The sequence below is a fragment of the Cavia porcellus genome, unplaced genomic scaffold (assembly GCF_034190915.1).
Source record: "Cavia porcellus strain 051 isolate PalLab524CR breed Dunkin Hartley unplaced genomic scaffold, mCavPor4.1 scaffold_8, whole genome shotgun sequence".
In the NCBI taxonomy this organism is placed as follows: Eukaryota; Metazoa; Chordata; class Mammalia; order Rodentia; family Caviidae; genus Cavia; species Cavia porcellus.
Window position 1 is genome coordinate 21,280,662 of NW_026947491.1, and position 144,179 is coordinate 21,424,840.

The 144,179-nt window shown below is 40.3% G+C and overlaps 2 pseudogenes and 2 gene segments (V, D, J or C); 3 read left to right on the forward strand and 1 right to left on the reverse strand.

Annotated features, from left to right (window-relative positions):
• Positions 1–21,260: 21,260 nt before the first annotated feature.
• LOC134477452 (UDP-N-acetylhexosamine pyrophosphorylase-like) lies at positions 21,261–52,700 on the reverse strand (annotated as a pseudogene).
• LOC100715219 (immunoglobulin heavy variable 3-74-like) lies at positions 43,537–44,269 on the forward strand. The segment is given in 2 exon segments: positions 43,537–43,669; positions 43,776–44,269. Coding segments are annotated over 2 exon segments (525 nt in total).
• A 25,628-nt stretch (positions 52,701–78,328) lies between the features above and the next one.
• On the forward strand, positions 78,329–78,835 carry LOC111755910 (Ig heavy chain V region 3-6-like). The segment is given in 2 exon segments: positions 78,329–78,429; positions 78,513–78,835. Coding segments are annotated over 2 exon segments (369 nt in total).
• Positions 78,836–90,600: 11,765 nt separating this feature from the next.
• Positions 90,601–91,763, forward strand: LOC100714932 (G-rich sequence factor 1-like; annotated as a pseudogene).
• The last annotated feature ends 52,416 nt before the right edge of the window (positions 91,764–144,179 follow it).

Consider the following 144,179-nt stretch of genomic DNA (forward strand, 5'->3'; position numbering starts at 1 on the left):
TCACCAATGAAATCCACGGCAAGAGTAAAGACACAAAGGTATACTCCAAGTTAAGGAGAGCCAAGGGGCCTAAGTCAAATCCTCCTGGGGACATGTGGACAAAGGCCTTGATCCTATGATTCTCCCAACATTTATTATCTTGTAAAGAAGTGGAGTGTCTTTGTGACCAGTGATAGGAGGGCAGAAAGTATGTGAGTAATTTGAGCTGGCTAGCCAGATGCAAGATCTCTGTAAATTGCAGAGATAAAGATATGCAGAAGGATCAATTTACATAATCCAGTTAGGATAGCAGTGGAATTCTTTTGGGGGGTTATAGAGAGAAGGAAGTATTCTAGCCAGTTTTTTACATATCAATATGAGAAAATGAGTCTCCAGATAATCAAAATTATAATAATTGTTTTGAATTCAAAGGGAGTCACTACAGTTGTCACCCACAGAGCTCGGTAAGGTTAATGTCCACAGGACTTAAACATGGAATAGAGAATTCAAGGAGGGAGTTGGAGATGAGGGATCAGAATGGGATTTAAAAGAAGGAGCCCAGCTGCAGTGTATGCACCTAATCACTCCCTGGGGTGACTGTCCAGTGCATGAACTGCAGACATAAACCAATAAAATTAAAATATTAAGAAAGTGAGGTGAAATGTGGGTTCCTGTGAGAATCTGGGGCCACTCTATGTAATATTTAGCCCTGATCTTTCAAATCCACATGTCCATCTTTACCTCAAAGTCTCAGTCTAGTTGCTGTTGCTGTTTGGATAGAACATATTCTCACCTGTGCAAAACTTACATTATAGTAGGTCAAAATGACTCTGCTGTGTTCATCTGGCTCAGATTGCAGAGCAGCTCAGGGAACCTGGTAAAGATCTGAGTGAAAGTTAGACCCACAATAAGGGTTGGTCAGTGTGAGCCCAGCTACAACCCTCAAGTCTGCAGGGATTAGGAGCCACAGACCCTGCTTCTCACAGCCCACAGTCATACAGTCCCTTCAGAGGGAGCCCCGGAGGGCTCAGGAGGATCACATTGCCCAGGAGCCAGCCCTTCCAGGTCCCAGCACAGGTATAGCTGTACAGAGACCCTTGGGGACTTTAGCTGCTGACACCTCCTCACATGTCATTCCTCTGTGACCCATTTCTCCCTATGTAAGTTGAGTAATAATGGACCCTGTTTATCTTTCATTACATGTTCTACATAGATGTTAGGCTAATAATATTTTATAGTTAATCCTTTGCAAAATTGTTGGACTAATTTATGTATCAACAATGTCCCAAAGCAAAAGTTAAGAAGGTCACTATTTGTGAGTATATGCTATTAAAAACTGCAACAATCAATACAAGGTCAATATAAATCACTTTGCTCAACGCCAAAGGAACACCAGCCCTGTTCAGCTGTCTCTGTCCATTCTGGCACAACCCATTCCATGACCCCATCAGGGGAGCATAAAGCCATTTCTGCCTTTGTGGATTTGCCATTTCTGGAAAACTTCTGTAAGATTCTTAAAACAGAGACATTTTATCTAAATTAAATGCTTAACAAGATAATTTCAGTTTTATTCATTTTATGCCACTTTCTGTGATTAGGATAGAAATTATAGGCAATGCACAAACTGTCATGCATGTGGAACTATAGAGTCCTTGAAAATGGTGGAGAAACTGAGAGACTGCAGAGCTTATCTATTAGTTTACTATCTTTTCAAATTAACACAATGAATTCCTCATATGATTTTATCATTGGGTAATCAGCAAGGAGTTTTCAAATTGTGAATTTGCACAAAATTTTGCAAGCTGAAATTCCTTTAAAAATTTTTCATGGAAAACAGAACTTAAAAACTATTGAAAACTCTATCAATTCATGAAGTAGAATCAAATATTTTATTTCTGCACATGGGATATTTCTCATGCATAAAGAAAATGAAATTTCTATCTTTGTGATTGAATGAACATTCATTGAAACACATATTCCTAGATGCAAAATATTTCTCCTTTCTGACACTAAAGACATATAATATGCACATTTATCATATAAATCCATCCAGAACATTGTGTGACAATGTGCAGGGACTATGGAGACATGAATTACACAGGAAACCATGGGTAAGCACACTTCGCACAGAATCACAAGTAATTTAATACTAAAATCCTATTCAACTGGGTACTTAGAGTTCGATCTAACTGTATATGAGTTAAATTCCATAGAGTTTGATATCACTGTATGTGAGTAAAATTCCCATAAAGTGCCACTGTAAAAGACAAACCAAAAGCTCTAACAAACAAGCAAACAGTCCAGAAACCAAATATAAACTTCAATCTTACTGATACACTAATGTGGAAACCATGGATAGATGCATAAGGAAGAAATGTTCTGCAAAAATAGTACAAATGTCATAATGGTACAAATTTAACCTCTAATGACACAAAGATTGAAAACTGGAACAAAGGAAAGGAAACTTAAATTGATGATTTCCTAGAGTGGCCAAGCCACAAATGACACAGGTTTACTAGAGTCAACACTGAGATCACATAAAGGGAACCTGGGATAAGAGAACAGCATTGATGGAGAGAAACCAGAGGTTGCTCAACAGGAAAACAGAGAAATGATCCAAAATTGATTAGAATCTGCCACTCCCAACACATGAGGTGGACAAGGCCTTGAGAGCTTGACAGCCTCAGACATGGAACACATGACCTTAAGTCTCATTTCTCGGGTGTTCTTAAGTGTTAGTCACAAATATTATGGAGCCACCTTCCTCAGTCACTCCATCAGTCCAATATCACTGAGGATAGAGGGTACAGACAGCCTTAGGTATGATGAGCACATGCTCAAACCTCCCTGCAGGCATTCACAGGACCTGCATAGGGTGTGCAGGACACACTCAGCACAAGGAATCCACAGAAGCACAGCTGAGAATAATTGAAGGGTTTTCTTTCCACTACATTGTCCTTTCTGCCAGGACACTGGGGCCTGGAGGAGCTCTTGTCACTAAGGCTACATTGCTGTGTGTTCATGGAGGAAGCCTTTTTGGTTTTTAGCATCTAGCTCAGGACAAGATGCACTTAATGTTCTTCAATGAATTCTTATTTAAACCCAGGTGCCTACACAGTGTAACTCAGAGTTTGCTCTAGAAATACTTTATGGTTACTGATCCCCTATTAAATGCACATCTGCCATCCTCCATTAGGTGTATCCCCACATTATCTGGTCCTGGTCCAATCACACCCCTTTGATCCTAATGTTTATGAAGCATTTTCTATGTGGCTGTGTTTGGCCACACATTGCTGTAGATCCTTTACCTTCCCTGAGACCCTGGTAGAGGACACAGAGCACCGATACTGAAGCTGCTTACCTGCTGACTCAGGGGCATCTTTCCAGTCATCACTGAATTCTCTCTGCTTCCTGCCTCCATCTGTAAGTCCTCCCCCTTCTTAGCCTGCTTTTCACCAGGGATACTGTGGGACCCAGTCCATCTGCTCCTAGCCACACTGCCCTGTGATCAGATCAACACTGCATAGCAATTATGCAGACAATCCCTCCAGCAGCACATGCAAGGTTGAGGACTGCTGTCTTTTTAAACTTACTCAAAGTACAAGAGGAAATAAATCAGTCATGCATGTCCAACTACATTTTCTTTAAAAAAATATTAAGCTCAAACACTTCAAGAGCCATAAAGAGGGTCTACCTGAATTTGTGCCCTAAGAGCCATGTGGATCTGCAGACGCTGTTTTGTCCTGGTGCGAGGATCATCCCCATGCAGAGAGGACCTGGGAGCCAGGGCTGTGTGTCAATGGGAGCAGTGGGAAAAAGACTTCTTCTGATGGCATCATGAGTTCCACACAAGCACCCTGAGGTCTGGTCTTCCTTGCTGACCATTGCTACACTTATGCTGGTGACATAAGACTGGGTGTGGTGGGTACAGCAGCAGCAAAGTCTTCTATGTTGCATTACAAAAGCAGACGGGGCCATGTGTGTTTCCTGGTGAGGATCCTACCCATTTCCTGTTTGGAGAGAGCTGTAGGACTCAGGCCCTGAGAAAGAAGCGTACATATTAATACTTTTTCAGTTTTCCATTTCCCTTCAGAATCATTATGAAGGTATTACCTCACAGAACCTATGAAGATGTTAGACCCATAATTTCTTAGATTTATTACCTGTAATGAAAGGACACAGAATCACAGAATACATTGATGTAGTTCATAGATTTTTCACATGCAGACCTGAAGAATCCAGGGTATGTTACTGCAGAGACACAGCCCTGCCCAGAGGGCCTGGATTAGCCTCCTGTGCACATCTTTTATTCTGCATGAAGAGCAACCATTAAAGTATTTCTTGTGTTGTAGGGATCTTCCAAACACAAACAAGCTCATATGCAAGGTGGTGGAGCAGAATGTGACCCAAGATTATGTCTGTTGGAGAGGAGACTGAGTAATCCATTCCTGCAGGGTCATTTGCTGAGGCCAAACATCCTCCCCCATATTATGAACAGCCTTCTGCTTTGGGTAGAGCAGTAAAATGGAGGCATAGGTTAATGAACTAGAGAAACATTACCCCATAGTTTCAAGGGAAAATATTAAGGACACAGGGAACCAAGTCAAGCACAGGAGAGGAGAAGACATGGGTGTTACAGATGCAGGTCTCACACAGGGAGCTCAGCCTGACCCCAGAGGACGTGTGCAGGTGTAAAAGCTCCGGAGTTTACACTTGAGAAAATGCCATGGGGTTTCACCCCTCGCTCACTCTCACAGACAAATGTGTGCCTGAATTGGGCACAAACACTGGTGCTTACCATGATGTGGGGAGACTCCCTCTTGTTTTGTGGAATTACCCTAAAGAATTCACTAGGGATTTTCTAGATTGACACCTCACATATCCTAGGTGGATCCTGCACAGAAGGACAGGGACTCGAGGTCCCATGCTAATTATGTCTGCTATCCTATGTACTGATTATGGCACTGATACTTCAAGAATTATTCACATTTCTGTCCAAGGAAAGATCAAAGGTTTTCATGAGAATTTGCTGGAATAAGGCAGTATGGGAGCACTATACTTTTGTCTAGAAGTCATGTATATTTTAATAGTGGGTTTTTCCCCACAATCTGTTGAACATGATGAGTTTTTTATGTCTTGAAAGCAAAAAATCCATTAAATCGACCTCAATTATCCATCCTTGGAGAATATCATCATCAGGTTGGTTATCTATCTAGAAGATGTTAATTCTGGAGTATAAATATGAAATAAAACAATAACAGAGAAAATTCAATGTGGTCTGGACTAACTTTCTAAGGATGATTAGAAAACAAAAAATTGAGTCACAAAGCAGGAATACTGGTGCATATGCCTACTGTTAGAAAATGGAAAGCTCAGGAAATAGAATCACAAAAGATCAAGACTACAGTGAACTTATAATAAAATCCATTCTTATGAAACAAAGCAAGGAAAATGTATGTTTCACACCAGACATATTGTCACAACTTGTAATTCTGACCATTAGTAGGATGAGGCAAGACAATCACAACACATTTGAGATCAGCCCTTTCTACCTAATGAGTGAAAACTCATATCCTTGACTGTAAAATGGTACTGTCTATTGGAAAAATAACTAAAAAGAATGTGGATTCAATATGATTAGCAGGTGTGCAGATTGAATTTTAGAGACATTGATATGGTTTCCATGGTGCACGTAACATATAATTGTTCAAAACAGAAAATTAACATGAATAAAACATTTGAAATGTAGAAATATCTGACAGAGAACAAGATCAGAAGCCGAATCCAAACATGCAATGACAACCTACTTGTTCCACAAGGTCATTTAAGGAGAGGAAACCTAACTTAGATGGCCTCCTTCTCTTCCCAGATGATTGGAAACTTCTCTGTGAGGTAAGCACAGAACTCATCTCCGTATTTCCAGTTTCTACTAGCTCTGCTCAGATGAGACTTGGATCACACAATGTCTTAGAGCAGGAGGCAGGTAGACCTCTCCTGACAACATAAATGGCAGTGAAGCAAGCTCCCAAGCAACATGGATGGCACCGAAGGAGAGAGACCAGGGAGACACAGAGGAAGCTATGCTCACTTTGGTCCTGAGAACCACTACCAGAGCCTGGATGGGAAAAGAGTCAGATTAGGGTATAGAAAGTGAGAAGGGCCAGGAGGAATCAATTCTTGGGATCAATAAAATGGTGACATCATTGCTCTGCTCCCACGACTCATCTGAATTTAATTTTCCACTTGTCAAAGACTCAATCCTAGCTGGAATTCAGAACAAGAGAGTCCTCTCATTAGTAATAAAGAAGCAAATATAGCATGATCTCAATGTCCCCTTGATATAGAAAGTGTGCTTGGTATATGCAAATATATGGTCCAGCCTTAGATTGAAAATCTGGGATGTGGGATCTCATAACTCCTTCCCCAGACAGAACTGAGCTCTCCCAGCAATGCAGCTGTGTGGTGTAGAAGATGAGACTGCTGGATCTTCTCCTGTGCCTGATGACAGCTTAGCATGGTGAATTTTCTCAATATCAGACACAAGTCCATGGAAAGGTTACCAAAGTATGTGACTGATGGGTTTCTATCATTGCCAGATGTCCTGTTCCAGGTTCAGCTGCAGGAGTCAGTGCCTGGCCTGGTGAAGCCCTCACAGACCCAGTCCCTCACCTGCTCAGTTACTGGCTAATCCATCACAACCACTTATTCTTCCTGGATCTGGATCCTCCAGCCCCCAGGAAAGAGCTGGGAGTGTGGGGGCCCCTAAACTAAGATGATAGCATTAACTAAGTCCTGTCCATTAAGAGATGCATCTCCATCTCCAGAGACTCAGACAAGAATCAATACTCCCTGCAGCTGAATTCTGTCACTGCATAAAACTCAGCCACATATTACTCTGCAGGATACACAGTGCTCTGATGCAAGTTTGAGCCCAGAAATAAACCTTCCTGCAGGGAAATTCACATCCAACCGGGAGCACACTGCATACACTGCTCTAGGGAACCAATTTCACAGACCTGTGGTAAAAGCATGGAGGGTTTTTTCAGTATACAGGTACAGAGACTATGAATCTTCTATGTCGCTATACCTACAGTGTTATATTTTCATAAAACTATGATTTTGTTTCCCCATCTACTTCATGATTCATTGCACAATGAATTTTCAAAGAAAACCTTGTTCACAGCACTAGTGATTAAACTGTCTCAATAGTTTTTAAGTGTAGAAATATTTAACCATGAAAAATTATTTCTCTGTTGACTACAAGTCTTGTCTCCACCAATAAGGCCTCTCATTCTGAAGGGTACTTTCCAATTCTGTTCATGCAGAGACTTTTACTCTTAATGGCTGGATGGACACCACCATGAGTTGATCTGCGTATTCATCTGTTATTGGAGCTGTTCATTTCCCCACCCTTGGTGATGCAGGCTGATGCCTTGGAGAGCTTTGATAGATTCCACTGTAGAGAGGCCTATCTCAGCATCTTATTGGTAGAGACCATCACAATGTCACACATCCTAAAGTCATAGGGCACTGCCCAAACATTATTAGAACTTAGAATCAGTAACAGTGAATCTCAGGAACTCTTACAGAATGTCTTAAATATCATGTCTGTTTGCATTACAAAGTGAATTCGATATATTTACATTTCCCTTTATAAAACTTGGACACCTATGAAATCTGTTGTTCTCATATTTGGAAACATTGTCATCCTCATCTATCAATTGAGCTGGGAACACCGAGGGACCTGATCTTGGATGCATCAAAAACAAGGTACCCACAGCAGAGTCTAGATCAGAGAGAAGGCCAAGGCCTGCCCACAGAGGAACCTGGTCACTAGCTCTCTCTGCGCTCTTCTGAGTCCCTGAGGACAAGGCTGGGCCTGGACAGGACACTGACTCCTGTCTCATGTGAAATGATTAGGAGAGAGCTTTGAGATCACCAGGATTTAGCGGCATGGGAAAATGCTGTTGAGTTGATTTCCTAAGTCATAATTGATGTATCTCCACATGTTCAGCTATATAACAGTCATTTATTCATAGTTTCAAAGTTATGATCAAAATTAAGTATTACAAAGTGAATCTGGCCAAGGATTTTCATGTACCTGTATGCGTCTATGATCTCTCTATTGAACTATTGGTCTATATTTCCTTCTATTATCATTGTATCCATCTCTGCTCTGTTGTATTTCTATTGACTCATCAATTATCTATGCATTTTTCATTCATTTATTTATCTACTATAAATTTATTATTTATTCACATACATGTTATCTATTTTTCAACTTTGTGCCTTGTTATTTTCTGTCATTTGTGCCTCTGTCATACAAAATTAGACTATTTTGTATCACTGTGTCCACCTACATCTTAAATATTTCATCAATTGTCATCTACCTATCAATGATGGCTGTATCATCTGCTTATCTTAACTGCTTTATTAACATAGGTGAGACACAAAACTGTTGATATGTAGTCTGTAAAGATTGATCAACTTGAGAAAGTTGCCTAAGAAGCTAAAAATGGTATAACCAACAAGACCAGCTCCCCATAGTTTACTGCTGTTTGTAAAGATTCTTGGCAGCACTACACTACAGGAGACCACATTTTCTTTAAAAAAAAAAATTGTGCTTGCCCTAAACATAGCAGTGCCTGTCCTAAGTATTTGCTATGGCAGAATCAAATTTGAGTTCACTCATCAATCAGCAATCCTGCACCACAGTTAGTGCAGTGTGTGTATTGAAAAGGAAAAACAGCAAAACTGAGTTTTAAATTTGGAACAGATGTACAATCTAGAAAGGATCCAAAGACTGACTCTCTCACTGTCTATTTCTCTATCTCTCTCCATGTCTGTGTCTTTCTCTCTCTCTCTCTCTCTCTCTCTCTCTCTCTCTCACACACACACACACACACACACACACTCTCTCTCTCTCTCTCTCTCACACACACATAAACACACACACACACACACACACAAACACACATGTTTCCATACATGTACCCATTTCATTTAAGAAATGTATATTTTGAGCGGAGCTAAAGATGGTGGATCAGTAAACAGCAAAATACGGAGCCTCTCTGAGATAAACTGCTCAGATGCTGGAATAAAGCACCCTGAAGAAGACTAAATGGAAGGAGTTGGATTCTCTCAACCAAGGAAGAAACTAAAGGAAAAGGAGCTGGTCAAACATGCAGTTGCAGCGCTCCCATCAGAGCTGCTCAGATTAACATTTGCAGTGTTCTTACCACCAGACTGCAGTCCTGCTGAAGTTGAGGGTTGGGGAGCTCAAAAGAAAATAGAGCCAGCATGGAGACTTGCACTAACCCATGATGAGTGCTCAGAATTTGACCCTTCCACAGGGAAGGGGTGACTGACTGGATGACATGTTGGAATCAGGCAGGACTGGCCTGAACAAGGAACAGCAGTGACTTCAGTTGGTTGCTCCCTGCCCAGAGCAGATTGGTAGGATCTGCTTGGGCAGAGTCATGCCCCTGGCTGGGACTCAATAACCAAGGGTACAATTGTCCCTGAGTTGTCTTGAACCAGTTCCGTCTGCACAGCACACATTAATGGGTGAAGGCCTCTGCTAGTTGACTGGATTGGAGCGCAGGAGTCCTCCTACACTGCCCCTGCTTATACCTCAATGACCAACAGTAAACTGTTGGGCAGAAATCCCTAGCCAAGGTGCTTCAAAAGGACCGTAACCAACAAGGAAAAGGGTTAGGACCTCTATCATACACCTGTGTGGAAGAAACCAGAAACATGACAAGAGAAAGAAATAAGAAAAAGCCTCCAGCCCCAAACCGAGGGACTATCGGTCCAAAAAGATAAATAAAGAAGAGATTAGGGGCAGCAAACATGCAGTATTGGACACAGCATCAACTGACATAAAGAGATATCTCTGTGACATTATAGAGGAACTCAAAACTGAAATATTAATTCAAGTAAAGCAAGACATAAGAAGATTAATAAAAGAAATGCTAAGCACCTCTCAAGAAGACACAGATGGAAGAATGGAGGAACACAAAAAAAGGAAAGAAACATTTGATGAAAAATATTTTTAAAATCCTAGAATACATGAAACAGATTCAAAGATATTACCAGGAAATTAAAAACTCCATCAAAAGCTGGCAAAATTTCCTGAAAGAAACTAGAGACAGATTAACAAAATTTGAAGATGTTTGCAATTTGTGATCATGAAAGGAAAGATATCTTTCAAATAACAAGAAAACAGACAGTAACAATATGAAGTCTAAAAGATGACAAGAGGATCTATAATTGAAGAATAAAAATATGAGTGAAGAAGCAGGGGTAAATACAAAGGCTATTCACAGAAATAATTAAGAAAAACTTCCCAAGTATAGGAAAAGGAAATGATATTCAGATGTATGAGGCATACAGAACTCCAGCCACCTACAACCAAAATAGCTCTAAACCCAGACATACAATAATCAAGATCCCAGAAATTCATCACAGAGCAGAATATTAAAATCCATCAGAGAAAAGAAACAGATCATCTATAAAAGAAAACCCATGAAGATCATGTCAGACTTCTTGACACAAACCATCAAATCAAGAAGAACTTGGGTCAAAGTATTCCAAGCCCTGAAAGAAAATAATCACCAACCCTAGTTGATGTACCCTACAAAACTGTCTCTCTGGAGAAATAAGATGCTTTCATGACAAACAGGACCTGAGGTAATTCCTGACCACCAATCTAACCCTACAAAATTTACTGAAAGACATTCTAGAGAGAGAAAAAACCACCAGGATTTCAGGAAGAGTAGCAGAGGGACCTCAATGAATAGGGCATATAGTGGAGTGAAGGAGAAAAGTAGACAACGAATGACAGAAAAATAGCATAGCAGAAATGAGGCAGAGAAGGTTGGCTATAATCTCTAACATAAATGGTCCTGGTACACTAACAAAAAGAAACACAGGCAGAGTAAATCAGGAGACAGGGTCCATCAAGATTCTCTGCATAGGAAATACAATTAACCTGAAAGAAAGTTGATGGACCAAAAGTCAAATATGATCAAACAATGCTCTGTGTGACAGGGAACCAGAGAGAAATAGGAGCAATTCATCTAGCACCTGCAGATAGGTTGGAAAGACATGATACTTTTGTTTCATAGAGAACTACTCAGCTATAATGAAGGAAAACCTTGATGCTTTTGTAGGTAAAGGAATACAACTGAAGATTAAGCCCAGGAGTAAAAAGATTCATAACAGATTTGAATAAAGAATGGCAGTGACTTCAGTTGGTTGCTCCCTGCCCAGAGAAAATTGGTGGGATTTGCTTAGGATGGGTCACACCTCTGACCAGGACCCAATAGCCAGGGATAAAATGGCCCCTGAAGTTGTCCTGAACAGGTTCCATCTGCCCAGCACATGCTAACATGGTGAAGGCCCATGCTGGTTGTCTGGCTAAGAGGGGAAAGGCCAGCCTACATTGCCCCTGTTTTCACCTCAATGACCAAAATCAAGCTGTAGGGGACAAAAATCCCTAGCCAGCATACTTCAGAAGAACCAAAACCAGCAAGGAAAGGGGCTGGGACCTCCATTATATACGTGTATGGAGGAAACCAGAAACATGACAAGAGAAAGAAATAAGAAAAAATCCCAGCCCCTATACCAGAGAATATCAGTCCAGGAGAGATAAATACCGAAGTGATTGAGGGCATCAAACATACAATATCAGACACACTATCAGCTGACATAAAGAAGTATAACCGTGATATTATAGATGATCTCAAAACTGAAATATTAATATAAGTAAAGCAAGACATAAGAAGATTAATAAAAGAAATGCTCTCAAAATTAATGGAGAAACAAGATGCTTCTATAACAAAGAGGAACTGGAGGAGTTCATGATCACTAATCTAATGCTACAAAAAATACTGAAGGGCATTTTAGAGAGAGAGAAAAAAAAACACCAGACTTCAGGAACAGTGGGAGAGTGGCCTCAATGAGTGGGGAAGACAGTAGAATGAAGGAGAAAAGCAGACAATCAATGGTAGAAATATAGAGTAACAGAAATGAGGCAGAGAAGGTTGGCTATAATCTCTATTACAGATGGCCTTGATACACTACCAAAAAGTAACACAGACAGAGTAGATCAAGAGATAGGGTCTAATGAGATGGTCTGTATAGGAAATATAATTAATCTGAAAGAAGGTTTATGGACCAAAAGTCAAAAGTGAGAAAACAATGCTCTATGTGACAGGGAACCGGATAGCAATAGGAGCAACTTGTCCAGCACCTGTAGATAGACTGGAAAGACATGCTACTTTTGTGTAGTAGAGAACTACTCAGCTATAACAAAGGAAAACCTTGAGGCTTTTGCAGGTAAAGGAATACAATTTAAGATTAAGCCCAGGGGTAAAAAGGTTACCCCTTAGGTAAGTAGCAGGTTCCTCCCTCAATTTAAAACTAAAGGAGTTAGTGTGACCCAAAATGTACAGTACACCCTGTGAAAGTGAAAGGGGAGGAACTGTCTAAAAAAGGAAGGCAGAAGGTATTGTTAATAGTGTATCAAGGTTTAAAATCCACATTATTCTCACCACTCTGTTTAGTTTGGTTATATTCTGTTCCGGTTTGTCTACTTGTACTAGATTTGAGGACACCAACAGCAGTCCTCAAAATAGCAGGATATATTATGGTAACCATCCTTAATTTCCTATTAACCTAATCTGAAGTCCTGTATAACTTATGCTGTCTTATGACTGATCTTATTTGAATCTGATTTGTTAGATCGCTGCTTATAAATTGACTGATTTTATTTGAAATTGCTATGATTGATCCCACCAAGTCTTAGAGTATAGGCAACTACACTGAAGATGACAAGACTCACTAGGATACCCACTCTGGTTTGAAAATTACCTGCTTTTGAAGTCTTATTATGTCTCCTATGTCTTGTTTTTATTAATATTGTTATGTACTGCTATGTTCAATTATACTATGCCTGATGATCTAGACAATTATACTGAAGCTAACAAGAGATATCATAGTAACCATTGTAGGTCACCTTGTATTGTGGTATTATATGACTTTTTTGTTTCGTGTTTTTTCTAGGAATTTGTTTTATTTCGACTTGCTTCATTCTGTTTTTCCCTCTATTAGAGAAAGGATAGATATACATGTAGAGACTAATACATGCATAGAATTTCTAAACAAGTATGAGAACTGATTATACAATGCATGATGCAATGAACAACTACTTTGAAGAAAGAGAGACACTATGATTCCCAGTGCTGATTCCATAGTGTCATGATGTGAAATCAGGCAATACTACTATTCTTTGTTTAGAGTTAATTTAGCCCATTTTGTTTTGTTTAATTTCAACATATGTGAAAGTATGGACAGCTAATCTGAAGAGAATGAGAGACACTATGACAGCCATTGTTGATTTCCTCATTGTCTGGTCTTGAAGACTTAAAATACCATCATCCTTTTGGAACAGTTATATACTATGTTGTTTTCTATGAATTCACTGTATATGAAGATACAGACAACTATTTGAATGAAAACAAGAAACCTTATGATAGATAATGAAGATCTCTTGTTGTCTTGCTTTGAAATCTGAATCTCTTACATTGCTTTCTTATATTCTGTTTTGTTGTGTTTAGTTTTAACTTTTTTCAATAAAATTTAAAAAAAAACAAAAGTATATTTAAATTTTGAATGTCCACATTTTCACAAAATTGATTTATCTTTTCCAGAGCTCTCAATTTCTTTACTGTGTTTTATTCTTTTGGTGGTTATCAATCACTCATCTGTATATGATGTCGCATGTAAAAGGAAATGACTTCTGAAAACAAAATAATGTCCCCCTCCTGTTAGCAGTTTTCTGTGACTCAGTAATACACTGACTCTAAGAAAATGGCCCACATTCCTGAAGCCTTCACATTCATTGTTCTGGAAGGCAGAGCCTAGATGATGTCCTCACACTGAAATCCCTGCATCTCTGAAGTCACCATGGACCTCACCATCCAGCTCATAACGTGAAGCTAAGCAACCTTCATCTCTTCATCCTTCTCTGGTCCATATAGTTGCCAGAGCAAGACCCAGATGCCCTGAGGGGCAGACAGTGAGACCCACAGAAGGGAGGAAACTACAGAGTCTGTGCCTCAGGCAATGACAGCCCAAGTGTGGGGCTGGAGCCAGCACAGAGCGACCCCTGAGCACAGCGCCTCGCAAATCTGTTGGTCTCATTTGTTGCAAGACCACGGTCTGCAGAGCCTTCACCATACAAAGTGGGTCTGGGACAGAGCAGGCTGCAGCGCCCATCCAAATGTACGTTTGTCCCAGCTGCACCCTCAATACTTGGGAACGGGACCCTCAGGACCCTGGCAAGTTGTGCCATAAAGCCACAGGGTGGGAAAGCAAGGAACGTGACTCTGGGTCACTAAGGAGAAATGCAGGTCTAGCTGGGTTTAATCGATGTTCATTTTGTTTTCCTTTCTTTGCTTTAATCAGAAATATCCCGGGGCAATGGCAAGAACACTCTGTGTCTGTAGAAGAGCAGCCTGAGACCTGGGGACATGTCCTTGTACTATTGTGCAAGAGACACAGTGAGAGAATATCACTGTGAGCTCAGATACAAACCTCCCAGTAGGGTCCATCCTGCCCAGCAAGGAATGCTGTGGTCCATGGAGAATGAGGCAGGGCCCCAGGAGCAGGTGCAGAGAAGGAATCAGAGGAAGGAGGGTTTTCTGGTACCTCTGTGGTTCTCTTCTGTAATCACGTCTTAGATTCTGAACCAACCCACGATAAAGTACCCAAGTTCAAGGAAAAATTCTCTGTTAAATGTAATTGCATGAGTACATAAGAGGCATTGATTTTTTTCATTTTCTGTGTATGAATTTTACTTTTGGGCAAAGAAAACTTGCACCCATGTCAAAGTAATTTGTGCATTTTGTGAAGTTAATTTTCTATTCGGTGTCTTATCATCTAAAAATGGATCTGCTGGTTTAGTTTGGGTGATGAGGAACTTTCTCACAGTAATAAATGCTTCAGATTAGGGAATTAAATCCTCCCCATCCCTCTACAAGAGGTCTGAGAACACACAGCTCCCTTCCCTCCTTGGCCACCTTAGGAGCCTTGGTCCCAAGACTCAGCTCCTGCACCATGAAGAGCCCTGAGCTCAGGGGAGGAGGAAGAGGGGCAGCCTGACTGGATCCAGGGCAGTGTCTGGACTTTGATGTGCTCTTACTAGACAAGAGGGTTGAGCATGATTTGGTCCTGTGCCTTTCTTTTGCACCGACAAATTGAAAACTTTACAAAATACAGCAAGGAAAATGACCAAAAGAAAAAAAAAACCATTATCTTAATCTCCATTTCTCTCTCTTGAACATCTTTCTCTTTCTTTTTTTTTTTAATTTTTACTTTAAAGGGAAAATAGACTAGTAAAGTGAAACAAAACAAAACAGTGATTGAACTGTAGGAAATTCATCATCATTACTATACTGAGTAATCTTATCATCTAATTAGTTGCTCAGGCTCCCTGCCCAGGCTTGCAAAGTCAATTAAAAAATTTAATGTCAGTTACTGCCTTATGTCAGTTAGTAACATCTCAGCCTGCAGTGCATCCCATTGCTTATGTGTGTGTTACTGGGGGCCAGAAGGGGAGGCTGCACAGCTTCCTTTCTGCTTCTCCCTGGCTGACAGGGCCTCTGCTAGTACGTGTTGTGTGAGGAAATCCTGCACTGCTTCCTGCTGTTTTCCTCATCCATCCGGGCCGCCACCCCAGACACTCTTATTCTTGCTGGATTCCTGAATTCTGTGTCTTCTTGGGATTCAACCCACAGGTCCAGCCCTGCCCGTGTCTGTGGGCCCCACCTCTGTCTTGCTCTCCCTTGTGTTGCTGTAGTCCAGGGTCTGGACAGCAGACTAGGAGCGGTTCTTCCTCTGCTGCTCACTGCTCCTCCATTTTCCTGTAAGCCTTGTCTCTTTTTTACTGATCTCTCAGTTTCCAATCTAGTGGGAAAATAGTGGCGAATTCAAGAGTTGAAACCCTCTATTTTCATAGTGTGCATAGTTTTTCCTAAATGGATTCCCATGATTCTGCATTAATGCACTTTATTTTATCTCATTTAATTCTGCATTTGACAGCCACACATGTATTTGTAAATTTTTCTAAAACAATCAAATATGCCCAGATGGTTAGTAATTTCACTCTTATTATCACAGTTTTCTGAAACCAGGTACATAGCTAACAGCACGAAATCACTTGCACACACACCCATGGCTCCAGAAGGCAGAGCAGAGCTGACATTCTCATACACACACCCCTTCTCTCAGATGTAACCAAGGTCCTCACCCTCACACTCATCCGCAATGGATAATACACCTCCACCTCCTCACCCTGATCTGCTCCTCACCTGGTCCAGCCTTCTCACTGAAGTGTCCTGTGTCTAAGGACTGAAAATTCATGTTATTGATGTGATGTGTCAGGGGCATCTGTTGTTTCCCACCTAGGACAAAGACTTCTTTGAAAATATACCCTTCTCTGAGATGGAGTCTGATCCTCTCCATCGCATCTTCTGAATTACAGTTTCCTGCAGATCTCTGAAAATCTGAAATGTCTTATGGGTTTTTTCTGTTTCATTCATCTCTGTTATTCTGATTTCAGTCATTATTGTGAAGATACAACTTTCAAATTGTGGCCTTAGAAACCTGACTCAAGTAAGAGTCAAATTTAGCATTAATGTTATAACTGGTTTTTTGAAGAAAAGTAGTAAATGGAGTTGGGAGGAATGCTGAGCTCCTGGTTATTTGTCTCAACATGCACCTCAGCTGAGCTTTATTCAGCAACACTGCTGTTCCTCTGTGTGGCTGTGTCTCCACATTTCTGACCTGACAGTTATAAAGAGCCTCATTTCTTCTAATATTTGCTTCACAAAGTTCACTTTCCACCTTTAGTTTATGCTCTCATCTCATCATGGAGGGAAAATCCATCAGTGAACCATCCTCACTGCCTAAGCATGAAATACACCATTGTCTTAGTACCTGGTTATGAAGATCCTTCTCACTGACACCTTCCAGGTGTTTTACTCTTCTTCTTTGGTGCTTGTTAATTGCTGGATGATCCCACCAGGATGGTACACAAAGTAGAGTACAGGCAATGCTTACCAATAATAAAACCCACAAAGGAAACATGCACTTTCCTAACCTTACTGACCAAATACTCAATGACCTTCCAAAGCTTTGGCAAAGCCTGTGACCTCCTCCCCACCATGAGAGCTTATGCATAACGGAACCTTTACTTTCCCTCTGTGGAATACATGTTAATCTTCCTACAAATCCATCAAATTAATGTAATTCAGAACAGAGACCAGAACTGTGAATACAGGAGTAACTCTAAGTGTGACCTCAGAGAAGGGAGCTCTAGAGGTCTGGTATCAACTATTAGATCCAGTGCCCACCCAGAAAGTAACAGACTCACCTACTTCTGAATGTTAGGGTCAGTGCTCTTCTGCTTGGACTCAGAACAGAACTGTTCACTTGTCCACATCCTTCCCTGGGTGTCCATGTTTAACCTGTTAATCTATTTCCCCTTGCTAGCATGGACTCGACTGTTACTTGCATTCAGGCAAGCTGATTGTGAGTATATTTTGGGAGGAGAATAAAAAGGGAAGAAAACCATGAGGAATGCAATCATTCTATCCTGCAAATATGCACTAATAAATAGTCTATATAAAATAATTGTAAACAGAGTTAAATATGCTAGATTGAAGTCTCTGTATAGGAAATGACATGGAGAAATAAGAATTTCAGAGGGCATGGATACAGATCAGTCAATGCATTGAAAGTACAGTGCACTGAAGGGCACGCACCCATCCCAATCACAGGTGTGACACAATAGGACAGCAGACTGGGTGTTTTGGGGATCACAAGAGAGGGTTCCAAGGGTCTTGTCCTTTTCCAAAGTAGACAAGTAGCACTCATGGCACTGGTGATGATGTTGGACCCTTGTGTCTCCCTGCTGAAGAGGTCACAGAGAGTGACTCATGCATCCAGCATTTGTCACTCTTTACCTTAGTGGTCAGAAGGCGCAGTTTACAAGCTCATGATTTCCCAGTGAAGAGGGATGGAGTTGGGTACCTCTCTTCATCATGACTCACTAGGAATCATCAGCACAACTTCCTGACTCAGAGATGAAATGATAAGGTTATCAGCTCACACAGTATTTCTTTATGGAGATCTAATTAAAGGCATCGGTAGATTCCATTTGTTTGTGATGGCCTTAGAAAATCTGTAAAGCATTTGCTATGGAACTGAGTGGCAAGAAATCATGAGAGCCCTTGTTGCATTGTACCAGAAAAACATTTCACTGAATCCCTAATGCACCAATTGTGAACAAGAACTGCAAACTTGTGACTGAAAAAAGATTGGAAAGTAAGAGGTAAGTTTTAATTTTAGGGATGTTGTCATCATGAACATAGTTGTTGTAGTCTGGGGTTGTACACAGAGAACAATTCAGGTCAGGACATGGAGTTTATAATATTTTTATAATGGTCACTGAAAGTTAACACGGGAGAATGCAGGAAATCTATCCGCTACACCAAAGACATAGATTATTTAAGTCAAGAGCCTAAACCCCACGGCAATGTCCCACATGAGTCCAGATAAAAACCCAGAGCTCAGGACAATGCCTCCATGAGTCCAACTGGAAGTCCAGGGCCCACAAGGACTCACGCCAGTCTCTTTTATGGATTCATGCCGGGAAGACCCAAGGGTCAGCGGTGGAAGCCAGAAAATCCATGCCAGCAGGATGAAGGTGCTGCGCTAGTGGGATGAGGGTTCTACGCTGGAGCTGAGAAGTCACACTCACAACAAAGAGCAGGGCTGTCCTGAAAGGAACCACAGCTGTCCTCAGCGACACGGAGGCCCCGAGCTCCTCCGACGACAAGCACAGTCGGGAACGTGCCAGGAAGCAGCGTGAGGAGTTCACCCTGGAGACCAGGCATCACATGTCTTCCCCTCCGGAGCCAGGAAGCAATGCTTGATGTGAAGACCAAAGCTTCTCCAGGAGAACCAACAGCTCAGACAGTAACTTGTAGGAGAACCAACAATGCCTCCATAATGCCTCAATCCCTCTCTACACCTCTCTTCTTCTCCACCTATTTATCCTGGCAACCCTTCTCAGGTGGAGCATCTTCTCTCAATGCATGCTGATGTAATCCAGCTGGCGTTAAGTTGACCACTAGTTATCAAACCATAACAATAGTGTTTATAATGCATAATTATTCAAAAAGGAACAACTGTGATTAGGTAAGTATTTGGAATTTAGAAATCATCTCCAGGAAATTAGAGGAGAAGGTGAACCTTGAAAGGAAATGACACCCAGAACCTACACAAGGTCAGGTGTGTAGGGACATATAACACAGTCTCTTTCCCTCCTCCAGTGAGGCTTCTCTGTGAGGGAGGCACAGGACACACATCCTCATCTCCAGCCTCTGCGGGCTCAGGTCAGTGGGACCTGAATCACAGGACATCTCAAAGCTTGGGCAGAATGACCTCTCTTGACAATATTAAAGGTGATTAAGTGAGATCTCCAGAACCACGGATAGCACCAGAAGGCAGAGATGGGGAGAGGAAGAAGGGGCTGTGCTTCTCTTCATCCTGTGGAAGCAGCACCAGAGCCAGTATAGGAGGGCAGAGTCAGGCTGAGAACAAGACAGGAGCAGAACTGGAGGAAGTTGGGGTGGGGTCAAGAAGGAGTCATGTTCTACTTTCTCCACTCCAGGGAAGGCAGCTTTCTGCCTCTCACAGATGTGGACACCACGTGAGTGCAGAAGAGGAGATTCCTCTCTGCAGCATAAATATGAGAAATACCCTGGCCTGTGCCTCACCATCATAAAAGAAAGGGGCCTCCCTCATGCAAATTTGTCTCAAAATCTAGATTCAAATTCCCTTCTTGGGCTGATGGAACTGACAGCTCCTTCTTCAGACACCTCTAAGATCTCTGCAGAAGGCGAAGGTCTGGCCTAGAATATGAAATTGTTGGATCTTCCCCTGTGCCTGGTGACAGGGCTGTAGGGCTAGTGTCCTCAATGTCAGACTTGGGTCCATGGGAACATTAGGAAAGCAGTCAGCTAATAGGAACTTTACTCTTGTTTTCAGGTGTCCAATCCCAGGTGCAGCTGCAAGAGTCTGGACCTGGTCTCCTGAAGCCATTATAAAACCTGTCCCTTATCTGCATGGTCTCTGGATTCTCCATCACAACCAGTGGCTATGACTGGAGCTGAATCTGTCAACCTCCGGGAAAGAGCCTGGAATGGATGGGCTAGATAAGTAACAATGGTGGCACTGGTTATAACCCTTCCTTTAAGAGCCGCATCTCCATCTCAAGAGACACAGGTAAGAACCAGTTCTCTCTGCAGCTGAACTCTGTCACCACACAAGACACAGCCAACTATTACTGTGCAAGGGACACAGTGATTTGACACAAGTGTGAGCCAAGACATAAACACCCTTCAAGGGTACTTATGACCAGCAGGGGGCACGCAGAATACACTGAGGTAAGGAACCAACTCGCCAGCAAATGAGAAAAAGTTGAGACAGTTTTTTTTGCAGTTGATTCGCATACCTACCAGTGGCCAGGCACAGAGCTCCCAAGAATCTTGTATAACTCTGTTGGGGAGGTGTTGTGCTCACATGGAATGAAGTTTCTTTCTTATTCTGACATATCATGACATATCATCTGACATATCATCTGATATATCGTGATGCATTGCACAGAATTTTTTTTCAATAAAACCATTGATTTTAACTCAATGAACTATATATTCTCCTTAGTATTTTTTAAGTTGTTTATTTTGCTGTCAAATTATTTTCTTTAAAAAAGTTTAATGCTTGATAAAATAAAACAAACTTTTAGTACTATAGGAAACTTCTAGCAAGTGCAATGACATATTATTACTATGTACAATTTCACCCAAAAAAAAAGTTTCCACTTCCAAGGAAAGTGTTGTTGAACATCCTGACTATCCTTTAAGCTTTAAGAAATTTCCTAGATGGCCAATATTTTCCTTGACTTGGAAATAAACCAGACAATCAAAAAACATAAACCAAACTTTCAATGAGCTGAGAAACATGAAAATGCTGTCAGAAACTCAGTCAACTGGACTTTGGAAGTCTGTAGTAGCTTAAGATTTCAATAAGGAGCATGAAACCTTGTGAATGGTAACACTTCAGTCTTCCAGAACAGGTTCTGTAGGTTCCCAGTTTGTCTATTAATGATAAAGAGCTGTCCCCTGTTGTGTCAAAACCCGGTAAGTGACTCATAAGCCATTTTTCACCAGTGCATGGAATCCATTCCCATCAGTGATTAAAGCTGCTTGGAATTCTTTACCTGCCACATAACTTTCCAGTCCTTCTCCATCATAGGAAATGAGATGAGAGGCTTCACACTGGATCAGTACATCACTGAAATCTTTCAAGCAGGGTATTGCTGGAAGGTGAAAACCATCCCCACCTATGAGCACTGAGCACTCAACAATGGTGCAGGGCACCAAAGCACTCATGCGGTCATCCTTCCCACTCTATCTGCATCCTTTAGCAAGGAAAATCCATCCCCCTGTAATTGTTCATACACTGCGAGCTTCTCTGCAATCTGGAAGATGTCAGAGGCTACGTTTGGCATCTTTATTCCACTTGACTTATTTGGCACAATTAACTCTGCCCCAGGAATCCACATATGGAATCTTCCTGTGAGCCAGAAGGTGCTTCAGCTGAGGCTCATCAACACTGACAGCATCTCTCAGACATGGGACAATGAACAGGTAGTTTCCAGTGCTGCCCGTGTGAAACAGCACTCGTCCATCTGAGCTTCGTATCTGAGCTGTTCCCAGGGGAATTTCGTTATATTCTACCACCCAGTTGCCCTCAAGGCAGTATAGACACAATGGTTTCCACAGATGAGAGGCAGAAACTATTGGTCAATCAGTGGGATAAACAATAACTGGCATCTAAATGAGAATGTGTACCTACTTCCCAAGATAATGTCACAGTTATACATGAATAAGTCCAATGCCATTACATTCCTTGGAAATGTAATACAGTCAAGAAGTATCCATGAAGGCAAGCAGTAATGAAGTCACATTCATTAAGTGTATTTTTTTGAATTAGTATAAATATTATGTAAGATGCGCCTTGATAATCTGAGCTGAAGCAGCTGGACAATTAAAAATGTACTTGAATAATCAGATCATAAATTATATACTTCCAGTATTACAGAGTATTTGATACTTGACAAAAAAGATAATATAGATAAGTAAGCAGTTAAATAGATAAAAGATACATACATAGATCAATAGATAAATGAGTTAGATGTAGAGATTATTTAATGCCTGCATATTATTCTTTTCCTAACAAATTTCTGTATGTTGGACACAAGCAAATTGCAGCAGCATTTGTGTTTGATGCATCCTTACAAAACTAATTCAAATGAAACAAAGAAACACTGCGTCACTGTCAACCTACAGCCTTCCTCAATGTAGAGTTACCCAGATGAGCACAGAGTGATCCATTTCTGAAGCACAGATAACTCTGCATGAAGAGAAATAGGAGCATATTTTTAATACAGTAATGAGGCTTTGTGAGTCTCACTGTGCATGTCCACCTCTATTCTGGAGATCAGAGGGAGGACCTGGGTCCACTGGACTTCTCACACCATATATCAATAATCGATCACTTTATATCAGTCTCTCACTTTTGTGAGAAATTCTACATTTGTACAATGGAGTAAACACTTGCACCTGCATTGAATATTCTTTGATTTGAATATTCTTTGTAAAAATTAATTAAGATTATGAATTGGAAGTAAACATCATAACAGAGTTATGTGAAATTCTTATTTTACATAATGATATGATTTTCACCGACCTTGACTTGCAGATTTACATGAAATCTGCCACTGAAGTTTTTCTGCTTCCTGGCCACAGAGATCTCTATATAGCAGGGGGCGTTGCAAAAAGGCCCTCCCTCTCCCCATGTAAACGAACCCAGCTCTCATTCTGCAGCTCTGCAGAGGAGCCCCGCCCTGGTTGCCTTGCTGTTACTTGGTGTCTGAGACTGAGCACAAATGGTTCACCATGGAGCTTGCACTGAGCTGGGTTGTCTTGGTTGCTGTTTTAAAGGGTAATGAATGAAGACCAAACAGGTACTGTGCAGAAAAATGTGAGATAAATGGTTGACACATGTGACAGTTTCCTGAGCAGGATGTCTCTGTGTTTGTAGTGTCCAAGCAGAGGTGCAGCTAGTGGAGTCCTGGGGAGGCTTGGTGAAGTTCAGTGGGTCCCTGAGACTCTCCTGCATGGCCTCTGGCTTCCCCTTCAGCGATTACCACAGGTCCTGGGTACGCCAGGCTCCAAGAAAGACCCTAATGGGTTGCTCCTGTAAGAAATAAGGCAAACAGTCACACAACAGAATATGCTACATCCGTGAAAGGCAGATTCACCATCTCCAGGGATGACTCCAAAAGCACACTGTATCTTCAAGTGACCAAACTGAAACCCGAAGACACGGCTATGTCCTACTGTGCAAGAGACACAATAAGAGGACTTCAATGTGAGCCGCATGCAAACCTCCCTGACGTGGTGCACAGGACCAGCAGGGGGCGCACAGAACACACGGAGTTCAGCTCGGCCCCAGTAGGAGTAGAGGGTGGAGCAGTCTGATTTCCTGTGGGGATGAGAAGCTTCCAGCCCACGTGACATATCCCAGGGAGACTCTGCATTCATGAATCTGTGCTTAGCTTTCATGTTCCTGAAGTAGAAATTTGACTCAATAGTAAGATATATTCTCACCTGCACACACGTTAAGTGTCATTTTTGAAGGAAAAATTACTGCTCTCTGCTCATCAGGACTGGAACATGAGGACACACAAACAACGTGTCAAAATTTTTTCCAATACAAAAGACATCACCAGTTTTGGTATTTAGAACACAAGCCCGAAAGAAATAGCTCAACCTTGGTAATGAATAAAACTTTTAAAAACTTAAATCTTACACTCTTTCCACAGATAATAACATTAGTCGGAGCACATCTCATTGTCTTTTAATATAACTTAAGTATTTTCCTTATTTTTTATTGTCTTATTTTTTCAATCTGCTTTCTTAGAGTGGAAGACAAGATCTCTGGTTTTAATCCTATGACTTGGGTCCATTCGCTGGAGCTCAGAGGAGGATCAAAAATGACTTCCACATATGCAGATAACAGCTGAAAACTCCTTAATCGTTCTTGTGTACAACACTCTTTCCTCTAAATTTATGTTAATTTTAAATTATAAATATTTACCTTTCATTTTCAAATGTAAGGACAATAAAAAGAGTATTTATTACTAAGGCAAAAGTAAAATTTCTTAACATGGGATGTGATGTCATAACTGATTGTCCCCATCTGACTGTCTCAGAGTCCCCTCCTTTCCAAGTCCCCTAGGGAGTCACCAGTGTGCACCATTGTGCCATGATCTCTCAGGAGGAGAGATAGGAGACCGTGGTATCCAAAGCACATCAGAGCAGGACATCAGAAAGAACAGCCAGGAAATATCTGACAGAATATTTCCATGCATCACAGAATTTTGCCATTTTAAATTTTGGTGCATCATATCAAATATGTCCTATATCATATCAAATATGTCATCTTTGTCAGAGAGAATGACCCTGACAGCATAAACAGAGGAATATATACTCTTAACACTGTGCACAAAATGCCTTCCCTGCATTACTGTAACTCAAAACAGACCCAGGCATGCTTGTGCAATTTATTTTTTACATTGTATAAAACAGTAGTTGACAAAAGTGTTTTTTCAACAAATAATGCTGTGATATCTGTAGCAATGGTCATTAACAAAATGAATAATAGCAAGTGTTGTAAAAATATATTGAAGAAATGGAGCCCTAATGCATCATTGGAGGGAAGGTAAATTATTGAAGACAAAACTGTATATTATCTGGAGGGAGTTTCTTCAGGAAACTCCAAATGGAAATATTATGTGACACAGCTGTGTCAGTTTCTTTCCTGAAGCTATGTCTACACATAAAACCTACAAAAATGGATAAATTCCTGAACTTAATCTGCCATACATGAACCAAAAACAAGTAAAATCTAAGGAGAGCTGTGATTAATGATGATAAAGAATCCAAAATAAAGGGGCACTCTCTCAAAAATCACTCCAGAATTTAATGAAATAAATATTGAATTTTATCAAATCTATAAAGAAGTAATTTCAACTCTTACCATCTAGTCCAAAACATTTTCTTCACTTTTGTTTAAATTTACTTTACTGAGTCTTACAACATTCACATATGCATACTGATTTGATATCATATGATATGTGTATAATCGTAGGTACTGTTGAGTAGACAAACCTTTGCACTTACTTTCTTAAACATATTTATAAATGAACTGAAAAATATCACTTCCAAACTCGATTTATGAAACTTCCATACAGCTAACAAAAGAAAGAAGCATAAGGAATGCTAAGCAACAGTATCTCTGATGAATGTAGACACAAAATTATTCAAAAAATTATTTTAAACACAAAAATTGAAAAATATTTAAATACAAACAAGCCTGATCCACTGCCACGTATGAGATCCTCTCAGAAAATAAAAAGGAACAGTTTCTTTTTTTTTTGTCATTTAAATAGTTCTTTTTTTTATTTAAAGAAAAGGAAACGAAAAAAAAAATACATGGAGATTAAAAAAAAAAGGGTAGAAATAATACTAAATTACAGACAAACAAAAGGTAAGAAATTGCCAGTTGATGAGTTACAAATTGTCTTCTTCGAAATGGCTGTTCAGGTTATAGAATTAAAGTATTTAGAATGACATTCAAAAAAGTGACCCTACAAACCATTCTGCTTTATGGCCGAACAAAAGCTCCGTAATATGATTATCAGTCCCACCTATTTGTTTTACATCTCTAAGAGGATAAGGTTAACCATATCAAAACAGAACAGAACATTTAAAAAAAATAAAAAACAATTTAAAGAAATACAGATTTCAAAGCAAGTCCACTGGAGATCTACCTTATCTAACTGTCTCTAGCTTCTTACAAATAGTTGTCCCTAACTTCACCCACTTTTTATACTTATTGCATATTATAGAACAAATCAAATCATTACAGGATGATGGAGTCTTTTTAGGTCCTCAAGTTCCAGATTAGGGAAGACATTTCCAACTACCATCGCATCTCTCATTCTCTTTGTGATAGCCGTCCCCATCTCTGCATATGCTGAAGTTGAGCTGAAGACACCAGTCGAGAGTCATTTTAATCAGCAAGCAATAGATTGCTAGAATTTATATTATAATACTACAAAATAAGCCTCGGGTTTTTCAGGTCTCTTCATCAGAGTATTTGTTCCTATCCTCTCCGTATTATAGGGAAAACCAAGTCATAACAAGACAGTGAAACAATTTCCTAGATAAACATGCAATGGATAAGACTTATAAAACTATAATATAAATGATCTTCCGTAGCTACTATGTTTTCTCTTGTTATTTTCAATAGATTTGTCGACAACACTGGCTTATTATAGTTAAATATACTATCACCTATTTTTATAAAAACTTATCTTTGACTGCATTGTAGTATTTGAGAGCTGTTACTGATTCATACCAGTATGGATATCCTTTACATCCTGTCATGCTCAGAGTAGTTTCCTCTACTTTTAGGGTTGATTCTAACACGCATACCGATTTCAAATAGGATCAGTCAAGGCCAACCAATAGTCTTATGATTCAGATACAATTAAGATCAGTCATAGTAAGACAATGTAAGTAATACAGGATTTCAGCTTAAGTCAATAGGAAAATAAGGATAGTTACCATGGTATAACCTGCTATTTTTGGTTCTAGAGGTCTGTGTCCTCAAATCTGATATGAGTGGACAGACCAGAACAAATTTAATTCAATCTAAATATGGCACTAGGACTACTGTGTCTTTTAAATCATTATACACCATTAGCAATGACCTCTGCTTTTTTTTTTAAAATATAGTTTCAGAGCTGTCTCTACCAAAGACTAGCTTACCGTCTCTGCCTCATGTCTGCTACTCCACTTTTCTGCTATAATTTGTCCACCTTATTCCCTCATTCCATGGTCTGCCCCATACACTGAGGCCTCTCTGCCACTGTAGCTGTAATCCTGATATCTCTTCCTCTCTTTCTCTGTAATGTCCTTCAGCGCTCTCTGTAGGGTTGGATTGGTGGCCACGAACTCCCACAGTTCCTCCTTGTCTTGAAAGTATCTTATTTCTTCATTAATTTTTAGAGAGAGTTTTGACGGATATATGAACTTAGGTTGCATATTTTTTTCCTTCAGGACTTGGAATATTTCTCCCCACTCCCTTCTTGACTTAAGAGTTTGTGTTGATAAGTCTGCTGTTATTTTGATAGATTTCCCGTTATAGGTAACCTGCATCTTTTCTCTGGCTGCTTTTAATATTCTGTTTTTTTGGTGGATTTCTGGGATCTCGATTATTTTATGCCTAGGCATAGATCTGTTTTGGTTGTAGATAGCTGGCGTTCTGTATGCTTCTTTTATCTGGATATCATTTCTTTTTGCTATACGTGGGAAATTTTGCTTTAATATCTCTGTGAATATTTTTTGTATTTCATTTTTGGATGTTCCTGCTTCCTCACTCACATTCTTTATTCTTAGGTTATGCATCTTTTTATCATCTTCCAGTTTTAGAATTGCTTCTTTCTGGTTCCTTGTTATTTTTAAGAGGCTTTTTCTTTCACGTTCATAAGCCCTAAATCTCTCTTCAAGTTTCAGAAGGTTGTCTTTAGTTTCTGTCAAGGCATTTTGCCAATATTCAATGGAGTTTTTAGTTTCCTGATATTCTCTTTGGATCTGTTTCATGTATTCTAAGTTATGCTTAAATTCTTCTTCAGATGCTTCTCTTTCTTTTCTGATTTCCTCAGTTCTTCCATCTGTGTTCTCTTGGGCGGGGCTTGTCATTTCTTTAATTAATCTCTTTATATCTTGCCTCACTTGGATCAGGAGTACATCTTTAAATTCCTCTATGAGATCATGTAAATACTTTTTAATTTCGGCTGATGCTGTGTCGAGCAATGGATGGTTACTGTGTTTGTTCTCTTCAGTGTTTAGTTCTCTTGGGTTTAATTTCTCCTGTTGAACAGCTGGAGATTTTTTTTTATTTTTATCTCTTGTCATGTTTCTGGTTTCTTTCAGACTGTCCTGGAGTTCTCTGGCCCTCTCCGAATTGCTTAGGGCCTTTCAGAAGCGTGCCGGCTTGAGTTTTTGCTGTCCTCCCCAATTTGCTGTTATCTGGGGTAGGCTGGGATGCAGGGGCAGTACAGTCTAGTCTCTAGCCTCTGTGTCAGTTAGTTCATAAAATAGGCTGTACTTTCTGGTTGTCACTGAGTTGTGACCATTCTGCATCTGCCCATTGGGCCCCAAGCAGAGGCCTGGTCTAGCCCCAGTAGCTCCTGTCAGTTCTCCCTGAATCAGAAGCAGCTGGGTAATGGCACAGGATTCTGCCCAGGTCCCAGCCGTTCTCTTCCAAACCTCTCTGTGATAGGAGCTCTAGAAAAGCAGATCTGCCCAAAACCAAGATGGCTCCCACTAAGTTCTCCGTGCGGAGCTGAAGCCAGCAAGCAATCAGACTCTGCCAGGACTCAAGATGTCTTCCACCAGCCCTCCCTACAGGGGGACCTGGTGATGTTACCAAGCTGCGGTTTCTGCCGCCAGGCTAATATGTCTGCACCAGATTCTGTGTTATTGATTTCCCTGTGGTGGCGGGCCAGCTGTTCTCTGGTCAAACCCAGCAGCCGCGGGGTTTTCTGTACTCACCAGAGTCCGGTGCAAGTCCCCACTCCGGGACCGCCGCACACCAAGCCGTCCACCTTTCCCCACCTCGCGGCTCAGCGCTGACCGGTCAGATTTCTGTGCACCGTTTAGATTCGAAACGCCAGAGCTCTGTACATCTGCTCTGGTGCAGCGGTGCAGAACTGGCTGCCACCTAGAATCTCGATCTGGGTCTCAGTTTCCGCAGTTCCCAAAAGCAACTCAGCTTTTCGTGCTGGGTCCACGAGTCTGTTCGTTGATTTAAGGGCACGGGATTTGCAGCCTCCGGTCTCAGCACGACTTTAAATCCTCCAGCTGTACTGTCTTGGTTAATAAGAATCGCTATCGATTTGTCTGGTCCTCTCCATGCTGTCTTTTTTTTTAGCTTTGAGTTTGAATTCTCTGGAGAGATTCTTCGCTCAATCCCCTAGCTCGCTGCCATTTTCAGACCTCAGGAACAGTTTCTTGACCTTTCACTTTCACAAAGCTGTTATACTTTTGGATCTTATTTAATCTTTTGGTTTCTCACACTAGGGAAACTGTATGACATTTATATATGTGAGTCTGATTTATTTCATTATGAATATTTTCTCAGGATACAAATTAAAGTAAATGAAAAAAAGAGTTCACTGTGGGTAAATAATTAAATATTTTTAAAAACACAAAGACAATACATAACAAAAATCATAGAATCATATCAAATGATGCTGAATAGAAACGTTATTAACTCCAACATCTGTGAATGATAAAATCTCTCAAAGAGGTTTCTATGCAAGAATATACCATTAACTATATTGAACCAAAAAACAGGCAACACCTTGCTGAATGGACAAAAGGGAAATTTTTTTTCCCTAAAATGAAGAACAAGAATGGATGACCAATTCTATGACTTCTGTTAAATGTTCTAATGGAAGTTCTCATCTGAAAAGTACAGAAAATATACCTTAAAACCAAGGGAAGAGAGAATTCAAGCTTTGTGTTTATACATGACATAAATCTTTGTCTGGAAATTTTAAACAATGTACCACAAATCATGAAACTCAAAACAAATTCAGGAAAAATAAATAACACACAATAAAACTAAAGAAATCAACATATCTGGAAGCCATTAGTGAAGTTTTTGAAATAAATTATAAGAGAATTAAGTCAGGCATCGTTGTGCATACCAGTAATCCCAGCACTCAAGAGGCTGAGGCAGGAGGATTGTTGCAAGTTGGAGACCAGCCTGCCCTGAAAAGTGAGGTTTGGTGAGTATGAGCCGCATAGACAGTTACCTCAAAAAGAAAAAACAAATTAAGAGAATTAAATTGCAAAAGCTACATAAAGTAAACTAGAACACCATATAACCAAAAAGTTGACACACTGGTGTAATGAAAAGTACAAAAGATTAGTGAAACAAATGAAATATTACACAAAATTAAAAGAGGTGTTCTGTCAATGAATGGAAAACGTAATATTGTCATATGTGCACAACTGTTATATCAACCAGGTTTCTCTTGCTGAAAGAAATACAATAATAAGTGAACTTTAAAAGGGGGCAGGTTCATTGGCCTAGTATTCTATAGACTTTGTTCTATTTTCACATTATACTGTTCCTTTGACCTGTGGCAGCTCAGTGCATCATGAAGACCCGGTCACCCCATACTGTCTGTCTGTGAAACGAAGAGTGAGAAATAGAGTTCTGGGTCCCAACTCCCCTCATGGAGCAATAAAATGGAAGATAGATGAATGGGGTAGAAAAGCATCATCATAGGGTTTCAAGGGAAACCACTAAGGACAAATGGCCCCAAGTGAAGCTTAGCAAAGGGGCCCACAAGGATGTCACAGCTGAAGATCTCACACAGGGATCATCATTCTGACCACAGAGGCCTGTGCAGGTAAACAAGCTCCAGAGTTTATACTTGATAAAAGGGCTTGATTTTTCACCCCACTTGCACTGCTCACAACCACAGACAAATGTCTTCTTGAATGGGGCAAAAAAAAACACTGCTGCTTGCCATGATGTGGAGAAGCTCCCTCAACCTTTGTGTAGTTCCCCAAGAGAAATCACTAGAGATTTCCTGCGGTGACACAGCACATATCCTAGGTGGTGTCTGCACAGAAGGACAGGGACTTATGTACCTCACTGACTATGTCAGTTGTGCTCTGTACTGGATATGGCAATGACACTATAAATATTTTCCATGTTGTTCTGAAAGGAAAAAAAATCAAAGAATTCCATGAAAACTTGCTAAAACAAAGTAAGACCTAATGACTTTGCTTTGGTTCAGAAAGTGAATGCACCTTAATACTGAATATCTTGTTCTCAAAACCCTTAAATGTGATAAAGGTTGTTGGTTTTGCAGGCTAGGAATTCATTAAAAGGACCTCAGTTATCCATGCATGGAGAAGAATGTCATTGTCAGATTTTTCATGAGCTCTGAAAATATAAAAATTGGTTAAAAATAGGGAGCAAATAAATATAAGTCACTATCATCTGTAACTAAATTTCTAATTATGATTAAGGGAAGAATAATCAAGCCACAAAACAAAAAAGCTAATAAGTGTGCACACTGCCAGAAAATGGAACTCTTAGGACACAAAATCACAAGATTAAAGCTAAGATGAACTTTGAATAGAAACCAGTTTTCACAAAACAAAAGAAAGAAATATACATTTTGAGTCAGGCATGGTGTCACTGCCAGGTAATACTGACCCTCAGGAGGACAGAACAGGAAGACCACCACACATTTGAGGCCAGCCTTTGCCACCCAATGAATATAAAGGCAATCTCATAGCCTATACTGTAAAGTGACATTTTCTTTAAAAAATCAACAAACAAAAACAATGTGATTGGCAATTGTTCAGGTTTGTGTTTAGAGACATTGTTATCATATGTATGGTGTTCGTAGTTCATGATTGTTGAAAAAATGAGTACTAAAATGTGAAACATTTTTTTCATGTAGGAAGAAACTCCAGAGAACAAGAGGAGAGGCTGAATCTGGAAAGGGAATGATCACCCAGTACATACACATGCTCATGTTGATACAGGAAAACATCTCTTCCCAGATGCTTAGAAACGTCTCTGTGCAGTAAGCACAGAGCTCACTTCCTTATTTCCAGTTTCTCCTCTGTTCTGGTGGGACTAGGATGGCAGGATGTTTTACAGCAGGAGACAAGTGGACCTTTCCTGACAACAGAAATGACAGTGAAGTAAGCTCTCAAGCAGCATGTACAAAACCATAAGAGAGAGATCAGGAAGATGCAGAGTGAGCTGTGCTCAATTTGGTCCTGAGCACCAGCACCACAGCCTGACTGGAAGAGACTTGGATTGGGGTACAGAAAGGGAGTAGGACCAAGAGGAATCCATTTCTGGGATCATGAGATAGGGTCATCACTGCCCTGATTCCACCACTCCTCTAAATTGAACTTCCCACTTATCACAAATTCAAACCCAGGTAAAATTCAGAACAAGAGGTTCTTCTCAGTAGCAATAAAGAAGCAGACATAGCCTGGCCTTAATGTTTCCTTGATATAGGAAGTGCGCACCATATATGCAAATTTCTGCTCCAACTTTAGATTCATAATCTGCTCACAGTTTGTGGGAACTCACAGCTCCATCTCCAGACAGGGCTGAGGTCTCCCAGGAGGGCAGGGATGTGGTCTACAAGGTGAGGCTGCTGGGTCTTCTCCTGTGCCTGGTAACAGCTCCCTTTGGTGAATGTTCTCAATGTCAGAGATGGATCCATAGAAAGATTACCAAAACATGTGACTAATAGGATGCTTTTTATATATCTCAGATATCCTGTCCCAAGTGCAGCTGCAGGAGTTGGGGCCTGATCTGGAGAAGCTCTCGCAGACCCTGTCCCTCACCTGCTTAGTCTCTGGATTTTCCATCACAATCAGTTATGACTATTTTAGCTGGATCCATCAGCCTCCCAGGAAAGGGCCTATATGAGTATATGGGGTACATAAACTATAGTGGTGGTACTGGCTACAACCCATTCCTCCAAAGATGCATCTCCATCTCCAGAGACACAAGCAAGAACCAATACTCACTGCAGCTGAAATCTGTCGCCACAGAACACATAGCCACCTATTACTATGCAAGATACACAGTGCTTGAATGCAGCTGTGAACCATGATATAAATTGCTCAGCTGGGAAACAAATCACCAGTAGGGAGTACGCTGTAGACACTGCTCTAGGGGACCAACTGAGAATTTGGTCTGTGGTAACAGCATGGAGAGTTTTTTCAGTAGTCAAGGGACAAAGACTAGAGAGACTTTCTATGTCTCTGAGTCTACACTGCTATGTTTTCATGAAATCAGGTTTTTATTCATTTCCCCATTTTCATTACTGATAGAACAACCCATTTTATTTTATTTTTTTTTTATCGGTACCAGCGATTGAACTCACAACCACCTGCCTGCAAGGCAGGTGTTTATGCCACCAAGATAAATCCCCAGCCCTGAACAACCCATTTTCAATGAAGCCCTTGTACACAGTGCAAGTGATTTCAGTCTCAGTATTTTTTGGATGTAGATATATTTGATATTTATTTCTCTGTTGACTGGAAGTCTGCCCTCAGATGCATCTGCATGTCATCACATCCTACAGAGCACTTTCCAATTCTTATCATGCAGAGACTTTTACTCTGAATGGCTGGACATCACTGTGTGTTGATCTGAGTATACACCTGTTATTGGAGCTGTTCATTTCCCCACCCTCGGCAATGCAGGGTGATGCCTTGGAGAGTATGGTAGATTCCACTGTGGAGGGAACTCTCTCGGCATCTCACTGGTAGAGGTGACCATGCTGTCTCACATCCTGCAATCATAGGGCACTGCCCAAGCAGTGTTTATTAAGATCTACTATCAATATCCAAAAATTGTTACATAATGTCTTAAATATAGTGTTTATTTTTTACTGCAAAGTCAATTTGCTATATTTACATTACCCTCCTAAAATTTGGACATCTCTGCAAGCAGCTGTCAGAATATCTGGAAACACTGCTGTCCTCATCTGTCTGTTGAGCTGCGAACCTGATCATGGATCCATGAATCAATAAGATGCCCACAGCAGAGTCAAGACAAGAAGAGAAGGCCAGGGCCTGCCCAAAGAGTAACCTGGACTCCAGCTCTCTCTGTGCTCTACTGAGCCCCTGAGGGAAAGGCTACACCAGGCCTGGACTCTGATTTCTACATTGTGAGAAATCATTTAGAGAGAGCTTTGGGATCACAGGGATATGGGGACATGGGAAAATATTGTTAGGCTATTCGCTAAGATGCAGACGATGGTGACCATATCTCTACAGTTTCAGATATGTAATCAGTCATTTACCCATAGTTTCAAAATTTTGAGCAGAATTAATATTATGGATAAATCTGAGCAAGTATTTTATATAATTACCATCCCTTTATCATCTGTCCATTGATCTATGTATGTTTGTATCCATGATCATCATTCTATCCATCTATGCTCTGTCATATTTCTATTGACCCACTGACTCTATGTATTTGCCTTTCATTTATGTGTCTATTAGAAATTTATTATTTATACACATTCTTGTTATCTATTTTTCATTTTGTGCCTTGTAATTATCTGTCTTTCATGTATGTATCTTAAAAAATTTAACTATTTTGTATCACTCTGTCCATCCACATCTTAACTATTTCATCATCTTTCATCTATCATTAATGGATGAATCAGCTCATCTCTATCAATATAGGTGATATAAAAAATGTTGTAATTTGTAAAGATTGGTAGACTTGAGAAAGTTGCCTAAAGAAACTGAGAATAAGTTATGGCCCACAAGACCTTTTGCCCATGATTTACTTCCTTAGGTAAATCAACCAACATTAATGCACTTGCGGAGACTGCATTTTCTTAAAAAGTGAAGCTTGCACATAACACACAAACTAGCAGTCCCTGTACTGAGTATTTACTAAAGAATAAAATTTGTTGTGCAGGTATCAGCATCCTAAAACACAATTAATTCAGTGTCTGCATTGAGAAATATTACAAATGAGTTTTAAAGTGAGAGCAGATACACAAATTAGAAATCATTCATAAACTCTTTTTTTCCATAAAAACGTAATACCTACTCCAGCATATGAGTGACACTGCAGACTTTGTGCTAGTTGAAGATGCATCTTACTGATACCACACCCCACCCCCAGGTCTTCCAGATGTACCAGGTGACATGGTCTGACTGTTCTCCTGTCTCTCCCTGGACACAGTTTGTGACTAACAGACTGAATGTCATGCTTATGCCCAGCAGTGTCCTGAAGCAGGTGTTGTCCTAGCATTTGGTCCACACATCTGCTGTCTGCTCTCACCCTAGACCAACCTGGTGCTGCTCACTGCTTGGCCCTGTGAAAACCAGCAGCTCCCAGATCAGCCCATGTCTCCAGGGACCCTCCTCTCTGCTGCCCTGTGCAATTCAGCATGTACTCGCTGATGTGGAGAGCAGTTTAGGTGCGGGTTTCTCACACTCTTAGGCTTACAGTTCATTCTCCTAGGCACCAACTACAAATGCTGTCTCAGTGCCTCCTTCTATCTTCTTCTCACCACCAGGAACCACTTTGAATCAAGGCTCTGCAACTTCAGGTGGAGACAGAGGTGGTCTCATTGCTCCCTCAGGCTGGTTTCCTATGCTAAGGAGAAGGTTGGACATCAGGCTCCTCTTCTCAACTTATCCATCACTACTCCCTCTGTCCACTGCTCTGTTAGAAAGTGTTTGAGCCAGGGACATCCCAAGTCCTGGTGATGCTCCAGGGAACAGCTTCATGCAAAATGCAGTTGAATAGAAGCCTCTGTCTCTCTGAATCAAGTGCTCAGGATTTGGCTCAGCACTTAGGAGCAGGGCCACAGTGCTGATACCTTGAGTCCTGAGGTTGAGGTCACTGACAAAAACCTAGTTAGGTGGCACTGCATGGTTGGATATGAACATATTAAAGTTGATTTTCCTGAAGGAGATTAAGTAAAATTTGATATTCAATTCGAAGTTAATTTTCTTGCACTGTGCCCCTTTGAGTCTTTGCGGACATAAATAAAGATGCTGCTCCACTGATGTTGCAGAGTGGGTACTCAGAGCTTCACCTTCTGTCACAGGAGAGTGAGATTTGTGTCTCCCCTTGTTGAGGAAACATCTGCACTGCACAGAGTATTAGGGATCAGCTCTGCACTTCTCCATCTTCCCCATGCACCTGACCTGTGTCAATCAGTCCTTCTTTCTCTATGAGATCAGCTGTTTAGTGCACCCTAATAGCAGTGGCTCCCTGAATTTTCTGCCCTGTGTCCTTGCTGTAGTTTTCTCTTAAGTTTAAGATGCCCTAGTGTGTTGCTCTGCTTTCTTTCCCTGCAAAAACTTCCTGAGATAATAAATTTCAAAGAGAAATGTGTTGTTTCTATCACTGCTTCGCAGCTGCAAAGCCATCATCAGAAGTTCTCTTGGTTTCTAGGATTTTTCTAAGTGCAACTGATGATAATACAGTGCACATCCTTAGCAAATTATCCAAATTCCCAGAAATCAAAAAAGAGTATTCTGGGAATCCCTTAAGGATGTGTACTCCAGGAACCTAAAGATATTCTACCATCCTGATCTTCCAAAGCTCTGCCATCTCTTAAATCTCCATTGGCTGGGGCCAAGGCCTGAACACATGGCCTTCAATGGGTGCTTATTCATAAAATAGCACAAATTCTGCCCATGCTGCCTCCGATGACAGTTTTACACATTTCTCTGGTCAGAAAAATCCATGACATATTTATCACTCATTCATTCTTCGAGGAACACATTGGTTGAGTCAGTGTTTTAGATATTGAAAATAGTTCCACAATTAACATGATAGTGATAGTTTGCTTTGATATACACAATTCAGAAACTTTGACTATGTCCCAGTAATGGGATTTGTGGATTATAGTGAAATTACATACTTCACCATCCTTCTCCTCTGTGTTCTATATGTTCTTGTATGTTCTTGTGTAGTTCATCTCTAGTGATACAGTGACTGAAAACAGGAATAGCATAGGGTGAAATACCAACTCAAAGAAAAGCAAACTTTATAACTTGGTAATTTGCTGGACTGGCCAAGTTATAAATCACACAAAGGTTTTTTCAAATCCATTTTATTCGAGAATAAAAAAGGAAAAAGGAGAAAAATAAGATGAAGAGGAAGAAGGAGAAGGAGAAAGAAAGAAGAAGGAGAAGGATAATGAGACTACAACCAAATTTCAAAACACATCTATCGGATGCAGTAATGGTACATACACTGCACACTGTTATCCCCCAACCTTTCATGTTAAGCACAAGACATTTTCACTCAATCATCCAAACAATACCAGCACAAATCTTTCTCTTCAGCAAACTCAGAGAAATAGGTAGTATAGATATCTGAAGTAATTTTATACATATTACACCCCCATTACAAGAGAAGGTAGGGACTTGAGAGCCTGCCAGCAACACCAACGGAAGATGTGACCTCACATCTAATTTCTCAGTGTATTCTCAGATGCAAGTCACCAATACATTGTAGCCACCTCCCTTAGTCACCACCCGTTAGACTCTCATGTGTCCCATAACAGTGTGGGCCACCATGACAGCAGTATGGGGTGTGTAGACCATGTGTGCTCATGTGTGCATGGGGTGCTCACTCTGCACGTGTGCATAGTCCAAGACCTATGGGCACTGTCACCTCCATATGACTGTGAGAGCAAGACCCAGATACTTCAGAGGCAGGCAATGAGTGCTGCAGAACGGGGGAAGCTGCAGAGCCTTCTGCCAAGGCAACACCTGCCCGAGTGTGGAGCTGGAACCAGCACAGAACAGCCCCTGAGCACGTTGCCTGGCACATCTGTGTGGTCTCATTTGCTGCAAGACACCAACTGCAGAGCCATCACCATAAAAATAGCATGGCCAGGACACTTCAGGCTGCAGGTCCAATCCAAATGGAGATTTGTTCCAGCTGCACCCTCAATACCTGGGGACCAGGTTGCCAAGACACTGTCCAGTTGTGACATAAAAGTCATAGTGAGCAGAAGCAAGGAGCATGACTCTGGGTCACTAAGGAGAAATGCGGGTCTAGCTGGGTGTGGTGATGTTAATATTGGTTTCCTTTCTATACTTTTATTGGGAATGTCCATCCCATGCCAAGTCCACCTCTGTATTTAGAAAAAACTTAAATTGTTTAGTTTCAGAAATACAAAGAAGTGCCATCCACAAAGTGTCAGCCATCATTTATTTAGAGGGTGTTTACATCAGACTTTTAATTTGGCACTAGACCGATTCAAAGCTTTCAGGTCACTAGGAAAGAGTAAAATGACTTCAGTAAGATATAAAAAGAAGATGGAGGAGAGGATGGAGAGCTGGGATCTGAGAGCATAAGCTCTCTGTGTTTTGCTATGGAAGCTCATGTGCTCCTTGGAAGACATCGTTACCACATGTAGTCTTTTTTGAGAAATTTACCTGGAAAAATCCAGAGTTCCTAAAGGAAATCAGGGCTCTTGAGACCTGAGCTAACATCTTGTTTTACCTCCCTGCAAAGGAGGGACCCAGTGTGCATCTCTTCTGCTACTTGAGGGTGTGGAAACTAGACAAGGGTTGGAAGAACACAACTACCTCCTGCAGGACTCCAAATCTGTCACTGCCTATTCTTGAACTTTAGGGGCCAGAAATGGGAGAAAAATGTGCATTTCATGTAAACTGCTCCTTGTGGGGTGTTTTTACAGTGGCTGTTATAGACATACTCACCGCCTAAGTTTGTGCATCTGTCATTTTAACATTCTGGTGCTTCAGTAAAGGAAGCATTTAGTAATCCAGGAATTGCTTCCAGGTGAAACACCTGATCACATGACATAGGAAGACCTGTGGGCCCAGGTAGATGAGGTTTTTCTATTTACTATGTAAAACTAATATTCCCAGATCCCATACGTTTATTTTTTTATTTTTATTTTAAAGAGGGTAAAATTAAACACAACAAAACATAATATAAGAAAGCAATGTAAGAGACACAGATTTCAAAGCAAGATAACTGGCAATCTTCACTATCTATCTTATTGTCTCTTGTTTTCTTCCAAATAGTTGTCCATTTCTTCACATACAGTGAATTCATACAAAACAATATAGTATAAAATTGATGCAAACAGGATGATAAAGGCATTTTAGCTCTTCAAGGAAATCGTCACCAGAACATAGTATTAGAAGCTGTCAGAAAAAAAGAAACAGATCACCCATAAAGAAAAGCCCATCAAAATCATGGCAGCTTTCTGAAGGAAGGAAATCAACAATGGCTGTCATAGTGTCTCTCATTCTCTTCAGGTTTAGCTGTTCATACCTTCACATATGTTGAAATTAAACAAAACAAAATGGGCTAAATTAACTCTAAACAAAGAATAGTAGTATTGCCTGATTTCACATATGACACTATGGAATCAGCACTGGGAATCATAGTGTCTCTCTTTCGGAAAGTAGTTGTTCATTGCATCATGCATTGTATAATCAGTTCTCATACTTGTTTAGAAATCCTATGCATGTATTAGTCTGTACATGCATGTCTATCCTTTCTCTAATAGAGGGAAAAACAGAACAAAGCAAGTTGAAATAAAACAAATTCCTAGAAAAAACATGAAACAAAAAAGTCATATAATACCACAATACAAGGTGATCCACAATGCTTACTGTGATATCTCTTGTTATCATCAGTATAATTGTCTAGATCATCAGGCATAATATAATTGAACATAGCAGTACATAACAATATTTAAAAAAAAAACAAAACATAGGAGACATGATAAGACTTCAAAAGCAGGTAATATTCAAACCAGAGTGGGTATCCTAGTGAGTCTTGTCATCTTCAGTGTAGCTGCCTATACTCAAAGACTTGGTGGGATCAATCATAGCAATTTCAAATAAAATCAGTCAATTTATATGCAGCGATCTAACAAATCAGATTCAAATAAGATCAGTCATAAGACAGCATAAGTTATACAGGACTTCAGATTAGGTTAATAGGAAATTAAGGATGGTTAACATAATATATCCTATTTTGAGGACTGCTGTTGGTTTCCTCAAATCTAGTACAAGTAGACAAACTGGAACAGAATATAACCAAACTAAACAGAGTGGTGAGAATAATGTGGATTTTAAACCTTGATACACTATTAGCAATACTTTCTGCCTTCCTTTTTTAGACAGTTCCTCCCCTTTCACTTTCACAGGATGTACATTTTGGGTCCCACTAATTCCTTTAGTTTTAAATTGAGGGAGGAACCTGCTACTTACCTAAGGGGTAACCTTTTTACCCCTGGGCTTAATCTTAAATTGTATTCCTTTACCTACAAAAGCCTCAAGGTTTTCCTTTGTTATAGCTGAGTAGTTCTCTACTACACAAAAGTAGCATGTCTTTCCAGTTTATCTACAGGTGCTGGACAAGTTGCTCCTATTGCTATCCAGTTCCCTGTCACATAGAGCATTATTTTCTCACTTCTGACTTTTGGTCCATAAACCTTCTTTCAGATTAATTATATTTCCTATACAGACCATCTCATTAGACCCTATCTCTTGATCTACTCTGTCTGTGTTACTTTTTGGTAGTGTATGAAGGCCATCTGTGATAGAGATTATAGCCAACCTTCTCTGCCTCATTTCTGTTATTCTATTTTTCTACCATTGATTGTCTGCTTTTCTCCTTCATTCTACTGTCTTCCCCACTCATTGAGGCCACTCTCCCACTGTTCCTGAAGTCTGGTGATTTTTCTCTCTCTCTCTAAAATGCCATTCAGTATTTTTCGCAGCATTAGATTAGTGATCATGAACTCCTCCAGTTCCTCTTTGTTATAGAAGCATCTTGTTTCTCCATTAATTTTGAGAGAGAGTTTTGCCAGTCAGTCACATCAGTCTGTGTTGATATTTTCTTTCAGGGCTTGGAATATTTTGCTCCAATCTCTTCTTGATTTCATGATTTGTGTTTAGAAGGCTGCCATGATTTTGATGGGTTTTTCTTTAGTTGACCTGTTTCTTTTTTCTGAAAGCTTCTAATACTACGTTCTTGTGATGAATTTCTGGGATCTTGATTATTATATGTCTGAGTGTAGCTCTGTTTCAGTTGTAGGTGGCTGGAGTTCTGTATGCCTCTTACATCTGAATATCATTTCCTTTTCCTATGCTTGGGAAGTTTTCCTTAATTATTTCTGTGAATAGCCTTTGTATTTCCTTTGTGTTTATCCCTGCTTCTTTACTCTCATTTTTTATTCTTAAGTTATAGATCCTCTTGTCAACTTCTAGCCTCTGTATTGTTGCTGTCTGTTTCCTTGTTATGAGATCTGTCCATTCATGATCACACATTGCAAACCTATCTTCAAGTTTTGTCAATCTATCTCTAGTTTCTTTTAGGCTATTTAGCCAGCTTTCAATGGAGTTTTTAATTTGCTGGTAATCTCTTTGAATCCGTTTCATGTATTCAAGATTTTTTTATGTTCGTCATCAAATGTTTCTCTCTTTTTTTGCATCCCTCCATTCTCCTATCTGTGCCTTCTTGAGAGGTGCTTAGCATTTCTTTTATTAATCTTCTTATGTCTTGCTTTACTTGTATTAATATTTCAGTTTTGAGATCATCTATAATGTCACAAAGATACTTCTTTAGGTCAGCTGATAGTGTGTCTGATATTGTATGTTTGCTGCCCTCAATCACTTCTGTATTTATCTCTACTGGATTGATATTCTCTGGTGTAGGGGCTGGGATTTTTTCTTATTTCTTTCTCTTGTCATGTTTCTGGTTTCCTCCATACACGTATATAGTGGAGGTCCCAGCCCCTTTCCTTGCTGGTTATGGTTCTTCTGAAGTATGCTGGCTAGGGATTTTTGTCCCTTACAGCTTGATTTTGGTCACTGAGGTGCAAACAGGGGCAATGTAGTCTGGCCTTTCCCCTCTGAGCCAGACAACCAGCGTGGGCCTTCACCATGTTAGCATGTGCTGGGCAGACAGAACCTGTTCAGGACAACTTCAGGGGCCATTTTATCCCTGGCTATTGGGTCCTGGTCAGAGGTGTGACCCATCCTAAGCAAATCCCACCAATTTTCTCTGAGCAGGGAGCAACCAACTGAAGTCACTGCCATTCTTTGTTCAGGCCCATCCTGCCCAGTACCAATATGTTGTCGAGTTGATCACCCATATCCCATGGGGGGGTCAAATTCTGAGCACTCAATGGAAGTGGGTTAGTGAAGGTCTCCACACCAACTCTGTTCTCCATTGAGCTCACCAACCCTCAACTTCAATGCGACTGGGGCTCCCACAGCAAAAGCACCCAACTGTGAGTTTGACCAGCTCCAATGGGAGCGCTGGCACCTGAAGTCTGACCGGCTCCTTTTCCTTTAGTTTCTTCATAGATTGAGAGGATCCATTTCCCTCCCTCTGATCTTCTCCAGGATGTTTGATTTCAGCATCTGAGCTGTTTCTCAGGAAGGCTCCCTATTTCACTGCTTACTGACCCATCATCTTTACCTACCCCAGATTCCATATTTTATAGCCTTGTAATTTCATTTTTATGTGCCTGCACATTATTAATTTAGATAAGGCAGTTTTTATATATGGTTGTAATGTTTCTTACTTGAAAACAACTTTTCTTGTGTGTCTACATTTTCAAGACAATGATCAGATGTCTTTGTAATAATCAGAAGCTTAGAACACTTAAATGAGCATTAACACATTAACTGAGGAATTACACTGAAGCAATGACCATTAGTTTCATGATTATTTTTGCCTTACTGGAGAGAAAAGTCCTCAAAATCAATAGGCAAATAGCCTAGTGCTGAGCTGCATCCCTAGCTTTTTAAAATATATTTAAGTGAATCAGCATAAATATCTGTGAATTCTGACTCATATAATCATGTATGGATATTTCAAATAAATATTCTATGTTAAACATGACCAGCAGTATAGGATGTGTGCTCATACTATAAAAGTTGAAATAGGAAAGTTAATGTAAAGCACCCTGAGGAGCTTCCTGGAGATGGGATGCAGGAGGGAAGCAGGAGAGGGAAGGATTGCAGAGGAGCCTCAGGACAAACTGAGGATGACACATGAGTTCATTTCTGTGATTGTGTGTGGTTGTACAAGTCTTCCTGTGTGTTAATACATCTCAGGTGCACACTTTTTCCATGGGAAGTTCATGTGTTATGTCTGATGAAGCTATCACAGACACACAAAATCTCAAAACAGGCAAAGAGTGAGAGAGTTCATAAGAGGAGACTATAAGAGACACAGTAGCAGGCATACACATGGACAAAGGTTTTGTTTTCACTCAGCAGACAGCAGAATGCAGCTAGACACACCTGTCCTCCCTGTAGGAAGAGGGGAAGAGAGTCATCCCAGGTGAGTGAGCTCTGTTCTGGACCTGGAACAGGTAATAGTTTGTTCACAGTTTAGGGGAGCATAGGCCCAGACAGTGGGGAGGACATTTACAGCACAGTAGCAGCTCTCCTGTAGGAAAGGAAAATGTTCCAAACAATTTGATAATTTTATGTATTTCCAAAACAGGAAAATAAAAATATGTGTGTTATGGGTACATAAAAAATAAAAATAGACAAAGAGATAAAGACAAAGAATCATCTCTTAATTAGTTTTTATGTTGTCTGGAAAGACATCATTGCTACTAACCCTTCTCAGCACACTAAGATCATATGTGAGCTCTGAGTTTTTCATGCCCAGAGCTATCTACAAAGGAGGAGGCCATGCAAATAGGGTGCTTATGAAAACCAGCGCAGCCCTCACACTGCAGCTCTGCAGAGGAGCCCAGCCCTGAATGCCTAGCTGTTCACACTAGTGATCAGAACTGAGCCCAGACGACTTATCATGGAGTTTGGGCTGAGTTGGGTGTTCCTGTTTGCACTTCTGAAAGGTAAATTATTGAACACAAAGAATATGAAATGGGAAAGTGGACGAGACTGGGATAAACAGCAGACATGTATGACAGTTTCCTGAACAGTATGTTCTTGTGTTTGCAGGTGTCCAGTCTGAAGAGCAGCTGGTGGAGTCTGGGGGAGGCTTGGTGCAGCCTGGGGGGTCCCTAAAACTCTCCTGTGTGGCCTCAGGATTCACCTTCAGTGACTACTGGATGAGCTGGATCCGCCAGGCTCCAGGAAAAAGGCTGGAGTGGCTCACATACATTAACTATGATGGTGATAGCACATACTATGCAGACTCCGTGAAGGGCCGATTCACCATCTCCAGAGACAACAGCAAGAACATGCTGTATCTGCAAATGAGCAGTCTGAAACCCGAGGACACGGCTGTGTATTACTGTGCAAGAGACACAATGACTGAATATCAATGTAAGTCCACACACAAATCTCCCTGCAGGGGTGCACAGCAGAGATCGCTGTGGTTCTTCGAGAATCAGGCAGGGCCCCCCAGAGCAGGTGCAGAAAAGGAAGCAGGGGAGGGAGGGCTTCCTGGGGGCCTCTGGGGTTCCCTTCTGTATTAACGTCTTAAATCCTGAAGCCACCCCACAAGGAAGTACCCAAGTTCAAGAGAAAATTTCCTGTTAAATGCAATCGCATGAGCACATAAGTACTGATTGTCTTCATTTTCTGTGTATGAATTTTACTCCTGGGTAAACAAAACTTGCACCCATCTCAAACTAACTTATGCATTTGGTGAAGTTAATTTTCTATTCAGTGTCATAACCTCATCATCTAAAAGTGGATCTGCTGGTTTAGTTTGAATGATGAGGAACTGTCTCACACAGTAATAAATGCTTCAGAGTAGGAAATTAAATCCTTCCCATTCCTGTCCATGAGGTCTGAGAACTCACAGCTCCCTCTTCTCATTGGCCACCTCAGGAGACCTGATCCCCAGACTCAGCCCTAGCACCATGAGGCAGTCTGAGCTCAGGAGAGGAGGAAGAGGGGCAGCCTGACTGGACTAAGAGCAGTGGCTATGGAACTTGATGTGCTCTTTCTAGACCAAGGGCTGAGCAGGACTTGGTCCTGTGACTTTTTTGCACCTTAAAAATTAAAAAAATTATCAAATATAGCAATCTGTCATATTCTCAATTTCTCTCACACACACATTTCTTTTTCTGTTTTTTGTTTGTATTTATTTTGAAGAAATAAAATAGAACAGTGAAGTAAAATCAAGAAGTGATGAAACAATAGGATAATAACCATCCTTACTATATTGCAAAATCTCATCCTCTAATTTGTTGTTCAAGCTCCTGGGCCCAGGCTTGCAAAATCAATCAAACAATTCAATGCCATGTCACTGACTTACTTCAGTTAGTAATATCTCAGCCTGCTCTGTATCCCATTGCTTATGTGTGAGTTACTGGAGGGCAGGAAGGGGAGGATGCATGGCTTCCTTGCTGCTTCTCCCTGGCTGACAAAGCCTCAGCCAGTGCATGCAGTATGGGGACTGCACTGATTCCTGCTGTTTTCCTCATCTGACCCTCCCACCACCCCTGGCTCTCTTATTCTTGCTGGGTTGCTGAATTAACTCTCTCTGTCCATGGGTTTCCACCAGCAGGTCTGATCCTTCCCATGTCCGTGGACACCACTTCTGTCCTCCTGCTTTTCTCCATGTTGCTGAAGCCCAGGTTCTGGACAGCAGATGAGGATTGGCTTTTCCTCAACTGCTCATCACTCCTCCATTCTTCTATAGGTGTCATCTCTTTTTTACCCATCTCTCAGTTTTCAGTCTATCAGGAAAACAATGGAGAATTGATGAGATGAAACCCTCTATTCTCACAGGGTTCACAGTGTTTCCTAAATGGATTCCCATGATTCTGCCTTGATACATTTTATTTTATTTCACTTAATTCTGCATTTGACAGTCATCCGTGTATTTGTAAATTTTTCTAAAACAATCAAATATCTTTAGTAATGTCTCTTTTATCATTACAGTTTTCTGTGACCAGATATATAGTGAAAATCAGGAAATCACTTGCATGCACATCCATGGCTCCTGAAGGCAGAGTGGAGCTGACATTCTCACACACAGTCCCCATCTCTCAGATGTGACCAAGGACCTCACACTCATTCACAAAGGCTAAAGTACCTCCACCTCCTCACCCTGCTCTACTCCTCATCTGGTCCATCATCCTCACATGTATGTCCTGTGTTTAAGGACCAAAAATTCGTGTTCTTGGTGTGATGTCTCAGAGGCACCTGTTGTTTCCTGCCCAGGAAAGGGACATCTTTGAGATGTCCAGAGACATAATCTGATCTTATCCATTGCACATTCTGAATTATGACTTCCTGCAGATCCCTGAAAATATGAAATATTTTATAGGTTTTCTTCTTTTCATTCCTTCTCTGTTACTTATATTTCAGTCATGATTTTACAGATATCATTTTTTAATTGAGACCTTAGAAGCCCACCTGAGGTAAGAGTGAAAATTTAGCATTATTGTTGTAACTTGCATTTCAAAGAAAAGTAGTGAATGGAACTGGAAGGAATGTGGTGCTCCTGAGTGTTCATCTCACCTCACAACTCTGCTGAGCTCAATTTAGCAACACCACCACTCTTCTGTGTCACTGTGTCTTCACATGCTTAATCTGACATTTACAAAGAGCCTCATTTCTTCTCAGATGTGTTTCAAAAAGTTCACCTCCCACCTAGGTTTATACTCTTGTATCATCATGGAAGGGAAAATGTATCAGTGAGCCATCTTGACTTCCTAAGCATGGAATCCATCACCATCTTAGTCTCTGATTGTCAACTTACACTTCAGTGATACCTTCTAGGTAGGTTGCTCTTCCTCTTGATCTGTCAGTGTCTGTTAATTGTTGGATCTTCCCATCAGACCTGTAACATGATATAGAGTACAGGCAATGCCTGTCCATAACAAAACCCACAAAGGAAACATGCACTTTCCTAACCTTACTGACCAAATCCTCACTGAACTTCCAAGGCTTTGGCAAGTCCTGTGACCCCTCTCCATCACAAGAGCTTATGCATAACTGAACCTCTATTCTCTCTATGGAATATGTGTCAGTCTTCCTACAAATCCATCAGTGTCATGTAATTCAGAACAGAGACCAGAACTGTGAATGGAGGAGTAACTCTAAGAGTGACCCAGAGCAAGGAGGTAGAGGGGTCCAGGATCAAAGATTAGAACTAGTGACCATCCAGAGAGTAGCAGACTCACCTACTTCTGGATGTCAGGGTCAGTGCTCTCCTGCTAGGACTCAGAACAGCTCTGTCCTCTTGTCCATATCCTACCCTTTGGGTCCAGGTGCAGCCTGATAATCTATTTCTCCTTACTACTGTGGACTCGACTGTTCCCTGCATTCAGGCCACCTGATTATAAGTAGATTTAAGGAGAGAGAGAAAAAGGGTAGAAAATCCCATTGTGTTATCTAACTAATCATAATGAATGCAATCATTCATTATGGACAGGGATTCATTCAATCCCTGGTACCGATAAATAATAATAATAATAATAATAATAATAAATGAAACAAAACTGCAAAAAACATGCTATTCAAGAAATTTAGCTAGAATCTTACATTAATTTTTGTTTGATACCTGTATCTTGCTTCTTTGTTGAGCAGGTTAATTTTTTCTCTTGTGGGTGCAGCTCATTTTGCTTTTCTTATGAGGTTGTACTCTAGATAATTTTTCATTCTCCTGGGTCAAATATAGGGTTCAAGACAGCATCAGTTATACCAACTCACAACAGTGTAACATAATATCATAGCAGACCAGATGTCATGTGGATCACAGGTGAGGGTTCCATGGGTCTTGCCCTTTTACAAAGTAGATAAATAACACTCATAGCAATGGTGATGATGTTGGACACTTGTGTCTCCCTGCTAAAGAGATCACATCCAGAGTGATCCCTGCATCCAAAATTCTTGCCCCTTCACACTGGAGGTCAGAGTGTGCAGTCCTCATTGTCAGGGCCTCCCAGTGAAGAGGGATGGAGCTGGGCTCTGCTCTCCATCATGGCTCACTCAGGAATGTTCAGCCCCACTTTCCTGACTCAGAGATGAATTGATAAGGATGTCACCTAACACAGGAATTCTTTAAGGAGATCTAATTAATGACATTGGTAGACTCCATCTGTTGGTGGTGACCTTAGAAAACCTGTACAGCATTTTCTGTGGAACTGAGTGGTTAGCAATCATGAGAGACTTATTGCACTGTACTGGAAAACATTTCTGTGAATCCTAAATACATCAATAGCAAGCAAGATCTGCACACTTATGGATGAAAAAATATAGGAAAGTCATATCAACTTTTAATTATAGGGACATTATCACCATGAGTATAGTGTTTATAATACATAATTGTTCAAAAAGGGAAAACTGTTATCAGATGAGCATTTGGAATTTAGCAATCACCTCCAGGAAACAAAAGGGAAAGGTGAACCTAGAAAGGAAATACCACCCAGCACCTACACAAGGTCATGTGGGGAAGGGACAGTTAGTACAGACAGCCTCCTTCCCTCCTGCAGCAAGGCTTCTCTGAGAGGGAGCACAGGACACACATTCTCATCCCCAATCTCTGCGGGCTTTAGTCAGTGGGATCTGGGTCATAGGATGTCTCAGAGCAAGAGGCAGGAGGACTTCTCCTGACAATGTTAATGGGAGTGAAGTGATCTCTCCAGCATGGATGAGAGATATCAGGGAGAGGAGGACCCATTTAAAATCTAAATGGGTCAACGATCTGAATATTAAAAAAGAAACACTAAATCTATTGGAAGATAAATTGGATAGAAACCTTGAAGACATAGGAGTAGGTAGAGAATTCATGAACAGGACTCAAACCACACAGGAAATACTTCCAGAATCAATAACTGGGACCACTTCTTATTAAAAAGTTTCTGCATGTCAAAAGAAATCTCCAGCAGAGTGCAAAGAAAACCCACAAACTGGGAAAAGATAGTAGTGAACTCTCTCTCTCAGACAAGGGACTCTTGTCTAAAACATATAAAGAACTGAAAAAACTCAGATCCCCAAAATTCAAAGATCCAGTGCAAAAATGGGCATCTGAGATGAATACACACTTCTCAGATGAAGAAATACAAATGGTAAATAAATACATGAAAAAATGTTCATCATCATTGGTCATTAGAGAAATGCAAATTAAAACCACACTGAGATATCGTCTCACTCCTGAAAGAATGGCCAGGATCAAGAAAACCAACAACAACAAATGCTGGAGGGGCTGTGGGGAAAAAGGAACTCTCCTACACTGTTGGTTGGACTGTCCACTGGTACAACCTTTGTGGAGGTCAGTCTGGAGATTTCTCAAAAAGCTGGGATTGGAAGTCCCATTTATTCCAGCTATTCCACTTCTAGGCATATTCCCAGAAGAACTGAAAGCATCGTACCCTAGTGATATATGTGCACTTATGTTTATAGCAGCACAATTTGTAATCGCCAGATCTTGGAAACAACCCAAGTGTCCATCAACTGAGGAATGGATAAAAAAGCTGTGGTATTTCTATACAATGGAGTATTACTCAGCTATAAAGAAGGATCACATTGAGATATTTATCAATAAATGGGCACAGCTTGAGACCATACTCATAAGTGAAATAAATCAATCTCGCATGTGTGAATACCTAATAGTTTCCCTAATGTAAGTAATGATTCAAATATATAAAAGTATGTGGCAATCATGATTCCCCATTATGTGGCCTTGAAGCCTTATAAAGTTTTCACTTATTAATTGGAAAGGCTTTATTCTGGGCTTCTTGATATGGAAATATTTGAAGCTATAGTATATGAAGTTATATTGAGATATTTCAAGGAAAAAGACAGACACTATGGTAACTACTATTAAGTCGGGTTATTTGGTGGTGAAGCACTAGGTTGCTGAAACAGTCATATTTTGACCTGTATTCTTATGTTGTTATGTCCTGTTTTGTCTCAATCTCTCCCTTATTCATTAAAAAAATAATTTAGTTATTTTTATGGTTTTTTAATTAAGGGGAAAAATTAAAAAATTAGCAGGATATATTGTACTAACTCTTCATTGATTTCCTATTAACTTGGTTTGAAATCCTGTAATACTCCCACTATCTTGTTTTGACTGATTAGACTCTGTTCCATTCTGTATGACAGTAGGAAGTTTAAGGGTATAGGCAACTATTTTGAAGGCAATAAGAATCACTAAGATGCCCATTCTGGTTTGACTATTATCTCCTTTGGACGTCCTTAATGTTTACAATATTTAAGTTTTATTGGTCTTGTTCTCTACTGTTTTGTTCAACTTTATAATACCTAATGAGATAGACAATTCTTTCGAAGGAAAAAAGAGACATTATGGTAACCATTGTTGATAACCTTGTACTCTGTTCTTACATCATGTACTACGTCTATCCTTGGTTTTGACTGACAGCTTTGTTTTGCCATATTTGACTTGATTCTCTTCCAAAAAAAAAAAAGTAATAAGAACTAAGGAGTAATAAAACCCAAAATGTGTAAATTTTCTTGTAAAAAAGAGAGGGAAAAAAAGTGCTCTAAAGGATACAACTGCAAGTGTGTGTAGGGGTGTTAAATAGCTTACCATATTAATGTTTTTGGTTGGATCATTGAACACAACTGTTTGCAGTCTCTCCGTTTGAGTGCTCACTTTGTATGTTTTGATACTGTGAATTGAGCAACTGTCTCTAAGACGATAATGTGTAACCTATTAATTGGTGATTTCTTACTGTTTCTTGTAGTTCTGTATTTCTTGTACCCTTACACCGCTTTTTTTTCCTCTTTTTCCTTTTAAATAAAAATTTTTTTAAAAGACAGTGTTTTGATGAAACTTTGAATCCAGACAAAAAAGCCCTGCAGCGACATTTAGAACCACTAGAGGGCGCGCAGAACAGACTAATGTAAGTAACCAACTTCCAGTAAATGAGAAAAAGTTGAGAGGGTTTTCTCTGTGATTGGTTCGCATGTCCATCACTGGCCCCAGGCACAGAGCTCTAAAGGATCTCTTATATCTTTGATCACGTTGTGCTTACATGGTGTTGTGCTTACATGTAGTGAGGTCTTTCTTTTTTCTTTTCCAATATTTGTATCACAATCTGTTGAACAGTAATTTTTTTAAAGGAGAACATTGACTACAACTCAGATAACTGCAGAGTCTCCTTAGCTTATTTTTATGTGCAATTATTTTCTTTAAAAAGTTTTATTCTTTAGTAAAAGGCAAAAGATTTGTACGATCTGAAAAGAAACCAGAGTATTTGAATGTCCACTTTGTATGCTTTGATACTGTGACTTGAGCAACTATCTCTAAGCTGATAATATGTAGTCTATTAACTAGTGATTTCTTACCTTTTTTTTGTAGTTCTGTATTACTTGTCCCCTTACACCGCTTTGTTTTGTTTTGTTTTTTCTCTTTTTCCTTTTAAATAAAAATTTTTAAAAAGTTTTATTCTTGATAAAATAAAACAAAATATTAGTACCATAGGAAACTTCTAGCACAATTACAATGATATATTGTTACTATGTATAGTTTCACAAAGAAAAGCTTCTACTTCCAAGGAAAGTGTTGTTGAACGTCCTGACTATCCCTAAGCTATAAGAAATTTCCTAGATGGCCAGTGTTTCCATTGGAAATAAATTAGACAATCAAGAAATATCAGTCAGACTTCCAGTGAGCTGAGAAGCATGAAAATTCTGCCAGAAACTGAGTCATCTGGACCTTGGAAATCTGTAGTAGCTGTAAGAGTTCAACAAGCAGCATGAAACCTTTTGACTTTTTACATTTCATTCTTCCAGGACAGGTTCTATTAATGATAAAAATGGTCTATTAATGATAGATTAATGGTCAATTAATGATAAAAAGCTGTTATGTCAGAACCTGGTAAGTGACTCATAAGCCATTTTCCCCAGCTCGTGGACTCCATTCCCATCAGTGTTTAAAGCTGCATGAAATTCTTTACCTGCCACATCACTTTCTAGTCCTTCTCCACCATAGGAAATAAGAGGAGAGGTTTCACACTGGATCACTGGCATCATTCAAGCTAGGAATCTCTGGAAGGTGAGAACCATTTCCACCTATGAGCACTAAGCACCCATCAATGGTGCAGAACAACACAGCACTCGGCGAATCCTCCTTCCCACTCTGACCATCTGCAACTTTTAGCGGGGAAAATCCATCCTCCCATAATCCTTCATATACCACAAAACTCTCTGCAATCTGGAAGATGTTAGAGGCTACTTTTGGAATCTTTATTCCACTTGGCTTGTCTGGTGTAATTAAATCCCCCCAAGGACCTCATATAGAATCTTCCTGTGGGCCAGATGGCACTGCAGCTGAGGTTCATCGACACTGACAGCATCTCTCAGACATGAGACAGTGAAGACTTGATTGGCGGTGCTGCCTGCATGGAACACGCTCGTCCATCTGAGCTTCATATCTGAGCTGTTGCCAGGGGAATTTCACACTCTTCTACCACCCAGTATCACCCAGTGTTCTACCACCCAGTATCAAAACTCATAGCAGGTGACATGCCATGATTAAAATAGATTACATTTTCTTTTTTTTTTTTTTTTTTTTTTAATACACCAAAGTGTTTGTGTTTTGTGAAGAACTCCTTTATCTCTTCTATAGTTCCACTGCTGGTCCTTATATACCATGGGCTGATGCTTTTGAGGCCATGATAACTTTCAGTTAACAGCTGTAGCTTGAGAACATGCTTTTCTTGAATCTGAAAATGTGTCTTATGGGATGATGAACCCACATCACTGTTCCTCCCAGGATATGAAATTCCAAGACTTGTCATCTGCCACTCTGATAGAAGGAGAACTGCTCCTTTGTTCTGAGAAATCTGGAAAAGTCCTTCAGTGTCCCAGGCCTGGTCCTGATTTTGTTCCCCGGTGGAAATGCCCAGCCACCTCTCTAGGGACAGTGTTCATTGGTGCATCTGCTTTCTCTTGATGAGAAAACCAGTTAAATCCTTTAATATGCATTTTATGCATCTGTGCAAACCTGGTTCATCTGAACTGAATTGAGGCTGCCTCCCAGTCAACTTACAGCCTTCCTCAATGCATTAAAGTTACCTAGATGTGCACAGAGTGATGCATCCCTGAAGTATAGGTAACTCTGCCAGCAGAGAAATAGGAGCAAATCTTAAATACAGGAAAAAGGTTCTGTGAATCTCACTGTGCTTGTCCAACTCTATCCTGGAGATTTGGAAGGAAGACCTGGGTCCACTGGACTTTTCACACCATGTATCAACACTTGGTCACATTGAATCACCCACTGGTACTTCTGTAAGGAATTCAACATTTGTACAATGGAGTAAACACTGACACCTATATCATGTACAGTTCAAGTATGTAAAAGTAACTTAAGGCTGTGAATTAGAAGTCAATACCACAAGAGAGTCACATGAAATTCTTATTTTACATAGTGATATGATTATCACCAAGATGGACCTGCAGATTCACATGAAATCTGCTGTTAAAGTTTTTCTGCTTCCTGTCCACAGAGCTGTCTATATAGCAACAGTCCATGCAAATAGGGCCTTTCTCTCTCTGTAAACCATCCCAGCCCTTACCCTGCAGTTATGCAGAGGAACCCATCCCTAGATGCCTAGGTGTTTCCTCCCAGGGAACAGGACTGAGCACAGAAAGCCCACCATGGAGCTTGCACTTAGCTGGATTTTCCTTTTTGCTGTTTTGAAAGGTAATTAGTGAAGAACAAAAGCTACTTAGTGGAAGAGAGTGGGATAAATGGTAGGCATAGGTGTGTTGTACAGTAGCAAAGAGAGCTTCATTATATTTGTATTATACCAAAATACCTGTAATGTGGCCTACTGTTCTATATGCATGTTTCTTTTCCTCTGGATGACCTAAATGATATGTTAATCAATGCTCTCCTGTTTAAAGAATTGTAAAAACTAATCTAATTGATATGTTAACCATTGTTGCTCTCTACAAATAACAGATGTGGTGCTAAAATAAGTTAGCAAAGATTGTTAATTACTGCTAGACTATTCTATCCTCTACTAAGAAAAACAAAGGTCTTCCTCATTAACAGTTTTCCAGACCCACGCCCATGAGCCCCTTATTTTGTAAACCATGATATGTACTTAAAGGCAACAATTATAGAGGAGCAACACACAGCTTTTGCAATCTCCAACTGCCCTGGGCCCAGGATAAAATAAATCAGTGCTGCTTTTTAAAATGTTTTTGCCTCATTTTTTGAACTCGAGTTTGGGGGTTCATGTGTGGATTACAAGATTGTGACAGTTCCCTGAACAAGATGTCTCTGTTTGCAGGTGTCCAACCTGAGGTGCAGCTGGTGGAGTCCAGGGAGTCTTGGTGCAGCCTTAGGTGTCCTGAGACTCTCTTGCATGGGATTCACCTTCAGTGATTACCACATGAACTGGATCTGCCAGGCTTCAAGAAGGCTTGGAGTGGATTGACTTATCAGAAACAAGGCTAATAATCACACAACGGAGTAAGCTACAACCATTAAAGGTAGATTCACCATCTCTAGGGATGACGCCAAAAGCACACTGTATCTGCAAATGACCAAACTGAAACCCAAGGACACAGCTGCGACTACTGTGCAATACACACAGTGAGAGGACATCAGTGTGAGACTAGACATAAACGTCCCCGCTGTGGTGCTCCAGATCAGCAGGGGGAGCACAGGATACAGGGAGTTCAGCTCTGCCCAACACAGGAGCAGAGGGTGGAGCAGAATCATTTTGTATGGGTATGTGAAGCTTCTGGTCCCAAGTGATATACCCCGGGAAACTGCCCTCGTGAGTCTGTGCTTATCTTTCATGCTCCTGAAGGAGAAATATGACTCAATAGGAAGATATATTCTCACCTGCAAATGTGTTCAATTTACAGTTTTGAAGGAAAAAATTACTGCTCTCTGGTGATCAGGACTGGGACCTGAGGACAGACAACGTTTCAAAAATTTTTCAAATGCAAAAGACGTGTATCAAATATGTCCTCTTTGTCTAAGTAAATGATCCTGACAGCATAAATAGAGGAAAATATGCTCTAACACCATGCAAAAAATGCCTTCACTGCATTACCATAATTCACAACAGATTCATGCACACGTGTACAATTTGCTTTTTACATTGTGTAAGACAATAGTTGACAAAAGATCTTTATTTTAACAAATAATTCTGTGACATCTGTTGCCATGACCATTAACAAGATGAATAATTGCAGTGTTGTAAAGTATGTTGAAGAAATGAGCCCTAGCGTATGGCTGAGGGAATGTAAATTATTGCAGACAAGACTATATTTATGTTATCTGTAGGGAGTTTCCTCACAAAACTGCAGATGGAAATACTATGTGATCCAGGTCTCTTAGTTTCTTTCCTATAGCTATGACTAAACATAAGCCTACAAAAATGGATACATTCCTGAACTTAATCTGCCAAACATGAACCAAAAAAAAAAAAAAAAAAAACAAGGAAAATCTCAACAGAGCTATGATTAATAATGATAAAGAATCTAAAATAAAGGGGCACTCTCTCAAAAAAGTGAAATAAATATTAAATTTTATCAAATAGAGAAGACATAATTTCATCTTATCCAAAACACTTGATTTTTTAAAAATTCAGGTATGCATAATTGATTTGATATCATGTCATATGCATACATATGTATTGTTTAGTAAATAAACATTTGCATTTACTTTCGTAAGCATATTTATAAGTGAACTGGAAAATATTTCTTCCACATTCATTGTATGAAGCTATGATCCAGCTAACAAAAGGAAAAAGAACAAAGTAATGCTAAGGGACAATATCTCTGATGAAAGTAGGTGTAAAATTCCTCAAAAACATATTTTACAACACAAAAGTTAAAAAATATTTAAATACAATTAAGTCTGATGCACTTCCACCTATGAGATACTCTCACATAATAAAAGGGAATATAGTTTCTTTGCCTTTCACTTTGGCAAAGTTATTATACTTTTGGATCTTATTTAATCTTTTGGCTTCTCTCACTAGGGAGACGCTATGATGTTTAATATGTGAGTCTGATTTATTTCATTATGAGTAAGTTCTCGAGTTGCAAAATAAAATAAATGAAAAACAAAACGGAGTTCACTGTGGGTAAATAATTAAATATTTTTAAAAACACAGAATACAGAAAAAAAATATAGAATCATATCAAATGATGCTGAATAGAAACCTGGTCAAAGACAACATCTATGAGTGATAAAATGTTTCAAAGAGATTTCTCTGAAAGAATATATCATTAATTATAATGAACCAAAGATCAGGTAACTCTTATAATCCACAAATGAGCCCCCAAGCTTGAGTTTAAAGAATAAAGCAAAAACATATTTTAAAAAGCAGTGCTGATTTATTTTACCCTGGGCCCTGAGACACAGTGCAGCTGGAGACTGCAAAAGCTGTGTGTCCTTTCTCTATATTGCCACCTTTAAGTACATACCACAATTTACAAAGTAAGGGGGTCATGGGCATGGGTGGGGAAAACTGTTAATGAGGAAGACCTTAGTTTTCCTTAGTAGAGGACAGAGCAGTCTATCAGTAATTAACAACCCCTGTTAGCTTATTTTAACACCACATTTGCTATTTGTAGAAGGCAACAATGGTTAACATATCAATTAGGTAAGATTTTACAATTCTTTACAGAGGAGATCATTGATTAACATATCAATTAGATCAGTCAGAGGAGGAAAGAAAACACATATACAATATGGCCACATTACAGGTATTTTGGTATAATACAAATATAATGAAGTTCTTTTTTCTAGTGTATAATCTTGTAATCCACAAATGAGCCCCCAAGCTTGAATTCAAACAATGAGGCAAAAACATGTTTTAAAAAGCAGTGCTGATTTATTTTACCCTGGGCCCAGTGACAAAGTGCAGCTGGAGACTGCAAAAGCTGTGTCCTTCCTCTCAACTTGCCGCCCCTCCCAGTACCTATCACTGCTCCCAAAGTAAAGGTCATGGGCATGGATCAGGAGATAGGCTAAAGGGGAAGACCCTGTTTTCCTCAGCAGAGAATAGAGAAGTTTAGCAGCAATTAACAACCTTTGTTTTCCTTAGGAGAGGACAGGGAAGTCAATTCTTTACAGAGGAGAGAATTGATTAACATATCAATTAGGTCACCCTGACAGAGAAGGGGAAAGGGAAACATATATACAGTATGGCCACATTACAAATATTTGGGTATAATACAAATATAACTAAGTTATTTTTTTTCTAGAGTACAACATGTAACAGTAACACCATACTGAACGGACAAAAGGGAATATTTTACTACCCTAAAATGAAGAACAGGAAAGGATGACCAATTCCACAATTTCTATTAAATGTACACCTGGAAGTTCTCATCAGAACAGTAAGAAAACAAACAGTAACTTAAAACCATACACATTAATGCTTTGCTTGTCTCTCCTGTGATGTCTCAGAAAAAAAACACACAAGATCCCTTATAATGAACTATAAAATGCTGCTATTTCAGATGAAGAGTTTTAGTCTGCCAAGTAACATGCTATAAAGGAAAAAAAGCTGTAAAAATTTATACATGTAGGACATTCATGGACTAGTGAGGGAGTGGGCAGTAGAGACAGGGCCACACCATGAAGCAAGCCCACTCTGGGAACCAGTCCCATTCATTGGCTGCCATCAGACTACAACCGCCAGAGGCCAGCCCTTCTAGCACATGGGCTGGCAAACAAGAAGTACCAAATCTCCCTCACCTCCACTGTAAGAAACCAGCTGATCTGAAGAAACCAGGCTGTGATGATAGCTATGGCAGTAAAATGCAATTGAATGCCTCTGATGTTTGGTGTTTCACTAACATTGCAGGTCTAGGAGCATTGATCTGATCATAGGATCATATTGTGATAGCTCAGACCCCGGAATAAAATCCAAAGAAGCAAGAAATTAAAATTTGGGGAGTAAAGGCTTTAATTTAGGCCAGGCCTGGTGACACGGTCTCCAGGAGCCAATATGGAAAACTGCACACCTTACAGCCAAAAGGTTTGGGTTTTAAAGCCAAAAAAACATGGGAATGTTGCAAACTTTGACCCAGTTTGGTAGTATCTGGGCTTCTTGGTATCTCCTGTAACTTCCTTGTAGTTAAACATTTCTTAAGGACAGCACATTTTATTACAGACAGGCTGAAAGGGGTGGGGGTGGGGGATTACAAGAAACTGAGACTTAAAACTTTTACGGGAAATGGAGACTTAACCTAAAAAGAAGGGGGGGAGAATTTACAAGGAGCTGAAACTTAAGTCTTTCCTGGAAATGGAATTTTAATCTCTATTGAAATGGTGCATAAAAGGAGGCACACTGGTTAGAACTAGGTTAAAAAATATCGTATCAGAGGATAGTAATATGCAGTGTAGCATCTAGAGGGGATCTCCTTCTGAGGGTTGTAACCATTGCTGATTCCCTAGGGTCTTATCTTTAGGTCCTGTAACATTTCCATTGTTTTGTTGGGCTGGGTTTCATTCTCTTTTGTTTTGCTTGATTATGTCAAATCCAAAGACAAGAGGAGCTATTTCAAAGATAGCAAGATGTAATATGGTAGCAATTTTGGATTTACTATTGGCTTGTTTGAAGTCCTTTATTGCATTCATTGTTTTGTTTTTATTGTTTCTCTTCTGTTCTTTTTGATTTTCACTATTTCGGAAGTTATCTGTGACTATCTTAAAGACATCAAAAGGTATTATGGTAAGTACTGGTGATTTTGTCATGTTTGGAGTCTTGTATCTTTACACTAGCTTGTTTTGCTGGTATTATTCTGTTTTACCTATTTTAAAATAAAATATTAATTTTTAAAATAAAACTATGCACATTGGGAAGACAGAATTCAAGCTTAGTATTTACACATTGCTAGAGTTATTTCCAAAAGATGAAAAATATTAACAAAAGATCAGAAATATAAAATAAAAAGCGGCCTTTATTCTGAGAACACGGAGAGAGATGACCGGCACCCCCACCGCTGGCGTCCGGCGATCTCTCCGGCGGACACGTGGCATGGGGGCCTGTAAATAGCCTCGGTTTGGGGTGGAACCTAAGGCGGGCATTAGGGATACACAGTAGCTCATTGGTCCTAGGTTTGGCGCCATATGTAAACTTCCAGGGGCGGGAAGATGGCATCACAGGTAACTTCCTAGGGGCAGGAGAGATGGGGCTTCCTGCTTCCGGTTGTGGCTTTCCTGGCTACAGAGTCCTGTCTGGGCCAAAACCCTTTCATATCCCGTCTTATGATTATTATTATGAAAAGGGGTGAAGATTTCTCTCTTTAACTACTTCCTGCTGGCAAAGGGCACTGTACTGGAGCCTAAGGGAGTCGATGGGATGAAGATTGATGCCCAGGTAGATGCTGCTGCCAGGTGTTTTAGCCAGGACAACTTCACTGGTAAATGCACATATGTCAGACTGGAAAAACAAAGAGACAAGATGTTATGAGGAGACATGGCACTGTCATATTTAAGGACCCAGGTGAGGTAGAAGGAAAGGTGCCTTTGATTTACACATATCATTCTATCAGGACCATGTTGAGGTAGAAACATTTCCATGGTAAAGCAGAATTCTGAAAATTAAACATGGGGTTAGGAGGAGTAGAGTTATGAGAGGTGATTACTCCCCCATCTGAAAGCATAAAAGTTAAGACTGTAGGTTGGTAAGGCTTGTCTCTGGTATGCATGATGTTGGAGTCTGTAGGCAATACTGTTAAAGAGTCCTGCTGTAAAAATGATCATTAAGGAATTAGGAACCAAAGTGGATAACAAAACATGACTTAGTCTGTTAACTGTGGCTGCGAGGCCTTTGTGAGACGGAGACAGGTAGGCAACAGAAGATGAGATGACCACTCAGAATGATCAGATTTAGGGCTGCAAGGGCACCTCTTAGCCTGAGTGATGTGAAACCAGAAGGCAGTCCAACAGCTTTGATTTAGACTTGGGTCACTGTAACCTGGTTGTAGTCCTTGGAATGACTTGCTGTAACAGAACTTTAGCAAGTATGAGAAAGGCTTTTATGTATCCTGAAAAAGTATAAACCAAATGAGAAGACAAAATGTATCTGTCAGTCTTGACAAGGGTTGTCTGACAAATTGGTGAATAAGAAAGGAAGAGGGTGGTCTATATCGCTGAGGAAGGGTCCACCAGCAACAACAGGTGGAAGCTGTTGAGGCCTCAGTGTGTCTAAGTCAGCCTGTATAAAAGACATTTTAAGATTTAGGACTGGGACCTGCACAAAATAGGCCCTGTTTGTAAATGGCATAGGTTGACCATCAATACCCCATCATAGAGATTGAGGACTTAATATAGCAGCCTGAATACTCAGGAAGAACTCTGTATATATGGCCTCTATGTCCACAAATATAGAGCATGTCTTACCTGAGAGTTTTAGTGGAACTTGGACTCTGAGACGGACACCCACAAAGGGGGCTGCTGGCCCTGAGTCTTCTCAGTCTTCAGCAGCAATTTTCTGTCGGTGATGAATCTGGCAGTGTCCACATTTCCTGTGAGGGCTAGAACTTAGAATGACTTACCCACTCTCTGGTGGCTAGGACAGTCCAGTAGCCCTGGAGTAAGGTCTCAAAGAATGCCAGGATGGGGCATTTTGTTGCCCAATGTCTTCTGCTGCCTTTGAGCATGGTCCATGGAGAGGCCAGGCAGCTCCACCTTGTGTAGGTTTACCTGTCTCAGAACTCCAAGTGTCACAAGTGTTAAAAATATAAAAAAACCATATTAAGATCTCGGTAAGGTTTGAAGGTCAAGTTTTGCCTTTTTGTTTGGGATTTGGACTATAGTAGAATTAAGTAAGTATGTAGGAATTTAATATTGGCATTTTAGATCAGAGAGCAGGCTTTATCTGGATGGCATATCGCTTTTTTTATAGGGTGACACGTAGAATTAACAAAAAAAGCTTTAGTCTGCCAAACAAGGCTTTAATGGAAACATTTTGCAGTAAAGGTTTAGCAATCTTATGAATGAATCTATCAAAACTGATCTAATACTGTCAAATTCTGAACACATTTACTTTTAAAGTTGTTATTTGCAGTAGTATGAACCAAGACAAATAAAACAAAACTTTGAAGAAAACTCTTGTCTTGAAATAGAGCTAGTGGTTCCCAGCAAAAAGGAATTTATAACCTTATTTTTTAAACAGGAGATTGGTGAAGGCTTTGATTGATAAACAAGGCTGGTAAAATTATCAGGTGGCAAATAACCTTGATTAAATGGTTTGAGAATTGTAATAAAAAAAGCATCTTTTGAGCAGATCCGAATTGTATAAAAAAGCATGGCTGAGCAGAGCCGCTGAGCTGCTGTTTCGAGGTGCTCTGGCAGAGCACACTCAGTGGGTGGGGCAAGCGCTGGGACGTGGAGCGCAGGGGCGGGCTCAGACTGCCCCCAGAAACGTGTAAGATGGCGGTGGTGGCGACGACGATGACGATGAGGACGCACAGGGGAGGGAAGGGCTGAGACAGCACATGGGGAAGGGGCTGGGAGGCGGCCCGACACAGCACGCAAAGCTGGAACTGCTTGCAGGGCTCGAGGATTAGAAAGCCAATTTAGGAACACAGCTGGGTTTTTATTAGCCTCCTGGACCTGTTTTAAAAGTTTGTTATAGTTAGTATGTTTGACCTGCTGTGGCACAGTTATAGGCCCAGAGTCATTATCAGTGGTGTTTACCTCATGTCTGTGATCAGCTTTTTCTCGAACTGCTTGCCACAGCTGATTTTGTTCTTCTGAGCTGAGAGTGGTATTTAGAATCACATAAACGTCCTTAAAATGTAAATCATAACAATTAGTAATACATTTAAATCGCCTGATATAATTCTGTGGGTCAACAGAGAGGCTACCTAATTTATGGGCAGTCTGAGATAGATCAGAAAGGGAAAAAGGCACATGGATGTTAACAAGTTCTTTGGGGCCAGCTTGCTCCCGAAGCGGTAGCAGAGCCTGAGGAGATTTCGGAGCAGAGGGCCACTGAGCAGCCATCCTTCCAGTAGGCGCATGTGAGCAATCATCTGTAGACTGGCTGCAGAGCTGCTGCTGGTCACCTTGGGAAACACGAGCAGATGGGGTCTCACTGTGTGCCTTGCAGCTAGAGGACTGCTGTCGGCAGCACAATGAAGCGTCATGTGCACTGCAACAGGGCGGCTATTGCAGTTCACAAGAGGAGCCACAAGGGGATGCCCGTTGACAGTGAGGGTCCTGGAAACATGGCGGCGCCCTGTCACGTGACCCAAAACATGGTGGCGCCCTGTCGCCATGTGGCCCTCCTGAACATGGTGGCGCCATGCCACGTGACAGAGGGTTGCAACATGGCGACTGTTCCTGGCACAAGCTGGAACAATCACGCAGCCTGCTGGAAGGACATAGCGACTGAGACCTAGTATGGTGGGCGAGCGGTGAGAATGCTGTAGGGGATACAGAATTCTCAGGAGAAGTCGGAGACTGAGCGGAAGCACTAACAGAGGGATCAGAGCCGCTGGGAGAGTTATGGATCCTGGAAGGCGGAGAGGGAGACAGTCGCACAGCAGGAGGTATCTGTGATGGAGAGGGATTAGAGCTGCTGGGAGAATCAGGCATAGGGGGAGGGGAGAGCAGTCCAGCAGGAGGTAACGGCAGGGAACGAGTTTGGTGGTAGGCAGGCGGTGGCCGGGAAAACAACGGAGGGCAGGACGGAAAAGTTTGCAGCGCAGTAGACTTAGCTAAAAGTATCTGAGTGGGAGCACAAGACTTAATGAGAGATGGGCGTGTTCTCAGAATAAGAAAGGCTTGGACATAAGGGAGTTCTAATAACTTGTTGCCAGCTTGACAAAAATCGTACAAGTTCCTGAAAATGCAGGGGTCATATGTTCCTTTTTTGGGCCAATGCTTGCCGATAAGCAGGTAGGTTGGCCAGACCTCCTGGCAGTAAAAAGTTAGTTGTTTAGTTTTTATGGTACCTTTAATTTTTAGAGTACATAAATTGGAAATTAGACATTGTAAAGGCATCTTTTGGGAGTTAGAAAATACGTTCCCCATGACTGATTCAGGCAAGAAAAAAACCGGAGGTCCAGAACAAGTTGTCACTTATTTGTGGCACCACATGGTGGCTATGGTTCCAAAAACTCATAAATTCCAGTCATCACTGAGAGATTAGGAGTGGAGCCTGCGTGGGGTCAGTAACAGTTTTGCCCATGAAAGCGCAAGGCTTTAAGGGAAGTGAGGCATTTTTTCAGTGTGGGCGGTCCCAAAAATCTCTGCTTTGGGCTGTCCGAACCCAAAGAACGTGAGAGATTTGGTGGACGCAGTTTTGCCCAGAAAGAACCCTGCCCTGGGCGGTCCTAAGGACGTGAAAATGCACAGACCCATGCAGTTGGGGAGAACATTCCACTGGGGCTGCCCAGTGCCAAAATTCCCCAGGGAGTGCTCACCTGAAATCAGTCTGGCCGATGCGGAGTGCAGGTGGCTGGCGACAGGAATGTCTTGGGAGAGGAAAAAGCTCAGGATTAATCCAGGATGTTATCTGGTTATCAGCTAGGAGACTCAACTGTGTGTGTGGCCCAGGAGTCAGTTGCCTGCTGATCTGAGTCACGGCACCAAATGCTAGAGTTATTTCCAAAAGATGAAAAATATTAACAAAAGATGAGAAATATAAAATAAAAAGCGGCCTTTATTCTGAGAACACGGAGAGAGATGACCAGCACCCCCACCACTGGCTTCCGGCGATCTCTCTGGCAGACACGTGGCGTGGGGGCCTGTAAATAGCCTCAGTTTGGGGTGGAACCTAAGGCGGGCATTAGGGATACACAGGTAGCCCATTGGTCCTAGGTTTGGCGCCATATGTAAATTTCCAGGGGCGGGAAAATGGCATCACAGGTAACTTCCTAGGGGCAGGGGAGATGGGGCTTCCTGCTTCCGGTTGTGGCTTTCCTGGTTACAGAGTCCTGTCTGGGCCAAAACCCTTTCACACATGACATCAATATATGTCCAGAAAATTTAAAGGATCCACCACAAATGATAAAACTCAAAACAAATTCATGAAAAATAAATAACATCTAATCAAACTACAAAAATCAAAATTTATGGATAATGTTAATGAAGTTTTTGAAATCAATTAGAACAGAATTAAGCCAGGCATAATGGTGCACCCCAGGAATCCCAACACTCAAGAGGCTGAGGCAGGAGGATTGTTGCAAGTTGGAGACCAGCTTGCCCTACAGAGTGAGTTTTAGGCCAGCCTAAACAGCATAGTGAGACCCTGCCTCAAAAAGACAATTAAAAAGTAAAAGAATCTAATTGCAATAGCTACATAAAATAAACTAGAAATCAATTTAACAAAAAATTGAAATATTGATGTAATGAAAAATGTAAAGCATTGTTGGAACAAATGAAAAATTACACAAAATTAAAAAGAGATGTTCTGTCAATAAATGGAAAACATAATATTGTCATATGTGCACAATTTTATATCAGCCAGGTTTCTCTTGCTAAAAGAAATACAGTGATAAATCAGCTTCAAAAGAGATTAGGTTTGTTAGCTTAGGATTTTTTAGGCTTTGTTTTATTTTCACATTATGCTGTTTCCTTGGACCTGAGGCAGTTCAGTGCATCATGGTGGGAGTAGTAGTGGAGAAGACATGGTCACCCCTCTCTGTGTGTCTGTGAAGCAAAGAGTGAGAAATAAAGTGCTGAGTCCCAAATATCCTCATGGACATCCCCTTCATAACCTAAAAGCCTTCCAACTTTTAGCTGAAATGACTTGTGATGCTATATGGGTATGCATAAATTACTGTGGTGTAATGTTTTTAAATCTGGGTGGAGAATATCTGCATCAAATGGAATTTATAGTTTCGTGTTTTTGAGGCATCACTACACCCATATCAACACTGGCTGTAACACATGTCCATTTCTACCGACATTGTAGAAACTTATCTTTTGATCTGAACCCCTCAATATCATTGTGTAAGTCCCAAATTTCCTCTGATGTGTAAACCCTTACACTGATGAAAAGTTAAATACTTCTAACATTCAATGGCACAATATAAATGTTTTCATTCCAAGACTTACAAACAGAAGGATACAGAGCATTGGCTCCAAAGCAAGTCCACAATTCACCAGGGCAAATATTAAGTCCTGTAGTTGCATGTCCAGCATCTAAAGAAATTTGTGACAAATAGCTGTGAAGGCCTTGAGTGACTCTAACCCTGTGACTCATCTGGTGGTTGTAGCTCCCATCGCTCCTCTCTTACTCCTGATTTGCTCCCTCCTTGCAGCTTTCAGTAGAAAATTCACCTTCCAGGCTTTTCCAAACTTCTGGGGTCTCCACTGTACATTCAGCTTTACATGACAGCTTCACACACTGCCCTCTCAGGGGCACTTGGTTGGTCTCCTGGGCCTTCAGAAATTGAGGTGCAAGCTTTGTTACCCACATAATTCTTTCACTCTGCATGTGCCTAATGTGAGCAGTCACACCATCTCCATGCCCTATTCTCACACAGGATGACAATGTTTACCAGGTGAAGATTCCAGCCCCTTGCTGAGACACTGGCACCCTGTTGAGTCTCTTAGTTAACCTTCTAAGCCTATCAAGTTGACATGAGGTATCAACCATTACATATGCTATTATTGAACACAGATGGATCACATGGAGCTTGCAGTGAGCTGGGTTTTCTTGTTGTTCTTTTATTTTAAAAAGAATTAAAGAAAATAAGTAATAAAATGATACAGAAGTACTTGTTGCTCTTTTAAAAGGTAATTTATAGGGAACAAGATATACTAAATGTGTAACTAGAAATGAGTAGAATAAGCCATGGGCATGTGTGACACTTTGTTTAGCAGAATGTCTCTGTGTTTGCAGGTTTCCAGACTGAGATGCAGCTCCTGGAGTTGACGGAGGGTTGGTGCATTCTGCATGAGACCTGGAGGCACTCCCATACATCCTCTAGCTTCACCATCAGTGATTATTACATATACTGAGTTCAGTTCCAGGGAAAGAGCTACAGTGGATATCATCTATCAGTCTTGGTAGTAGTTATCCATATTATGTAGATTCCATGATGGGCCAAATCATAAACTCAAAGGCAATGCCATGTACCCCCTACATTTGCAAATAAACAACATGACAACCTGAGCATGGCCTTGTTATACTGTGCAAGAGAAACAATGTCGGGCCCTTAAGGTATACTCATACACAAACCTTCTGCACAAGGAAAGAACAGGGTGCAATCAGAACATGGGAACTCAGTCTGCAATCCAGGGCAAAATAGAGGAGCAGAGGAATGTTAAGGCTGACTTTCCTCTCAGTGTGTGAAACTTCCTCCACATATAATAGAACTGTTATAGGGACTGCATTCATGATCCTGCCCATCCTGCTAGGCTCTCTTGCTGATTGGCAACACATGTCTGGCTAAAAAGCCTCTACAATAGCCATGCCACCACCTCAGTGTTCAACTGCCTTGAAATTTAATCTGCCTAATTCATTAGTCCACCACCCTTAACCTTAGTCTCAGGCAAAATCTCTGGACAAGAGCCAAAAGTAGACTCACTTTATGACAAGCTATAACACACATCATCTGGACTCTAACAAGCACTGCAGTCCTTCTTTCCAGCAGAAATATCCCAAGCCTGGTCTTTACTGGCAGGATTTCTAGCAATTTCCCAACAGAAGAGTAAAGGCATTTCAGCTTTCCTCTTTCAGGTGACATCCCTGAAACTTTCAAACTCTTCCAACAAGGCATTCATTCTCAAGGCTCTTGAACCGCATAGTCAGGTACAATCACAGCAACAACCCACTTCTCTGTCTTGCTGAGAAAATTCTGTCTTGCTTGCTTTTCTCTCATTTCTAGGACAAAATATGTAACATCATAAATGAAGCAAGGAAAGGTTTACTTAGCTTACCATTTGTGGAAGTTTCAGTCCATACTCAACTGAATGTAAGGCAGGGTACCCTGTTACCATATATGGCATCTTCAGTTGATATCAATAGCAGCAATCATGGAAAGAGTGGATCATATATCTTTCCCTTCCTTGTATTGTAGGCAGGTTTTCTGCCCCAGGCCCAGTGTAATATTCACATCACCAAACCCAGTGCTAGGTAATGAGCCAATCACAAATGCTAAATTCAGCCACCTTGAAAGGCCCACTCACCTTGACCACAGGAAGCTTGAGGGGATATCGAAACACAAAGCACGACATTCTCACTTGTTAAGTCTCTGGATTTTCCATCAAAACCAATGGCTACTGGTGGCATTGGATCTTCTGGGCATCAAGGAAGAGGCTGGACTAGATGTGAGAAATAGGTTATATCAGTAAAACCCATGTATCACTATCCACATCTCCATCTACAGAGACATGATCAAAAACCAGGTTTTCCTAAGATTGAACACAGTGACTTCTGAGGACAGGAACTTATTACTGTGACACACAGTAAGGTGTCCTCAGTGTGAGGCCACACAGAAACTTCTGTGAAGTAATGCTCCAGACCAGCAGGGTGTGATCAGGACACATGAAGCACAAGGGATCAACTTTGGAGCAATTGAGAAAAATTGAAAGGTTTTCTTTCCACTAGATGTCATCTCTCATAAGACACTGGAGCATGGAGTATCCACAAAACTCTCCTGTCTATAATCCTAAAATATTTTGTGTTTGTGGAGGAAGATTTCTTGTTTTATAACTTCTAGCTCATGACAAGATGCACTTAGTATTTTTCAATGAGTCCATACTGAAACCCAGTAATTACACAGTGTAATTCATTGTTTGGTCTAGAAATCCTTGACTATTTATCACACCCTGTTAGGTACTCATCTGGCATCCACCATCAATTGCATCTCCACATCATCCAGTCTTGTTTCATGCAAAATCCTTTTGTTCAGAATGTGTGGGTAGTATTCTTTATGTGGATATATTTGTCTACATTTCCTGTAAGGAATTTACCTTACCCTGAGGACTGCAGAGAAGACACAGACCACTACTTCTGAGACAGTTCAGCTCTTGTCTCTAGAGCATCTTCCCTGCCATCCTCAAATCTTTCATGGCACTGTCTCCCTTTCCCACTACTCCTCCTAAGCCTGCTCTTCACCAGGGAGAATATGGGACCCGGTCCATCTGCTCCTGACCACACTACCCTGTGATCATGGTCAACAATGGGTAGAAATCATACAGACACTCCCATCAACAGCACATGCACGGGAAAGGACTGCTGTATTTTTAAGCTTACTCAATGGGTAAGACTTAAATCAGTCATGTATGTTCAAGTAAATTTTATTTTAAAAATATTAAAACAAAGCATTTCAAGAACCATGAAGAGGGTCTACCTGAATTTGTGACCTCAGAACCAGTGTGAATCTGCAGATGCTTTGGCCTGATGCAACGATCAACCACATCCACAAAGGACCTGAGGACCCAAGGCTGTGTGTCAAGGCAGGCAGTAGATGAAAGGATTCCTTTCACAACAGTGCAGGTTCTACACTAACACCCTGAGGTCTGGTCATCCTTGATGACCATGGTTACACTTGTGCTAGTGCCATAGGACTGTATGAGATGGCTACAGCAACAGCAACAGCATCTTCTCAATCTCATTAGAAAACCAGACAGGGCTGTATATGTTTCATGGTGAGAATCCTACCCAGTGCCTGTCTGAGAGCTGCAGGACTCAGGCACTGAACAGGACATGTAAGTATTAATACTTTCTCGGTTTTCCATTCCCCCTAGGAGTTGGGAAGGTCTTACCTCACAGAACATACCATGACACATAGATGTCAGATCCATAATTTCTCAGATTTATTACCTGTAGTGAAAGGTCATAGAATCACTGAATAAATTGATGTAGTTGACAGATTTCTCCCATGCAGATCTGAAGAATCCAGGATGTGGTACTGTACAGACATAGCCCTGCCCAAGGTATCTGGATTAGCCTCCTGTCCACATCATTTATTTTCAGGGAGAGGAAACATTAAAACATTTCCTGTGTTGTAGAGATCTGCCAGAAAAATAAACAGGGTCACATGTAAGTTGGTAGAGGAACATTTCACCCATGGTTATGTCTGTTGGAGAGGAGATAGAGTAATCCATTCCTACAGGGTCATTTCCATTGCTCAAACATTCTCCCCAATACTGTATATGGTGTTCTATTTTGGGTACAGCAATAAAATGTACATAGGTTAGTGAGGTTAAAAAAAAAAAAACATTACCTCATGGTTTCAAGGGAAACCACTAAGGACACAGGTCTCCAGGTCAAGCACAAGGAAGGTGGAGACATGGGTGTTACAGATGCAGGGCTTACACAGGGTGCCCCAGCCTGACCACAGAGGGCCTGTGCAAGTGAACAAGCTCCGGAGTTTAAACTTGAGAAGAGGCCCTGGGGTTTTACCCCACTCACATCCCCATGCTCATTCCCATGGACACATGTCTGCCTGAATTGGGTTCAAACCTTGGAGCTTGGCATGATGTTGGAGACTCCCTCACTCTTTGTGTAATTCTCCAAGAGAAAATTACTAGAGATTTCCTATGGTGACCCAGCACATATCCTAGGTGATGTCTGCACAGAAGGACAGGAACTCAAGGCCCTACACTACTTATGTCTGATGTGCTCTGAACTGGCTATGACAATATTTTGAGCACTCCTCACATTTCTCCCCAAAGAAAATCAAAGACTTGCATGAAGATTTGCTGAAATAAGTTAATATGTGAACACCACAGTTTTGTCTAGAAGTTTGTACATCTTAATTGTGGGTGTTTTTTTTTTATTCAAAACTGTTGAAAGTGATGAGCTTTTTTCAATTTGCAAGCAAGGAATTCATTAAATGGAACTCAACTTTCCATCCACAGACAAGAATATTATTATCAGGTTGGTTATCTATCTAGAAGATTATCGGGTTCTATCCTTGATCACCAATCTCCCAAACAAGTGTATAGTAGAGGTTAAACTAAAAAAAAAATTCTATGATTTTTAGGGCTCCAGGAGGGTCAAAACCCTTTAATTAAGTTCGAAGATTCAAGGGTATAGACAAAGGATTTTCTGGGTCAGTCCACTATGTTAGGACCAAGGACAAGGGTGGAGAAACTGAGGAAAGTGCAGGAAATGAGCAGGTCCTTGGGAGTCACTTCAAGAATGTCTCCAAGTAATGAATCAAGTCAATTCAGTAGCACTGTCTTATCATGAAGACATGGTAGAAATGAGACTGTAGGAGTAATCTTTGCAGCTGCAGTCTCTACCTTGTTAAATGGGGTTGGAGCCAGAGTGTCTGCAGCTGTGCCCTTATCTTGCCCTTTGAGGTATCTCTGGCCTCACAGGCCACTACAGGCCTCAACCAGGACCAGTGATTCATAGAGTTTCACTTACTATGAATCAGCTCCCATCACCAGGCAAGGGGCCTAGGCCTAGTACAGATGCACAGATAAACATAAAAAGTCAATTAGTAAAATTTAAATTCTGCCCAGAGCCACTTCATAGTGGTCTCCAACATCTCCTCCCTTTTGTTTTGTAACAACAACGGGATCAGGGTGAGGCATGGGTGAATGTTGTCTAGCAGTTGGCAGGCCTATCTTGGCTCCTCTTCGACAGATAGGATAAGGAGAAACACACAGATTACTCCAAGAATACCAACATAAAGCCAAAATTGTGCCTTCAGATAGTTGAGTGGATTTAATTGATCTAAAGCATCAGAAAATTTGTCCCAATCTTGAATTTGTTCCTCAAATTTTGGGGTTTGTTGGGCCATTGACAAAACCTCCTTCTGGAGTGCATCCATATCCATAGTAACATTTTGATGGATAGCTCCTTGTATATGTTTCTTTATATCCTCTCAAGGATGCATAGATTTGTTGTTATGCAAGGGAGTTATTCAGAAATGAATGGCCTTGTAATGGCACAATTTAAGAAGTCAAGTCTAGTTCACCATACATCTCAGGTGGAGAATCTGCCCAAATAATGGGTCTGAGTAATGGTGGATTAAAGACATAAGTCCATTACTCCACTCCTAAGACAGGTGTCATATATACCAATACCATGAGCAGAGCCATTATGGCAACCAAAAGATTTTCAGAGGTTGGTGGAATCTCCTTCTGGTGACTGTATTTCTAGCCTCATGGATCATTGCTTAGCTGTTGCTCCACTAGATCATTTGTCCTCTCTTTTGGTCTCTTGAGGGAGCTGGAGGTCGATTTTCTGGCTGGTTGGCAGGTCTTTGGGGGTGAGTCTCCTCCATTAGACTCATCCTCTGGAGGGTCCAGATGGGGAGCCATCATGCGGGACTGTCTCCAGAATCTGCAGCAGGAGACTGCCAGGCTCGTATATTCCTTGATGGCAGCCACTTCGTAGATTCATCACCTGTTAAGACACAAGCATAACCTCATCCTCACATTATTAGCTGTACTGGTCCTTCCCATTTTCCTGTACTGATATTTTTCCAAAGCACTTGAGGTCTGTGCCGAACATCATCCTTGGGTGTTGACCAATGAAGTTCTGCAAGGGTCAACTTTCTGTCTGTAGCTGGATTTAAAAAGTTTAATGTAAAAGAAGCAAAATCCAATTGTGTTTGGGGAGGTAACTGCACCCCTCCCTTTTGTTTACTTAATTGTATTTTAATAGATGCATGTGCTCTTTCCACAATTGTTTGACCTTGAGGGTTATAAGGAATACCTGTAACAGGTTTAATATGCCATAGTTGAAAGAATGATTGTAATGGTTTACTTATGTATGAAGGCCCATTTTCAGTTTTTATGGTGCGTGGAACACCCATAGAGGAAAATGCTGATAAGCAATGTTGTTGACCATGACCAACTTTTTCCCCTGTGTGACAAGTTACATGAATTAAATGGGAGTATGTGTCAATAGACACATGGACATATTGTAATCTGCCAAGTGAAGGAAAATGTGTAATATCTATTTTCCAAATCTCTTTACGTTATAAACCTCTGGGGTTATTGCCTTCTGGTGGCACAGGCCTAGGAATCTTTTGACAGGTAGTACAGGACATAATAATTTGTCTTTCTTGAGATCTGGGTAACTGAAATTCTTTGATTACAGCCTTACTATTTCTGATGGTGGTATGAATGAGATTGTCTAGCTGCATCAAATTGTGAAATAAAAGCAGTTAGCGAATCAGCCTGTTGATTACCATATGTTAAAATTCCAGGCAAATTAGAATGAGACCTTATGTGACCAATATAAAAGGGTGCTTTTTGATTATAAATTGCTTGTTGGAATCTAAGAAACAAGTTAAATAAAGGTGGGTTTAAGTTCTACCATAGGGTGGTGCTCTTGAGCCACTGAGTAAGGTAAACTGCATATGCTGAGTCACTGATTATATTAATAGGTTTATTTTATTATATTAATAGGTTATTATATTTTTATTATTAATAGGTTGATAGGTTAAATAATAGTATTAATATATTATATTAATAGTTTAATTATTGTATGACAAATAAAATAGCAGTGATCTCAGATCTTTGTGCAGAAAGTCCTGGAGTTTTTATCATTTGTTGATAGTCTTTACTCCAGACTGCAGCCTTGCCCTTAGAGAAGTCATCAGTAAAATAAGCTGTTGCATCAGGAATAGGTTCAAATTTAGTAATCTTTGGAATAATACATGAATGCTTGAGAAAAAATTGAAAGGATCATTGGGAAAATGGTTATTAATTAGTACTATGACATCTGCAAATGCTACTTGCCAATATAGAGCTTGTTGTAACAGGATCAAATATTGATTTAAATAGATAGGCAATACAACCATAGGAGGATCAATCCCAAAAAGTTGTTTAGATCTTATTCTTCCTATGGCAACAATCTTGGCAATTTGTTCTAAGTACAACTGTAAGGTTTTGGTCGACTGATTAGATAGGTAAAGCCACTCAATAGGGTAAATCTGTTTATCATAATATTGTCCTGTGAGACCTGTAGAAGTATGAGGAGTGTTTAGAATATAGAGAACAAGGGGATAATTTGTATTTATTCTAAAATCTTGATGCTGTTGTAGCAGCTTTTCAACCAAAGCTAGCTTTTCTTGTGCCTCAGTAGACAAACTACGAGGGGAATTAATAGCCAAATCACTCTGTAAGGTATCATACAAGTGTTTTAACTGATAAGTAGCAATACCCAACTTTGGTCTTATCCAATTTATATTGCCTAATAATTTTTGGAAGTCATTAAGAGTTTTTAAATGTTCTTGATGAATCTGTAACTTTTGTGGCTTTACTGTTCTGTCAGTTACAGGTGTTCCCAGGTAACAGTAAGGGCTGGATAACTGTACTTTGTCTGGAGCAATGCAGAGGCCAAAGGATATTAAATCTCATTTTGTTGTTGTAAATAAATCATATAATTGTTTTTCAATTGGAGCTGACAGTAAGATGTTGTCTATATAATGGACCACATAGGAGGAAGGATAATTTTGTCTAACCCTTTGTAAGGCCTGCTGTACAAAGAGCTGACATAAGGTTGGACTATTTCTCATTCCTTGAGGTAATGTGACCCATTGATAGTGTTGCATTGGCTCTTTGTTAAGTTAGGCACAGAAAAAGCAAAATGTGGCCTATCTGTAGGAAAAAGAGGGATATTTAAAAAGCAATCTGTTAGATCAATTACAATGAGAGGCCAGTCTCTAGGAACTGCAGTTGGATTTGGCAGTCCTGGCTGTAGTGCTGCCATGGGAAGCAAGCAGGCATTTATAGCTCTTAAATCCTGTAAAAACTGGGGCTGGAGATTTAGCTCAGCAGCATAAGTGCCTGCCTTGCAAGGAGGCAGTCATCAATTTGATTCCTGGTACCTATAAAAATGAAAAAAAAGACAAATAAATAAATTAATAAAAAACGTGTTGATATCCAATACCCTGCCTGCCATCTTTAGGTGTAATCTTAACAGGCCCTTAGATTCCCTGTAATTTTTTTCCTAGTCCTTCGTCTTCTTGTTGTCCCATTTTAATCATCATTTTCTTTTTTTGTCTTTTTTTTCTTTTTTTGTCTTTTTGAGACAGGGTCTCACTATGCAGTTCAGGCTGGCCTTGAGCTCATTTTGTAGCCCAGACTGGTCTCAGCCTCCAGAGTGCTGGGATTACAGGCACGAGCCACCATGCCCAGCTCTTAATTTTAGGATTTGAATCTATCTGTTCAGTTTTCAAATTGGAATTCGTTTGTTCAGCTTTAAAGTCAGAATCACTAGTCAGCACTAATTTCCACTTCTGTAATAAATCTCTTCCACACAAGTTAACTGGAATAGGTGACACATAAGGTTAAAAAAAGAACCCTTTTGTTGGTCAGGTCCCTCATAAAGCAAAGATGAGGCACTCTATGAAATGTGCTGAGGGGTCCCCAGTCCAATAAGGGAGGCGGGGGCCTTTTTTTGTCTGCCACATGGCAGGCCATTTTTCTAATGCAGTTACAGACACATCCGCACCAGTGTCCATCAGATCCTCAAGATATTTCCCATCAATTTCTATAAAACACATAGGCCTGTTTTTAGTCACTTCCTGTGTAAAATAAATTTCTCTTTTTGTAGTTTGGCTCTGAGGGTCTTTCTCCCTCCTGAGCTGTGTATACTTAACAAAAAAAGCCTTCTTTAATAGGTAACAAAATTAACTGTGCTACAAAGTCTCCCTGTCCAAAAATCCAGAAATCCATAGCACATGCAAGAACTTGTATTTCCTCTTCAGTCACCATCAGTCACCTAAGGCTGATCTTTTAAATTTAGATCAGCCTTTCCCAGCACAAGACTAACTGTTCCTTTAGGTAGAGGACCCCAAATTCCTGTGGAAATTGGGGTGGGTTTGTCATCTCCAATAAGAATGACTCTGCAAGCAGCATGGGGATCTAATCCCAGGCTCTGGTTTATCCCTTTGGTGAGTTAAGACCTCTCTGGGGAGCCATCTTTGATGTTACATGGGAGTTTACTGGCAAGTTTGCACTGGGTAAAACTGACTGAGGTTTTGATTCACAGGTTGTGCTTCTTCTATTATTTTGTCCACCTGAGGAAAGGCCCTTGTCAGGTTTTTTGGCAACAGCATTCCATCTTTATGGAATTTTGTATGACAATATTTGGCCCAATGCCTCCCTCTGGCATCTTGGACAGAGTCCAGGCATGGAATCTGAGTCCTGCTTGCCAGAGGCATCTTGCTCTTGATGTGCTAGAGCCTCAACATCTGTCCTTTTAGATCTATCAAGAGCTCTGCAATTTTTTTCTAGAATGTCCCATCTTTCCACAATCAAAACATTTTACATTATTCCTCTTTACATCGGAAAGACTAGCCATAACCTGAACCATCATAGTTGTCATATAAGACTCAGTTCTGATATCCTCACATGCTCAAATCGTTGTTAAATCATTAGTTGACACTACAGGTTTTAAAGCCTGTTTACAATCCTGATTAGCATTTTCATATGCTAATTTTAAAGTTAGAATGTTCACAGCTTCCGTGCTTGATACCTGTCTGCAAACAGCTTCTTATAATTTTGCCACAAATTGAGTGAAGGGTTCCTGGGGTCCTTGCAGAATTTGTAAAAAGGACATTACTGGAAACCCATCCTCTGGAATTGCTGTCCATGCCTTTTTTACTAGATCTGCCAATTGTGGAAATAGCTTGTTAGGACATCAAATCTGTTCCTGCAGTGGTGCATATATTCCTGTCCCAGAAAGCATTTTCTCATTTATTGCTAGATGTGGATTGGGACTGGTTCTATTTCTATGAGCCTGCTCTGAGAAAAAAGTTTTTAGCTTTACATCAAAATGAAGGAATTGAGCAGGAGACAGGCATGTTTGTGCCAAATACTTAGTATCTCAAGGTGTCAATTGATATGTATCCAAAACATTTTGTAAGCATCCCACAGTATATGGACTTTGGACTCCATTATTAACCACACTTTGTTTAAGATTTTTTAGCAGTTGTATTTCAAAAGGCTTATGAATAAAATACTCCTGATCATTATCACTGAAAGGGTTGCTGGCCCAGGCCGGATACTGTAGCAGGTTAAGCCAGGGAGCTCCTATCTCCCCCCACCCTCAGGAATTACCTCTGGTGCCAAACTAAGACCAATGGGCTACCTATGCATCCCTAATGCTCCCTTAGGTTCCACCCCAGGCTGAGGCTACTTATGTGCCTCACTCCACATGTTCCACAGAGAGATCCGAGAGATCACCAGCCCCGGGGTGGAGATGCCATGCCCCAGGTGGTCGGGGGTGTCTCTTCCTGCATTACCAAAATAAAGGTTACTTATATTTTATATTTCTTATCTTTTCAGCAGCCACCAGTCCTCCTCCTCTTCCTCCCCTCCACAGTTCTATCAATCACCTGTTATAATTCCAACTGAGAAGCAAGCAGGGAGGGTATTATTTGCTCCCTTTGCAAATGCCTTCACCCCATCTCCCCCACACACCTGCACAATCTGTAAATTTCTGAATAGAGCTCCATGATATATGTTTTGTAAAGGTTCTGGCTCTGGTTGAGGTAATCCCTCTTGGGATTTTGTTTTGGTGGCAGACACCTCAGCAGGGATCTCCTTTCCTTCTGTATCCAAATCAGAGTCTGACTGAGACTGAGAGCTTTTTAATGGACTTAAAACTGACATGACCAAATTCCAAGTTGAAAACCTATCAGGGGAAATGATTTGTTCTGCCCTATAGGCCTTTTTAATATTTTTTCCAACTGTTTCCCAAATATCGATATATGCAGTGCCTGTTTGAGGAAACCATGGAATATATTTGGTTACCTCTTTTAACATTTTTTTAAGTCTTTCTTTGTTAAACGAGCCCCTGAGTGTTTAAGCAGGCCTTGGAGTAGTTGTAAATATGTTTGCTCCTAGGCTGAAACATTTTGCCCCATATTTTACTCTCAGAAAAAAAGGCTTTTCACAGCAGGAAGACTCACCCTTTTTTTCCTTCTCTTCTCTCCAGGCATCCCTGGCAAAGTTTTTGTCCTGTGAAGGCCTCCTCCATATCCAAAACTTTCCACTCAGGGCAGACTTACTCATTCAGGCTATAAATTCCCAGTCCAAAGATTTTAAGTCCCTGTTCTGGGCACCAGTTATTGGGTTCTATCCAAGATCCCTGATCTCTCAAAGGAGTGTATGGCAGAGGTTAAATTAAACAAAACAAATCATATGATTTTTAGGGCTCTAAGAAGGTCAAAATCATTTAATTAAGTTCAAAGCTTCAATGGTATAGACATATTTTCTGGGTCTGTCCACTATATTAGGACCAAGGACAAGGGCGGAGAAACTGAAAAAAATGCAGGAAATGAGCAGGACCTTGGGAGTCACTTCACGGACGTCTCCAACTAATGAATCAAGTCATTTCAGTAGCACTGTCTCATCATGAAGACATGGTAGAAGTGAGACTGTAGGAGTAATCTTTGCAGCTGCAGTGTCTACCTTGTTAATTGGGGTCGCTTACTATGAATCAGCTCCTGTCACCAGGCAAGGGGCCTAGGCCTAGTACAGACTCACAGATTAACATAGAAAGCCAATTAGTAAAATTTAAGTCCTGCTCAGAGCCACTTCGTAGTGGTCTCCAACATAAGACATTAAAAATGGAGTAGAACTAGGGACCAAATCAACTATCAACTGAGGGAACTCAGTATGGTCTGAAGCTACGTTTCTATGTATGATTAGAAAAAACAAAAATGGGATTGCAAAGCAGGGATGCTGGTCCATATGAATACTGCCAGAAAATGGAGGTCTGAAGAAATAGAATCAGAAGATCAAGACTAAGGTGAACTTGTAATAAAATTCATTCTCACAAAACAAAGCAAAGCAAATGTGTGTCTTGCACCAGACATGGTGTCACAACCCTGAAATTCTGACCCTTACTTGGATGAGACAGGTAGATCACAACACGATTTAGGCGGCCCTTTGCCACATAGTGTAGTGAGTTAATGGTCAACCTCATATCCTAAGAAATAAAGTGACACTATCTTTCAGAAAACTATACAAAAAGAAAATGGATACAATATAATTAGCAAGGGTTCACACTCAATATTAGGGGCATTGCTAAAGTTCACAGGGCATCCACAATATATAATGTTCAAAGCAGAAAATTCAATATTTATAATATAGAAATACCACCCAGACAAAAAGAGCAGATGCTGAATCTAGACAGGCAGTGATCACATAAATGCTCCACAAGGTTATTTAGGGACAGGAACCCTAACACGGATAGCCTCCTTCTCTTCTGAAGGGATTACAAACTTCTCTGTGAGGAAAGAGCAGGGCTCACATCCTTATTTGCAGTTTCTGCTCGCTGCCTCAGGTGGGACTTGGATCATAGAATGACTTAGAGCAGGAGGCAGGTGTACCAGAGAGACACACAGGTATCTGTGCTAAGTCTGTTCCTGAGAGCTAGTACCAGAGTTTGTATGGGAAGAGAGATGGACTAGGATACATTAAGGGAGAAAGGCCAGGAGGAATCCATCTCTGGGATCAGGAAGATGGGGTCATGATATCCCTGCTTCTACCACTCCTCTAAATTGAACTTCCCACTTACAACAGACTCAAACCCAGCTGAAATTCAGAATAGGAGGTTCCTCTCTGTAGTACAAAAGGAGCAGACATAGCCCGGTTTTAATGTCCCCCTCATATAAGAAGTGTGCGCCCTATATGCAAATATCTGCTCCAACTTTAGATTCATAATCTGCTCACAGTTGTGTGAGCTTACAGCTCCATCCACAGAGAGGGCTGAAGTCTCCCAGAAAGCCAGCAGTGTAATCTACAAGATGAGACTGCAGAGTCTTCTCCTGTGTCTGGTGGTAGCCACTCATTGTGAGTGCCATCAATATAAGACATGGGTCCATGGAAAGGCTATCAAAGCAGGTGATCGACTGGATACTTTTTATTATTTCCAGGTGTCCTGTCCCAGGTGCAGCTGCAGGAGTCAGAGCCCAGCCTGGTAAAGCCTTCACAGACCTTGTCCCTCACCTGCTCAGTCTCTGGATTCTCCATCACAACCAGTTATTACTATTGGAACTGGGTCCGTCAGCCCCCAGGAAAGAGCCTGGAGTGGATGGGGTACATAAGATACGATGGTAGCACTAATTACTACCCATCCTTCAAAAGCCGCGTCTCCATCTCCAGAGACAAAGGCAAGAACCAGTTTTTTCTGCAGCTGAACTCTGTCACTGCAGAAGACACAGCCACCTATTACTGTGCAAGAATCACAGTGTTTTGATGCAAGTGTGGGCCCAGACATAAACCTCCCTGCAGGGAAACTCACATCCAGCAGGGGGCGAGCTGCACACACTGCTCTAGGGAGCCAGCTTCGGGACAGAGATTCTATGGACCTTCTATGTCGCTGATCCTACCGGGTTATATTTTCACAGAATCAGGCTTTTATTGGTGTACCCATCCATTTCATGGTTCATTGCACAATGCATTTGCAATGAAGCCATTGTTCTCAGAACAAGTGATTCCACTGTTTCAATAGTTTTTAAGTGTAGAATTATTTAACCATGAAAATTATTTCCTTGTTGACTACCCTCTAATGCATTTGCAAGACATTTCATCCTAAAGGTCTCTTTCCAAATCTGATCATGCAGAGACTTTTACTCTGAATGGCTTGACATCACTTTGTGTTGATCTGAGTGATCACCTGTTACTGGAGATGTTCATTTTCACATCTTTGGCAGTGTAGGGCGATGTGTTGGGGAGCTGTGGTAGATTCCACTGTGGAAGGGCCTCTCGGCATTTCATTGGTAGAGACCATTACACTGTCACAAATCCTGCTATCATAGGGAACTGCCCAAATAGTATTTATAAGGACCTAGTGTCAGTAGCGCTGAGTCTCAGAAACTCTTATGGAATGTCTTATATATCATGTCTGTTTGTATTACAACATGGATTTACTACATTTACATTACCCTTTATAAAATTTGGACATCTCTGCAAGCAGCTGTCAGCATATTTGGAAACACTGCTATCCTCATCTGTCAGTTGACCTGGGAACCTGACCATGGATTCGTGAATGAACAAGGTTCCCACAGTAAAGTCTAGACCAGAGAGGAGGCCAGGACCTACTCATACAGGAACCTGGACTCCAGCTCTCTTTGTGTTCTCCTGAGTCCCTGAGGACAAGGCTGGGTCAGGACTGGACTGTAACTCCTGTCTCACATATAATGGTTAGGAGAAAGATTTGGGATCACAGGGATTTGGGGACATGGGAAAATGCTGTTACGTTGATTCTCTAATATGCAACTCATGGTTGCTCTATGTCTAGAGGTTCAGATACATAACCAGTCATTTGTTCAACATTTCAAAATTAGGAACAAAATAAAAATTACAGAAGGAACCTGGGAAATGATTTTAATATAATTATCTATTCATCTTTCTATCATCTGTCTATCAAGCTATGTGTCTCTATTTCCATCTGTCATCACTGTATCCATCTATGCTCTGTCATATTTGTTTTGACATATCAACCTTCTATAAATTTGCTTTCATTTTTGTATCTAATGTAAATTCATTATTTGTTCATGTACTTGTTATCTATCTTTTAAGTTTGTGTCTTGCTATTTTCTGCTTTTTGTGCTTGTATCATCCAAAATTTGACTATTTTGTATTACTCTGTCCATGCACATCTTAACTATTTCATAAACTTTCATCTACCTATCTTTGATGAATATATCATCTGCTTATCTTAACTGCCTATTAACATAGGTGAGACACAAAACTGTCCATACATAGTCTAAAAAATTTAAATACTTGAGAAGATTGCCTCAGAGGCTGAGAAAGAGGCATCACTAATGAGAACACTTTCCCTTGATTTATTTCCTCATGTAAAAAAATGGACAGCAGTGTACTGAAGGAGACTGCATCTTCTTAAAAAAAATTATACTTCTCCTAAATGTAGCAGTCCTTTTCCTGCATATTTGCTATAGCCAAATGAAATTTGACTCCTCTCTTGTCTCTCCCTGGACATGGTCCATGACTAAAAGACTGAATGTCATATTATGCCCAGCACTGCCCTGAGGTGGGAGCTGTCCCAGTGCTTGGTCCACACATCTGCTGTCTGCTCTCACTCTGGACCCACTTGGTGCTGCCTACTCTTTGTCCCTGTGAAAACCAAGATCTCCCAGTTCAGCTTATGTCTCCAGGGACCTTCCTGTCTGCTGCCATCTGCACTTCAGCATGCACTCACTGGTGTAGAAAGCAGTTTAGGGGTGGGTTTTTCATGTACTTGGGCATGTGCAATTCATTCTCCTAGGCACTGACCCCAGATGCTGCCTCAGTGGCTTATTCCATCTCCTCCTCACCACCTGGATCCACTTTGAACTGAGGTTCTGTAGCTGTAGCTGGAGACAGGCAGTCTCACTGCCCCCTCAGGCTGGTTTTCTATGCTCAGGAGAGGGGTGAGCAGCAGCCTCCTCTTCTCAGCTTGTCTCTCACTGCTGCCTCTGTCCACCGCTCTGTGTGAAAGTTGGTGGAACCAGGGGACTCCCGAGCCCCAGTGCTGCTCCAGGGAACAGATTAGTGCACAATGCAGCTGAAAAGAAGCCTCTGTCTCTCTGAATCAAGTTCTCAGGATCTGTCTCGGCACTGAGGAGCAGGGCCACAGTGCTGATATCTTGAGTCCTCAGGTTGAGGTCACTGACAGAAACCTGGTTAGAAGCAGCTAGGTGCTTTGTTGCTTCCTGTAAACAAATTAAATTTGGTTTTCTTGAAATAGATCAAACGCAGTTTGAATTCCTATTCAATGTGAGTTGATTTCCTTGCACTGTGGTCCTTTGAGGCTTTGCAGATGTAATTCTAGATACTGTTTAGCAGTGTATTCAGGAGTGGTTCCTAGAATTTTATGTTACATCACAGAGCAGTGGGACTTGTGTCTTCCCTTGTGTATAAAACATCTGCAACAGAGAGAGCACTAGCAATCAGCTCTCCACTTATCCATCTGGTCCATACACCCAACCAAGATCACTCAGTTTCTCTTTTGGTATGAGATCAACTATTTAATGGCCCCTAGTATCAGTGGCCTCTTGTAGTATCTGCCTTTATCTCCTTTCTGTAATTTTCTCTTAACTTTAAAATTCCCTAGTGTGTTGTTCTGCCTTATTTCACTGCAAAATAATCCCTGAGATAATAAATTTAAGAAGAAAAATGATTTATTTAGGCTCACAGTTTCATGCCTTCAAATCCCTTGTCAGAAGGTGTCATGGTTTCTAGGACTTTCCTAAATGGATGATAATACAATGTACATTCTGTACAAATAAACTGTCCAAATTCCCAAAAAGAGAGAGAAGAACCTGGGTCTGATAACTCCTATGGAGATGTGCTCCAGGAATCTAAATATATTCCACCAGCCACGTCTTCCAAAACTCTGCCATCTCATAATGCTCCATGGGCTAGGGACCAAGGCCTGAACATAAGGCCTTCTGTGGGTGACTCTTCACACCACAGCACCAACTCTGTTCATGCTGTCTCAAATGCCAGAGTTTTACACATTTCTTTGGTTGAAAACTCCATGGCATTTTTATTATCCATTCATTTCTTGAAGGACACTTGGCCTGACTCAGTGACTTAGCTATTGAAAATAACACTGCAATAAACATGATAGTATATGATTTACTTTGATATACCAATTTCAAAATCTTTGAATGTATCCTAGAAAGGGAATTTATGGGTTATACCGAATTTCTGTTTTTTAATGTTTACAGAAAATTCATGCCACTTTCTACAGGGGCTGAACAAATACACATATTTTACAGAATTGTAACCTACCTGTCTTGGGAAGGTTTGTCTGTGAATCTCATGACCTAGAAGAGAGCTCTGTGGGCCTCCTGTCTTCTGAAGGTGATGCAGAATTTCTGGCTATGGAATCTCACATTACAGTAGCTGTGAAATTGTTCCTAGATGCGCGGTATTGTGCTGACCAGGTTTACACTGTGTCCAGTGGGTTTGCTTCTGAAATGAAAGTTGTTGCTTGCAGACTTTGAGAGAAATGTCCCTAAGCTGTCTACACTCTGTTCTTCCTGTGCCTCAAACACGCAGTTGGAAAATCAGTGCTTTCATTGGGAGGTTCAGTTGCACTAAGAACAATTGAGAGATTGAGTTCTTTATTCCATCTATCACCAAAGCTGCTTTTAGAATTTGACTGCATAATTTCTGTTCTTTTTCAGCACAGTGAAGAGAAAGGTGAAGTACAGAAGGAAATATTTCATTCTCAGTGGACAGGAAGGGATGATGGCTTTGAAGTTTTAGCAATATTTTTATATTAGATGGTATAAATAGTGACAAAAATAAAGCAGCTTCAATAGTATTAAATAATACCTTTCTCCAAGCATTTGTACTCTGTCATTAGGTAATGGATTTTGATTTTATTATTACCATTGTTGTTTTCAAAAATGTCTTAACTTTTACAAGGTCCTTTGGAAAAAATCTTCAGGGACAAAACATCTGATGTCTTTTTTGCAGCCAGTAGGTTTAGGTTGGGCCTTATAAGTGATTTTTGCAACATTTAAGTCAGCCTGAAAATTTGGGAATTTGATGTATAATGATAACGTGAGTCTTCAGGGTCCCAGGAAGAAGGTGCAGATTGAGTCTGTCTTGAGGATTCCAGCATTCCCAGACAGCAGGACTGAGACCCCTTTGATAGTGCTGAGAATGGGCATCAATAGAGATGGAAGTTTATGAAATTTCAGGATGACTCAATGGAGAATGGAAATGGGTTTGAGTGAGGACCCCAACATGGATTCTGGCACTGACACGTCCATATACTGTGAATTTTTGTTGTGTGTTGAGTGCATGTGCACACACACCTGTGATGCAGGTAACTCTCACCCCATTATCTGTGGGTACTGCATACTAGTTTCCATCTCCCCAAAGTCACCTTTCATTTGAGAGCACACCCAACTCCCTAGCCAGTTCCCCCCACCCTCAATGTCCTATCCTGGAGTGAAGAGATCTTTGCTGAAGCTATGCATTCCACAAAGAGTTATAAGCTCTCTGAGGGCTCAGGCAACATCCTCCACCTGGGGGCAGCAACCCAACAGAGACCTTCCCCTTCCCTCCTCATGTCTTTACAGGAGTGCATTCCACATGTGCATGCTCCATGGAGCACCTAGATACTTGTTTAAATGCAGATTTTAAGACATTGTGAGGTATTTGCTGACCTGTCCTTTAAGATCACTAAGCAATGTCTAGTCCTCCTCTGTGGTGGTAGCTCCCACATGTAAAAGGCACAGGAACTCAGCCAGGACAATGTGGGGAAGCTGCACCTGAGCTCAGCGCTCCCTATGTTTCTTTCAGTTGCAGCTTCAGGAGTCAGGACCTGGCCTAGTGAAGCCCCAGAGACTGACAGGAAACCGGATCACTAAGCAGTGTCTAGTCCCCCTCTGTGGTGGTGGCTCCTACATGTAAACACAACAGGAACTAAGCTAGGGTAATGTGGGGAAGCTGCACCTGAGCTAAGCCCTTCCTGTGGTTCTTTCAGATGCAGCTTCAGAAGTTGGGATCTGGCCTAGTGAAGTCCTCATAGACCCCGTTCTTCACTAGGCTCTGTTTGCTCACTCCCTCAATGGTGCTGTCTCTGGGGGCTAGATCCATCAGCACAGAGAGAAGGAGATGGAACAGAGTGGGCAGAATGATAGGAGCTGAGGTACAGCTGATAAGTCATGGCTGATTTGCCAAGTTAACAACACCTCAGACTAGAAAGGGATGCTGGGGAGAAAACAGAAACCAGTAGAGGAGCAGAGGGCCCTGGGATTCCAATGAGAAGTAGGAAGTGTCAAAGGAACATGTTTCAAGAAGGAAGTTGGGGAGCCGGCTTCCAGTCAGCCTCTGGGGTTTCCTTTCATGCTTAGCATTATGGGAACTGACCAGACTTCACCATGCATCCACTCCAGGTTACATATGAGGTTTCCATGCTCTAAACTGCAAAGAATGTAAGGGGTTTGTTGATAACCAATTACAACACACACATGTACAAACATGTTATACAATAATTTATTATGTTAGTTGCAAAAATACATAACTATGATAAAACTCACACGTTTTTCACAAGACAGACATAATATTGAGAAATCATACTCTCATTAATATTATGAATATTGCAAAGCATCTCCTAGAACATTGCAACGTGCACTGCACCTGCCCTATCTGAGGTTCCCACAATACAGGATTCTCTGTAGCAGAGGGACCAGCCCAACCTGGATCCTGTAGCTCTGCTGAGGAGCCCAGCCCTGGATGCCAGGTGTCTGCTGCAGGACCAGGACTTAACAGATATTGCACCATGGAGTTTGCAAAGAGCAGTCTTTTCCTTCTTGGTATTTTAAACATTAATTCATGGAGAACAAGCAGTACTGAGTATGTGAGTGGACATGATTGGGAAAAAAACTCACCAGTGTGACAGTTTCCTGAAGAGGCTGTCTCCGTGTTTGCAGGTGTCCAGTGTGAGGAGCAGCTAGTGCATCCAGGAGGGCATGCTTGATGCACTGTTGCAAGAGGCACAGTGAGAGAACATCACTGTGAGCCCAGACACAAAGTTTCCTGCTGGGCACCCAGGGCCAGCCTGCAGCTCCTGGAGCACAAGGTATGCACCAAGGGAAAATTTAGAAGAAGGTTAAAGGACATTTCTTCTCATCTAAAACTGGTTCTTCATATAATACTTATCCCCCAGGTACTCCAATAGCATGTCTTATCCTTACTGCCAGTTAGACATGATTGTTTGTCTAGAATTACTCTTCTTTATAGCTGACTAGTATTCTATTATGTATAACTACCGTATTTTCTTTATACATTCATATGTTTATAATATACATGCTGTTTCTAGGATTTAGCTTCTAGGATTTAGCTATTATGAATCATGTGTGCTGATTGATGTGTACATAACTCTGTAGTGTGATATTTTTAGCTGTTTGGGGAAGATAGTTCATCACCGATTCACCAAGTTAACATCACAAGTGCCACATCTGAGAACCAGTTCTCCCTGTAGATTGACTCAGTGACCAAGGGGGACCTCACCATGTACTTCTGTGCAAGAGACACTGTGAGGAAACATCAGTATCTGCCAAGACACAAACCTCTGAGGTTTGTGCTGAGGGCCTAGTGGGGTGTTCAGGTACAGCAGGGAGTGTACAGGACAAAGCAAAGTTTGATGACTCAGCTCAGAAAGGGGACAAGAAGATGATGTGCTAGAGGAGCAGAGGGCCCTGGAGATGCACAGAGAACCAGGAAGGGCCCAAGGAACAGGTGCAGAGAAGGAAGTTGGGGAGCCAGCTTCTAGTCAGCCTCTGGGGTTTCCTTTCTGGCTTAACATTATGTAAACTGAGCAGACCGCACCATACATCCACTCTAGGTTACCTATGAAGTTTTCACGCTCCAAATTGTAAAGAATGTAAGGGTTTTTTGGTGATCAATTAGAACACACACACACACACACACACACACACACACACACACACACACACAAATGTGTTACATAGGTCATTTCTGGACTGCAGAGGGAGAGAACCATGCCTCATGGGAGGATATTCTTGCTCCAGCACCAGCGCCTTGTAGGGGCCACTGCTGGCCTGTGGAGAGCCAGACCCAAGCCTCTCTCTGTGAGTCAGCACCTTTTGCAGACTGCAGAGGGAGAGGACCAGGCCCTACAGGGAGGATATCCCTGCCTGGAAACTGTATCATTTTCATCTTTTTTTTTCTTTGGGGTTGAGGTTTACTCTCTTTTGTTTTGTTTATGTTAACTCTGATGGTATGAGCAGCTATTTGAAAGAAGGCAAGACACGTTTTGGAAGCCATTATGTATTTACTACCGGTTTGTTTTGCTATTCTTTATTATATCCATTGTTTTGTTTTTATTTTTTATTCTATCCTGTTCTGTTTTTATTTTTAATATGTTCAAAGGTAGTATTTCCAGTTATTTTGAAGACAACAAGGCATTGTGGTAACTTTTGCTGATTTCAAAAGGTTTGGAAGTCCTGTTGCACTTATTCTGGCTTATTTTCACTGATTTTAATATGCTTTATTTTCCTTGGTTTTTTTCTCTTTAAAATAAAAAACATGCACCACATATTAATTTATTTATTCCTCTTCATCTGAAAATAAGTGGAAGGGCAATTATAACTTTCTTATGCTGTGAAAAACTAATTTTTAAAAAATTGAGTGCTTAGAGAAATCCAGTAATCATGATCATCACCATCAGTTTATCTGCTAATTTCTATGAGGAAATGTTGTCTCATGCAGGGTTAAATATTTATGTTTAGGCAATATGCAATACAAGAAGATATATTAAGGACAACTTATGGAAAACTATCTTGACCATGAAAATAATTATATCAATATATGATACATTATTATGTATAAATATAAAATCATTAGGGGAAAATTAAGTCAGAGATAGATAATAAATCAAGATATGGCACACAATTGCAAATATGCTTCAATACTGGTTGTCTATTTATTATAAATTCACAGGAAGTGCAGAAAAATAATACCATGTTCTCTTCTTTGAGGAACAGGATAGGTAATCATCAATAGCTATGATTACCCTGTCTTACAATTTTTCAGGCACAGTTCAGGACTGTGGGAAAATTTCTAGGGCTAAATTCAAAGAGGCTCTCATTACATGCAAGCTCATATCTCTTAGGTCTGTGCTTTTTCTCACTATATGTGTACATCTGCAAAAAGATAGCAAATGACCATAACCATTAATTGCACAAATATATAACTACTATAAAACTCATACCATTTTTTCACAATACAAATACATAGTAGAGAACCATATTCTCATTATTATTATTATTATTATAAATGTTGTAAAATGTCTCTCAGAACAATCTCATGTGCATTGTAACTTTTCCCATCTGAGGCTTCCACAATACTGGAGTCTCTGAAGCAGGAGGTCCAGCTCAGCCTGGACCATGCAGCTCTGCAAGGAGCCCAGCCCTGGGTGCCAGGTGTACCAGCCTCAGGACCAGAACTGAGCAGGAATGTTGCACCATGGTGTTTGCAGTAAGCTGACTTTTCTGTCTTGGTGTTTTATAAGGTAATTCATGAATAACAAACAACATTGAGTGTGTGAGTGGACATGGTTGAGAGAAATAGCTCACCTGTGCGACAGCTGCCTTAGCAGGATGTCTTCATGTTTTCAGGTGTTCATTGTGAGGAGCAGCTGGTGCAGTCCAGGAGGGGAGGCTTGGTGTAGCTTAGGAATCTGTGAGACTCTCCTGTGCAGCCTCTGGATTCACCAACTGTGAATACAGGATCACTACGAAGTGATGCAGCTCTGAACAGAATTTAAATTTTACTAATTGGCTTTCTATGTTTATCTGTGAGTCTGATCTAGGCCTAGGCCACTTTCCTGGCAACAGGAGCTGATTCATAGTAAGTGAACCTCTATGAACCACTGGTCCTGGTTGAGGCCTGTAGTAGCCTGTGAGGCCAGAAATACCTCAAAGAGCCAGATAAGGCCACAGCTGCAGGTAGTCTGACTCCAACCCCAATTAACAAGGTAGAGACTGCAGCTACAAAGATTACTCCTACAGTTTCACTTCTACCATGTCTTCATGATGAGACAGTATTACTGAATTGACTTGATTCATTACTTGGAGACATCCTTGAAGTGACTGCTGAGGTCCTGCTCCCTGCGTGGATTTTCCTCAGTCTCTCCACCCTTTGTCCTTGGTCCTAATATAAGTGGACTGACTCAAAAAATCCTTTATTTTTACCCTGGAAGCTTCAAGCTTAATTAAAGGGTTTTGGCCCTCCCAGAGCCCTACAAATCATACAATTTCTCACTTTTTATTTAATATCTGCTGTACACTCATTAGGGAAATTGGGGATCTAGGACAGAACCCAATACACTTGGCCTGACAGGTCCAGGGAAGAGGTTACAGTGTCAAGTGGTGGTAACACATACTATTCCAAATGTATAAAGGGCTGATTCACCATCTCCAGAGACAACTCCAAGAACACACTGTATGTGCAAATGCACAGCCCAAAGTCCAAGAAAAAAGCCATATGTTACCATACAAGACTCACAGCAAGGGGATATTAGTGTGGCAGCAGACACAAATCTGCCTTTAGGGGACCCAGGACTGACAGGCGGCAATTGATTCACAGGGAGAGCACAGTGTCTTCCTCAAGAGATTTAGAAGGTGAAAGGAGGTTGATTTTTATCCCCAGATACTCCAATTCATGTTTCTCTTTCTCTTGAAAGTCTCTCAGGTAGATAAGACAGTTTGATTAGAATTTATCCTTCTTTATAGTTCAGTAGTTGTCTAATGTGGTCTATGTAATGGCTGCAGAAGAAGGCAACTTGCCCGCCCTCTTGGTAAAAGCACCTCCTTCAGGAGTCACCCAGGAGGAGACTCAGACAGCAGTGGCTGAAAATCAGCCGTGGTGCAGGCGGCTACAGAAGAAGGCAACTCGCCCACCCTCTTGGTAAGCTCCTCTCTCCTGCATGAGTCAGGAGGAGATCCACTCAGCAGCTCCCATGAGCCTACTATTAGGGGGCTGGAAATCAAACATCCCAACTCCCCCCATTAGCAATCTGGGACAGAGGTGTGAACATGACTTGAGAAGATAACCATATGCGAAACAGCAACTATAAGGGATTTCTTTCCATCTTCTGTTTGAAGGCAAATGTTTTTTTCACTGGTTTGTTTTATTACAATTAATTGTATTACACTAGTCAATATTCTCTTTCAAATGGTTTTGTAGTGTTCTGTTTTTTATTTGATTTTGGTATAACTAACTGATTGGACAACTATTGTGAAAATAACAACATTTAGTATGATACTAACTAGTGGTAGCCCGGTGCCCTGCTATGAATCTTTGTACAATTTCACTGCCTTGTCAAGAATGACTTTTTCTGTCTTATTCTGTTGTATTTTTGCTACCTTCAAAATTTAAAAAAGTAAAACGCATTATGTAAAACTACCATATTATCTTTATGCATTCATATGTTTATGATACACAGGCTGTTTCTATGATTTAGCTGATATGAATCATGTACACACATTGATATGCATATAATTCTGTAGTGTGATGTTTTTGGCTTCTTGGTGAAGATGTGTAGAATGGGAATAGGTGGATCACATGGAGTTTGTAACTTCAGTTCTTTAAAGAATATCCATATTGATTTAAATGTCTGAACTAGTTTCCATCCCCAGCAATAATGTAGCAGGGTTCCTAGGAAGGAAAGTTCACATGAAGCAGCTTTAAGGTAGTCACCAGCTGCCTATGACAAGATGTGGGAGGGAAGGAATGTGAAAGGGATTGCAGAGCAGCCTCAAAACACACTGAGGATGACACCTATACTCTGGCTTTGACTGTGGGTGGCTGTGCAAGTGTCCATGTGTGTTAATACTTCTCAGGGGCACACTTCCCATATGGCAGTTTATGCCTTATATTTGAAGGAGCTTTTATAGATAAACAACAGGTAAGAATAGAAGAGTGAGAGAGATAACAACAGTGTATAACAAGAAAGCCACTAACAGGCACCAACATGGTAACCACTCAATTTCCTCTCAGCAAGCAGTGGAATGAAGCAAAGTCACACAAGCTCTCACCACAAGGAGAAGTGACTTGAATCTCAGCAGCTGTGTCCCTCTCTGTCCAGGACCTAGATCAGGAAGCTCTGCACAGCCTAGGAGAGCACAGAGCCAGACAATGGACATAAATTTATGACATGGGATCCAATGTAGATAACACAACGGTTTATGGCACAGTCATTGTTTTGCATGATTACAAAATATGTGAATTCAATAAAAATCCATGATCTGTGTACACGGACAAAAAGTGAATGGAGCTCAATTGATACACACAGAACAAGACTACAACAGCAGCCTGCCGCCAACGACAATGACACTGGAGTCCATGGCAGGGAAGCTCTGGGTGCTTGAGGCACTGGTTCGAGGCTGCAGCTGTAACTACAGCAGCTGTCAGATCATGGGCACCACCTGCCTGACCCTGGCCTAGGCCACAGGTCCCTTCCCCGTAGGCATGTCTGGCTGTGACATGCCAGAGGAAGTTTATGATGTGTACCTCCTTCATGCTCAAAGACTGCCTTGGTCTGCTCATTAACTGTAGAAGACATACTAAACTTTTTCTCAGATTACAGAATCTGCAACAGTGAGTGTGGGATCCATTTTCTCTTGAATAGAGATGGGAAGTGCAGAGGCGATGCCTTGGTTGAGATGGAGTCAGAGCAAGAAGTGCAGAAGGCCCTGGAGAAGCATCACATATACATGGGCCCATTCTATGTGGAAGTGTATGAGATAAACAATGAAGATGCAGGTGCCTTAATCAAGAACCTGCAGGGCAAGTTCTCCCTTCCAGTCAGCAATGGTGTGGTTCGACTGAGGGGACTTCCATACAACTGCAATGAGAAGGACATCTTTGCAGTACAGAATATAGTAGACATCACTTTTGTGATGGACTACAGGGAAAGAAGAAAAATGGGGGAAGCCGATGAAGAGCTTGAAGAGCCAGAATGGCCAGCCAGGCCCTGCTAAAACACAGGGAGAAAATTGGGAACCAATATATAGAGATATTTCCAAGCACAAGGAATGAAGTCTGAACACACATTGGCTCTCATAAGGCAAAGAAAATGGCATCTTCTCCTCCTGCCAAGTACATGTCAGAGCCAGATGTGGTCTTTGAAGAACACAAAATAAATGAGGATATTCAACCCATAAATGGCCTTTGAAAGTGACAAGGAGATAAAACTGTCAATGGAGGGGCCAGAGAAGCTTCCAGAAGCTGCCAATTTAGGAGCCACACCCTCCCCACACATGGTACACATGAGAGAATTGCCTTTCCATGCCAACACCCAGGATGTCATAAACTTCTTTGTGCCACTGAAGCTGGTGCAGATCACCATGGAGTACAGCTTCAGTGGGAAGACCACAGACAAGGCCAATGTGCACTTTGACAGCCACAAGGACACAGTGGTGGTGATGCTCAAGGACTGGTCCCTTGTGCATTATAGGAACTTTGAAGTGTTCCTGAACTCTTGTGCAGAAGCAAATAAGACTTCAGGGGTTTCAGATAATAAGGGTGAAGACAAAAACATTTTGTTTGCACATGTTTCTTGGATGTGTGATAGCAAGTTCCAGTTTATTGGCAATAGCTACTACAGAAAAAGTTTTGAGGATTTTGGTTAATCACATCCAAGATAAGTGTGCAGTGGACTGATTAAAAAGAGAAAGATGTAGTTTGGGATTCTAAAATAAACTAAAAATTATAATTTTTTCTTAAGCTACTCAAGATCTGGTTTTAAAAATGACTCACATAACTGCATTCATAATTATTTTCACTGTTATCTTTGTTATCAAATTATCTCAGTAAACTAATGCCTGTAGTGTGTGATGCTCTCTCTGACATATCCAACCACCGAACTGTCTATGTCACAGGAGGCCATGCAAGTAGGGGTTCCCTGTGCTGATGAAAACCAGCCTAGCCCTCACCTTGCAGCCCTGCAGAGAAGCCCAGCCCTGGTACCTAGCTGTTCCCACTTGGTGATCAGCACTGAGCACAGAGAGCTCAACATGGAGTTCACAGTGACCTGGGTTTTCCTTCTTACTATTTTGAAAGCTAATTCATAAAAATCAAGAAATACTGAGTGTGTGAGTGGACATGAATGGGATAAACAGTGAACTTCTGTGACAGTTTCCTCAGCAGAATGTCTCAATTTCCAGGTGTCCAGGCAGAGGTGCAGCTGGTGGAGTCCAAGGGAGTCTTGGTACATTCTGGGGTGTCCCTAAGACTCCTGTGTGGCCTTGGGATTCACCTTTAGTGACTACTAGATGCAATGGATTCGTGAAGCTCCAGGGAAAGGACTGGAGTGGCTTCTAAACAGTAACTGTGATGGTGTTAGCTCATATGACACAGACACCATGAAGGGCCAATTTACCATCTCTAGAGACAACATCAAGAACACACTGCATCTTCAGATGAGCAACCTAAAAACCAAGGACACAGCCATGTATTACTGTGTGAGAGGCACAATGAAGGGACATCAGTGCGAGCCCAAACAAATACCTCCATGAAGGGCACTTGGAGCCCCAGGATGCATGCAAGACACATAGCTCAGAGTCTTCCCCAGAGCACATCTAAAGTACTGTTCAAAGAAAGAAAATAATAAAGGCTGAGTAAAGAAGAACAAGGTGATGGCTCCTGTGCAGTAGGGACACAGTCCAAAGGAACAAAGGCAAGTGGTGAAGTGGAGGGGAAAAAGAAATAAGTAAAATTTTGTTGTATAGAGAAAGCCAATAGCCTCAATTACTATAAACATTATGTCATAACACAAGTTAAGTAAGATTAACATCTACAGGAATGAAAAATGGAATGGGAAAATTAGAGGAGGGGGTGACGGTACAGAATGGGATTTAAAAGAAGGAGCTGAGATGTAGTGTGTGCATCTAACCACTCCCCAGGATGACTGTCGAGTGAGTGCAGGTGCTGCAAACAAAAACCAGTAAAATTAAATCAAATATAAAGTGAGGTGAAATGTGGATCCCTGTCAGGATCTTGGGAAGCTCCATGTAATATTTGTCCCTGATCCTTCAAATTCATATGTCCATTCTCACCTCGAAATCTTAGTCTAGTTGTTGTTGCTGTTTGGATAGAATTTATTCTCAGCTGTGAAGAAATCAAATTATAGTGGGTCAAAATGACTCTTCTGTGTTCATCTGTCCCAGGACCCAGTGAAGCTCAGGGAACCTGGTAACAGCCTGGATGGAAGCTGGATCCACAGTGAGGGGTGGTTACATGAGCTCAGCCACAATCCTCACCTCTGTAAGGGGCAGGACCCAGAGACCCTGCTCCTTGCATCTCGGGGGTGTACAGTCCCCTCAGAGGAAGCTGAGGAGCACTGAGGTTGTCATGTTGCCCAAGAGCCAGCACTTCAATATCCCAGCATGAGAGCAGCTGCGTGGAGACCCAGGGGGAATTACTCCTCATCCCCTTGTGACCTCCTTCCCTTTATGGAAGTGGAGTAACAATGGGCCCTGAATGTCTTTCACTACATCATTTTCTTGCATGTTAGGCCAATAATATTTTATATGCATAAATCTGATAATCCTTGAAAATGTATTGAAATAATTTGTATATCAACAATGTCATCACTTAAAAGTTTAAAAGGTCATTATTTGTGAATAAATGCTATGAAAACTGCACGCATCCATACAAGGTCCTTTTAAATCATATTTCTAAATTTCAAATGTACACAACACATTTTTTGCTGTCCCTTTCCATTCTTTTGCAGTCCACCTCCTGATCCCCCAAATTGAGAACAAGGCTATTTCTGCCCTTATGGATTTGCCATTTCTGGAAAATTTGATTAAGGTTCATAAAATAGGGAAGGTTTTATCTAACCTCAGTGCTTATCAAAATGATTTCAGGTGTTTGCATTTTATGCTACTTTCAGTGGTTAGGATACAAATTACAGGGAATACACCTACCACTATCATTGTGGAAATATTAAAGTCCTTGAAAATGGTGGGGAAAGTGAGAGATTTCCTAGCTCATTTAAAAGTTTAGTGTCTTTCAAAATTAGCACAAGGAATTCTTCATATGACTTTACAGTTGGATAATTATCCAAGTATATTGAAACTGCATATTTATACAAAATTTTGCAAGCTAGGATTCCTATAAAAAAAATCTTCATGGTAACCAAAACTTAGAAACTATCCAAAAAGTCTATCAATTCAGAGAGGGCAATCAAAAATTTATGTTCACATATGATATATTCTTCAGCCACAAAGAAAATTAAATGAATTTCTTTGTGACTGCATGATTGTGCTTTCAAAACAACACATAGATGCAAAAATGCCCTCCTTTCTGACTCTAGAGATGGGTAATATCCACAATTTTGGGTCATTTCACCCAGAAAATAGAATGAAAACTTCCAAGGACCATGGGAATATGAATTACATGAGGAAAAATTAGAAATACCATAAAATTTCTTATAGTGGTGAACATACTGAGAAAGTACTCTAGGACAGTCACAAATAATTTAATATGGAAAATCACATTCAAATGTGAACTTAAAATTTGATCTCACTGTATGTGGGTTAAATTGCTGCCAAGTGTGGTTTAAAGACATAACCTAAAATCTCTAACACAACACATCTGAAGCAAGCAAACAGACCAGAAACCAAAACTACAGTTCAAACTTAATGCAAAGTTTTAGTGACACAGTAATGCAGAAATTATGCATAGATGTGTAAGAATAATACAACAGGGAAGAAGTGTTCTGCACAAATGGTACAGTAGAGCTCATCTCTAATGGCACAGTGATGGAAACCAGAACAGCATGAGGAGGAAATCAACTCAAAGGAAAGGAAACTTAGTAACTTGCTGATTTCCTAGAGTGGCCAAGCTATAAATGACACAGGTATACTATAGCAAATGCTAAGGTCACATACAGTAAACTTGTGGTAAGGAGAGCAGTGTAGACAGAGAAAAATGATCCAAAGTGGATTTAGAATCTTCCACTCCCACCACAAGATAAGAGTGGGAACTCGAGAGCTTGAGAGCATCACATATGGAAGATGTGACCTCAAATTTCATTTCTCGGTGTTTCCTCAAGTGTTAGTCACAGATATTTTGGAGCCACCAACCTCAGTCAGCACTCACAAGGCTCCCTTGTGTTCAATAACAGTGTGTGTAGAGGGTGCAGACTGCCTTAAGTTTGATGAGCCCTCATGCACACCTCCCTGTAGGCATTCACAGGACCAGCAGGGAATGTGGAGGACACAAGAAGCACAAGAGATCTACAGGAGAGCAGCTGAGAAGAAATGAGTTTTCTTTTCACTGCATTGTCCTCTCTGTGAGGACACTGGAGCCTGGAGGATCTATCCTCTCTAAGCCTACACTGCTGTGTGTTCACAGCAGTGTAGGCTTAGAGAGGAACCCCATTGGTTTTTAGCATCTAGCTGATGACAAGATGCACTTTGTGATTTTTAGTGAATTCTCATTTACACCAGGGTAACTACACAGTATAAGTCAGTGTTTGGTCTAGAAATACTTGATGATTACTCACCCCCTGTTAAGTGCACATTTCTCATCCACCATCAGGTGCATCTTCACTTTATCCAGCCCTCTTCTGCAAGCCCTTTGATTCTAATGTTTATGAAACATTATCTATGTGGATGTGTTTGTCCACACATTGCTATAGGTCCTTTACCTTCCCCGAGCAACTGACAGAGGACACAGAGCACTGCTACTCAAGAAGCTCACTTGCTCACTCAGGGCATCTTCCCTGTCATCCCCAAACTCTCTGCTTCCTGCCTCCCTCCCCGAGTCATCCTCCTCCTCAACCTGCTCTTCACCAGGGAGATAGTGGGGGCTGGTCCATCTGCTCCTCTCTACACTGCCCTGCGTCATGATCAACACTGGGTAGAAATCATGCAGACATTGGCAGATTCTGGAGTTCTAAACAAGCAGGCAGGCACCATCGTTTCCAGAGGCCCAGTGGCCTAGTGTAAGTACCCTGCACACTTTCCCCCGAGTGCAGCTAGTTTGGGACACTCACTCAGCCTGTGCCAGGGAACTTTGTGGCTTTCAGGTGCATTAGACATAGTGGCGGGTCCTCAAAAGGCCTGCATTAGCCTCCCCACTCCTGGCTGTGCTTGGGGGACTCTGGAATTGTAAGCAAGCAAGTGGACGCCATTGGTTCAAGAGACTGGGCTTGAGCTGCCTGCTCTACCCCCAGTGACTCTATCTCAGTTGGGTGAACTAGGTGGTAGACTCCCAGGAGCTGAGGACATAGAAGAGGTTTTCCAACAGACTCTCGGGAAGCTGTAGAATAACACTTGAAACACAGAAATATAGGAAAATGACAAAACAAAAGACAAAATTACAATCTCAAACCTCTAGCCCATCCAAAGAAACATTAGGAGCTATGTACATAGAAGAAAATATATGCCATATACCTGAAATATCAGACATAATAGCAACTGAAATTCATAATGAACTCTGGGAAGCTTTAAAGGAATTCAAACTAGAAGTAATATCCCAGGTGAAAGAAGAAATAATAAAAGAAATAAAGGAGATGCTGAATATATCTAAAGAAGACACAGTTAAAAAATTGGAGGAATTAAATAAAAAGATAGACTCCCTGGATGAGCAATATAAGAAACAAGCAGAATACATAAAGCAGATGCACAGAGATATACAGGATTTCAAAAATTCCATTGCAAGCTGTAAAAACCACCTCAATGAAAATGAAGATAGAATTTCAGACTTTGAAGATAAGATTGCAGCTAGTGAACAGGAAAGGAAAGACCTTTTGAAAATAACAAGGGATCAGGAAATAACAATTCAACAACTGAAAGATGATGCAAAGAAAAATAACATAAGGTTGATAGGGATTAATGAAAAAGAAGGGGAGAACATAAAGGATGTCAAGAGGCTATTTAGAGAAGTAATAGCGGGGCTGGGGATTTAGCTCAGTGGCATAAGCACCTGACTTGGAAGCATGGAGTCATGAGTTCGATCCCTGGTATGGATAAAAAAAAGAAAAAGAAAAAGAGAAGTAATAGCTGAAAATTTACCAAACATGAGATTGGAAATTGGTATCAGGATCAGTGAAGCATACAGAACTCCAAATAGCCATAACCAAAATTAAACTACACCCAGACATATAATAATCACTATTCCAGAAATCCAACAAAAGAATACAATATTAAAAGCTGTTAGAGAGAAAAGACAGATCACCTATAAAGGAAAACCTATCAGAATCACAGGAGACTTCTCAGCACAAACAATAAAGTCAAAGGCATGGAGTGAAGTATTTCAGACCCTAAAGGAAAATGATTTCCAACCTAGACTGATGTACCCTGAAAAACTGTCCTTCAAAATTGGTGGAGAAATAAGATAATTCCATGACAAAGAACAAGCTGAAGAACTTCATGATCATCAAGCCAACCCTGCAAAGAATATTGAAAGACAGTTTAGATACACCTAGGAAAAAACCACTAAACAAAGCAGATGATTAGACAGAACAGAAAAATAAAGATGCAACAGTGGAAAGATAACATGTCAACAATAAACCAATATATAACAGTTATAACAATTAATGTAAATGGTCTCAATGCAGCAATTAAAAGAAACAGACTGGCAGAATGGATCAAGAAACAAAATCCAACCATATGGTGTCTAGAAGAAACTCATCTAACCCAAAAGGATACTCACACACTAAAAGGCAAAGGATGGAAAACAATATTTCATGCAACAGGAACCCCAAAAAAAGCAGGTGTAACCATTCTGTTTGCAGGCAATGTGAACTTCAAGCCAATAATAATCAGAAGAGATAAAAAAGGTCACTACATACTGGTTAGAGGAAACTCCAAGAGGAAGAGATAACTATCTTAAACATACATGCACCAAATTCCAGAGCACCCAGTAAAATAAAAAAAAAATACTAACATAAATGAAAAACCAATTTAGCAGTAACACAATTCTAACAGGAGATCTTAACACACCATTGACACCAATGGACAGATCAACCAGACAGAAAATCAGCAAAGAAATAAAAGAACTGAATTGCACCCATGAACAAGTGGACTTAATAGCCATATACAGAGTATTCCACACAACAATAACAGAATACAAATTCTTCTCAGCAGTACATGGGTCATTCTCTAAAACAGACCATATATCAATTCACAAAACATATTTAAATAAATGCAAAAAGGTTGAAATTATCTTTTGCATGCTCTCGGACCATAGCGCTATGAAATTAGAAATTAATGATAAAAGATACTGCAAAATTCCGACAAACACATGGAAACTGAATAACACACTCTGAGTAATCAGTGGGTCACAGGGGAAAATAAAGAAGAAATTAAGCAATACCTACAAGCAAATGAAAACACAAATACAACTTACGGGAATCTGTGGGATGCAATGAACGCTGTCCTCAGAGGAAAATTTATTTCACTGAGATCCCACATCAGGAAAACAGAACAAATACAAATAAATAACCTGGTGCTACACCTCAAACGTCGAGAAAAAGAAGAGCATGTCAAGCCCAAAGCCAAAAGAAGAGAAGAAATTATAAAAATCAGAGCAGAAATCAATGCAATAGAGACTAAGAAAACAATCCAAAGAATCAATGAATCAAAGAGTTGACTCTTTGAAAGTATAAATAAAATCCACAAGCTCCTAGCCAATCTTATTTTAAAAAGGGAAGAAAAAGTTCAAATTCATGCAATAAGGAATGAAAGAGGCAAAATCACTACAGACCCTAAAGAAATATAGAAGATCATGAATACCTATTTCAAAAACCTCTACTCTCAAAGGTTTGATAACATAGAGGAAATAGACACATTCCTAGAAGCATATGAAGTACCACAGCTAGGTCATGAAGATATAAAATGGCTGAATAACCCAATTTCTATTAATGAAATTGAAAACATAATTAAGTACTTACCTACAAAGAAGAGCCCAGGCCCAGATGGCTTCACTGCAGAATTCCAAAAGAAATACAAAGAAGACCTAATGCCGACATTCCTCAAACTATTCAATGAAATTGAAACAGAAGCAATCCTTCCTAAATCGTTCCTAGAAGCAAATATTACTCTAATACAAAAACCTGAGACGGACCCACTGAAAAAGAGCTGACCAATCTCCCTAATGAACACAGATGCAAAAATCCTCAATAAAATATTGGCAAATAGGGTGCAGCAAGTCATCAAGAAGATCATACATCATGACCAAATGGGATTCATCCCAGGCATGTAGGGATGGTTCAACACACATAAATCAATAAATATAATCCATCATATCAATAGAGCCAAAAGTAGGAATCACATGATCATTTCTATAGATGCAGAAAAAGTTTTGGACAAGTTCCAACATTCATTTATGATAAGAACTTTGCAGAAAATTGGAATAGATGGTCTTTACCTCCATATAATGAAGGCCATCTATGACAAACCAACAGCCAGTATCATACTAAATGGCCAAAAATTGACGGCCTTTACTTTAAAATCAGGCACAAGACAAGGATGTCCCTTATCACGACTCCTATGAAATATAGTACTGGAAATACTAGGCAGAGCAATTAGACAAGAGAGAGAAATAAAATGGGTAAAGATAAGAAAAGAAGAAGCTAAGCTATCAATATTTGCAGATGACATGATACTCTATATGGAAGATCCTGAAAACTCCATTGAAAGACTCCTAGATATAATAAATAAATTCAGTAATGGAGCTGGATATAAAATCAATACTCAAAAATAAATACATTGCTATACACTAACAACAAAGTCACAGAGAGTGAAATAAGAGAAGCCACACCCTTCACACTAACAAACAAAAAAATGAAATATTTAGGAATTATTTTCATAAAAGAAGTGAAAGACCTATACAGTTAAAATTATAATACACGGGAGAATGAAATTGAAGATGATCTCAGAAAATGGAAAGACATCCCTTGCTCATGGATAGGAAGAATAAATATTGTGAAAATGGCCATTCTTGCAAAACTTTTATACAGATTCAAAGCAATCTCAATAAAAACACCATCAACATACATCATAAAACTCAAGAAATCACTCCTAAAATTCATCTGGAGTGAGAAGAGACCTAGAATAGCCAGGACAGTTCTAAGCAGCAAAGGCAAGGCAGGAGGCATCACAATCCCTGACTTGAAGTTATACTACAAAGCAACTGTAGTAAAATCAACATGGTACTGGAACCAAAACAAAGCCGAAGATCAATGGAATAGATTAGAAGATACAACCACAACTACAAATACACTCAATCACCTCATTTTTTATAAAGATGCCAAACATGTTCACTGGAAGAACAACAGTCTCTTTAATAAATGGTGTTGGAAAAACTGGCTCTCCATATGCCGAAAACTAAAACTAGACCCATACCTACCACCATGTACTAAAATAAAATCTAAATGGATCAAAGATCTAAATATTAAAACAGAAACACTAAATCTGTTGGAAGACAAATTGGGTAAAAACCTTGAAGACATAGGAGTAGGTAGAGAATTCACGAACAGGACTCAAACCATGGGGGAAATACTTCCCAGAGTCAATAATTGGGATCACTTCTTATTAAAAAGTTTCTGCACGTCAAAAGAAATCTCCAGCATAGGGAAAAGAAAACCCACAAACTGGGAAAAAATCGTAGTGAACTGCCCCTCAGACAAAGGACTTCTTTCTAAAACATATAAAGAATTAAAAAAAATCAGACACCCAAAATTCAAAGATGCAATCCAAAAATGGGCATCTGAGATGAATAAACAATTTTCAGATGAAGAAATACAAATGGCAAACAAATATATGAAAAAATGTTCATCATCATTAGTAATTAGAGAAATGCAAATTAAAACCACACTGAAATTTCATCTCACTCCTGGAAAGAATGGCCAAGAATGGCCAAGATCAACAAAACCAACAACAACAAATGCTGGAGAGGCTGTGGGGAAAAAGGGACTCTCTTACAATGTTGGTGGGAGCGTAGACTAGTGCAACCATTGTGGAGGTCAGTGTGGATATTTCTCAGAAAGCTGGGACTGGAAGACCCATTTGACCCAGCTATTCCACTTCTAGGCATGTTCCCAGAAGAACTGAAAGCATTATAGCACAATGATATATGTGCACCCATTTTTATAGCAGCACAATTTGTAATAGCCAGATGTTGGAAACAACCTAAGTGCCCATCAACTGAGGAATGGATAAAAAAGTTGTGGTATTTTATACAATGGAGTACTACTCAGCTGTAAATAATAATCACATTGAGATATTTACAAATGAATGGATGCAGCTTGAGACCACATTCATAAGTGAAATAAGTCAAACTCACATGTATAAATACCAAATAGTTTCCCTAGTGTAAGAAATGATAAGAATACCTAAAAGTATGTGGTAATCATGATTCCCAATTATCTTAGTTACTTTTTACGCCTCACTGAGACCAAATACCTGAAGCCCAAAGTTGGGAAAGGAAAGGTTTATTTCTTACAGTTTTTGGAGGTTTCAGTCCACACTTAGTTAGCTTCAAGGCAGGCAGGAATGGCTGGGCCTCCATCCATGGTGGCTGCAAACAGCAAGCCAGGACCAGCAAAGAGCAAGACCCACCTTCTTCCTGCCATTACATCACATCCTGGCTCCACCCCTAAGTGGATGTAGCACTAACACCATCAATCCAAGCACTATACAGTGAATAACAAATGCACAATTCAAACTCATGAGGCCTGGTGGGCACAGACATAAACCATGACACCAATCATATTGGTCTGAAGCCATATAATGTTTTCAATCATTAATTGCAATGGTTTTAACCTGGGTTGTTTGATTTTAGTATCGGTGATAGCACAAATAGCTATTTTGAAGAAAACAACACATCATAAAAGCTAGTGCTGATTTAATATCATTTTGTTTTGAAGTCCATAAAGCTGTTGTACATCTGTTTCCACTGGTTTAAAAATGTTGTATCTTCCTATAGTATAGAATAAACAAAAAATTTTATAGTCAAAGAGATAATATAGAAACCATTGTTCATTTTCTGTTAGATGCTTGTAAATACCCTGTAATTCTTTCATTCTCGTGAATGGCTTCACACTGTCTTGATATGCTTGATGCTATAGTATACGAAGTTATACTCAAATAATTCAAGGAAAGAGGCACTATGGTGACTATCACTATGTTAGATTATCTGGTGGTGAAACACAATGATGATTAAATTGTTTGGTACTGACATGTGTTGTTCTATTACAATGTCCTCTTTTATCTCAATATCCCACCTTTTTAAAGTCAATCTATTTTTTCTTGGTTTTTGTTAATTAAGGGGAAACTAAATTAAAAATAGCCGGATATATTATAGTACCTTTTTTGTTTTCCTATTAACTATATTCTATTCTATTTTGTTTGATAGTATCAATTTTGAGGGTATAGGCAACCACTTTGAAGGTAGTAAGAGTTACTATGATGCCCATTATTCTTTGACTATTATCTTCTTTTGAAGTCCTGTAAGGTCTCCAGTGTAGTTTTTATTGGTCTTGTTCTGTACTGTTTTGATCAATTCTATTACACCTGATGATATAGGCAATTATTTTTAAAAATAGCAAGAAGCACAATGGCAATCATTTTTGATCACCTGGTATTCAATTTTTGCATCATTTACTATGCCCATCCTTCTGTTCTGACTCTGTTTTGTTTAGTCATGTGTGGTTTTATTCTCTTCAAAAAAAGTAACAAGAACTGTTGGAGTAATAAAGCCCAAAAAGTGCAATTGCTATTGTGAAAAAGAGAAGAAAGGAAGGTAGTCTAAAAGATATAACTGCAAATATGTTTGAGTGTGTAGGACAGAAAACCATATTACTGAGCTTTTGTTGGATTATTGAACGGAACGGTCTGCAGTCTCACTGTATGAAATTCCACCTAATATGCTTTAATTTTATAACTTAGACAACTGTTTCTAAGATGACAATATGTAACCTACTACTAGTGATTTCTTACTGTATATTTTTTCTTGAAATTCTGTATTACTTGTACCCTTTTACTGCTTTGTTTTTTCATTTACTTTATTTTTTCTCTTTAAATAATAAAAAAATCATACCCCTAAAATTCAATGATCCAATCCAAAATGGGCATCTGAGATGAACACACAATTCTCAAATGAAGAAATACAAATGGCAAATAAATACATGAAAAAATGTTCATCATCATTAATCATTAAAGAAATGTAATTAAAACCACACTGAGATTCCATCTCACTCCTGAAAGAATGATGAGGATCAAGAAAACCACCAACAACAAATGCTGCAGTGGCTGTGTGGAAAAAAGAACTCTCCTGCACTGTTGGTGGGAGTGTAGACTGGTGCAATCATTGTGAAAGTCAGTCTGGAGATTTGTCAAAAAGCTGGGATTGGAAGTCCCATTTGTTCCAGCTATTCCACTTCTGGGCATATTTCAGAAGAACTGAAAGCATCATACCACAGTGATATATGTGCACCCATATTTATAACAGCACAATTTATAATCATCACATCTTGGAAACAACCTAAGTGTCCATCAGCTAAGGAATGGATACAACAGTTGTGGTATTTTTATACAATGCAGTGCTGCTCAGCTATAAACAAGGATCATATTGAGATATTTATAAATAAATAGGAGCAGCTTGCGACCATACTCATAAGTGAAATAAATCAAACTCACATGTATGACTATCGAATAGTTTCCCTACTGTAAGAAATGATAAGAATACATAAAAGTATGTGGTAATCAAGATTCCCCATTATATTGCTTTGAAGCCTCATAATGTTTTCATTCATTAATTTGAATGGTTTTATTCTGGGTTGTTTGATATTATTGTCTGTGAAGACATGAACAGCTATATTGAAGGAAATAGACATCATAATTGCTAGTGCTGATTTAAATTCATCTTGTTTTGAAGTCCCACCAAACTGTTGTTCTTTAGTCTCCATTGGTTTTATCATGTTGTATGCTATTGTATCTTATTATATGTGATACTATAAAAATTTTATAGGCAAAGAGATAATATAGAAACCATTGTTCATTTTCTGCTAGCTGGTTCTAAATACCCTGTAATACTTTCATCGTCTTGAATAGTTTCACACTGTCTTGATATGTTTGATGCTATACTTTATGAAGTTATACTCAAATATTTCAAGTAAAGAGACACTATGGTAACTACTAAGTTGAGTTATCTTGGTGCTGAAACATTATGTTGGTTAAATTGTTCCGTCCTGACCTCTGTTGTTATGTTGTTATGTCTTCTCTTATCTCAATCTCCCGTTTTTTAAAAAAATTTATTTATTTATTATTTTTTAATTAAGGGAAAAAAATTAAAAAATTAACAGGATATATTATAGTAACTTTTTAATTTCCTATTAACTTTATTTGAAGCCCTGTATTGCTCTCACCATATTGTTTTGAGTGATTTTACTCTATTCTCTTTTGCATGATAGTATCAAGTTTGAGGGTATAGGCAACTACTTTGAAACAATAAGATTCACTATAATGCCCATTCTGGTTTGATTATTATCTTCTTTTGAAGTCCTGTAATGTCTCCAGTGTTGAGGTTTTATTGGTGTGTTCTGTACTGTTTTGTTCAATTTTATTATACCTAATGATATAGGCAATTCTTTTTAAGGTAGCAAGAGGCATTATGGTAACCATTGTTGATTACCTTGTTTTCTGTATTTACATCATGTACTATGTCCATCCTTTGTTGTGACTGACTGCTTTTTGTCCTATTTGCTTTTATTCTCTTCCAAAAACGTAATAAGAACTATGGGAGTAATAAAAACCAAAATGTGTAAATGATACTGTGAAAAAGAGAAGAAAACAAAATGCTCTAAAGGACACAACTACAAGTGTGTTTAAGTGTGTAAGATAGATGACCATATTATAAGTTTTTGTTGGATCACTGAACACCACTGTTTGCAGTCTCACTGTTTGAATATCTACTTTGTACACTTTAATCATGTAACTTGAACAACTATTTCTAAGATGACAATATGTAATCAATTAACCAGTGATTTATTACTGTTTATTTTTTTGAAATTCTGTATTACTTGTACCCTTTTACTGGTTTGTTTTTTTAATAAAATTTTTTTTAAAAAGAAATCATGCAGTCACTCCCTCCAACAGCACATGGGGGAAGACTGCTGTCTTTTTAGGCTTACTCAAAGTGGAAGAAGAGTTAAATCAGTCATGTATGTCCAACTACATTTAATTTTAAAAATAGACAAAGCATTTCAAGAGCCATAAAGGGGCTCTACCTGAATTTATGCCCGCAGCGCCATGTGAATCTGCAGATACTGTTTTGGCCTGGTGCAATTATCAACCCCATGCAGAGAGGACCTTGGGACCAGGGCTGGGTATCAAAATGGACAGTGGATGAGAGACTTCTCCTAATGGCACCGTGAGGTCCACACTAGCATGCCAAGGTCTGGTCATCTTTGGTGACCATGGTTACCCTTATGCTGGTGACAAAGACTGGGTGTGATGGATACAGCAGCAGCAGCAGCAGCAGCAGCAGCAGCAGCAGCATCTTCTCTGATCCTTTTGAAAAACAGACAGGTCCATGTGTTTCCTGGTGAGGATCCTACATAGTGCCTATTTGGGGAAAGCTGCAGGACTCAGGCCTTGAGCAGTACGTGTATGTATTAATACTCTCTCAGTTTTCCATTTCCCCTTAGACTCATTGTGAAGGTCTTACCTCACAGAACATATTATGACTTGTAGATGTTAGATCATAGTTTTTTAGATTTGTTACCTGCACAAAAGGGCACAGAATCACTAAATAAATTCACAGATGTCTCCTGTAAGACCTGAAGAATCCAGGATGTGTTACTGCACAGACACATCCCTGCCCAGAAGGCCTAGATTAGCTTCCTGTCTACACCTTTTATTCTGCAGGGAAAGGAACCATTAAAGTATTTCCGGAGATCTGCCAGAGACACAAACAAGGTCATATGTAAGATGGTAAAGCAGGATGGGACTCGTGATTATATCTTTTGGAGAGAAGACTGAGGAATCCATTGCTACAGGATCATTTACAGTATGAACAGCCTTCTATTTTGGATAGAGCAGTGCAGACATAGGTCAGTGACCTGGAAAAATATATCCCCATGGTTTCAAGGGAAGCCACTAAGGACACAGGGCTCCAGATCAAGCACAGGAAGGGAGTAGACATGGATGTTACAGATTCAGGTCTCACACAGGGAGCGCCAGCCTGACACAGAGGACCTGTGCAGGTGAAAATCTCGAGAGTTTACGCTTGAGAAAAGGCCCTGAGGTTTCACCCCATTCACTTCCCAATGTTCACTCCCATGGAAAAATGTCTGTCTGAATGGGTCACAAACACTGGTGCTTGTCATGATGTAGAGAGGCTCCCTCACCCTTTGTGTAATTCTCCAAGGGAAATCACTAGAGATTTCCTAAGGTGGCACAGCACATATCCTAGGTTGATCCTGCTTAGAACAACAAGGACTCAAGGTCTCATGCTAATTATGGCTGCTATGCTCTGTACTGGTTGTGGCACTGGTATTTCTAACTTTCTTCACATTTCTCTCCAGGGAAAGATCAAAGACATGCTTGAGAATTTGCTGAAATTAGGAGGTATGTGTACACTATACGTTTGTCTACAAGTTATGTGCATCTTAATAGTGGGTGATTTTTCCTTTAAACTGTTGAATGTGGTGAGCTTAACAGGCCTCAAATTCTCCATCCATAGAGAAGAATCATTTTCAGGTTGATTATCTATCTCTAAGATGTTAAAACTGGAGTAGAAATGTGGAACAAAACAATTAAGAACATAGGGAACTCAGTGTGGTGTGGACTAAATTTCTAAGGATGATTAGAAAAAGAAAAATTGGGTCACAAACAGCAATGCTGGTCGACATGCATACTGCCAGATAATGGAATTCTGAACAAATAAAATCACAAGAGCAAGACTAAGGGTGAACTTGTAATAAAATGTATTCTCACAAAACAAAGGAGAGCAAACGTATGTTTTGCACCAGACATGGGGTCACCATTCTGTGATTCTGGCCCTTAGTTGGATGAGGCAGGAAGATCACAACACAATTCAGGCCGCCCTTTGCCAGCTAGTGAGTCAACATCATGTCCTGGATGATAAAAGTGACACTGTGAACAGCAACCAAAAAGAAAATGGATACAATATGATTAGCATGTGTTCAGGCTGAATTTCAGAGATGCTGCTATTGTGCAATGGAGTCCTTGATATATAGTTGTTTAAAACAGAAAATTAACATGAATTAAATATTTGAAATGTAGAAATACAACCCAGAGAACAAGAGGACAAGCTGAATCTACACAAGCAGTGATCACCTACTTGCTCCCACAAGGTCATTTGAGAAGAGGAAACCTAACCCAGATGGCCTCCTTCTCTTCCCAGATGATTAGAAACCTCTATATGAGGTAATCACAGAACTTACATCCTGATATCAAGTTTCTGCTGGCTCTGGTCAGGTGGGCTTTGGATCACAGAATACCTCAGAGCAGGAGGCAGGTGGACCTCTCCTTACAACAAAAATGACAGTGAAGTAAAACTCCTGGATGGAACATAGGAGAGAGACCAGGGAGACACAGAAGGAGCTGTGCTCAATTTGGTCCTGAAAACCAGCACCAGAGCCTAGATGGAAAGAGAGTCAGATTGGGTAGAGGAAGGGGGAAGGTCAGGAGGAATCCCTTCCTGGGATCAGGAAGATGGGATTATCATTGTCCTGCTTCTAACACTCCTCTAAATTTATTTTCCCACTTATCACAGAATCAAACCCAGCTGGAGTTCAGAACAAATGATTACTCTCAGTAGCACGTAAGAAGCAGATATGGGCTGGAGATTTAGCTCAGTGGCATAAGCTCCTGCCTTGCAAGCAGGCAGTCGTGAGTTCGATCCCTGGTACTGATAAAAAGGAAAAAAAAAAAAAGAAGCGGATATAGACTGATTTCAATGATCCCTTCTTATAGGAAGTGTGCATTTTATGTGCAAATATCTGCTCCAAATTTAGATTCATATCCTCACAATTTATGAGAACTTACAGCTCCATCCTCAAATAGGGCTGAGGTCTCCCAGGAGGGCAGAGGTGTGGTCGATAAGATAAGACAACAGGTCTTCTCCTGTGCCTGGTGATAGTTCCTCATGGTGAGTGCCCTCATTGTGAGACATGAGTCCATGGCAAGGGTACCAAAGAAGGCGATTGATCAGATCATTTCATTGTCCCCAGGTGTCCTGTCCCAGGTACAGTCCAGGCCTGGCCTGGTGAAGCCCTTGCAGACCCTGTCCCTCACATGCTCAGTCTCTGGATTCTCTGTCACAGCTAGTAATTCCTATTGGAGCTGGATCCATCAGCCTCGAGGAAAGAACCTGGAGTGGTTGGTTCGCATAAGATATGAAGATGGCTATGGCTACAACCCGTCTATTAAAAAGCCACATCTCCATCTCTAGAGACAGGCAAGAACCAGTTCTCTCTGCAGCTGAACTCTGTCAGCATACCTATTAATGTGCAAGATACACTGCAATTTGATGTAAAGGTGAGTCCAGACATACCCTCCCTGCAGGGAAACTCAGAACCAGCAGAGAGCACTCTGCCCACACTGCTCTAGGGAACCTGCTTCACTGCTCTGTGGTGACCGCTTAGAGGGTTTTTTCACTACTCAGGGGAAAGAAATTCTAGAGACGTTCTATGTTGCTGATCCTACAGGATTATATTTTCATGGAATCAGGTTTTTATTCATTTAACCATTAATTTCACTATTGATTGCACAATACAATCTCAATGAAGCCAACAGTGCAAGTGATAACATTGTCTCAAGGGTTTTTAGGTGTTGAAATATTTAACCAGGAAAATTATTTCTCTGTTGCCCAGAAGTCTGTACTCCACCTGATCCTGAAGGGCACTTTCAAATTCTGTTCATGTAGAGACTTTTATTCCAAATGGCTGGACATCATTGTGTGTTGATCTGAATGTTCACCTGTTAGTGGAGCTGTTCATTCCCCAATCTTTGGCAATGCAGGGTAATGCCTTGGAGAGCTGTGCTAGATTCCACTTTGGAGAGGCCTCTCTCAGCATCTCAATGGTAGAGGCCATCACAACTGTCACAAATCCTGCAATCATAGTTCACTGCCCAAGAAGTATTTATTTGGACTCAGCAAAAGTAGCAGTGAGTCTCAGAAATTCTAATGGAATGTCTTCAACCTAGTATCTGTTTGTATTGTAAGGTGAATTTGACATACTTACATTACCCCCAATAATATTTTGACATCTCTGCAAGTTGACATCAGCATGTTTGGAAACACTGTTGTCCACTTCTTCCTTATCTGTCAGTTGACGTGGGAACAGTGAATGTCCTGACCATTAATCCTTGCAAGAACAAGGTACCCACAGTAGAGTCAAAACCAGAGAGAAGACCATGATCTGCTCACATAGGGACCTGCAGTCCAGCTCTTTCTGTGTTCTCCTGAGTCTCTAATGACAGGACTGGGCCAGGACTGGACACTGACCCCTCTCTCATGATAAATAATTAGGAGGGAGCTTTAGTATCATAGGAAATTGGGGACACGGGAAAGTGCTGTTGAGTTGGTTCTCTAAGGTGTAAATCAAGGTTGCCATGTCTCTACAGGTTCAGGTATATAACAGTAATTTATTCATAGTTTCAAAATTATGAACAAAATTAAGAATTATGGAGGGAATCTGGAAAGCATTTTAACATAATTACTATCCATCTTTCTATTGTCTGGCTACTGAACTATTTGTCTATATTTTGATCTATCATCATCATATACATCTATGCTCTGTCATATTTCTGTGGAACCATCAAGCTTCTATGCAGTTGCCTTTCATTTATATATCTACTGTAAATATATTATTTATTCACATATTTGTTATTCTATTAAAGTTTCTGCCTTGTTATTTTCAATCCTTTGTGCCTATATCATCCAAAATTTAACTATTTTATATCACTGTGTTTATCTGCATCTTAACTATTTCATCATCTGTAATCTACCTCTCATTGATGGATGTATTATTTGCTTATCTTAACTGCTTTATTAACATAGGTGAGACACAAAACTATGTTATGTAGTTTGTAAGATTGATATACTTGAAAAGCTGCCTAAGAGACTGACAAAATTGTATAAGCAACAAGACTAGTTTCTGAATGATTTACTTCCTCTTGATAAGAAAACTTGACAGCACCACGCTATGTTCTAAGAGGCGTAACTTCTTAGAAGTTATGCTTGCCCTAAATGTAGCAGCCACTGTCCCGAGTATTTGCTGTAGTAGAATCAAATTTGATGTTCATTCTGCTATCAGAAATTCTGCAACACAGTAATGAAAACTAGAAATATCAAAAATGTGTTTTAAATTTGGAGCACATGTACAAACTAGAAAACCAACTATCTCTCCCACTCTCTCTGTCTCTGTCTCTGTCTCTGTCTCTGTCTCTGTCTCTCTCTCTCTGAGTCTCTCTCTGTCTCTGTCTCTGTCTCTGTCTCTCTGTCTCTCTCTCTCTGTCTCTCTCTCTCTCTCTCTCACAGGGCTCCATATACATATCCATTTAATTTAAGAAAAATATATTTAAATTTGGAATGCCCACATTTTCACAAAATTCATTAATTTTTGCCAGAGCTCTCATTTTCTTTATTGTGTTTCATTGCTTGTATGATTATCAATCACTCACTTGTACATGATGTTGCATGAAATAGGAAATGACTGCTGAAAACTAAATAACTTCCCCCTCGAATTAGTTTCTTGTGATTCATGAATGTACTGACCCAAACAAAATGACCCACAGTCCTGACCCCTTCATATTCATGGTTCCTGAAGGCAGAGCTAGTGATGTTCTTACACTGAAATCCCTGCCTCTCTGAGGACACCATGGACCACACCATCCAGCTCAACATGTGAAGCTAAGCAATCCTCATCCTTCATCCTTCATCCTTCATCCTTCATCCTTCATCCTTCCTTAGCCCTTGCCTGAAACCAGCATACTCAATGACCTGCCCTGTGTTTAGGGACTGAGAGTTCCTGTGCCTGGTGTGATGTTCCAGGTGCACTTGCACAGTCCAGCCAAGGTGGGACAACCTCCCAGAACAAACCGCCACCTGGGATGGAGCCAGATCTTCATTGTAGCTCTTTAAATTTCTACTTGCCAGCAGATCGTTGAAATCACTGATAATTTCTTGTGTGCATCCCACGTGCATCATTTCAGTTTTAGGGATGAATGCTTCGCAGTTTTTTCAGTGTCTTTTCAGTTTTAGGGATGAATACTGAGATGTATTTTTAACTTTGTTGGAACAGACCCTCGATTCTTGCTAGTACCAGGTTAAATTTGACCTCTGAATTCACATTGGTTTGTTTCTCCAAGCTCATAAGAAGTGAAAAAACATATTTAAAGTGTTGAAAAATCAGAAAAAGTCATTGTACCCACAAGAGTTATATTACAGAGAGATCAGTTACCCTGAAAATGGAGGAATGGAAAATCCATCATAATTGGTGACAAATATTTCCTTCATACAAAAGTCGTTGGGGGCACACAGTGGGTGGAACAATGACATGATGAGGATGGGAGGCAGGGGAACAGCAGAGGTCCAGGGTGAGCATGATAGCTCACGGGGTCACTAAAACCACAGGTTCCTACAGAACCCTCCATGATCTCAAAGTGAAGACCAAACAGATCCTCGGGGCTCTGACAGGGAGAAAGGAAGACAGATCCCTGAGATCATCACCAAGTACCTTCTCCAGACACTCAGGCAAAGGGCTTTAGTTACACCTTGTGTCTAGATGCTCCCCCAAAGCCTCATGTTCCCATTCATGGGGAGATGTGAAGGTGGCTTGGTGTGATACTGGTGTAAGGGTGTGACCTTGGATTCATTGTGTGGATGAGGAAAGGCAAACCCTGGGTGTTTGGCAGCACCCAAAAGCCTTTTGGCTTGGATAAGGTAAAAGGTACAGGCAGACTGGCTGCTGTTGCTGCCCCTGTGTGCTGTCTTCTGTCAGGTGCCTGTTCTTTCCACCATGAAATGGGCTTTTTCACCTCCATGGTGCCTCTCAGGATGCAATCCTGCTTCATAAACAGTTGACTAAGGACAGAATCCTGTACGAAGTATGAACTAAATAAACCATTCTTCATTTAACCTTCATGTCAGAATTTTGTCAACAACCACAATGGTAACCAAGTTAGCTTTGGTGGTAGATTGATGACTGGTGGTAAACTTAACACCAGCTGAAATGAATCAGCATGTGGCTGATTCATTTGTGTGGGTGTGTTGGATTTCTGAGGTGTTGTTTGTATTCCTGCTGCTGTGGGTTCACCTGGAGGAGCTCATTGAGCTTCTTTCTTGATATTAACTTGGCTGTTGTAATCATCAGAGGAGCTCTGAACCTTGTTGTCACTAAGAATGGGGAACTCTGGTCCTCACTTTGCACATTGCTTCCTGGCTCCATAAAGAAAGAAGAGTTCTGTTCAGTCTCCCCGAAGGGTTATCACGTTGGCTCCTGGTATGAACTGTGCTATTTTCCTCTAAGGAAGAGCTTGGAATGTCCTTGTTGGTGAGGGTGGCTGTGTTACTTTTACAAGGAGCTCTGGTCCTTAGTTTGAGTCCAGCTTCCTGGCTCCAGTGCAAAGATCCCGCAGCCTGCTGGCAAAGAACCTTTACCCTGCTGGTACAGACTTTCTAGCAACCCCTGCTGACCTTTGGGCCTTCCCAGTGCAGATGTGTGAACCAGACTTGCATGAGGCATTGTCATGGGCTCTGGGTCTCCAGCTGGGCACATGCAGCTTGTTTCCATGAGATCCAGGACCTTAGCTGGATCCTTTGGGTCTTGGTACATGGATAGATTTCCTGCACTCTTTCTTCTGGATGATTATCAGAAACAAAGTACTATAAAATGTGTCTTGTGTTGTGTTCCTCTCTTTGCAATCCTGAGTACAACAGCTTTGAGAAAATTATTCAGGATAGACACTCAATTATTACCAATTTTGAAAGTTTCATTAACTAATTTCAAAGATCCATGTGGATTAGTCAATAAATGTAATAATTTTTTTCCTTTGGATGAATCTGTTTTTTAAACAACTAAAGAGCTACATAGTAAATATTTTAGGCTTCGTGCCCCAACATTTGGAATCAAGAATATTACAGTTAGTTATATAATGAGGATACAGACTGTCAAACTTTATTGATGAAACTCAAAATAGTAATAACTGAGAATGCCTGTATTTGTTCTAACAAGTATTTTGACAGGAAACTACATTTCTTTTAGTAGGGTTTAGAGACAATATTCCTATTTCAAAGTTGACCACGAATGTTTATCTTTTAATGATGATCTGTAATGAAATTTTACATATTTCATCTTCAAAAACATAAATTCATAACCATGTCTGAAATGGCATATTAACTGATCAGAAGACATTTTGAGAAGACTATTAATTTTTATTACTATTTGCCTGAAAACATGTAATTACATTCCAGAGTAATAACTTTGAACTTAGGATAGAATTCCCTCAACTGCACAGTTAAGTGGATTTTGAAACACAGAAATATCATCTGCATTTTCATCTGAAAGACTGAAAACATTTTTGGACTGTATCCTTTAGATAAGAACAAATACCCAAGCATGAAATTAAAGATCTCAATTTTTATTTTAACTTTTAACAACAAAGCTGTTAAAGCATTAAAAACAGAAGAAACCACTCAAAATCACATAACATTACTTTTTAGATATATAAATATGTTTTGGTTATTAAGAAACATTACTGAGTGTGCACAAAACTTAATTTCAAAGCATTCTGTGTTCAGTGAAAATGGTAGCTGATATATACTGCTCCAGAAAAATTTCCATTTTCCCATGCAGCTAAAAAATTAAAAAATAAAATCCTTTTCACTGCTAGCCAAACGGCTACATATTATTACATCAAGTTGGAAATTTCAGCCTCTATAACAAAAATTTATTGAAATGACAGTATTTAAATTTGTGAGTACAAATGTTATTTACCATTACCAATTCAAAACACACAATTCAAATACTTTCTGCAAAATACTGCTGATAAAAAATGGCTATCCAAAGACTCTTAAAGCCTTTTCAAATTTTCATACTTGGAAAATTTATCCAAGTTGTGTTTTTCTGCTCAATCAGTTGTAACATATCTTAGCAGACTCCACTTTACATTGTACTTAAATGTATCTTCTCTCAACTTCTTTAAAACCACTTTCTTAAGTTGTTCCCTGCAGGCTAAGCATAGACACCAATTCTTCAAGCATTTTAAACTGAGCATTGACTCCTCAAATAAAAACAGAATTGTTAATATCTACCTACGCATCCACTGCTTAGCACATTACTCTGATGCCCCTGCCTTGCATTCTGTCTGGCCACTGCACCTGCCATTAACATCCTCAGTTGCACAACATTTTCATTATGGAGTCAACTGCCTAAAGAAAATTTACTACCTCTGGGTACATTTTTTCAGCTGTGGCAATCAAACATGATTTCATTAACTTATCAAGACATTGCTTTCTTATCTGGCTAACCAATCAGACACAAACTTAACTTTGATTACAACCTCATTTTCACTTTTTATTCCTATATAGAAATTCTATTAAATATTCTCTTTAGTATTTTTTTGTGACTACCAGTTTTGAGATGTGTTAGGAAAATATGTTAATATCCAACATGAAGTTTACTAAAATCTTATGCAGCAAAGCATTTCTTGTACATGTTCAGAAGAAAAAATATATATACATGCATATATATATATATATATATATATATCTCCTCAAACTCACTACTAAAAAGAGAATCTACTGTCATAGGTTATTCCAATCCCCATTGATGCCATTATCCCAATAGCATTTTCCCTGCTACTCATGTTATAGTACTGAGTATGACTTCAATGGTCTTTTGTATAACACAGAATAGCATTCTAGGAGGAATAGAACTGTTTTGAAATGTACTTCTTTTTTTGAAGTCAAAGATACATGTGAATGTTGATACCAGCATATTGGTATCACGTGTATGATGTTCGTAATACATAATTGTTCAAAAAGGAGAAAACTCTAATGAGATAATGTTTTGAGTTTAGGAATCACCTTCAGAGAACAAGAGGAGAAGTTGAATCTAGAAAGGGAATGACCATCCTGTGGGCACTCGTGGTCATGTAGGGAGAGGAAAACTAGCCCAGATGGCAATTTTTCCCCTCTGATGCTTAGAAACTTCTCTACGAGGCATGTACAGAAATGAAGTTCTTAAATCCAGTTTTTTTCTGTGTCTGCTCAGATAGCACTCTCCTGACAACAGTAATGACAGTGGAGCAAGCTCTCAAAGCAGCAGAAATGGAACCAAAGCAGGGAGCTAAGGAAGCCATAGAGGGAGTTATGCTGAATTTTTTTCATGAAGAAAAATCACCAGAGTGTTAAAAGGAAGAGAATCAGACTGGGGTACAGGAAGGTAGAAGGGTTGCTTCCTTCCTGCCATCAGGAAGGTAGAGTAATCATTGCCCTGCCTCCTCATCTAAATTTAAATTCACTTAACAGACTAATACCCAGCTACAAATCAGAATAAGAGATTCCTCTCAATAGCATAAAAAGACCCGACATAGCCTGGACTTAATGTCCCCTTCATATAGGAAGTGTGAACTGTATATGCAAATGTATCCTCCAACATTAGATTGAAAATCCCATCCCGGGCAGTGGGAGCTCACAGCTCCAACCCCAGACATATCAGAGGTCTCCCAGGAAGGCAGGGGCTTTGTCTAAAGATGAGATTCCTGGGTCTTCTCCTGTACTTGGTGACAGCTCTTCATGGTGAGTGTCCTCAATGTCAGATATGGGTCATTAAAAAAGCAAGTGAATTATCCATGGATTTTACTGTTCCTAGGTGTCCTGACCCATGTGCAGCTGCAGGAGTCAGGGTGTAGCCTGCAGAAACCTTCACAGACCCTGTCCATCACCTGCACTGTCTCTGAATTTTCCTTTACAACTAGTAATTACTGGTGGCATTGGGTCCATAAGCACCCAGGAAAGAGCCTGGAGATGTTGAGGTACATAAGCTACAGTGGTAGCACTAGTCAAAACTGTCTGTTAAGAGCTGCATCTTCATCTCCAGAGACACGGGCAAGAACCAGTTCTCTCTGCAGCTGAATTCTGCCACCATAGAAGTCACAGCCACCTATTACTGTACAAGGGCTTTGATTTCAGTGTGAGCCCAGAGGTACATCTCCCTGCAGGGAAACTCAAAACCAGCAGGGGTTGAGTTGTTCACACTGCTCTAGGGAATCAACTTGTCAACCTTGTGGTGACAGCCTGGAGGGTTTTTTTCAGTAGTTCAGGGACTAAGATTCTAGGGACCTTCTATGTTGCTGATCCTACAGTGTTATGCTTTCATGGAATCAGGCTTTTAATCGTTTCCCCATCTATTTCATAATTCATTGCGCAAAGTATTTTCTATGAAGCCCTTGTTCACAATGCAAGTGATTTCAGTCCCAGTAGTTTTTTTAGGTGTAGAAATATTTAATGTTTATTTTTCTGTTGCCTGGAAGTCTGGTCTCCACCCTCAGATGTGTCTGCAGGGCATTTTACCCTGAAGGCACTTTACAATTCTGTTCATGGATCTGGGGATTTAGCTCAGCAGCATAAGCGCCTGCCTCGCAAGCAGGCAGTCGTGAGTTCGATACCTGGTACTAATAAAAATGAAAAAGATACACACAAAGAAAGAAAAAAACAATTCTGTTCATGAAGAGACATTTATTCTGAATGGCTGTACATCACCATGTGTTGATCTGAGTGTTCACCTGTCATTGGAGCCGTTCATTTCCCCACTCTTGGTGATATAGGGCAATGCCTTGGGGAGCTGTGGTAGATTCCACAGTAGAAGGGCCTCTCTCGGCATTTCATTGGTAGAAACCATGATGCTGTCACACATGCTACAGTTGAGGGTCATTACCCCAGCAATGTTTATTAGAGCCTAGAATCAATAGTAGTGAGCCACAGAAACTCTTATAGAGGATCTTAAATGTAGTGTTTATTTTTACTGCAAAGTGAATCTGCTCTATTTACATTACCCTCCATAAAATTTGTATATTTCTAAATGCTGCTGTCAGTATGCCTGGAAACACAGCTATTCTGCATCTGCCAGTTTAACTGGAAACCTGTTTGGTCCTGTATGGATCTGTGAAAGAGCAAGGTACAAAAAGCAGAGTCAAGACCAGAGAGGAGACCCTGGGCTGCTCACAGAGAAACCTAGACTCCAGCTCTCTCTGTACCCTCCTGAGTCCCTGAGGACAAGCCTGGGGCATGCCTGGACTTTAAGTCCTACCCAGTGTGAAATCATTTGGAGGGAACTGTAATTTCACAAGGATTTGGGGACATGGGAAAATGTCATTGAAAAATTCTCTGAGCTTCAGATCACGGTGGCTGTATCTGTAAAGGTTCAGATGTGTAAACAGTCATTCACTCATAGTTTCAAAATTTTGTACAAAATTAAAGATTATGGAAGACAGGTCTCACCACTCCCTGCTGGGCTTGGTGGACTCTGGAGTTCTGGGCCAGCCAGCACCATCTATTCCAGAGGCTGGGTGACCAGGGGTGAGTGTCCTGGCACCATTCCCAAAGCCCAGCTAGTTAGGGACCCTTGCTTGGCCCAGGACAGGGAACTTTGCAGCTTCCTGTTGCACTGGAACAGCTTGACAGGTCTTGAGCAGCCTGCCCCACCCCAAGTCACCCTCCCTCAATCTGCAGAACTGGGCGGCCAAAGTCCCAGAAACTGAGTGGATAAAAAAGATTTCCAACAGACCCTGGGGAAGCCTTGGAATAACACTTGAAACACAAAAATACAGCAAAATGACAAAACAAAAGACCAAATTACAATCTCAAAACACCAGCCCCTCCCAAGAAACCATAGGAGCTATGTACATAGAATATATACCATATACCTGAAATTTTGGACATAGTAGTAAAATAAAGAAGCAACTCTGGGAAGCTTTAAAGGAATTCAAACTAGAAATAATCTCCCAGGTTAAAGAAGAATGATAAAAAATGAAAGAGATGCTGAACATATCTAAAGAAGTTAAAGAGTTGGAGGAACAAAATGAAAATAGAATTCCTGGATGAACAATATAAGAAACAAGCAGAATACATAAAGCAGATGCAAAGAGATACATAGGAAATAAAAAATTCCATTGAAAGCTCTAAAAACCGCCTCAATGAAAGTGAAGATAGAATTTCACACTTCGAAGACAAGATTGCAGCCAGTGAACAGGAAAGGAAAGATCTTTTAAAAATAACAAGGGATCAGGAAATAACAATTCAACCACTGCAAAATGACACAAAGAAAAATGACATAAGATTGATAGGGATTAATGAAAAAGAAGGGGAGAACATAAAGGATATCAAGAGGCTATTTAGAGAAGTAATAGCTGAAAATTTACCAAACATGAGATTGGAAATTGATATCAGGATCAGTGAACCATATAGAACTCCAAATAGCCATAACCAAAATTAAACTACACCCAGACATATAATAATCACCATCCCAGAAATCCAACAAAACAATAGAATATTAAAAGCTGTCAGAGAGAAAAGACAGATAACCTGTAAAGGAAAACCTATCAGAATCACAGCAGACTTCTCAGCACAAACAATACAGTCAAGAAGAGCATGGAGGGAAGTTTTCCAGAACCTAAAGGAAAATGATTTCCAACCTAGCCTGATGTGCTCTGAAAAACTGTCCTTCAAATTCGATGGAGAAATAAGATACTTCCATGACAAAGAATAGCTGAAGAACTTCATGATCACCAAGCCAACCCTGCAAAAAATACTGAAAGGCAGTTTAGATATACTTAAAAAAAACACTAAACAAAGCAGACAATTAAACAGAACAGAAAGATAAAGATGTAAAAGCAGTAAGATAACATGTCAACAATAAACCAACGTATAACAGTTATAACCATTAATGTAAATGGTCTCAATGCACCAATTAAAAAACACAGACTGGCAAAATGGATCAAGAAACAAACCCAAAAGAATGCTCACAGACTGAAAGTCAAAGGATGGAAAACAATATTTCATGCCATAGGAACCCCCCCAAATTGGGGGTAACCATTCTGTTTGCAGACAATGTGAACTTCAAACCAACAATGATCACAAAAGATAAAGAAGCCCTTAAATACTGGTTAGGGGAAAACTTCAAGAGAAAGAGATAATAAACTTAAATATACACGCACCAAATTCCAGAGCACCCAGTTATACAAAATAAGTCTTAACAGAAATGAAAAACCAAATTAGCAGTCACACAGTTATAACAGGAAACCTTAACACACCATTAACACCAAGGGACTGATCAACCAAACAGAAACTCAGCAAAGAAATAACAGAACTGAATCACACCTGTGAACAAATGGACTTGATAGACATATACAGAGTGTTCCATTCAACAACATCAGAATACACGTTCTTCTCAGCAATACATGGATAATTCTCTAAAATAGACCATATAGTAGCTCACAAAACGTATTTAAATAAATGCAAAGAGTTGAAATTATGCCTTGCATGTTATCAGATCATAGCACCATGAAACTAGAAATTAATTTTAAAAGATACTGCAAATATCCCACAAACACATGGAAACTGAATAACACTCTCTTGACTAATCAGTGGGTCACAGGGGAAATTAAAGAAGAAATTAAACAATACCTACAAGCAAACAAAAATTCAAATACAACTTACCAGAATCTGTGTGATACAATGAAAGCTGTCCTCAGAGGAAAATTTATTTCACTGAGTTTCCATATCAGGAAAACAGAATGAATACAAATAAAAAGCCTGGTGTTACAGCTCAAACATCTAGAAAAAGAAGAGCAATTCAAGCCCAAAGCTAAAGGAAGAGAGGAACATAAAGATCAGAGCAGAACCAATGCAATAGAGACTAAGAAAACAATGCAAAGAATCAGTGAATCAAAGAGTTGGTTCTTTGAATGAATAAATAAAATGGATAAGCCCATAGCCAACCTTATTTTAATAAAGGGAAGAAAAAGTTAAAATTCATGCAATAAGGAATGATAGAGGCAAAAATCACTACAGACTGTGTAGAAATACAGAAGATCATCAACACCTATTGCAAAACCTCTACTTTCAAAGGTTTGATAACACAGAAGATATAGACAGGTTCCTAGAAACATATCAAGTACCAAAGCTAGGTCAAGAAGATTTAAAACTGCTGAATAATCCAATCTCTATTAATGAAATTGAAAAAGGTAATTGAGTCGTGTCATGGTTTATGTCTGTGGCCCCCAGGCCTCAGGGTTTTCAATTGTGCATTTGTTATTCATTCATTGTCTAGTGCTTGGATTGATGGTGTCAGTGCTCCACCCACAAAGGGGTGGAGCCAGGATGTGACATAATGGCAGGAAGTAAGTGTGTCTTGCTCTTTACTGTTTCCTGTTTGCTGTTTGCAGTCACCATGAACTGCGTCCCAGCCATGCCCACCTGCCTTGGAGCCATCTGAGTGTGGATTGAAACCTCCAAAAACCATAAGAAATAAATCTTTTCCCAACTTGGGCTTGAGGTATTTTGTCTCAGCAACAAGTAAAAAGTAACCAAGACAAAATTTGGTACCCAGGAGTGGGGTCATTTGCTGTGACTATACCTGACTGTGATAACTTGGACCCCGGTATAAAATCCAAGAAAGCAAGAAATTAAAATTTGGGAAGCAAAGGCTTTATTAGGTAAAATCCAGGCCTGGTGATGAGTCTCCGGGAGCCAATTTGGAGACTGCGCACACTTTATCAATGTTTTTGGAACATTGAACACAGCTGTTTGCAGTCTCCCTGTTTGAATGTCCACCTTGTGTTCTTTGATACTGTGATTTGAGGAACTATTTTCAAGAAGATAGTGTGTAATCTACTAGCAGGTGATTTCTTACTGTTATGGTTTTTTGTTTTGTTTTGTTTTGTTTTGTTTTGTTTTTGTAGTTCTGTATTGCGTGTACCCTTATGCCGCTTTGGTTTGTTTTGTGTTTTTCTCTTTTTCCTCTTAAATAAAAAAAAAAAAAATTAAGGACTTTTTATCTTGTAAATCCACAAACAGCTGCTGGTCACACAATGTAAGGAGGGGGATGGGGGTGTGACGCATTACAAAGCAGAAATGGCAATTGCAAGTCTCCCTGCATACTAGCAAGTTTAGATAAGAAAAAATCTTATTTTTCTTAGCAAAGAATAGAGAGGTCTAACAGCAATTAACAACCTTAGTTACCTTACTTTAGCACCACAACTGTTCTATTTGTAGAGGGCAACAATGGTTAACATATCAATTAGGTAAGATTTTACAATTTTTTATAGAGGAGAGCATTGATTAACATATCAATCCTTTGCCCAGAGGGAAAGGAAAACACACATTTACAGTAAGGCCAAGTTACAGGTATTACTGTGATACAAACGAAGCTATTTTTGTGAAGAATGTACAATCTAATACAATCTGATGCAATTAACACAACTTGTGACGGGCTACCGGGTCTTTTTGGGTAGGGAAGACCCGGGTTGTCAGGAGCTATTACCTCAGGCCTTTGTTTTATGGCCTTTAGAAAGTTAAAACTTAACCTAGTTAGATTTGAAGGGAGAAGGGGAGGGGAAGCAGCAGGTGGGCTTATACCTTAGAACAGACCTTAGGATAGTTAGGGGGCTTAGGTTACAACACTGACCATGTTTTTCAAGAGGTTTTGGAAATGGCTTGTGGGCAGAGATTGGAAAGGTTCAGACAGGTCCCCTGGATGCATAGAGCTGGAGCAGCTTAGGCTGTTCTGTAGAGGAGATTCTGATCAGAGCTCAGGAGACCAGAAGGCTGATAGAAAACTGGATGGTAAAGATCAGGCTTGGGAGGTTTCTGCTGGGAAGAAGGACTGCATTGGTTGTTGGACTCCCCATGATGTGTGTTATGGGCCAGAAGAAAGTTTTCTGGATTTTGCTCATGCCCAGAGACTTTGCCTGAGACTGAGACAAAGGGCAATGGACTGATTAATCTTGAAAAGTAAATTAAAAAGCAATCAAATATTGAGGCTGTGGCACAGCTATTGTTTGGGCTTTTACCCAGCTTTATGTTACAAATCAAGAGCAAAGAGCCCAGCAGGATAATGTGCAATACTGTGAGTTTGGCCAGAAGGAAAATTACAGGAAGGCTGTGGATTGTAAAGACAGAGTTGAGATATTGATTCCTGAGGAGAAACAGAGAGATAAGAAAGTTGGCCTCAGGGCATCCCAGGAAGCGGGTCCCCACCCTGTGCAGCCTCACTGCAAAGGTGAAAGGATTTGCTCAGAAGGAAAAGCTGCACAGTGCCATGCTCCAGAATGGCGACAGAGGCCATGTGAGTTTCCAGAATGGCGACAGAGGCCACATGAGTTTCCAGAATGGTGGCAACATGGAGAAGCTTTTCATCACAATGAGGTAAATAGAGTCCTACAATCTAGGCAACTTACTCCAACAGCCAAGAAAGAGAAAAGCATGGCTACTGCTTCAGCTGGCAGCAGACCTTGGCAGCATCCACAAGGTGCTGGTTTTAGGTGCAAGGAAAATGCATGAATTCTGAGGGTAAGACGGCTTCCACCTCGATTGCAAAGGGACTGGGAGGCCAAGCAGTGTGCCCCTGAAAGGGCAATTTGTGAAGATATAAAAGTGAATCCAAAGGTGCAGTGGAGACTTCAGAAGTTTGGAAAAGCCAGGAACATGGATTATCCAAGGAAAGCTGCAAAAAGTGAGCAGAGAGGATTTAAGAGAAAAGCTGCAGGAGCTGAAATCCCTGGAAGTGCCATGGAGGTGGAACCACCCAAGCCTGTTGGAGCTTGCAACCAGTTTGCTTCCGATACTGAGCATGGAACTCTAGGACTTAATGTTTGCCCTGCTGGATGTTGGAATTGCTTTGTTTCCAGTGCTTTCTATTCCTCTGTTTGTAACTTTTGAAATGGTAATGTTTATCTTGTGCCTTTGCATTTCAGAAATGTTTAACCTTGTTCATTTTTACAGGGGGTTACAGTTAAGAGTTTGCCATACATCTTGGAGGAGACTTGGAACTGGGACTTTTCAGCAATGCTGAAGCTGTTAGGACTTTAGCAACTCTTGGAGGTAGACTAAATGTCTTTTGTATAAAGGATGTATATGAATCCTGGGGGCCAGAGGTGGAATGTCATGGTTTATGTCTGTGGCCCCCAGGCCTCAGGGGTTTGAATTGTGCATTTGTTATTCATTTGTTGTCTAGTGCTTGGATTGATGGTGTCAGTGCTCCACCCACAAAGGGGTGGAGCCAGGATGTGATGTAATGGCAGGAAGAAGGTGTGTCTTGCTCTTTGCTGGTTCCTGTTTGCTGTTTGCAGCCACTATGAGCTGTGGCCCAGCCATGCCTGCCTTTCTTGGAGCCAAGTAAGTGTGGACTGAAACCTCCAAAAACTGTAAGAAATAAATCTTTCCTTTCCCAACTTGAGCTTCAGGTATTTTGTCTCAGCAATGAGTAAAAAGTAACCAAAAAAGTCTTTACCTACAAAGAAGAGCCCAGGCCCAGAGGGATTAACTGTAGAATTCTACAAGAAGTACCAAGAAGACTTAAGGCCGACACTCCTCCAACTCTTCAATGAAATTGAAAGGGAAGCAATCCTTCCTACGTTATTCCTGGAAGCAAATATTACTCTAGTACCAAAATCAGAGAAAGATCCAACTATAAAAGAGAACTACAGACCAATCTCCATAATGAACACAGCTGCAAAAATCCTCAATAAAATATTGGCAAATCGGATTCAGCAAATAATCAAGAATATTATACACCATGACCAAGTGGGATTCATCTCAGGCATGCAGGGATGGTTCAAGATACGTAAATCAATAAATGTAACCCACCATATCAATAAAACCAAAAGTAAGAATCACATGATCATTTCTATAGATGCAGAAAATGCTTTTGATAAGGTCCAAATTTCATTTATGATAAGAACTTTGCAGAAAATTGCAATAGATGGTCTTTACCTCAAAATGATAAAGGCCACTTATGACAAACCAACAGCCAGTATCACACTAAATGGCCAAAAATTAAGGTCCTTTACTTTAAAATCAGGCACAGGATAAGGGTGTTCCTTTTCACTCTTCCTATTTAAAATAGTACTGGAAATAATGAGCCAGAGCAACTAACAAGAGAGAGAAATAAAAGGGGTAAAGATAAGAAAAGAAGTAAAATTATCAGTGTTTGCAGATGACATGATACTCTACATAGAAGACCCCCAAAACTTCATTGAAAGACTCCTAGATATAATGAATAAATTTAACAATGTAGCTGAACACAAAATCAATACTCAAAAATCAATAGCATTCCTATACACTAACAACAAGATCACTGAGAAATAGGAGAAGCCACACCCTTCACACTAGCAATGAAAAATGAAATATTTAGGAAATGCTCTCATGAAAGAAGTGAAAGACCTATACAGGGAAAATTATAATGCACTGAAAAAAGAAACTGGAGAGGATCTCAGAAAGTGGTAAGACATCCCTTGCTCATGGATAGGAAGAATAAATGTTGTGAAAATGACCCTTCTCCCAAAACTGTTATTCAGTTTCCACACAATCCCAATAAAATACCATTAACATACCTCATAGATCTAGAGAAATCACTCCTAAAATTCATCTGGAACCAGAAGAGACCTAGAATAGCAAAGACGGTTCTAAGCAACAAAGGCAAGGCAGAAGGCATCACAATCCCTGACTTGAAGTTATACTACAAAGCAACTGTAGTAAAATCAACATGGTACTAGAATCAAAACAGAGCCAAATATCAATGGAATAGATTAGAAGATACAATCACAACTACAAATACACTCAACCACCTTATCTTTGATAAAGGAGTCAAACAGGTTCACTGGAAGAATGACAGTCTCTTTAATAAATGGTGTTGGAAAAACTGGCTCTCCATATGCCAAAAACTAAAACTAGATCCATGCCTATCACCATGTACTAAATTAAAATCTAAATGGATCAAAGATATGAATACTAAAACAGAAACACTAAATCTATTGGAAGACAAATTGGGTGAAAACCTTGAAGACATAGGGATAGGTAGAGAATTCATGAACAGGACTCAAAATGCACAGGAAATACTTCCCAGAATCAATAACTGGGATCACCTCTTATTAAAAATTTCTGCATGTCAAAAGAAATCTCCAGAACAGTGAAAAGAAAATCCACCAACTGGGAAAAAAATCTTAGTAAACTCTCAAAGGACTGCTGTTTAAAACATACAAAGAATTAAAGAAATCAGAACCCCAAAATTCAAAGATCCAATCCAAAATGGGCATCTGAGATGAACATACAATTCCCAGATGAAAAAATACAAATGGAAAATAAATACATGCAAAAATGTTCATCATCATTAGTTATTAGAGAAATGCAAATTAAAACCACACTGAGATTCCATCTCACTCCAGAAAGAATGGCCAGGATCAAGAAAACCAACAACAACAAATGCTGGATGTCCGTGCAGAAAAACGAACACTCTTGCACTGTTGGTGGGAGTGTACACAGGTGTAACCAGTGTGGAGGTCAGTCTGGAGATTTCTCAAAAAGCTGGGATTGGAAGTCCCATTTTGTCCAGCTATCCCACTTCTAGGCATATTCCCAGAAGAAATGAAAGCATCATACCAAAGTGATATAAGTGCACCCATGTTTATATTAGCACAATTTATAATAGTCACATCTTGGAAACAACCTAAGCATCCATCAACTGAGGAATGGATAAAACAGTTTTGATATTTTTATACAATGCAGTGCTGCTCAGCCATAAACAAGGATCATATTGAGATATTTATAAACAGATGGGAGCAGCTTGAGACCATACTCATACGTGAAATAAATCAAACTCGCATGTATGACTACCGAATAGTTTCCCTACTGTAAGAAATGATAAGAATACATAAAAGTATGTGGTAATCATGATTCCCCATTATATTGCTTTGAAGCCTTATAATGTTTTCATTCATTAATTGGAGTGGTTTTATTCTGGGTTGTTTGATTTTCTTATCTTTGATGGTATGAACAGCTATTTTGCAGAAAACAAGACATCATAATAGCTAGTGCTAATTTAATATCATCTTGTTTTGAAGTCCTATCAAGCTTTTGTTCTTCTGTCTCCATCAGTCTTGTCATGTTGTATCTTGTTGGATTTTATTATATGTGATAGTATAAACAAAATCTTTTATACATAAGGAGATAATATAGAAACCATTATTCATTTTCTGTTAATTGGTTCTATATACCCTGTAATACTTTAATTTTCTTGAATGGGTTTACATTGTCTTGCTATGTTTGATGCTATAGTATATGAAGTTATATTCTAATATTTTGAGGAAAGAGACACTATGATAACTACTGTTATGTTGGGTTATCTTGTGGTGAAACACTATGTTGCTTAAATTGTTCTGTTCTGACCTGTGCTGTTATGTTGTTATATCCCCTTTAATCTCAATTGCCTTTTTATTTTTTTTATTATTTAATTAAGGAAAAAAACAGGATATAGTATAGTAACCATTTTGATTTCCTCTTAAACTTGATTTGAAGCCCTGTATTGCTCTCACCACCTTGTTTTGACTGAGTTTACTCTATTCTTTTCTGTTTGATAGTTTCAATTCGGAGGTACAGGCAACTACTTTGAAGACAATAAGATGCCCATTCTTGTTTGACTGTTAACTTCTTTTGAAGTCTTATAATGTCTCCAATGTTTTGGTTTTATTGGTTTTGTTCTGTGCTGTTTTGTTCAATTTTATTATAACTGATGATATAGGCAATTCTTTTTAAGATAGCAAAAGGCATTATGGTAACCATTGTTGATCAACTTGTATTCTGTTTTTACATCATATACTATGTCCGTACTTTTGATTTGACTGACTCTGTTTTGTTTTGTCACATTTGGTTTTATTTTCTTCAAAAAAAAGTAATAAGAACTGTTGGAGTAATAAAGCCCAAAATGTGTAATTGTTATTGTAAAACAGAGAGTAAAAAACTAAAGGATATAACTGCTGTTACATTTAAATAAATGTACATTTAAGTGTATAAGATACATAAACATATTACTGAGTTTTTGCTGGATCTTTGAACAGAATTGTTTGCAGTCTCACTGTTTGAATGTCCACTTTGTATGCTTTAATTTTGTAACTTGAACACCTATTTCTAAGATGACAATGTGTAATCAAATCAAGTAGTGATTTCTTACTGTTTGTTTTTTGAAATTCTGTATTACTTGTACGCTTTTTCTTTTTTTTCTTTTGCTCTTATATAAAATTTTTTAAAAAGAAAAAATAAAATATAAAAAAGATTATGGAAGAAATCTGAGCAAGGATTTTACATAATTATCCACACTTTTATCATCTATCTATTGATCTACATGTGCTTGTATGGATGATCATAATTTTATCCATCTATCCAAATAAACTCTGTCATATTTCTATTCACCCACTGACTCTATGTATTTGCCTTTCTTTTATGTGTCTATTATAAATGTATCATTTATACACATTCTTGTTACCTGTTTTCATTCGTGCCTTACTATCTTTGCTTCATGTATCACACAAAATTTAACTATTTTACATCACTCCATCAACATCTTAACCATTTCATCATCAATCATCTATCAATCATTAATGGATGATTCATCTGTCTCTATCAATATAGGTAATATGAAAAAACTGTTGATATAACTTGTAAAGATTGATATACTTGAGGAAATTGCCTAGAGAAAAAACAAGATATAACCCACGAGACCTCTTGCCCATGATTTACTTCCTCATGTAAATCAACGGACAGCACTGCACTGGAGGAGACTTTCATTTTCTTAAAAATGAAGCTTGTACATGACACTCAAGCTAACAGTCACTGTCCTATTTGCTAGAGAAGAATAAAATTTTAAGTTCACTCATCAATCAGCAGTCCTGCAACAAAATTAATGCAATGTCCATATTGAAAACTAGAAATAATAGAAATGAGTTTTAAAGTTGGAGCAGGTGTACAAACTAGAAATCATTCATAGAGTGACTACTGTTTTTCCATAAGAACACAATATTTATTCTTGCATGTCGGTTACACTTTAGACTTTGTACTAAGTACAGTTGTAGGTTACAGGTACCAAACCCCACACCCAGGCATCACCAGTTGTATGGTCTGACTGCTCTTCTGGCTCTTGCTGGACATGGTCCATGACTAAGAGATTGAATGTCATGTTATGCCCAGCAGTGCCCTGAGGAGGGAGCTGTTCCAGTGCTTGGGCCACACTTCTGCTGTCGCACTCAGCCTGGACCCAGTTGGTACTGCTCACTCCTTGGCCCTGTGAAAACCAGCAGTTCCCTTGTCAGTCCATGTCACCAGGACTCTCCTGTCTGCTGCCCCCTGCACTTCAGCATTCACTCGCTGGTGTGGAAAGCAGTTTAGGTGCAGGTTTCTTACACTCTTGGACATGCAGTTCATTCTCCTAGGCACTGACTCTAGATGCTGCCTCAGTGCCTTCTTCCGTCTCCTCCTCACCACTGGGAACCACTCTGAACCCAGGTCCTGCAGCTGCAGGTGGAGCTGCAGGTGGAGAAGTGATCTCGCTGTCACCTAGGCTGGTTTCCTATGCTCAGCAGTGGGGTGGGCAGCAGCTTGTCTTCTCAGCTTGTCCCTCACTGGTGCCTCTGTCCACGGCTCTGTGAGCAAGGGGTGGGAACCAGGGATCTCCCAAGTTCCAATGCTGCTCCAGGGAACAGCTTAGTGCAAATGCAGATGAATAGAAGCCCTCTGTCTCTCTGAATTAATTGCTCAGGATTTGGCTCACCACTGAGGAGCAGGGCTACAGGGCTGATATCTTGATTCCTGAGGTTTAGGTCACTGACCGAAACCTAATTAGAAGCACCTTGGTGCTGGGCTGCATCATATGAACAAATTAAATTTGGTTTTCTTGAAATAGATAAAGTACTCTTTGAATTCCCATTCACGATGAGTTGATTTTCTTGCACTGTGCCTCTTTGAGTCTTTGCAGACATAACTAAAGTTACTGCTCTGATTTGCCAAGTTAACATCACAGGTGCAGCATCCTAGAACCAGTTCTCCCTGAAGCTTGACTCAGTGGCCAATGGGACCTAACTGTGTACTACGGTGAAAGAGACACAGTGCAGAAACATCAATATCATCCCAGACACAAACCTCTCCACAGGGGTTCCAAAGTTAAAGTGGGGTGTTCAGGTACAGCAGGGAGTGCACAGGAGAAAGCAAAGTTTGATGCCTTGTGTCAGAAGAGGGATCTAGGGAATAGAAAATGATGTGCTAGAGTAGCAGAGGGCCCTGGGGATGCACAGAGAACCCAGAGGGGTCCAACGAACAGGTGCAGAGAAGGAAGTTGGGGATCTGGTTTCCTGTCAACCTCTGGGGTTTCCTTTCTGGCTTAACACTATGTAAACTGAGCAGACACCACCATGCATCCACTCCAAGTCATATATGAGGTTTCCATGCTCCAAACTGCAAAGAATGCAAGGGTTTTGTCAATAAATAACAACACACACACATATAAATATGTTATATATTAATTTATTATTCATCTTCTTCTGAAAATATGTGGAAGGGCAATCATGTTTTTCTTACACTGTAAAGAATTCTGACTTTTAGGAGCTTAGGTATTTTGGAAAATCCAGCCATCACGATCATCACCATCAACATATCTGCTAATTCTCATGCAGGGCTAAATATTTCAGTTTAGGAAAATGCAGCATACAAGAAGACACAGGTAGGAAAACTTATAGAAAACTATGTGAGAATTTATGGGTACCAATTCATTACCTATCTTGACCCTGAAAATGATTATATCAATATTTGACCAATTATATGTATGTCAAAATGTGTTGATCTATCCATAATTAAAATTACTATGTATAAATATAAAGTTATTAGGGGAAAATTAAGTCAGACATAGGTAATATATCAAGATATGTCACTCTCTTGGGCATATGCTTGGAAGAATACCGGGTTTCTATTTATTATTTTTAAAAAAAGGAATGCAGAAAAGTCATGTCATGTTCTCTCACCACAGGAACAGGTTGGGCAGTCATTCCTAAGCATGACTACTCTGTTTTACACTTCTTCAGGTACCAGTTCAGCATTGTTGGAAGATTTCTAGGCTCAAAGACCTAAGTGTTTCTCATTACATGGAAGCTCATAGCTCATAATTCTGTTGCGTTTCTCACTCTATATGCACATCTGCGAAACATAGAAAATGACCAATACCATTAACTACATATACACATAACTATGATAAAACTCACATATGTTTTTCACAACACAGACACATAGTGAGGAATCATATACCTACTCATACTATGAATATTGCAAAATATCTCCCAGAATATTCTCATGTGTGCTGTACCTTCCCTCTCTAAGGTGTCCACAGTACAGGAGTCTCTGTAGCAGAGGGCCCTGACCGACCTGGACCATGCAGCTCTGCCAAGGACCCCAGCCCTGGATGCCAGGTATACCTGCTTCAGGACCAGGACTCAACACAGATGGTGCCATGGAGCTTACAACAAGCTGGATTTTCCTCTGGGTGTTTTAAAAGTTGATTCATGGAGAACAACATTACTGAGTGAGAAGACATGATTTGGAGAAAGAGCTCACCTGTATGACAGCTTCCTGAAAAGAATGTTTCTGTATTTGCAGGTGTCCAGTGTGAGGAGCAGTTGGTGAAGTCCAGGAAGGCAGGCTTGTTGCAGCCTTGGGGGTCCCTGAGATTCTCCTGTGGAGCCCCTGAATTAACCTTCTGTCACTGATGGATCATCTGAGTCCAACAGCTCCAGGGAAGGCACTACATTGTATAGAAGTTGTGGTAGCACATAGTACCCTGAATCTTTGTAGGGCTGAATAACCATCTCCAGAGGGAACACAAAGAACACACTGTATCTGCAAATGAGCAGCCTGAGATTTGGGGGCATAGCCATATGTTACCACACAAGAGACACAGTGAGGGGACATCAGTGTGAGCCCAGACACTAAGCTTCCTGCAGGACATCCAAGGCAGCAGGCAGCACTCAGACCACAGAGAGAGCACAGGATCTACCTCATGAGAAGATTTAGAAGACAGTGAAAGCCAGTTTCTTGTCTGGATCTAGAACTTGTTCTTTATATAATACTTATCCCCAGGTACTCCAATACATTTTAGACATGATTGTTGTTCTAGAAATTACCCTTATTTTTTTTAGATTTTTATTTAAGGAGAAAAAGAAAAAAACAGAAAAAGGGTACAAGTTATACAGAATTTCAGAAAAAATAAACAGTAGGAAATCACTAGTTAATAGATTACATATTGTTATCTTAGAAATAGTTGTTCAAGTTACAAAATTAAAGCAAATAAAGTGTACTTTCAAACAGTGACACTGCAAACAGTTCTGTTCAATGATCCAACAATACTCAGTAATATGGTTATCTGTCTTATACACTTAAATATACATGCAGTCATATCCTTTAGAGCACTTTCTTTTCCTTTCTTTTGTACAATGACAATTGCACATTTTGGGTTTTATTATTCCCACAGTTCTTATTACTTTTGTTTGAAAAGAGTAAAACCAAATGTGACATAACAGAACAGAGTCAGTCAAATCAAAAGGATGGACATAATACATAATGTAAAAACAAAATACAAGGTGGGTTATCATACTGCCTCTTGCTATCTTAAAAAGAATTGCCTATATCATCAGTTATAATAAAATTGAACAAAACAGTAAAGAATAAAACCAAAACATTGGAGACATTACAGGACTTTAAAAGAAGATAATAGTCAAACAGAATGGGCGTCATAATGAATCTTATTGTCTTTACAGTTGTTGCCTATGCTTTCGAACTTGGTACTATCAAGCAAAGCAGAATAAGGGAAAATGAGTCAAAACAAGATAGTGAGGGCAATACAGGATTTCAAATCAAGTTAATAGCAAATCAAACTGGGTTACTATAATATATCCTGCTATTTTTTATTTCTTTTCCCTTGATTAAAAAGATAAAAATAAAAAAGTAAATAATTAAAAAAAGAGATTGAGATAAAAGAGGGCATAACAACAAAACAGTGCAGGTCAAAACATAACAATTTAAGCAAAAGAGTGTTTCACCACAAGATATCCTGACATAAAAGTAGTTACCATAGTGTCTCTTTCCTTGAAATCTTTGAGTACAACATGCTGTATACTGTAGCACCAAACATATCGAGACAATGTAAAACCATTCAAGAGAATGACAGTATTACAGGGTATTTAGAACCAACTATCAGAAAATGAACAATGGTTTCTGTATAATCTCCTTGTCTGTAAAAGTTTTTGTTTATATTATCACATATAATAAAATCCAATAAGACACAACCTGTTAAGACCGATGGAGACAGAAGAATAAAAGCTTGATGGGACTTCAAAACAAGATGATACTAAATCAGCACTAGCTATTATAATGTCTTGTTTTCTCCAAAATAGCTGTTCCTACCATCCAACCTTCTCTGCCTCATTTCTGTTGAGCTCTTTTTCTGTCGATAGTTGTTGGTTTGTCTTCATTTCTCTTTCTGCTCCATTCATTGTGGCCTCTCTGCCATTGTTTCTGGAATCTTGGTATTTTCCTTTTTTAGAATATCCTGCAGTATCCTCTGTAGAGTTGAATTGGTGCTTGCAAATTCCCCTAGTTCCTCTTTATCCTGGAAGCACCTTGTTTTTCCATCAATTTCTAGGGATACTTGTGCAGGATTTATCAATCTTGGCTGGAGGTTATTATCTTTCACAGCTTGAATTATTTCCCCTCACACTCTTTGTGATTTGATGGTTTGTGCCAAGAAGTCTGCTGTAATTCGGATGGGTGTATCCTTGTAAGTGATCTGTTTCTTGTCTCTGATGGCTTTTAATATTCTGTTCTTATATTGGATTTCTGGAATTTTGATTATTATATGCCTGGGTGTAGCTCTGTTTGGGTTGTAGGTGGCTGGGGTCCTGTATGCCTCATGCCTCTGAATATCTTTACCTTTTGCAAAATTAGGGAAATTCTCCTGGATTATTTCTGTGAATAGCTTTTATAGTCCATTTGTTTGTGTCCCTACTTCTTCTTTTCTGTTCTTAATTCTTAAGTTATAGAGCCTCTTATCATCTTCTAGCCTTTGTATTATTGCTGTTTGTTTTCTTGTTATTTTTAAGAAGCTTTTCATTTCATGCTCCCACATTACAAATCTGCCCTCCAGTTTAGATAATCTATCCTTAGTTTCTTTCAAGCTGTTATGCCAGCTTTCAAAATAGTTTTTAGTTTCCTGGTAATCTCTTTGAACCTGCTTCATGTATTCTATGTTTTCTCTATTTTCTCCATCAAACAATTCTCCTCTTTTTTTCTGTACTTCTATTCCACCATCTGTTTTTTCTTGGGTGGTGCTTAGAATTTCTCTAACTATTCTACTTATATCTTGCTTTATTTCTTTAAATACTTCACTTTTGAACTCATCTATGAGGCTCTGGTGATATCGCTTTGTGTCTATAGGTGCCATGTCTGATATTGCATGTTTTCTTTCCTCATTCTCCTTTGCATTTACCTTTCCTGGATCAGTGTCCTCAGGATTGCAGGCCAAAGACCCTTTCTAGTTGCTCCCTCTTCCCATACTTTTTGTTCCTTCTATACAAGCATATATAGGAGGCCCAGTTTTTTTTTTTTTTCTTTTTCAGTTACAGTTTGTTTAAATCCACCAGCTAGGTGTTCCCGCCCACTGCAGTGCACTAGGGAGATACAGACCTGGGCAGCCTTTGCTGGGCCTGCCCCTCCAGGTCAACCTACTGAAGGCTTCACTGCTAGGGTGCACTGCCAGGCACTGGGACCTGGTTTGGGCTAGCCTACTGGGTCTTAGTCAGCAGCATTACCCAGGCCAAGCGCTCTGCACCAATCCCACTTGAGAGGGGAATATGTGACTAAAGTCACTGCAATGTCCTGTTCCAGCTAGTCTGCCCGGTCCCAGAATGTCCTTTGCTGGAGCCTCCTACTCTATAGAAGAGTCCCTGTTCTGCTCACTCACCGCAGGTCGATGGAGGGCTCCCTGACAGTCCCACTCTCAACTCCATTCACCGATTCCCACTCTTAGAACTTTTGCACATCTCTCTCCCTGCAGTGTGGATTTGGACACGTCAGCAGCAGCAGGAAATACAAATCACGGCTTCCAGTGGCACGGGTTCCTGCTTCCATACTGAGATTTTAACTGTTCCTGTTATAGCACCAGGATTGCATTTCCAGTTGGTTTCTCTCAGCTTAGTTCATTCCTGGATTGGCAGGGTATATCTCCCCTTGCTTAGGACTCCTTGCACCGCACCATTCCTGGATTCTAAGTGGGGTATCTCAGAGAGCCTCTGTAGCTGCTCTTATCTATCCACCATGTTTTCCCAGAAGAATTTACCCTTCTTTATAGGTGAGTAGCAGTCCATTACATATAACTCCTATTTTCTATATGCATTCATATATTTATGATATACAGGCTGTTTCTAGGATTTAGCTATTATGAGTCATGTTGCTACATAGATTGATATGCATATAATACAGTAATGTGATGTTTTTAGCTGTTTGGTGAAGATGTGTAGAATGGGAATAGTTGGATCATGTGAAATTGCTACCTTCAAAGTTTGAAGGATATCCACATTGATTTAAAATGTCTGAGCTAGTTTCTATCCCCAGCAACAATGTAGCAGGATTCACAGGAAGTAAAGTTAACCTGAAACAGCCTGAGAGTGCTCATGAGCTGCCTGTGGACTGGATGTGGGAGGAAATCAGGGAGGGTGATTGTAGAGCAACCTCAGGACACATTGAGGATGACATTTTGTGCTCCCTGCTTCAGGTGTGTGTGACTGTGAAAGTGTCTGTGTGTATTAATACTTCTCAAGGGCACACATGGGCAATTTATGCCTCATATCTGTTGAGGCTTTTACAGATAAACAACAAGTGAGAACAGAAGAAGAGTGAGAGAGATAACAATCAACCATGATAGAGCTGCTAACAGGCACCAACACAATCACCACTTGGTTTCCTCTCAGCAAGCAGCAGAATGCAGCAAAGTCACACAAATTCTCACCACAGGGAGAGGGGAAGTGACCCTCAGCAGCTGTGTCCCTCCTGTCCAGGAGCTGGATCATGAAACTCTCTACAGATAAGGAGAGTGTGGAGCCAGACCATGTGCATAAACTTATGACACAGGATACATTGCAGAGAATACAACAGTTTATGGCACTTTTAATTATTTTGCATTACAAAGTAATTGACATTTAAAAATCCATGATCTGTGTAAGTGCACAAAAGTGAATGGATCTCAATTGATACACATAGAAGAAGACTCTATCACACAACTGCATTCATAATTATTTTTAGTACTACCATTGTTCCCTCAGTACACTAACACGTGTGTTAGTGTGTGATGCCCTCTCTGAGATATCAAACTCCAAAGCTGTCTGTATAGGAGGAGGCTATGCAAATAGGGCCTCCCTGTGCTGAGTAAAATCAGTCCAGCCCTCACTCTGCAGCTCTGCAGAGGAGCCCTGCCCTGTTGTCCAGCTGTTCCCACTTGGTGATCAGAATTGAGCATAGATGGGTCACCATGGAGTTTACAATGAGCTCGGTTTTCCTTCCAGCTGTTTTAAGAGGTAATTCATGAAAAATCATGAAATACTGAATGTGTGACTGGATATGAATGGAATAAACAGTGGACCTCTATGACAGTTTCCTGAGCAGGATTTCTCTTTGTTTGCAGGTGTCCCATGTGAGGAGCAGCTGGTGGAGTCCAGAGGAGGCTTGGTGCATCCTGGGGGGTTCCTGAGACTTTCCTGTGTGACTTCAGGATTCACCTCCAGTAGCTACTAGATGCACTGGGTCCATCAGGCTCCAGGGAAGGGGCTGGAGTGGATTGCATTCATCAGTACCAATGGTAATAGCACATACAACTCAGACTCTGTGAAGCACCGATTCACCATCTTCAGAGACAATTGCAAGAGCACACTGGATCTGCAGATGAGCAACCTGAGACCCAAGGACACTGCCATGTATCACAGTGCTAGAGACACAGTGATGGGACATCAGCCTGAGCCCCAAAACCTCCCTGCATGGGCACTCTGGACCACCAGGAGGCGCACAAGATACACTGCTCAAAATCTACCACAGAGGATATCTAAAGTACCGTGCAAAGGAAGAAAAAAATAAAGGCTGAGTAGAAGCAGACAAGGGGATAGCTCTCTTGCAGGATAGAAGAGACCAAAGGAATAACAACAACGGTGAGTGTTAAAGGGAAGGAAAAAGGGAAATAAGTAAAATTTTGTTATATAGAGGAACCAAATAACCTCAATTACTGTAAACATTATATGCATTAAAATGATCTCAGTAAGATTAACATTCACAAGAATGAAACATGGAATAGGCAACTTGGAGGAGAGAGTTGGAGGTGACGAGACAGAATGGGATTTAAAAGAATGGGGTGTGCGGGAAGCCCTGCAATTGGCCATCATCTTATGTTAAAAAGACAACAGGCATATTAATGTTAAGTTTCCATTTAGTAGTTAAGTTTCTATCTTTCCTCACCCAGGCTGTCACATCTCCCTGTGGTTCAGCCCATATAGTGAACATGCTAATTACCCTGATTTATGGGCCCTCGTGCAGGAAACTCAAATTATCCTATAGCCCCTGGCCTTGTTAGAACTTCCTGCTGTTGCTAAGTTACCTGCTGACATGTCAGAACCCATCCCCTTCCCCAATACCCTATATATTTGTTACCTTTTCCTTGAATAAATGAGACTTGATCAGAATCCTCTCTTTTCTCCATTCCTTGCGTCCCTTGTCCCCTCTCCTCCCCACTCACCCTCTAGGGTCTCCATGGACTTACCTGCAGGCCAGCACAGGGGTGAGCTCTGGTGTGTGCACTTAACCACTCCCCAGGATGACTGTCCAGTGCATGAGCTGCAAACATAAAGCAAAAAAATTAAAACATAAATGAAATGAGGTGAAATGGGGGTTCCTGTCAGGATCTGTGGCCTCTCCATGTAATATTTAATCCCTGATCCTTCAAATTCACATGTCCATTCTCACCTTGAAATCTCAGTCTAGTTGTTACTGATGTTTGGATAGAACATATTCTGAACTGTGCAGGACTCACATTACACTGGGTCAAAATCACTCTGCTGTGTTCATCTGGCCCAGATCCTGGTGAAGCTAAGGGAACCTGATTACGGTCTGGATGGAAGCTGGACCCACAGAGAGCAGCAGTCAGTGTGAGCCCAGCCACAGCCCTCACCTCTGCAAGGATTAGGAACCACAGACCCTGCTCCTCACAGCCTAGGGACGTGCAGTCCCTTCAGAGGGAGCTGTGGAGCACTCAGGGTGATCACGTCGCCCAGGAACCAGCCTTTCCAGGTCCCAGCACATTAGCAGCTGCATGCAGACCCTAGAGGGACTTAAACTGCTGAGACCCCAGGTCCTCCTCACTCCTCATCCTCCTGTGACCCACTTCCCTCTATGAAAGTGGAATAATAATGGTCCTTGTGTGTCTTTTATTACATGTTCTACAGGGATGTTATGCTAATAACATTTTATCACTATAAATCTGTTTAACCTTTACAAAACCTATTTAGATATCAACAACATCTCAAATCAAAAGTTAAGAAGGTCACTATTTGTGAGCATATGTTATTAAAAATTGCAAAAATCAGTGCAAGGTCATAATAAATCAGTTTGCTCAATGCCAAAGGGATACCACCCATGTTCAGCTGTCCCTGTCCATTCTGGCACAGCCCAATCTCTGATCCAGTCAATGGAGTACAGATTCATTTCTGCCTTTGTGAATTTGACATTTCTAAAAAACTTCTGTAAGGTCCTTAAAATAGAGAGGATTTATGTAAACTCAGTGTTTAATAAAATAGTTTCAGTTTTTTTGCATTTTATGTCATTATCTGTGGTTAGGATACAAATTACAGACAATGCACATACTATTATGGATGTGGAAATATTAGTGTTTAAAAATAGTGAAGAAAGTGAGAGATTTTGTAGCTCATCTACTAGTCTAGTATCTTTTCAAATTAACACAATGACTTCCTCACATGATTTTATCATTGGGTAATTAACCGAGAGTTTTCAAATTGTAAGTTTACACAAATTTTGCAAGCTGAGATACCTATAAAAATTCTTCACAGTAAACAAAACTTAGGAACTTTTGAAGGGTCTATCAATTCATGGATAACAATCAAAAACTTTATATCTACACGTGGATATTTCTCAAGCATAAAGAAAATGAAATTTATAACACAACTTTCTGACTGCATGAAATACATACTCACAGATGCAAAAACTCTCTCCTGTCTTACCCTAGAGAAATATATTATCCACATTTCTCACACCACTGAATCCAGAAAATAGTGTTACAATGTCCAGTGACTACTGGGATATGAATTGCATGAGAAAACTAGAAAAATCATAAAATTTGTTACACTGGTGAACATACAGAGTAAGAATTTTTAGGACAGAATCACAAATAATTTAGTACTGAAAATCCTATTCAGCTGTGTACTTAAAGTTTGATCTCACTGTATGTGGGTAAACATCCTGCAAAGTGCCATTGTAAAATATAAACCAAAAACTCTAACACAAAATACATTTCTGAAGCAAGCAAACAGTGGAGAAAGTAAATTTAAAGTTCACAACTTACTGTAAAGTTTTAATGACACACTAATGTAGAAGCCATGCATTAGTATATAAGAATAATACAACAGAGAAGAAGTGTTCTGCACAAATGGTACAATAGAGCTCATCTCTAATGACACAGAGATGGAAACCAGAACAGCATAGGGGAAAATCAACTCAGAGGAAAGGAAACTTAGTAACTTGGTGACTTCCTAAACTGTCCAAGCTATAAATGACACAAGTTTATTAGAGGGAACACTGAAGTCACATAAACGGGACCTGTAATAAGGAGAGCAGTGCAGACAGAGAGAAACCAGAGCCTTCTCAACAGGAAAAGAGAAGTGATCCAAAGTGGATTTAGAACCTGCCACTCCCACCACAAGACAAGACAAGGGACTTGAAAGCTTGAGAGCATCACACATGGAAGAAGTGACCTCAAGTCTCATTTCTCAGGGTTTCCTCAAGTGTCAGTCACAACTATTTTGGAGCCACCGACCTCAGTCACCATCCACCAGCCTCCTGAATGTCCGATAACAGTGTGTGCAGAGAGTGCAGACCACCTTAGGTATAATGAGCACACATCTCCCTGCAGGCATTCACAGTACCAGCAGGGGGATGCAGGACACATAGAGCAGGAGGATTCAATCTGAGAGCAGCTGAGAATACCTGAAGGATTTCTTTCCACTATATTGTCCTCTCTGCCAGGAAGATCGTGGAGGAGCTCTCATCTCTAAGCCTACACTTCTGTGTGTTCATGCAGGAAGACTTTTTGATTTTTAGCATCTAGCTCATGACAAGGTGCACTTCGCGTTCTTCAGGAAATTCTTATTTAAACCCAAGTGACTACACATTGTAACTCAGTGTTTGGTTTAGAAATACCTGATTATTACACAGCCCCTGTTAAGTGCACATCTGCCATCCACCCTCGGACACATCTCCACATCACCCAGTCCTGGTTCATGGAAAGCCCTTTGATCCGAATGTTTATGAAGCCTTTTCTATGTGGATGTGTTTGTTCACACATTGCTGTAGGTCCTTTACCTTTGCCTGAGAACCTGACAGAAGACACAGAGCACTGATACTGAAGATGCTCACCTGCTGATTCAGGGGCAACTTCCCTGTCACCACCAAACTCTCTCTCTCTGCTTCCTGCCTGCCTCCCCGAGTCCTCCTCCTTAGCGGACTCTTCACCAGGGAGACTTGGGGCCTGCTCCATCTGCTCCTGGCCACACTGCCTTGTGGTCATGAACAACAGTGGGTAGAAACCATGCAGACACTCTCTCCAAAAGGACATGCATGGGGAGGACTGCTGTCTTTTTAAAATTACTCAAAGTGTAAAAAGATGCAAAGCAGTCATGCATGTCCAAGAAAATTTTATTTAAAAAATAATGAGACAAAGCATTTCAGTGTGAATCTGTAGATGCTGTTTTGGCCTGGTGCAAGGATCAACCCCATGCAGATAGGACCTGGAAAACCAGAGCTGTGTGTCAAAGGGAGCAGTAGGTTAAAAGCTACTGATGGAACTGCATAGTCCACACTAGCACCCTGAGGTCTGGCCATCATTGCTAACCGTGGCTACACTTATGCTGGTGACATAGGGCTGGGTGTGGTGGGTACAGCAGCAGCAGCAGCAACAGCTTCTCTGTCCCATTAGAGAAATAGATGGGACCGTGTGTGTTTCCTGGGGAGGATCCTACCCGGTGCCTGTGTGGGGAAAGCTGCACGACTATGGCCCTGAGCAGGACATGTATGTATTCATACTTTCTCACTTTCCCATTTCCCTCAGGAGTCATTATGAAGATCCTACCTTACAGAACACATTTTGACTTGAAGATGTTAGGTCCACAATTTCTTACATTTCTTACCTGTAGTGAAAGGACACAGAATCAATGAATAAATTGAGGTAGTTCACAGATTCCTCCCCTTCAGACCTGAAGAATCCAGGGTATGTTACTGCACAGACACAGTGCTGCCCAGATGGCCTGGCTTAGCATCCTGTCTACATCTTTTATTCAGCAGCGAGAGGAACCATTAAAATATTTCCTGTGCTGTAGAGATCAACCAGAAATGCAAACAAAGTCATATGTAATGTGGTAGAGCAAGATATGACCATGGATTTGTCTGTTGGAGAGGAGATACAGTAATCCATTCCTACAGGAGCATTTTCTCTGGCCAAACATCATGCTCCATACTGTGACTAGCATTCTGTTTAGGGTGGAGCAGTAAAATGGAGACATAGGTCAATAAGCTAGAAAAACGTTACCACATGGTTGCAAGGGAAACCACTAAAGACACAGGGAACCAAGTAAGCATAGGAAAGGAACATACATGGATGTTAGAGATGCAGGTCTCACACAAGGAGCCCCAGCTTGACCACAGAGGATCAGTGCAGGTGAACAAGCTCCAAAGTCTATACTTGAGAAAAAGCCTTAGGGTTTCACCCACTCACATACCCACACTCACTCCCAGGGACAAATGTCTGCCTAAATGGGGTACAAATACTGGTTTTTGACACAATGTGGTGAGGCTCCCTCACCCTTTGTGTAATTCCCCAAGAGAAATCACTAGAGATTTTCTAAGGTAACACAGCATATATCATAAGTGGATCCTGAACAGAAGGACAGCGACTGAAGGCCCCTCATGAATTATGTCTGCTGTACTCTGCACTGGTTATGGCAATGATACTTTGAGCATTCCTCACTGTTTTTCAAAGGAAAGATCAAACACTTTCATGGGAATTTACTGGAATAAGGCAGAATATGAAAACCATACTTTTATCTAAAGTTATGTACATCTTAGTAATTGATGTTTTTCCTCAAAACTGTTGAAAGTGGTGAGCCTTTTCACTTTAAAAGCAAGGAATTCATTAAATGGATCTCAGTCTCCATCCACAGGGAAGAATATCATCATCAGATAGATTATTTACGTAAAAATGCTAAAATTGGACTAGAAATATAGAATAAACATATTAAGTACAGAAGAAATTCATTGTAGTCTGAAACTACATTTCTCAGGATGAGTAAAAAACAAAATTTGAGTCACAAAGCAGAATTGCTGATCCATATGCACACTGCCAGAAAATGGAAGTCTAAAGAAATAGGATCACAAGATCAAGACTCAGTGAACTTGTAATAAAATCCATTCTCAAAAAACAAAGCAAAGCAAATGTTGGTTTCACATCAGACATGGTGTAAAGATCTTGTAATTCTGACCCTTAAGAGACAGAAAGATCCCCACACACTTCATGCTACCTTTTGCCACCTAGGGAATTAAAGGCGAAGCTCAAGTCCTGTAAAATAAAATGACACTGTCTTTCAGAAAACCAACCAAAAATATAAGGATACCATAAGATTAGCAAGTGTTCAGGTTAAATTTCAGAGACATTTTATAGTGCACATGGCATCTATAATATATAATTGTGCAAACAGAAAATTAACATGACTTAAATATTTGAAATGTCTAAATATCCAACAGGCAATAGGAAGACAAGCTGAATATAGGAAGGCAATGGCCACTTCGTTATTCCACAAGCTCATTTAGGGAGAGGAAACCTAACACAAGCGGCCTCCTTCTGTATCCAGATGATTAGAAACTTCTCCGTGAAGTAAGCACAGAACTCATGGACTGATTTCAGTTTCTGCTGGGTCTGTTCAGGTGGGACTTGGATCACAGGATGTTTTAGAGCAGGAGGCAGTTAGACCTATCTTGACAACAGCAGTGACAGTAAAGCAAGCTCTCAAGCAGCTTGTTTGGAAACATAGGAGCAAGACCAGGGAGACACAGAGGGATCTGTGGTTAATTTGATCCAGAGAGCCAGTACCAGAGGCTGGATGGGAAGAATGTCAGATTGGGGTACAGAAAGGGAGAAGGACCAGGAGGAATCCCATACGGGATCAGGAACATGGAGTCAACATTTCACTGCTACCACTGCTCTTGTGAATTTATCTTTCCACTTATTCCAGACTCAAAACCAGCTAGATCTCAGACATTAGGTTCCTCTCAGTAGCACAAAGAGACCAGACATAGCATGGCCTTAATGTCCCCCTCATATAAGAAGTGTGAACCCTATATGCAAATATCTGCTCCAACTTTAGATTCATAATCTGTTCACAGGTTGTGGAACTCACAGTTCCATCCCCACACAAGGCTGAGGTCTCTCAGGAAGGCAGGGCTGTCATCTACAAGATGAGACTGCTGAGTCTTCTCTTGTGCCTGGTGACAGCTCACCATGGTGGGTGTCCTCAATGTGAGACATGAATCCATGGAAAAGTTACCAAATCATGTGACTGACTTTTTTATTGTTTCCAGGTGTCCTATCCCAGATTCAGCTGCAGGAGTCGGGTTCTGGCCTGGTGAAGCCCTCGCAGACTCTGTCCCTCACCTGCTCAGTCTCTGGATTCTCCATCACAACCGGTAGTTACGAGTGGAGCTGGATCCGTCAGACCCCAGGAAAGAGCCTGGAGTGGATGGGGTACATAAGTAGCAATGGTGGCACTAGCTACAACCCATCCTTTAAGAACCGCATCTCCATCTCCAGAGACACCGGCAAGAACCAGTTCTCCCTGCAGCTGAACTCTGTCAATACAGAAGACACAGCCACCTATTACTGTGCAAGAGACACAGTGATTTGGTGCAAGTGTGAGCCCCAACATAAACCTCCCTGCAGAGAAACCCAGGACCAGCAGGGGGAGCACTGTTCACACTGTTCTAGGGAAGCAGCTTTTCAGCCCTGTGCTAAGAGCCTGGAGGGTATTTCCATCACTCAAGAGACAGAGATTCTATGGACCTTCTATGTCGATGATGCTACAGGGTTATATTTTCATGGAATCAGGCTTTTATTCATTTACCCATTAATTTTACTATTGTTTGTACAACGCATTTTCAATGAAGCCCTTGTTCACAGTGCAAGTGATTACACTGTCTCAAGGGATTTAGTTGTATCAATATTTAACCATGAAAATTATGGCTCTGTTGACCGGAACTCTGCCATCTGCTTGCAGGGAATGTCATCTGAAGGACACTTTCCAATTCTGTTCATGCAGAGACTTACTCTGAATGGCTGGACATCACTGTGTGTTGATCTAAGTGTTCACTTCTTACTGGAGCTATTCACTTCCCTACCTTGGCAATGTAGGGCAATGCCTTGGAGAGCTGTGGTAGACTCCACTGTGGAGGGACCCCTCTCAGGATCTCATTGGTGGAGACCATCATGCTGTCACACATCCTGCAGTCATAGGGCACTGCCCAAGCAGTGTTTATTAGGGCCTACAGTCAATAGAAGAGAGTCTCAGAAACTCTTAGAGAATATTTTAATTATTATGCCTCTTTGTAATGCTAAGTGTATTTGCTATGTTTACATTAACTTTCATAAAATTTAGACATCTATG